This window comes from Spermophilus citellus (assembly GCF_964194105.1).
Source record: "Spermophilus citellus genome assembly, chromosome: 9".
In the NCBI taxonomy this organism is placed as follows: Eukaryota; Metazoa; Chordata; class Mammalia; order Rodentia; family Sciuridae; genus Spermophilus; species Spermophilus citellus.
The window spans coordinates 83,297,345-83,441,523 of record NC_138191.1 but is presented as its reverse complement, the minus strand read 5'-3'; the positions used below and the strand labels follow the sequence as shown (position 1 = coordinate 83,441,523).

Here is a 144,179-nt window from a genome sequence, read left to right as displayed (position 1 = left end):
GGAAGCTGTGCTGAAATTTAGCTGTGTGTGTGAAGTCAGTTCATCCAGGTGGAAATGAGTGGGCAAAATGAAGACAAGAAAGCAGGGAGCACATGGATTTTATATTTTTTTTTTTGTTTGTTTGTTTTTGTTTTGGGAATTGAATCAGGGACTCTTCACCAATAAGCCATATCCCTAGACTTTTTTATTTCTTCTTTTGTGACAGGGTTTCACTAAGTTGCTAAGACTGGCCTTGAACTAGCAATCCTCCTGCCTCCGCCTCCCTGGTTGCAGATATTATAAGGGTGCACCACTCCTCCTGACTGCAGTGTAATTTTGATTTTATTAATATAGGCACTGCCCAGGTGATCAGTGGGAGATATATTTGAAAATGTAGCTTGGGGAAAGATTATAAGGGTCTTGAAATCCAGGAAAGGGCACATCCTCCTTCCTTTTTCTTTCTCCTCCTCCTCCTTTTTTCCCTTTACTTCTTTTTAGTATAACAACAGCAAAGATAAAAGCCTGCAGGAACCTGCCCTGTTACTAAACTGTGCTCACAGATTGAAAAGTTAACCCAATTTCAGCGTTCCACTCGTGGATGAGGAGCCTGTTGCCCTGCAGTGGAGTCTGGCCAGCCTGTGTCTCCCATGATAGAGATCTTTTTTTTTTTTTTTTTTTTTATTTATTTTTTTTTAATTTTTTTTTTAAATTTTTTTTTATTGATTATTTATCGCATTACATAGTTCATGATATATCATCTTTCATACATTAGACTCAAATTGTGCTTTGAACTCCCAGAGATCTTCCAGGGCTGCAAACACTTAGGGTGAATCACAATGCCTTGTGGCTCTGTGTTGTTGGAGATGCTTCAGTTCTATTAGCCAGTTATTCCTTCTCTGCTCCCTGATAGAGACAAAATTATCAATGGGACCTGAAGGAAATATAGGGTATGAACCAACAAGACCTCAGCGGTGAGACACAGTGCCTGAAGGCCAGCAAGGCCTGAAGAGGAGATTTGTCTTCCTTGAACTACTTACTGTCTTCAAAATTTTTAGGTCGTAAAATTTTGGGTAGGTAGGTTTTCTCCAAGGAGTGGCAAGTTTATTGTTTTATTACTAGTTATAAACCACAGATAATTTCCCCTTTGTCTTCTCAATGTTGCTTATAAATTGTCACATCAACTATTACATTATTATTATAACTCATAGTGTAAGCACATAATTCTGTGAGACAAGTCTGATTAGGGCATTGCTGAATTTTTATTGATGCTTTATAATTATACATAATAGTGGGATTCATTGTAACATATTTGTACACGCACACACTATAACAATAGAATTTGATCTGTTTCCTTCTCCAGGATCTTGCCTTTCCCTCTCTTCTCCCTCCTCCTGGCCCCTTACTGATCTCCCTTCTGTTTTAGGAAATTATCCCATCTTTTTATTTTTATTTTTCATTTTTCCTTTCTAGCTTCCACCTATGAGAGGAAATACAATCCTTGACTTTCTGAGTTTGGCTTATTTTACTTAACATAAAGCACTTAAGTACCATCCATTTTCCTGAAAATGACAATTTTATTATTTTTCTATACAAGAGTCTTGCCACCTGTTTTTTATTAGTGTATTCATAAGTATTTGGTATTATTGCTACTATAAAATGTATAATTTCTAATTTTTATTACTAGTATTGATTTTGTATCTTGACCTTGTATACAGCAATCTTACTGAAGTCACTTATTATTTCAGTTAATTTAATTGTTAATTATTACCAACTTTTCTCTGTGTACAAACATAACATTTGGAAGCCATAATAGTTTTATCTCTTATTTTCCATTTCTAATCCCTTTGGTTTAATTTCTATATTGGTGAACTTGCCAGGATTTCCAGTAAAATGCTCTGAAGAACTGAACATGGCCAATTTACTCCTAGATTAGAAAGCTTTCAACACTTCACCATTTAATACGATGTTTTTTTTTTTAAGGTGGACCTTATAAAATTAAGGACATTCTATCTATTACCAGTTATTTAAAAATATTTTTCTTGAATAGATGTCAAGTTTAAAGATTTTTTTTATTCATTTGGATGTTTGAGATTATTATCTTCTGTAGTGTTGACATAGCAAATTACCTTCACCTTGTTTTTCTAATGTTAAACTAGTCTTGCACTTCTTGAAAATGTCCAGCTTGGTTTTTACTAGTTGCAACTTGAACATTCTGGAACCTGCCCCTTTGCAGCCTCAGCTGTAGGTTCTCAACCCCATCAGATGCAATACCCCTGTTTTAAAATGTATATTCATAATGCTCCCTTCTAGATCCTGAAAACAATTCTTCGGTAACCTAAATTTTTAGAAAATAATTCAGTATCCTGTTATGTAGAAAATAAGTAAATGGAAAATATTTTTTGATAAAATATTACATTTTTCCATTTGGAAATGCTCAGGCATGGCTTCTCCAGAGACATGATGAAGTTGGCAGATGCTTCTCCTACTATAATGAGTACATTTGTATGTAAGAGATGCAAGACAATACTCAAAGGATATTTATTGTGGACACTTCTTATTTACATTTAGAGTTTTGAGATAAATGTGAAATGAGCATATTTGTGTGCATGCATAAATAGAATCAATGTACATTTGACAGCTGCAAATGCAAATTGACAAGGTGTGCTGTGTCATAGACTCAAAGACCAGAAGTGGCATCAGCACTGATAATTGAATATCTCCAAGTAGAGAACAGTCCTTGGGAAAGTTATGAAACAAAGTGCAAGCCTCCTTCAATTTACACAAGAGGTATGTTCCTGAAAAATTCAGTATATATTAAAACCATGTATAGTATCTTTTATGAAAAATGGAATTTGGTACTAAGCTCAGGTGTACTAATTTTTACCTACAAAAATTTTTAACTGGATGTTTGAACCTTGGGACTCTCTCCCTCATTATAGAACATTAGCAGGTTCGTTCCTTGTCTACCAAATCCCAATAGCACCCCAACCAGTTGTTGCAACAGTCAATTCCCCGACATCCCCCAAAATTTCCAACACCTCCCATGAGCACTGCTGTCCTTGCTTAGAACCTGGGCCTATTTTATCTTAAGACAGGGCTGCCTCCCTCACCCCTCACTTTCTCTTCCAAATTCTGTGAAAGCGCAGTGCAGGCTCTGGGGGTATACTGCAAAGATTCCAAATGGGTGTCATTGAATCATCTCTATATTTATTTTTATTGTTATTTTTATTGTTGTTTTTTACATGTGTTACCATCTTCTAAAAAAGATCTTTTGGTGAGCTACAAATGGACACACTCATAGACAGGAGAGCAGATCTGATGGGGGAAGAAGTAAAGAGGAACAGGCAGACAGAATGGAGTTAGGGCTAGTCCTGTTACTTAACCTTCTGGGCTTGTGCACTTGCTAAAGGGGAGTATCAGTTGAAAGAAGAATGCTTGATCAGTCGATGAGATAAAAACAATTACTGTTGAGGCAAGAACATGGGCTCTGGGGCCAGTCTGCTTAGGTTCAACTTGGCTTCACTCTCACAGGCCTTAAGACCTTGAGTGAATCACTGTGTACTTCAGTCTCTTGCCTATAAACAAGGTAATAACAATACCAATAACAATACCTATAATATTTAGTACATAGATCTATTGGGAGGATTAGATAAGTTAGTGTATGTGAAATGCTTAGAACAGTACACAGTAGGTACTGATAAGCATTATGGAAGCATTTGTCAAACACAGTAAAAAATATTTAGCAGGAAAAACAGCTTTCCCTAGCAGTGTCTCTAACTGAGTGATGTGGGATTAAGTTGCTCAGGTTGGAAGTTCAGAGTAAACTTTGATATTGAAATCTGGCTATGCTATAGTGCAGGAGACTGCAGGCAGAGTGGAAATCTAGTGACCAAGCTCATGTGGATGAGTTCGTTGAGTCCCCTGGTTCCTGACTGCTGCATTGTCTTATAGATCCTAGTGGGAGCCAGCCTCCGGTGGGGTGATGAGAAACTGCCTATCATCTCCCAGAGAGTCCACAGGTTCCAAAATCCCTCCTTTCCCCAATTGTCCCATTATACCTCAAACTCCCATTTTTCTTCTAAGTACAGAGAACAAAGAATAAAATAAATCCATTGCAAGTGTCTCATAAACTCAAATCCTTGAAGAATATGCAACCTCAAAGTGAATTTCCTTTAAATAAGCCTCTAACTTTGGGTCAGGGGATGGAGGGGCCAGAATAAAGGTCTTGGCAAGAAATTAAAATTAAATTGTCTGAGCTGGCAAAGCTCTGCCATTTTCTAGTTGTGAGACTGTATTCAAAGTCTCCAAATCTCATTGTCCTCATTTGTAAAGTGGCGATGATAATGATCACTACCTCATGAATTGCTGGAAAGATGAAAAAAATAATAGAAAGTGCCCAGCACAATGCCTGGGTCAAAGCAGGGGTCAGTAAATGTTAATTGCTGATGCTATTATTATTATTGCAGGCATCAGCAATCTATCATAAGAGAAATATTTTTCCTCACTCCCCAAAGAAATGAGGCCACATGTTTATGCACCCCAGAAATGTTTTATTTTGGTGAGTTCTTCTTCCACAAACTCCGTGATGTAGTGGAAGGGACGGTGACACTGGAAAGATGGAATATGAAGTCTCCGTTGCTCAAGACTTGCACAGAAGCTGTGCAAGGAGATTGGGGATGTGGAGATAGACCCAATCCTGCCACTTGCTCTAGTGTGTTGTCTTCCCTCTCTGACCCTTCAAAAAGTGTTTGTTTAGTGCCGAGAATGGGTTCCATGAGAGGGCTTTCATGATTAAAGTGCTGGTTACTAAATGAAAAACTTTAAAATATTGTAGAAGTCTAGAAAAGCCACGAATTGGGGGTGAATATCCCCATGGTGAAAGTCCAGAAAGACTGGAAGCAAAGAGCTTTACAAACACATGCTTATAAACTCTCTCTCTCTCTCTCTTTTACAAGGAAAATAGTAAAACACTATAAGCTCAGTTATAGTGAGAAATACTGGACTCTGGGGGTGTAGTTCAGTAGAAGAGGGCTCATTTACTGTACAAAAAGCTCTGGGTTTGAACCCCAGCCAAAGGAAGGAAGGAGGAAAGAAAGAAAGAGAGGAAAAGACTGGGAAATTTTAAAACATTTTTATATCCTTAAAAATCCAGTAACTTAGTATCTCCGTGTGACTGTCATTGGACAGACATGAACTCTTACATTTTAATCGTCAAAGGGACCTTGACATATGTGTGTAAGTGGCAATGCATGCCTTTTCACAGATGCTGGGAGCACAGAGGTGTGGATGACCCAGCTCCTGCTCTCTGGGAAGCCAGGACAGGCTGGGAGTGTCTGCCACTGGCCAGCCCTGTGCCTTGGGTACTCCACTCAGCACCCATCCCTGGGTTGGGAGGAGCGATTTTCCCTCCCCTTGATGCTTGCCAGGCTATTGCACTGGCCTTCCTTGGGGGACTTGGAAGTTGGTTCCCACCCATCCCTTACCTCCCTTTCACTTCTTCTTGAGGGAGGGTGTGGTTTTTCCTGGTGAGGGGGAGGATGCTGTCTTTTCCCAGGCTGGCTGTGCACAGGATGTAGACATGTTTTTGCACTGGTTTTGCTTTCCTGAGGGAAGACGAGTTGGATCCTAGCCCAGGGTCTGGAGGTCAATGTCTTTCTTCCTGCTCTCCAGAACTCATTGATTAGAGGCAGGCTGCCAACCCCTGCACATCTGTTCTGCAGGCCCAGTACTCCCCAGGTGTGGGTCCAGGCTTTGTCTGAATTGTGCCATTTTGAGGTCATTTGGTTGCATGTCCAGTTTAAGGGCTCCAACTCAACCACCAATAAACCTGCTGTATTCATCTCTATCTGACTGTAAATATGACTATTTTTCAGTTGGTTCAGCACCAGAAAAGTTCTATTACCCAGAAGAACTGGAAGGGACCTTAAAGGTAAGATTGCTTAAGCCCCTATTGTGCAGCTGAACGGTATGGCCTCTGCCGGCCCAGCTTCTCAGGCCCTCCCTAGGTCCTGGCAGCACAAGGACCTGAGAATCCCACACCTGCTGGATCACCTGCTGCTTCCAGCACTCTCCACACTCTGCACAGTTGGACTGGCTTTGCATAGCTGGAGGAGCTGGCCCTGCATCTGACCTTACTGTGTTTTAACTCTGTCCAAGTGGATGCCTTACTTTCCATTGTTCTGGGCTGATTGCTTTCATTTACTTACTTTACTACATTTTCCCTGCCCCTGGTGCTGCTCCAATTCCTTTGCTTTGCTGAGGCGCTGTTCCTAGTGTCTTGAGATATGTTCCTCTTTTGGATTTTACCCCAGGAGACTGAACCTGAATGCAGATCTGCTGCCTCCCGGCCCACAGCTCTTTCTGCCCACCTGGGACAGGATACTTGCTGTGAATTACATGCCTGGACTTCTCTTAATGTCAGACTCTATTAAATAGAACAATAGTGTTATCTTATTGTGTGATGCAGAGATGGTTGCTAGGGAAACCAGTGGGGATATGCTTGATTTGTAAATCCTATAATTGCCCTAAATTAGCAGCAACTCATGCTCTTGTTTCAATAGGATTTGGACTGAGCCAACTGGGAGCAGGTGAGGAAGGAGGAACGGTCACAGGTTGGTTCCCATTGCAATCTGTTCATGCTTTGTGTAAAGTGTTTTTTTTCTCACTGTTTTGCCAAAAAGCAAAAGGAATTAAAGAGTGAGCTAGAGGGAACACTGCAGTGCCCTTCTGATGCATCAGGACAGCTAGAAAGACAGAGCATACATAGCAGGCCCAATCTTCTTGTGAATTCAGGTGGTCATAGCCAGTGACTGGAGGCAGTAGTGTTAGAAACTGATAGAAACAGATAAACATCTTCTAGAACTTTTGGTTTTACAATGAATTCAGAATTCTAAAATTATATTTCATAAGGGGCTAAAAACTCCAAATGAAAAGAATCAAGATATTTGGGAAGTCCCATTCTCAGAGAAAAGCAGGGTGATCTAATTGCAGGAGTGTTATGTCAGATGTGGAGGGGCCCCAGCTCTGTCCTGTCTAGTCTTTTTTTCATCCACATCAATTTTCAGAGGGTCACTAACTCTCTGCTTGATCATTCCAATGATGAAAAATTCCCTCCTTCCCAAGGTAGCCCATTGGTTTTAAAGAAGTTCTGATTGTTAGGGTATCTGCCTTATATGGAGCTAGAAAATGGGGTGCTGGGCTTGGAGGGGCACATTTCCTCTTTGAGGTAATTGACTAGGAGAGTTCACAGAGGTTTTATTTATTTTTCAATGTCTGAGACCGACCCTCCTCTGTCATAGTGCCTGTCCCCCAAGCAAGCCTCCACTCAAGGGCCCTGGACTATCCGGACAGACAGTTGAGGAGTCCTAGCTTCAGGCAGAGGAGAGAAGCAGTTGGGGAAAAAAACCCTGAAATTCCTTGCTGTGGTGTTTGATTAAGAATAGAGAGAATGGCCTTTGTCTCTCAGAGCCCTGCAATGTTGGTCTTATTGTAATAAAGAACAAAATTAGCGTGCAGACCCTGTTGCCTAGGATAAATGTCATGTGAAACTCTTTTTTAGGCAACACGGTTTAGAGAATCATCACTGTCATTGTCCATGGGGGATGACTCAGTATTCCAGATGTATCCAGGTGCTCTAAGTCCCCAGGGGTCACCGTGCTCTTTTTTAGAAAAGCCAGTTTAATAAATACAGCCGAACATCACAGAGGCTCTTGGCAGACGCATCCCACTGGTGACTCATGTTGGTCTCCACAATCAATAAAACCTCCCAGGCCTTTTCTCCTTTGTCCATGGGTTATCGAATGCCCCTCAACCCAACTCTATAGGGCCTGCGGTGTCCAGGGCCTTTTTTAGCTCCCTGGTTACTTTTGCTGTCAAGTTCACAAGTTCCCCGCCAGCATTCTAAATGTCAGGATTGCAGGGATCACAGCCTGCTCTTTGGTACCTCTCCAGGCCCGTGAGTTCCATGGTCTGTTCATTACCTGTCAAAACTGACTTCATCTGCATGGTCCAGTTCTCTTCAGCTCTCATTTATCCAGACTAGCATGTTTAATGAAGCTAAACATCTAATCTACCCTTTATCAATGTCTATTCTCTCTTTTCCAGTTTCTCGGCAGAAAAGTTGGAGGAAAGGCAGCAGCCAAGGGGTTCTGCTCTTTCTCTGGTCTGGTGAAGCCTTACAATTAGCCCATCACAGGGGTAGCAGGCTCAAGATTTTGGAAAAAGGCTTCTAAACCAAGCGTTTATATCTTTCATTGCACTTTTTACACCGTTCAGTAATTCTGAGTTTTGCGTTATTAATTATTTTAAGACAGAGTTCCATGGCCACACGATTTGATAAATTCTGATTCAGTTCACTCTTGTGGAAAGCCAAGTTTTATATGCCACAAGGCCATAACCAAGTTTGCTTCACTGCATAAAAAGAATGCTGGAAAAAAAATAAATAAATGGTCCTTAGCAGCAACTTTGCAGTTTCCAAACTAGAAAATGATGGAAGAAATCGCTGTTAGGGGGTCCTTGGCTCTCCACAAAGTCTAAATCATGAAGAAGGGATCCAGATTTTCTCTCTGAACTCTGCTCAGTTAGGAAACTAACTGCCTTATAAAACTAGAAAATATAAGGTCATTTCTCTCTCAGAATAATGACCTTAAACTTAACATTGGTCACTACAGTCAAAGTTTGTTTTGTTGTTTTTTGGGTACTGGGGATCTAACCCAGAGGTGCTTTACCACTGAGCTACATCCCCAGCCCTTTTTTATTATTTTTATTTGGAGGCAGGGTCTCACTAAGTTGCTGAGGCTAGCCTTGAACTTGCGATCCTTCTGTCTCAGCCTCCAGAGTTGCTGGGATTACAGGCGTGCCTCACTGTGCCCAGCCAGTTAAAATTTTCATATGGAAAACCAAATACATGGCTCTGAAATTCCAGAATTCTTTGGTGCAGATTTGTGTCTGGGAAGAATCATAGCTAAAAACATTAATAGTAACTCCCATAGTGATTTAAAATGTAGATACATCAACAGTACATGCACTCTTGAGTGGTTTATTAAAAGGCACTTAGAGCCATTCATAAGGAGGTAAATGGGAGTGCAAGCAGCCTGTTTTAATGGCCACAAGGGAGTCGGTGGTGAGTGCTGCTGGCACAATGCTGAGTCTGGGTGAGCAGGGGTGGCTGCAAGGGTAACTCAGGGAGTGGGCCTGGAAGACAAGGTCCTCTGCGTTCCTGAGTCTCTGTGTGGCTTCTGCAGCTGGACTATACCAAAAGGAAGTTTGAAGGATAAAGACAGCACTCCTGGAAAGAGGTAAAACAGCAGGCCCAGTGGTTTTAAGTCGGGGACACCCCAAGGCAAGACGTGGGAAAGTGCCCTGTGGCTGGATTTGGTCCAAGACGCACAGCAGTCAAAACTCCTTTCCACAATGCATCTGCTGGGGCCTCCACAGTGTCAGATTTCAGTGCTCTTTCTGCTCCTTGCTGGGCTGCCCTCTTCCCGACCCCAGAGACACTGGCCTTACATGGATCTGTTCAATCTTTCTGTACCTCAGTTTCCTCACTGTCATATGAAAACAACAATGCCTACCTAGCTGGCTAGCACAGGGGATGACTGAGGCAATAAACATTTCACTGTAACTCACTGCTCTAGGAAGGTTAAAAAAAAATTAAAAAGCATGTGCATTTCAAATCTCTCACATGCAAGGCACTTTCCTGTGTTTTACATACTTTATCTCATTTAATCATCACAGTAAACCTGTAGAGCAGGTGCTATTTTATTACTGATGTTTTGCACAGAGGAAAATCAGACAAGTACATAAGTGACCCAATCATGGCAGATCAGTGGACGTGGCAGAACAGGGACTTGGACCCAGTCTGCCTGACCGCACAGGTCCAGGCTTTGAAGTGAATACAGTACAGAAGAGGGACACACTTCATTCTGCTCTGAAGCTATAGTCACCCTCTAGACCCCGTTTCCTGGGAGATGAACAGAATCATGGGACCAAAACCATACTGACAGCATCCTTGCAGGCTGGGGTTCAAAGGGGACTTTGAAACTTTGGGAATCTTTAAAAACGGGTGCCATAATCCCTGTACACACATAACACTTGTGAACGTAAACGCCTTTCCATTCTTTTTGTCCCGGCGATGATGCTGTGCTGTGGGTGAGGCAGGTATCTCGTGGGGGAGGAGGGGCCTGTCCAACATCACACCACACATCAGGACAGAAAACTAGCACTCTGAATGCCTGGCCCTGAAAGGAGCATGCTCCCAGCTTATTGGAAAAAGTCTTGCTCAAGGACCTGGCTTCGAATCCTGCATTCTCCACTTCATGTCATCAGTCCAGGTTTGATTACCTCACTGCACCTCTTAGATTCCCAATGTCTCCATCTTTTAAAAGAGATCATGTATAAGCAGAGATATTAGTGCTTATATCTCAGAATTGTGCTGAGGACCAAATGAGGTCATTAGTAATATTAGTAACACCCACCACTGTCTCCCTCCTCCACCACCACACTCTCCTCTGAGGCACTCTGCCCACTACCCCCCGACACCCAGTCCTTTGGTCTTCACAAGAGCCCCTCTTTCTTCTCTACTGTGGTTGATTGCATTGGACTCAATTGGGCAAACAATGCTGAATGGACTTACTTCCTCTTTTGTGAATTTTAAATTTTAACTAATTTGAAATTTTTAGAGCTTTATAGTTTTAATTAATTTAAATTTAAATAGCCACATGGAGCTAACTGCTACCATATTATATAATTTGAGAATATATATATATATATTTTTTTTTTTTCTCTAGAGAAGTCAAACAGTTGGAGGCAAGAGAATGGGGAGATTTTATTATAGTGGGAAAACTTAGCACACAAAAGAGACTATGGATAAACTCAGATAAAGGCCAAATAAATATGAAGGAAAGCAATGATAACTCTCGGCTGTATTCAAACACTGGTTGGGAGGTAGCATTGATTGTAAAGGCCAGATCTTTTCTGTTCTGCACATCTACACTGAAAAAAAAAAATCTACATTCAAGTGGGAACTGTTAAAGAGCACTTCTGGAACAATACAAAGCAAAATAGTAGGACATGCCTCTTGCTATAAAAATACAACTGATAAAACATACTTTTTATCTTATTCCTGGGCTTGCAAGAAGTTATGTGCTGTTTTTCCACTACCACCCTCATCCGCTACCAAAGAACTAAGCAATCACCAAAAAGTGCTTGTTAAATATAGGTAAGAGGCAGTTGCTATGGTTTAGATGTGGTTTGTTCACCAAGGGTTCAGGTGTGCAGGCTTCTCCTTCTGGGTGGCAGAGCTGAGGTGGTGGGATCTTTGAGAGCTGGAACTTACTGGGAGGTCACTAGGGGTGCTGCCCTCAGAAGGGATCCAGTAGGGGATCTCAGTTCTCATGGAGTAAGTTGGTTTTTTTTTTCTTTATAATGTACCCTGCCTCCGGTGATTTATAAAAGAAATTGCACAAATACAACAGTGTCTCTCCTCTACAAAATGCTGATATTAAACTGTTGTCAAGAACTAAGTAAGAAGATGGAGAAATGAGGCCTGTGATACAAGCACGGGGCTAAAGTTATTCTTGGTGGGTAGCATCCTCTGGCTTTAATACAAAAAAGCAAGTGCATTTGCCCTCTGGAGAAGATTAAGATCATCAATATCAGAACTCTCAATAAAATGCAAACACACAAGAAAGTAAACCATTATGAGCAGAGATTGTAAAAATAAAATATATCAGATATGGAATCTAAGAACTCTAAATATTGAAGTAATCTTACTTAAAAATAATTTTGTGTGAAATTGAATATTAAGTCACAGGAAATAAAGCATCAAAAGTGAATGATAGGCTCAGAAAAAACCTTCAATGTAGCTTTTATATATGAAAAATGTTACTATTAAAATAAAACATAAGGGCTAGGGCTGGGGCTCAGCAGTAGCACACTTGTCTGGCATGTGTGAGGCACTGGGTTCAATTCTCAGCACCAAATATAAATAAGTAAAAGAAGAATCTGGCATTGTTTAAAAAATAAAATAAACCCAGTGGATGGGCTAAAAAGCAGAAAAAAAAAGTTATTAAAGTGAAGAGTTGAAGTTAAACAGAATGTAGTCCAAGGAGAAAAAAAGATGATAAAAAGATTAATAAATAATGATTACAGGTTCCAGGTAAAGATAGTAAATTAAACACATAAACCTAATTTTTCAAAATCATTAAGGATTTTATTTTAAAATGACATAAACCACAGGGATAAGCAGACTACAAGAAGAGACCATAACAACAAACATCTGGAAAAGAGAAAGCAGATGAACTCTTGATTACAGACTTAGAAAGACCAACCTTAATTGGATGAAGGAAATTGAGCCATTTCCTGTGGTAAAACAACACCAAGAAAGTAGAAGGATGACTATTAAAAAAAAAAAAAACATAAATGAGAGCAATAGGAATGAGAGACAGTTGAAGAGGAAGTATCAAAATATAGGTAAAAGACAGTTGCTATGGTTTAGATATTTAGACTTTCTTGTGTGTTTGGTTGCATTTTATTGAGAGTTCTGATATTGTTGATCTTAATATTCTTCAGAGAGCAAATAGTCTTCTTTGATAAGACTTAAAAATGGATTAATCTCTGGCATATGAACAACAGGGCATGTCTACAGATCGGTAATGATTTTATATTTAAAATTAAACTTTAAAAAGATTTTAAACATAAAAATACTTGCATGCTACCTACTTTATGCATTAGGAGAGATATTTAAATTCCTACAAAATATTACATATAAAAATAACTAGACAAGACATAGAAAAGCTGAATAGCTTTATAATTGTTAAATAACTTCAAACAGTAATTCAAAATTAGATGTATATGCTTAATTTACTATTTTAGTTCAATTTTCTGCAAGGCAAATAAAAGGTTTGGATGATTTTACTGGTATATAATTATCTCATTAAATAGAAGGGACAATATCCAAGATGACCCAAGGCATTGTGAAGACAAGGATGAAGTAATTTGCTTTTCTAGATCAAACAACTTACTGAAAAGCCAAAGTAATTAAAACAGTGTGTTATTGAAATCAGGATAATAAAGTCAGTCAATAGAACAAACTCGGAAGCCCAGAAAAAAGTCTATATATTAATTATAATATATATATTAATTATAATATATACATTAATTATAATATATTATTGTTGGAGAAATTGACATCATAGATTATAGGTCACAGTGGACCATCAATGAATAGTGCTGCTGTCCCTGGTTATCCACATATAAAAAATAAAGAAAATTCCTTATTCCCTTAAATATAAAAATTCATTTCCAATGGATTCAAATATTTAAAAAAATATTTAAAAAATTTTTTAGTTGGGCTGGGGATGTGGCTCAAGCAGTAGCGCGCTCGCCTGGCATGCATGCGGCCCGGGTTCAATCCTCAGCACCACATACAAACAAAGATGTTGTGTCTGCCGAAAACTAAAAAATAAATATTAAAAAAAATTTTAGTTGTTGATGGACATAATACCTTTAATTAATTAATTGATTGATTAATTTATTTATTTTTATGGGGTGCCAAGGGTCGGATCCAGTGCCTGACACATGTGAGACAAACACTGTACCTCTGAGCCACACACAACCCCAACCCCAACGAATTCAAATCTTAAATGTGGAAGGCAAAACTTTAAAACTTTTAGAAGAAATTTAGAATAAAAAAATATTTTAAATAAAAAAAACTGAAAAAGAAAACATGAATTAACTCTGTTAATATTATCAAAAGATACCACTGAGAAAATGAAAATATATGCACCAAATTGGTGGAAGATATTTCTGACATAACTGACAAGGTATTACTATCCAGAGTAGATATATCTTTTATTTAGCAAATTAATTAGGGTAATCCAATGAAAACTGGGAGAAGGATGAAAATGCACATTTTGCAGAAGAGGAAACATAAATGACAAGTAAACATATGGAAATATGTTGAATCTCATTAGGAATCAAGGAAAATAAACCATGGCAGTGAGATACTACTTTAGCAACATTATATTGAGAAAATTAAGATAATAGCAAATGCTTATGGAGAATGTGGATCAATAGGAATTTTTATACATTATGCTAAGCAATGAAATTTTTATAATCACTTTGCAAAATGATTTGGTGCTACATAGTAAAACTGAAAAATTTGTAATCCCTCTGACCTCCCAATCCCTCTGACCTCCCAATTCCACTCTTCAACATATATTTAGAGAAACTCTTGTGCACGTGCAGTGGGAGAAACCTACAAGAAAGAGAAAATGAACCACAGCTGCCTGCATCAATCTGAACACATTTCATAAAATAATGTTGAATTTTCAGGTGTAGACCGCATAATGTCTGACCTTTTGCTAACCTTCAAAAGGAACAAGGTGAAACAAGATCGTGTTTAAGCATTCATGAATATGTGATAACACATAAACACAAGGCAAAGAACCAAGTTCTGCAAAGTGACGATGTGGTATAGGGGAGAAAAACACTGATGGAAAGCTACTGGTAGTGTTTTAGTTCTTCAGCTGCTTTTTTTTTTTTTTGTTATTTCACTCAACATTCAATCACATAGATATGTATTACGTGTATTTTATATTATCAAATATTTTGTGTTTGTTTTACATGTATCAATTGTACATATTAACGGGGTGCAGTGTGCTATCTGCACACATGCATACAGTGTGCGCTGATCAAATCCCACCTCCCTCTGCTGTTTTCCACCCTCACATCATCACTATTCTACCTTCAGATTGACTAATAGAGCTTTTCTGAGCATCTGGGGAATATGAATGAACTTAGATCACTCAGCTCTAGAATGTTCTGTGGTCTCAGTTCAGAAACATATGGATGATTAAGGCTGGGGGACACAGGCCAGTCTGTGGAGAGCCAGAGAAAGGGCACAGCAGGCATGTTGGGTGTTGATTCTTGGATTTCCCTCCCTAGGGGGTGCAGCCCTGGGCCAAGCACTGGGTTTGTTTTCTCTTCCACAGAGGGGCTCGGTTATTGTCTTTGGTGGGGGGTGATTCAACCCTCCCGTGAAGGCATTTGAGAAAGCATAAAGGAAGAAATTGGGGTTGTTACAAGGACCAGGGGACCCAGCTAATTAGTGGCAGCGGCCAAGGGCACTAAATGTTCTTCAATGTGGGAGACAGTTGTGCCCCAAATGCCCCTGGTGGGAAGCATTGCCTCTTGCAGCCCGAGGGACCTCTGCACTTCTCTGTGTCACCTGCACCTGGGTGATGGCGATGGTCCCTGCTGGGCTGTCCAAGCCTCAGAAGCTTTCCGAAGCAGGCGGGTCTTCACCTAGTTCCTTGGTACGCGTGGCTGGTAGCCTTAACATAGGAACTTCAGGGCCACAGAAGCTGTGTTCTCTCATATGGCCTTCTTGAGAGCTAAGGATCCTTGCAGGAAGAAGATTCCGCAAATTCAGTTGAAGCGGACAATTAGGGACAATTTGCACCCATGCTCTGGTAAAACATCGGGGGTAAAACACCAGCTTGATCCAGTTCTAGCTACATTCTCGGTGCAATTGCGCCTGCAGAGATTTGTCATCCTGTGTAAAGCTGAGCAGTGCCCTCCTTGGGACGCTCAGGGGATTACAGGACTGGCTGTTCTGAGGAAATGCCTTGGCCACCAGGCGGACACAAACTCTGACTGTGGCTTGAGCCCAGGGGGCCAGTGTCAGTACTGTGTGCCTGTGTGAACACTGGGCAGGAGTCCCTTGGGGAAAGGCAGCCCAGTGGTGGGGGACACTGCTTAACCAAAGGGGTGAGATCATATTTTCAATCCCTACTCACTCTCTTGACTGGATGCGCTTATACAGTCCACAAGCTATACAACCACACCTAGCAACCAAACCCTCTCACTCTTTACCAATTTGGTAATCTACATTTGGCTGCACTCAAGACCCCCAGAGCCTGTCTCCTCAAGGGTTCCTGGACCAACAGTATAATGTGTGGGTCTCATGTGCTTTCTGGCCTCTAGTTCTAAGGGATGCATCCAAGTGTGTGTAGGGGCCCCCAAGGCCTGATATTCAGGCTTCCTTACCCTGGTCCCAATTTGCTTTTCTGCCCACCACATTCCAGACTGTCTTGTAGGCAGGCTACTATAGTTATACTTCCCAAACAGTGCTTGTGAAATTTCATCTCTATACTCCCTCACGTCTTCCTTTATTCTCACTTTTGATCCATCTCCTTCAACATTTGACTCATTTCCTCTCCTCTCTCCTCCAGGAAGCCCTCTGAGATTTTGCCCCAGTTATAGAAATCAGTGAAAAGTACGACTGTGCCTCCCATGGGTCCACTGGCCAGACAATTCATATATCGGGAAGCTTTGGTCCCTAGGATTATAAACTCCTTGAAGGTAGAAGCCTAGTTTGTGGAGACCTGGCCCCTATTTCCCTCCTCCTTCAGACCTCTCCTGCTCAGCAGCGGCCATGGTAACAGTAGCTCCTTTCGCTGTTGTCCTGTGGGAACAAAGCAAACTATGGAAGAATAAGAAATTTAAAAAACAAAGAGAACAAAGAATTTGGCTTCCTTCAAGATTGGCAGTGAGAGCAGCAGGACAAGTTGGTATCCAAATCTGTGGAACTGGTTTAGTTAGTTGGCGGTGAACTTGGCCTGGAATGTTCTGGCCCAGACTTAAAGAAAGTGCTTCACTCTGGATACAGTGGTCAGCCTGTGACCTACTGGAGTCCCACAGCAGGGAGTCCACTAGCTCCTTGTCACATCCTGGGTCCACTCAGGCTCTAAGAACATAGAAGAACCCGTGTTCTCGCAAGTGGAAGCAGTTATGTTGGTTGGGTCAGATTTGTGAAGTTAAGAAAGAGGGGGGCTGGAGTGTGCCTCGGTGGTAGCACAATTGCTTAGCATGTACAAAACCCTGCGTTTCATTCCTAGCACTGGGCAGGGGGAGGGAGGGAGGGAGGGAGAGAGAGACAGATAGATATTTTTTTTAAATGTAAAAATAGGTAATTTATTTTATCATTGTAGAATATAACTTCCTTTTCTTCATTTATATATTTTTAAACATTTTTAAATTAATTTTTTAATTTATATATGACAGCAGAATGCATTACAATTATTATTACACACATAGAGCACAATTTTTCATACCTCTGGTTGTATACAAAGTATATTCACACCAATTTGTGACTTCATACTTGTACTTTGGATAATAGTGTCCATCATCATTTCTTTTTTTTATTTATTTTTTATTGGTTGTTCACAACATTACAAAGCTCTTGACATATCATATTTCATACATTAGATTGAAGTGGGTTATGAACCCCCAATTTTACCCCAAATGCAGATTGCAGAATCACGTCGGTTACACATCCACAATTTTACATAATGCCCTATTAGTAATTGTTGTATTCTGCTACCTTTCCTATCCCCTACTATCCCCCCTCCCCTCCCCTCCCATCTTCTCTCTCTACCCCATCTACTGTAATTCATTTCTCTCCTTGTTTATTTTCCCATTCCCCTCACAACCTCTTATGTGTAATTTTGTATAGCAATGAGGGTCTCCCTTCATTTCCATGCAATTTCCCTTTTCTCTCCCTTTCCCTCCCATCTCATGTCTCTGTTTAATGTTACTCTTTTCTTCCTACTCTTCCTCCCTGCTCTGTTCACAGTTGCTCTCATTATATCAAAGAAGACATTTGGTATTTGTTTTTTAGGGATTGGCTAGCTTCACTAAGCATAATCTGCTCTAGTGCCATCCATTTCCCTGCAAATTCTATGATTTTGTCATTTTTTATTGCTGCATAGTACTCCATTGTGTATAGATGCCACATTTTTTTTATCCATTCATCTATTGAAGGGCATCTGGGTTGGTTCCACAGTCTAGCTATTGTGAATTGTGCTGCTATGAACATTGATGTGGCAGTATCCCTGTAGCATGCTCTTTTAAGGTCTTCAGGGAATAGTCCGAGAAGGGCATTAGCAGGGTCAAATGGTGGTTCCATTCCCAGCTTTCCCAGGAATCTTCAAACTGCTTTCCAAATTGGCCGCACCAATTTGCAGTCCCACCAGCAATGTACAAGTGTACCCTTTTCTCCACATCCTCGCCAGCACTTGTTGTTGTTTGACTTCATAGTGGCTGCCAATCTTACTGGAGTGAGATGGTATCTTAGGGTGGTTTTGATTTGCATTTCTCTGACTGCTAGAGATGGTGAGCATTTTTTCATGTACTTGTTGATTGATTGTATATCCTCCTCTGAGAAGTGTCTGTTCAGGTCCTTGGCCCATTTGTTGATTGGGTTATTTGTTATCTTATTGTCTAATCTTTTGAGTTCTTTGTATACTCTGGATATTAGGGCTCTATCTGAAGTGTGAGGAGTAAAAATTTGTTCCCAGGATGTAGGCTCCCTATTTACCTCTCTTATTGTTTCTCTTGCTGAGAAAAATCTTTTAAGTTTAAGTAAGTCCCATTTCTTGATTCTTGTTATTAACTCTTGTGCTATGGGTGTCCTATTAAGGAATTTGGAGCCCGACCCCACAATACATAGATCGGAGCCAACTTTTTCTTCTATCAGACGCAGAGTCTCTGATTTGATATCAAGCTCCTTGATCCATTTTGAGTTAACTTTTGTGCATGGCGAGAGAAAGGGATTCAGTTTCATTTTGTTGCATATGGATTTCCAGTTTTCCCAACACCATTTGTTGAAGATGCTATCCTTCCTCCATTGCATGCTTTTAGCCCCTTTATCAAATATAAGATAGTTGTAACTTTGTGGATTAGTCTCTGTGTCCTCTATTCTATACCATTGGTCCACCCGCCTGTTTTGGTACCAGTACCATGCTGTTTTTGTCACTATTGCTCTGTAATATAGTTTGAAATCTGGTATCGCTATACCGCCTGATTCACACTTCCTGCTTAGAATTGCTTTTGATATTCTGGGTCTTTTATTTTTCCATATGAATTTCATGATTGCTTTATCTATTTCTATAAGAAATGCCGTTGGGATTTTGATTGGCATTGCATTAAACCTATAGAGAACTTTTGGTAATATCGCCATTTTGATGATGTTAGTTCTACCTATCCATGAACAGGGTATATTTTTCCATCTTCTAAGATCTTCTTCTACTTCTCTTTTAGGGTTCTGTAGTTTTCATTGTATAAATCGTTCACCTCTTTTGTTAGGTTGATTCCCAAGTATTTTATTTTTTTTTGAGGATATTGTGAATGGAGTGTTTTTCCTCATTTCCGTTTCAGAAGTTTTGTCGCTGATATACAGAAATGCCTTTGATTTATGTGTGTTGATTTTATATCCTGCCACTTTGCTGAATTCATTTATTAGTTCTAGTAGTTTCTTTGTAGACCCTTTTGGGTCTTCTAGGTATAGAATCATGTCATCTGCATATAGTGATAATTTAAGTTCTTCTTTTCCTATTTTTATGCCTTTAATTTCTTTTGTCTGTCTAATTGCTCTGGCCAGTGTTTTGAGAACTATATTGAATAGAAGTGGTGATAGAGGGCATCCCTGTCTTGTTCCAGATTTTAGAGGGAATGCCTTCAACTTTTGTCCATTCAGAATGATGCTAGCCTGAGGCTTAGCATAGATAGCTTTTACAATGTCAAGGTAAGTTCCTGTTATCCCTAGTTTTTCTAATGTTTTGAACATAAAGGGATGCTGTACTTTGTTGAATGCTTTCTCTGCATCTATCGAGATGATCATATGGTTCTTATCTTTAAGTCTATTGATGTGGTGAATAACATTTATTGATTTCCGTATGTTGAACAATCCTTGCATCCCAGGGATGAATCCTACTTGATCATGGTGCACAATTTTTTTGATGTGTTTTTGTATTCGATTCGCCAGAATTTTATTGAGGATTTTTGCATCTAGGTTCATTAGAGATATTGGTCTGTAGTTTTCTTTCTTTGAGGTGTCTTTGTCTGGTTTCGGAATCAGGGTGATGTTGGCCTCATAGAATGAATTTGGAAGAGCTCCCTCTTTTTCTATTTCCTGAAATAACTTGAAAAGTATTGGTATTAATTCTTCTTTAAAGGTTTTGTAAAACTCTGCTGTATACCCATCGGGTCCTGGGCTTTTCTTGGTTGGTAGTCTTTAGATGGCTTCTTCAATTTCATCCATTGATATTGGTCTGTTCAAATTGTGTGTATCCTCCTGACTCAGTCTGGGCAAATCATATGACTTAAGAAATTTATCGATGTCTTCACTATCTTCTATTTTATTGGAATATAGGTTTTCAAAATAATTTCTAATTGTCTTCTGTATTTCTGTAGCATCTGTTGTGATATTGCCTTTTTCATCCTGTATGTTAGTAATTTGAGTTCTCTCTCTTCTTCTCTTCGTTAGCATGGCTAAAGGTCTGTCGATCTTATTTATTTTTTCGAAGAACCAACTTTTAGTTTTGTTAATTTTTTCAATAGTTTCTTTTGTTTCAATTTCATTGATTTCCACTCTGATTTTAATTATTTCTTGCCTTCTGCTACATTTGCTGTTGTTTTGCTCTTCCTTTTCTAGGGCTTTGAGATGAAGTGTGAGCTCATTTATTTGTTGGTTTTTTCTTTTTTTGAGGAATGACCACCAGGCAATGAATTTTCCTCTTAAAATTGCTTTCATTGTGTCCCATAGATTCCGATATGTTGTGTCTGTATTTTCATTTATCTCTAAGAATTTTTTGATTTCCTCTTTTATGTCTTCTGTAACCCATTGATCATTCAGTAACATATTGTTCATTTTCCATGTGATGTAGGATTTTTCCTTCCTTCTTTTGTCATTGATTTCCAGTTTCATTCCATTATGATGAGATAAAATGCATGGTATTATCTCCACCCCTTTATATTTACTGAGGGTTGCCCTATGGCATAATAAATGGTCTATTTTTGAGAAGGATCCATGTGCTGCTGAGAAAAAAGTATATCCATTTGATGATGGTTGATATATTCTATATATGTCAGTTAAGTCTAGGTTATTGATTGTGATATTGAGTTCTATAGTTTCTTTATTCAACTTTTGTTTGGAGGATCTGTCCAATGGTGAGAGAGGTGTGTTGAAGTCACCCATAATTATTGTGTTGTGGTCTATTTGATTCTTGAACTTGAGGAGAATTTGTTTTATGAATGTCGCAGCACCATTATTTGGTGCATAAATATTGATAATTGTTATGTCTTGTTGGTGAATGGTTCCTTTTAACAGTATATAATGACCTTCTTTATCCCTTTTGATTAACTTAGTCTTGAAGTCGATTTTATTCGATATGAGGATGGCCACCCCTGCTTGCTTACGAGGAGCGTGTGCGTGGTATATTTTTTCCCATCCTTTCACCTTCAGCCTGTGTATGTCTTTTCCAATCAGATGTGTCTCCTGGAGGCAGCATATTGTTGGATTTGTTTTTTTAATCCATGATACCAGCCTATGTCGCTTTATTGGAGAGTTTAAGCCATTAACATTCAGAGTTACTATTGATATATGGTTTGTACTTCCATCCATGTTTGATTGTTTATCCTTTTTTTAAAAAATTTAGTTTGTTTCTCCATGATTATCTTTCCCCTCGCCCTCTGTCTTTACTGAGGCACTTCCCACTGATGGTTTTGGTTATTGTTTTTCATTTCTTCCTCGTGTAGTGTTTTGCTCAAAATGCTTTGCAATGCTGGTTTTCTGGCTGCAAATTCTTTCAACTTTTGTTTATCATGAAAGATTTTTATTTCGTTGTCATACCTGAAGCTTAATTTTGCTGGATACAGAATTCTTGGTTGGCATTCATTGTCTTTCAGTGTTTGAAATACATTGTTCCATGACCTTCTTGCTTTCAGTGTCTGTGATGAAAAATCCCTTGTTAACCTTATTGGTTTACCCCTGAATGTAATCTGTCTCCTTTCTCTTGTAGCTTTTAATGTTTTCTCTTTGTTCTGTATATTGGATATCCTCATAACAATGTGTCTTGGCATTGGTCTACTGTGATTTTGTGTGCTCGGTGTCCTGTATGCATCTTCAATTTGTATATCTGTTTCCTTTTTTATTTCTGGAAAGTTTTCTGTAATTATTTCATTCAGCAGGTTTCTCATTCCCTTGGTTTGAATCTCTGTACCTTCTTCTATCCCGATGACTCGTAAGTTTGGTTTTTTTATGTTATCCCATAACTCCTGGATGTTTTTCTCGTGATTTTTTTACCAGCCTTTCTGAGTTGGCTAGACTCTTTTCAAGATGGTATATTTTGTCTTCATTATCTGACGTTCTGGCTTCTACTTGCTCCACTCTGTTAGTGATACTCTCAATTGAGTTTTTAATTTGGTTTATCGTTTCCTTCATTTCTAGAATTATTGTTTGATTATTTTTTATAATCTCTATCTCCTGATAAAGATGCTTAACTTCTTCTTTTATCTGTTTATGTAATTCATTCTCAATGTGTTCTTTCGCTGCTTGAATTTGCTGTCTCGTATCCTCTTTAAGGTTCCATTCCATCTGTCTAAGGTGTTCCTTGAGTTCTTTATATGACCATTTTTCTGATGACTCTAGGTCCTCCTGAATATTTAGGCTGTCCTGCATTGTTTGTACTCCTTTTCTTCCTTGCTTTTTGAAGCTGCTCATGTTACTTCTTGTTCTGTTTGACTGATGAGTTACTGTTTACTCCTATAAATTTATTAGATGCTTGGGAGGAAAGGTATTAGAAGGGAAGGGAAGAAGTCACTCAAGAGAACGAGAGTAAGCATGTAGAATTCAAGGAAGGGGGGATAAGAAAAATGAAAAGACAAAAGAAGAAAAAAATAGGAAATAAAAAAAGAAAAAAAATTAAAAAAAAATAATAATAAAATTAAAATTAAACTTAGAAGAAAAAAAATTAAAAAATTGTAAAAAAAATTTAAAAAACAATAAGAAAGAAAAATGAAAATGAAAGAAAAACCCAAATCAAAAAAAAAAAAATAGAAAAGAAAAAAAAAGGAAAAAAGTCCATCATCATTTCTAACCCCATACTCCCTACCTTCCCCCCACCCCTCTGCCCTATCTAGAGTTCCTCTATTCCTCCCATGCTCCCCCTCCCTACCTCACTATGAGTTAGCCTCCTTATATCAGAGAAAACATTCGGCATTTGGTTTTTTGGGATTGGCTAACTTCGCTTTTGATGGTTTGTTACATCTTCCTAAAGTTTGCAGAAGCCCTGGACTACTTGAAAACTCAAATCCACCACAACCCAGCATGACGAATATTTCAGAAAGTACCTAGATTAGGGCATCTTTGCTGAATTTTCCTAGTAACATTCTCTTTTCCCAGGAAACTGCCAAGACTCCTGTGTTCCAGGCATGGTTCTAGGTTTGCGACAAACAGCTGGGAATATAGCAGATTGATATCCTGCCCTTGTGAGCTTTCAGTCTAGCTCCTCACCCAGCACAGCCCCTACACTTTGGTGGGTGTTAGCCCATGACAGTGATGTCACAGGAGCTCCCAGGGTAGAGAAAACAGCAGACATTCTTTCTGCAATATCTCCTCCAATATCACTGTTCCAAAGTGACATTGTGGCCCGCAGCACAGCGTCACTTGGAACATGTTAGAATGCCTATCCCTGGCTCCTCTCAAGACCTTCAGAATGAGGCCTGCCCTTCAGAAACTTTACTTCCAAGATCCCCAGGTGAACCATACACAGGGGAAGGTTTGAAACCCTGCTCCATAAACCCAAGTTCCATGGGCTGTTCTGCAAGGGAAATGGAGCAGGATGATCCTAGGCACTGCAGAAATCACACACCTGAGCTCCCCAGCAGGTTCAGAAAACTGGCATGTTGAAGAGTGTGACATCCTAGGAAAAGAAGCTCAGCACTGAAAACCCCATGTGCCTCAAACTTAGTTGGTGACAAACAATGACCAAGGATCAGTCAGTGGAGCCAGCATCCTGTGGGAGTCACCGTCAGAAAACCTGGAAAGGACCTTCTGGTGCTCACAGATTTGATTTGATTAGTTTCAATGGTTCTACATAAAGTGGGCCCTGGTATGATAACTAGTAGTTTCACTGAAGCACAGATTTGAATCATGCCTGCTGATGGGCTGGGATTCTGGACAAAGGCCCCAGGCTGGGGGTGAGGGTGGGGGTTGGAAGGATGGAGAGGACCTAGAACTTGCTCCTTCCTTCTGCTGGGTTAGTCTCTGCTTATGACTGTGTCTGGGGCAATGTTCACTGGTCAACAAAACCACCCAATACTAATGGAAACTGGCCCTCACATATGAAATGCCATCATGGTGAAAACTGCTGGTTGGCTTGTGATGTGAGGATAGACCCAGGAGACTCTGAGTCCCAAGTGGAATGACACTGGGAGAAATCCAGGAGACAACATCAGTCTTTCTTATTTGTCACGTAGGGAATTCAAGAAGGTCTGGGCCCTATGTGCTCCACAGGTGTCAAAGACTGGTGAGGATGGTAGTGAAGACCATGATAGCTAGCATTTTGGGGGAGTTCATTGTGTGTCGAGGACTATCCAAACTTACATGTCCTTTACAACAGCTCTGACCTAAGTAGAGTAAGCCTCACTTTCACAGGTGAGGAAACAGGTATGGAGTTCATTTTTCACTTCCATCCCTGGTAGGCTGAGTGTGATTTGAGATCTAGGTGACAGGCATCTGGTAAAGACCAGACCACTCAAATGATAGAGTAGTCCCTGGGTCCCCTTCACCCTCCAGCCCTAAAGTGGACAGGAGTTAAATATGTGCCTCAGCAAACCTCTGTTCATCCTGCTGTGGGCTCATTCCTTCTGAGACCGTGCATTGCATGTCACTGAAGCTTCTTTGGGAAATGTCTATCCTGTCCTCAATTTGGGGGCGCCATGTCAGGATGAGGTGGCCGTAAGTGAAAAGAGGTGGGCCTGGGGCTTGTGGGGCCAGGGTCAGGGTCTGATTTGCTCTTGGGCAGTTGTGCAATTGACTGCAGGTCGGACTGGACATGCTCCTGCAAGGCCTGGACTCTGCCAGAGCTGGGGTCCACAGCAGCCGTGTGGCCTTAGTTCCTTCTCACAAATGTTGGAATGATGAAACCTCTCTTCCCGTCCCCCGGAGTTACAGGCTCTGCCTGCTATGGGTGTGACAGGCTGGCACCTCAGGTCCACGCTGGCTGACTGCTGCTCAGGACTCTTCTCTGGGGCTCCCTTAGGTTGTGGCTGCTCCAGGCTGGCAAATCTAGATTATGTGAGAGCTGTCCTAACCACCCCTCTCCAGGGACATGCAGAAGACCTCCCTCCCACTCTCACCAACACACTCTCCAGAACCCAAGAAGGAGGCTGGAATCCTTGCTGTGTGGTCAAATGAGACTTAGGGGTAAAATGTCCCTACTTCTTGGGAAGACCCTGCTCTGCTGTTCTTAGCCAAGTTGTCTTTGGGGCATGGAGGTGACTCATTTCACGTTCCCCTCACTTTATGACATAGCATAGGTGGTGGTGATGAAGTCAGGCATGGATAGCCCACAGTGCCAGTTGTGTGACCCAGAGCAAATGACTTAACTTGTCTGATTTCAGCTTGCCTGTCTGTGAGTGGCGTGAATAACTACCTATGTCGTGGGCTTGCTGGGAGGTGCTGGCACACAATCGAGTATTTCATAAGGAGTAGCTGTCACTACGGCCGTCACTTGGACATTGGTTACAAGAGGGAATTCTGGGCTGTATCATAACTGAACACTTTGAAAATTTGCCATTTAAAAATTTCAACAAATTTCTTAAATTGTTTCCTAAAAAATCAAATTTAAAATGCTTTCTCATAAATGATTTTGTATGAGGTTGGGAACATATGACTTTTTTTTTTTTCCCCGATTAACAAATAGGAATTAAGGGCTTTTAAAAAAAATTCCGAAGCCTCCCTCCTGCCTCCTGTGTTCCACTCCTCCCCGCTCTCCTGGCTGTGGCCCCTGGCACTAGTGTGACCCTCTCTGCAGGCAGGCAGGCTCTTCACCTCCCTTGGCAGCCAGTTCTCCCCAGAGCTGACTTGAAGTCCTCTTGCTGTAATGTGTCCCTTTGCCCCAGAGCTCTCACCCAAACAGGGATGTAGCTTTGGTTTCAAAACTAACTTCCAGGTTGCCCCCTGCCCCCAAAGCTGAGCAAGAGAAGCAAGGACACAGGGGACCTCAAGACAGGGACTTGGAGCAGCAGCCAAGAGTCTGAGCCCCTTCTTGGCTTCCTCAACCCCTCCAGCCCAGGGGGTGGGACAAAGAGGACATGGATACTGATCAGTAGGCCCCTGTGCACACACTTCCCATGTATCAAATCCTCTGACCGCCCTAGAGCAGTGTTGTCCATCTAATAATGACGCTGCATATACAATATTTTGGGGGCAGGAAGAGAGATGTATCTTCCAGAACCCACTGGTGAAGGCCGTGCATGCAGTAGTTAAGAATGGGCGTTGAAAGTATGGTAAGCCAGCCTCAGATACTTCCCAGCTGGGTGGCCTTAGGGACATTGTTCAGTCTCTCTGTGCCTTCATCTGTGATATGGGGGAAACAAATGGACCTACCTCCCAGGATTGACTTGAGGAATGAATGTGTTGATGCATCTCAAGTTGATTAAAATAATCTGGCATATACACAGCAAAGACTCTGTTGGAAATTACAATTGTTTCCATTAAGTTCCACAAAGGGCCTGGATATCTGTTTGGGTGACTAGTCTGCTAGAGATAGAGCGGCGTTCGGCACTTCTTTATAGGAATTCCATAAGTGTTGTTGGGCAGCTGAAAGTGATCATTTCAACCCGATAAAACCAGCTTTTGCGATGAAGCCATTACACGTTTTGGCCAGCAGAGGACAGCAAATAGCTACAGCTGACACTAATTCTGAGGTAGGGTGATTTTTAAATGTTAATTTTGAAGTTCAATCAGACTGTTCCTCATGAATCAGCTGGTGGGGTGAAAGACTTCGGTAGGACTGGCCCCCAACCCTCCCGCTCACCTTTCTGTAGGTTAGAGTGAACTGCAGAGATTTCATCTCCCTACAAACCTTGGTTCAATTTTCTCTCAGAGATCCAATTTATTTTCAATTTCCTCTCTTCCCTTCCTTCCTCCTTCCTTCTTTCTTCCCCTCTCCTTCTTTCTCTAAATGCCTGTGTCTCCTATCCCATTTCCCACATACGCTCACTCTTCTGGATCAAGTCACTATACTGACTGCACCCCCAGATTTTAACTGCACCAAGCCACAAAATCTGAAGTGGTTAGCCAGGTACAGTGTTCTTTCCAACTGACTAGAGCTGATAAATGTGGTAGAATCAAAAGAAAATCTGATTTGATACAATTGGACCCAGTCATTATAACTTGGCCAAGGTCACAAAGCATCTGTCCCAGAGGTTGAACACTAGCCACTCCTATGGCTCTGTCCAGGACACCAGGTCATCTCATTGTACTTTATCTTTTGCCCACAGGGGAGGCTCATGTGGTTTTGGTTTGGTTGTTAAATGTCCCCCTCATGTATTGGTCCTCAAGGCAGTAATATTCAGGGGTGGGGCTTTGGGGAAGTAATTAGATCATAAGGGCTCTAACTTCAACAATGATTAATTCATTGATGGATTCATAATTTGAATGGAATATTGGGAGGTGGTGGAAACTATAGGAGGCAGGACCTAGTTGAAGGGAGTGGGTCCTTTGCTTCTCAGATGCCACACAAGGTGAACAGCTCTGCTCCACCTTGCCCATCCCACCATGATGTTCTCCTTGCCACAGACCCGTAGAATGAAGCCAGCTGACCACGGACTGGAACTCTGACACCAGAAGCCAAGATAAATCTTCCTCCTTTTAAGTTGTTTTTCTCAGGTATTTTGTCACAGCAAAGAACAACTGACTGATTCACGTGGTTCTCATTTATCATCCAGTCGATGTAGTCATCATCTTCTGGCCACAGATGCCTTTCCCCTGGTCCCTGGCACAGAGGAGCAGATAAGACTACTTTGTGAAGCAGCTCCCTGGGAGGTCCAGGGACAGTGGACAGGTAGCCATTGCTTCCTTCTTGTTCCTCAGCTCACTCAGTCCCCTGTCCATAGCTCTTGGGTTTCCTTCTCGTGCAATGCGTGTCCACCTGCCCCAATGGCACATCCTCTTGGCACTGATGAGCCACACTGGTAGCACTGTCAAGAGCGAGTTTCCAGGGATCCCCTGGATGGCAAAACCCAGAGTTCTCTGCTTCTTGTCAGAAGGCGTGACCACCACTCGTGGCTGGAGTGACCTTCAGTGTCAGTGTCATAGCTGCTCTGGGGTCCCTGACTGCCCTGACATCCCCAATCTGCTTAAGATCTCATCTTCCCCAATTATTATTGAAAAATCATGCCGGGGTAACTACTTGTTAAAAGTATTTGATATTCCTAATAAAAACAAAGTGAGTTAAAATAAAAACAAATAAAAAAAGGAAAGGTGTTAAACTAGAAAAATATTGGCCTATTATGTTAGATTATAGAAATTATAAAAGAAAACATTTATGAGCCATTTACATTAAAATTAAAAGTTTCATACCGCAGGAAGCATCAAAAACAACATTAAAAGCAAGAGACAAATTGGAAAAGGTTTGGTTATGCATATAACTAAAGAGTTTACACATACAACCAAAGGATGGAGATCCTAAATTTAAAAAAAAAATCAGAAGAAATCAGGTAATGAATCAGAATTGGCAACTTGAAAATATAAACTCACAGGAATATGGAGCACATTCATCTCATTGGTAATGAAGTAAATGCAAAGTTCAACATTTTTTTGGTCTCTTGAAGATGCAAATTTCTAAACTGCAGTGTCAGGCTTGCAGGTGGTGATGTTAAACATGTCCCCACAGACCTGACACTGTCACTGTAGTTGTGTATTACCTATTATGTCCTCTCCTCTCCCCTGACACTAGGAACCAAGATAAATCTTCCTCCTTTTGCTTTTCTCAGGTATTTTGTCATGGCAAAGAACAACTAACTAACTCAGGTGGTCCTCATTTATAATCCAGGTCAATATACTCCATGATGATAGGGACACCTGTTTTCTGATCTTCACGTACTTAGGATAGCAGCTGCTCCATAGTAGGATGCTTATAACACATCTGTAATCTATTGGATAATTGATCTTTAGCTCCAGTAACTCTACTCTTAGCAACTGATCTCATGGCAACAATCAAAAGATATATATATAAAAAAAAGACTGATATCCAATGATATTTTTATTTCAACAAATGTTATGATCATCAACATTTGCAAACCACTTAAATGACCTTCAATAAGGGATTAGTAATAAACAAACTATGACACATCCTTATTAGAGATGACAAATACAAAGCCTTTAAAACCATGTTGTAGAAGACATGGTAGTATATACCATGAAGAGGGCAGGTTCCATGACACTTTCTAGAAATTAATTTTCTGTGAATATTATAATCTTATATATACTGTATATGCATATATGCCTGAAAAAATATGCGAGAAGACAGTCTGACATTTTAAGACTATTTATCCATAGTTGGTGTGATGATGAAGACCTTACAATTTTTGCTTTATTCTCATGTATTATAAAAAGTTTTATAATAAGATAGTCTTACATGGAAAAGCAGATAAAAACAATGCAGCTGAGGCCATCGGTGCCCACCCATGTTACGCAGGCTGGCTACAGTTCCAAGCAGCTAACAGCTCAGAGGTGGCGTTCACCAATGAAGGGTAGGGATAGGTGGCTACCTTCCCTGGCTTCCTCTGTCCCAATGTCCCAATTCTGTAATGGGTTTCTGGAGCTCCTCAGGCCCCCCAGGAGCATAGGTGGTGGATATCCTTTGGTGATGTCCTTTCTTTGCTATACTTTCTTGGCCTCTGGTCTCCATTCCTATGTTTCCTGGGATTGCTTTCTGAACCACCTTAGTTGCACACAAATCCTTGCCCCAGAGAGTGCATTTAGGAGGATCCCAGGCTATTAAAACTCCTTCCCCTCCTCAGGAATGAACCCCTGTGTCAAACCTTCCACAAATAAAGGAAGGGCTTCATCATGGCATTCCTGGTCAGGAGAGTCCTATCCTAGCTCTGGTCTTCTGTGCATTGCTGTGGAAACAAGAACAGTGCAGTGGAAAGAGCTTATCTTGGCTGCTTCTGTCTGTGGCTCACTTTCAGTCTCTTGGCACCCCTAAGTTGAAGAGCAGCCCTGCTTAACTGGAAGAGTGGACAACCCCAAACTTGACTCATTGGACGGAAGGAATTTCCTGGAATCACTTTGCCCCACAAGGTGAGATCTGCAGAGTTGCACAATCAGCCAGTGCATGTGATAAGCTACACTACCACCCCCCAGATGTGATGCCAGCATGGGACTCAACAGCAGAGCTGGATCAGGTATTGGAACAGGATATCATGAAGCATAGCCTTCTCTATGATTCTTAGAATCAGGTGAGGACTTTAAAGACCACCTAGTTCTAGAGGGGTGGGGGATAAGCAGCTTCCCCGAGGGCACCAGAGCAACTGAGGTAGAGGCAAGACTGCATCGGACCTGTAATTATGAAGCAATGACAAATTCCTCAAATTCCAAAGTCTTGACTTTTGTCCTAAGGATTTGCTCAAGGATAATTGTCATTCTCCCCTTGGCCAGAAGAGGGCAGACACTTGCCATCATGAAAGTGAAGAGTGACCAGATAGATTGCTAGGCTGGAATAACATCTCCCAATAAGGTCACTTGGCTCTAATGAGAATTGCAACTCAAAACAAAATTCTTGACTTTTGTGCTGTAAACATGCTACTTAAGATAATGAGGTTTGGAGACTGAAGTGTTCCTTTTAGTTGCAACGTTGCCTCTTCAATACATACAACTTTGGGCCAGTCACTTCCCCTCTCTGAGCCTTACGTCCTTTGAAGTGTGATTTCCATTCTAACTGGGAGGAGGTGACACTAGGGGAAATGTGTAAGTTATAAAGTTACACATTGCAACACATACATACGCCCACTGCTGTAAGACTCCATTTTTTGTGTGTGCAGTGTGTGTGTTTGTGAGGGAGAGAGCTGGACTCAGGAGAGGTCCAGGCAAGGGAGGTTTTTCTGGTCTTAATGTGTATGTTTATAAATTCTCCAGCAATGCAAATTAGTTCATCTTTTACTTGGAAAGGATTTTACTATTTACACTATAAACCATCCTTATTTTAAAAGCTAAAGATAGAATTTTCCTATTGAACTTATGTGTGAGGGAAATAAAATCTAAAAGTAAATTCTACAATCAAGTTGAAATACAGAGAAAAGTATTGATACTATTAATTTTTAAATCCCTAAATGTGTGTTAGTGGCTACATGGTCATGAGAAACACAAAAGTGGGATGTGGATATTTTTTTAAGAATCCTGTGTCATTTTCTTAGGATACTGGATTCCACTACAGGAAGTAGTATTTTCATATTAATCCATTGCTAGCTGGAAAAACAGTGCATTCTGCATATCATACTTTGGAATAATGAGAAGCAAGAATGCAGTTCGCAGGTGAAGGATTGAGATGTTGAGCTTGTGGAAGAGGAGACCTGAGTGAAACGTGGACATTAGGAAGGGAGTTCAGTCAGGACTGAGGGGTAAAGTCACAAAGTAAAGGTCTGAACTCAGTACTGAAGGACATTCTTAATCTTAGGAGCTCACTGCACTGTCACAGGAGACAGGCAGATCCCCACCCAAGATGGCTCAACTCGTGCTTGGAAGTCTCCTCTGATGGGCTGCTGACGGTAGTCTCAGAAACCAGCAAATCCCCATGCAATAATGTCTCAAAAGCCATGGCAAGAGCTTGTAGAAGCCAGATGGTTCCCACAGTATGAAGGACCTTGAGACAAGAGGACAAAGGCCACTACCATGCTAACACAGGTGAGGTGGTCCAACCTTCCTTCTGGCATTTGTCTGAAACTCTCAAGCACCTGCCTGGACCCCAGGGATATGACTTCCAAGGGCTCCACCAGCTCACAGGATGAATTGAATTCAGGCATGAGAATCGTTGACAGCTTTATTTCAGTTCTGAGAAATGATTAAAGCCACCTGGGGGTCATGCATGGAATCACTTATTTCATTATGATGAACATTTTCTTCCCCTAAGGGGAGAACATAAGAAGAAGACAGAGTGAAATCCCAATGAAATTAACCAGTGTAAAAACTGATTTTGTTTTCTTTCTAAAATAGCAATTGCATTTTATTGATTTGTTGATTTATTGATGAATTTTCTTATTTTTTTAAAAGCAAATAATTGTAAATTTTTATACTTTTTAATAATACCCTTTAAAGCTATAGGAAAATTTTAATGATAATGTATATATCTAACACTGGCATATATAGCTAATAATTTTTTCCCCTCTAACTTGATGGTCCTTAATAAAAGCTCTTTCTCACCTCTTAGGGCATTTCTACTTTCCTTGATGGCAACTGGATGTGCTCTGTCCTCAGAGCTGAGGACTTTTTTGATGGAACTTCAATACTTACTTCATGTTTGTGGGAGAAAACAGGACACCCAGAGGGCCAGGCTGAACTCCTGTTCTTTTGACCTTCATCTTCTCTTCCACTGTCCATCTGTCATTTCTCCTGTCTCAGGATATAAGTATCCCCTTATTCCCTCAGGGCTAACTCATCATCTTGGGTCTGAACCCCAAGTTTCTGACTACCCTTGCGGCTTGTTACCTCCTCATGGTCTCCTCTCCTTCACGGTTGGACCTTAGCTCTCTGGTTAGCAAACTCGGTCCTGTTTTCTCACAGACTAAAACCCTCAAGCCTTGCCTTTACTCTGGCTCCATCTTACTTCCTCCCTTTCCCGTGTAACCATCCATGGACTCTGTTCCACCTCTCCATCCAGCTTCTGCCCTTGTCCCTTCAGAAGATCATACACATCCCGAACCACCCAATCCAATAGGCTTAACTCAGTCTGTGGCTCAGGAGGTCCAATGCCGTTCTGTTTGTTTTGCTTTGTTTCTATGAATCTTTCCTTCTTCAGCGTCTTGGACACCCATTCTTCTGATGAATCTACCTCATTTTCTTTCTTTCCTATTGGGTGTGGCCATGCCTGGCTTGCTACTCCCATTGGTGCTTTTCTTTGATGCTCTGCTCCAAGTGCTCTCCTCACTCTTAGAGATAATGGGGGAGATGGCTTTTAAAACTCAGTTCAAATTCAAGCACCATCTTGCTTTTGGTACTAGATCTTTTCTGCTGTTTTCCCAGCTCAAAATGGAGTCTCCAGTCTTTGGAAACAGACTCCAATCTACCCTGTGAGCCCCAGCCATTTGATCTGACTCCCTGCACAAGCTGAATGGCACAGGGTCATCACTCTCTGTCTCATAGTTTTGAAATAAGAGACAAAGACTTGAACTAATTGGAAATGTTAGTATTCTAGAGGAAAGTCTATGAATTCCTGGTGTTGGGGTCCCATAAAGCTGTTCCCATTCCCACATATTTCTGAATAATTCAGCTCTTCTATGTATACTCCAGGAAAGTTCTAGTTAAGTTCACCTTTTTTACTAAGCTTGTTAGAGCTGGCCTCTAGTACTTGTGGACCCACTAACACTTCTCATCTAGGAATCTCTCATTTGGTCAGGGGCCCTACTATTCCTCACCCTGCGAGGGCTTGGAATTTGACTCTTGCTTTCTGTGAAGTCCAGGGTGCAGAACACCAACACAATGTCTCTTTTTTTTTTCTCCTCCTTGACTCTTGCCTGGTTTCAGTCTTTGTGAATTTTTTTTTTTTCTGGACCTATCCAGCCTTTCCATGCTCTGATGGTAATTCTAACCATGTCACTTCTCTGCCTAAAACCCGAGACAGTCTCGTAACTCTTACCATGGCATTAAAAACACTGCCTCTTCTGATTCACAGGTGCACAGGGCCCTTCTTCTGCTGTTGCACACCTATACGCCAGCCAGGCCCAGTGACCAACCTGAAGCAAACATTCTCTGTACTTCACTGTTTCAGTGATTTTTGAACTGCTGGTCCCTTTGCCTTTCCACCATGACACAATCTGGCTTCTTCTTAAAGACACGCTCAAATCCTTGTTCCATTCCAGAGGACAGAGAGACACTCCCTCCATCTCTCTCCTCTGGGAGAGATCACTCTAGCATTTGAATTCCGTCTTCCCTGCTAGATTGGGAGGAGGGGCTACATGTGATTGCTGACACCATGCTGGTGGTAAGTGGATGCTGAGTGCATTGGATCATGTACCATCGAATGCTCATCAGGTTAGAAAAAGGCCTGGAAGAATAGTCAAGGCCAAAGTATTTCCTGCTGTCACTGTTTCTCATGGGTTTAGCCAAAACCGGGGGAAAGAAAGGGTAGGGGGCACTGGTGAGTGTATTAAACAGAATGTACCCCAGACCTTCAGGCAGCAGTATCTGAGAAAGAAGACAGCATTGAAATTGCTTGTAGACTCCAGGAAGAACATACTTATGTGGATTTATAGTTGATAAAGTATTTCTGTATACATGAAATGATTTTTATTTTCACTGTAACCCTGTAATGTGGATATATTTTTATGGACATCAATTTGTAGGTGAAGAAACAGCTCGATCAGGTGCCTTGGGCAAAGTCACACAGTAGCAAATGATGGACCACCAACAGTTTGTTCTCTCTGCTATGCCATGTTGCCTCTCCAACAACAGCAATCAAATGTGATGACACAGGTTCTTGAGGCAGTAGGAATAAGGTGTATGTGGCATGGAGCAGTGTCTACTTCTGAAGGGATGACTGTTCCCCATCCTTATTGACAATCTTTAAGAATTCCTTGCTGATCCAGTAAGGTGTTTTGGTTTGAATGTGAGTTGTTCCCCAAAAGCTCATGTATGAGACAATGCAAGAAGGTTTAGCGGAGAAATGATTGGGTTATGAGAGCCTTAACCCAATCAGTGATTTAATCCACTGATGAGGATTAACTGAAGGCAGATAGGGTGTGGCTAGAGGAGGTAGGCATTGGGGGTGTGGCTTTGGAGTATATATATATATATTGTATCTAGCGAGCAGAGTCTCTCTCTCTGCTCTCTGATCATTATGTGAGCAGCTTCTGTTTGCCACACTCTTCTGCCAAGATGTTTAGCCTCAGCTTGAACCCTGAGGAATGGAGCATGCTCTCTACGGATTGAGGAAAACTTGAGTCCCTGAATAAACTTTTCTTCCTCTAAAATTGTGCTGGTCAGGTCTTTTAGTTACAGCAGCAAAAAAAAAATGGACTCAAACAGAAGGTGAGCTGCCTAGTATAGTAAATGTTAGTTACCTCATTTCCAGAATGGATGCTGTCCCCCAAATGCTTTGATTTGATGCAAAACATTTTAATTTTCTCTATTTCCCCCACCCACTCCTCACTCCTAGATTCAATATGGAATTGAATCTGCTTTCATATACATGGGTCTGAGTAGGCAGAGGGTGTGCACATACATATATACATATACATACTGGTTTATTTAAATGATTGGATCTACACTTTTGGAGGCTGTTTGAAGCATCTTATCAAAAGAAAACACATTTTTAAGCAAGAGGTTAAAAAAGCTTTTCAGACCCAAAGGCCATTTAATACCATAAATCCTACTTGGGTAGTTTAGCAAACATTTTTTTAAAACCCACATCCAATGAACTGGTTAGTATTGGATAACACAGATTTGGTTTCAAAGCTGAAATGCCTCTGGTGGAATAGACCTTCTCATGAAATTCAATGATTTTATATTAAGCCATAAAAAATAGGGACACATATCTATTGACAACTTAAATATTAACTCAGTAGACTAGGCTACTTGGTGATATAAATAGGGGGAAAAAAAGTGGTCATGGATGAGGAGTGAGGCTATGGCAGCAGCATACCTTAAACTGCAAAGAATGTTAAATTCTATCCCAGAATCTAAAGCAGGAAAAAAAGAGTCATATTCCACTCGATATAGACCCCATCCAGCCCAAACCATCCCCAAAGGAGCACACCCCCCCCAACACATGAGGTTTACTAACCACCTGCTACAGATGTTACTATGTCACTAATTAACAATGATCACAGAAAATGTGTCATAGCAAAGTTTTTGTTATCACACACAATGCATTAGTGGCTGCAGGAATTCTCCTCCAAAAGCTACCGCCAGAAGGCCATCCAAGAAATGTCCAAGTTGCTGGTCTAAGAAACCGCAGCCAAGAGGCATGAGGCAGCGTTCGTACACTGAGCTGTCTGGCAGGCTCCGCGCTCTAGTGAGAGGGCCTGTGTGTAGAGAGATGGTCCCAGTTGGGTGCTGTATTCTCTACTCCTGAGCCTCCTTGCGGGTGAGCTTGTAGATCTCGGTGGGCCCGTCCACGTGGGTGATGGTGGTGGTGAGCTGGAGTTCCTCTCCACTGTGGACGCCCAGATCACCTGAAACAGGGTTTGGGGTGTTAGAGGTGTTCAAGCAGGAAGGGGAAGCAAGCTGGGATTCATTTTCTGGAACTGCTTGGGCACTGGTCCCCTTTCACATTCTGAACTCGTAGGCTAATGCCCCACCTTTTCATTTGGAATTTGCAGTATTTTTTTAAATATCATTTTTGGCTCTCAGAGAAGTCATTAATGATACATGAGTTAGCTCACTGCTGGTATTATTCATAGTAATTATTAACATTTAATGAGAGCTTACTTTGTGCATGATGCTCTTCTAAATGCTTTATGTGTGATCCTTTTTTAAAAAATGTTTTCATTAGTGCACTAGAGTTATGTATAATAGTAGTGGGGTTCATTTTTACATAATCATACATGCATGGAATATAATTTGCTCCGTTTCAGTTCGCAGTATTTCCTGTTTCCCTCTCCTCCTCCTTCCCCCATTCCCTTTTCTCTACTGGCTTCCTTCTATTTATTTATCATTTTTTAAAATTGAAACCCATAGATAAATGTGGGATTCATTGTGGCATATTCATACACACACACACACACACACACACACACACACACAGCATAATTTGGTCAATTTCATTCTATAGTTCCTTCCTTTTCTTGTTTTTCCTCCCTCCCTTCAATCTCCTTTCTCTCCCTCTATTTTTGTGGGATCCACCCCTGCTCTTTCCCCCCTTATTTTTCTCTAACTTTCATATATGAAAGAAACATTCCATTGGCTTTCTGAGTCTGGCTTATTTTACTTAGCATGATGTTCTCCAGGTCCATCCCTTTACTGGCAAATGCCATAACTTCATGCCTTTTTATGGCTGAGTAAAACTCCATTGTGTATATATGGCACCAGGGATGGTTTCATAATTTGGCTATTGTGAATTGTGCTTCTATAAACATTAATGTGCCTATATCGTTACGTTATGCTGATTTTAGTTATTTTGGATAAATACTAAAGAGTGGAATAGCTGGGTCCTATGGTGGCTCCATTCTTAGTCTTTTGTGGGATCTCCATACCACTTTCCGAAGTGATTGTACTAATTTGCAGTCCCATCAACAATGTATACACCCCTACACATATCCTCGCCAGCATTTGTTATTATTTGTACTCTTGATGACTGCCATTCTAACTGGAATGAGATGAAATCTCAATGCATTTTTCTGATGGCTAGGGTTGTTGATCATTTTTTCATACGTCTGTTGGACACTTGGATTTCTACTTGTGAGAAATGTCTGCTTCGTTCTTTTGCTCATTTATTAATTGAGTTGTTTTTTGGGGGGTTGTGTTAATTTTTTTGAGTTCTTCATATATTCTGGCTATTAATCCCCTGACAAAGATTTCCCATTCTGTAGACTCTCTCTTCATGCTCTTAATCATTTCCTTTGCTGTGCAGATTTTTTTTATTTTTATTTAAAAAAAATTTTTTTGGTACCAGGTATTGAACTCAGAGGCACTTGACCACAAGCCACATCCCCAGCCCCCAGTTGGCCCTCAGCCCTCTGGTGAACACACTCAGTCCAGTCTTCTCTCTTCCTTACATGAGTCCTGTCATTCCCTAGAGCCTGCTGACCTTAGAGGGCAAGGGCCAAATACTGGCTGCTTTTGCCTTAGTCCTTTTACCTCCTTGGTTTTGGTCTCCAAGTTTTGGTTTTAAATGCTTAGAAGGTCAGTTTCACTAGGCTTGAAGTGGTAGTAATGGGTTTGAGTTTTTCATATTTACAATTTTACAATCACCCCTTCTATTTATTTAGGGTCAGTATTAGTATAGGGAGTCAGTATTATATACTATCTGTCCTGTAGGTGATGGCTTATTATCTCAAATTAACTCAGATTGTGCTGTTAGAATTAGTGTTTCTGCAAACCACTAACAGGGAAAAGTTATAAAGTTTTACAAGGAAAATACAAAATGAAAATGAAATTAACAAGAGCAAACACTTAAATGAACCAAGAAACATAATTTGTATAACACTAATGTATCTTTGATATCTATCTAGCATCTGCAAAATCCATAAATTTATCAACCACATATGAAAATCTTTGTTTTACCTTCTTTTAAAACTCTTTGACATCCTTTAAATACCTTTTATAATTTACCCAAATTTTTATTTAGTTTTTTATTACAACCCTTTTAATTTTGGGATCACAGGACTCTTTCTAAGGATCTTTCTTTTGAATATAACATTAAGTGAGCTTAATTCTAGTCTACTGTGGGGCTATCAGGGATGAACGGCAGGGCCTTGTCTCAGGTGAGGTTGACCTTTTGACAGATCTTAATTAAAGTGCTTTACTTTTGAATCTGACCTTTGCCCTATTATATCATTCTATTGAAGAGTATCAGAATGGGTTCAATCCCCAGCACCACCAAAAAAAAAAAAAAAAAAAAAAAAGAGTATAAGAAAACAAGGTTTTCTGAACTGCTTCCTGGGTCTATCTGAATTTCAGTTAGCATGATATAAATTACATCTGAAACATGAATCAAACAGAAAGACTAAAAGGTCTGAAACTTCCTTTTTTTGTGGAAAAAGTGGCAGAAGTGTTTCCATGTTCCACAATGTCAACCTTTAAACAAATCAGGTTCTCCTTAATAACTTTCCAAAAATACATTTAAAATGCCCATCCCAATGTAAAGAGCAACATACAGATTTTATATGTAACATATTGACAACTGATTACCTTTATCTAGTAATAAAACATTAAATATCATAAAGAGATCACCAACTAAATTTATTATTTTTATATAAGTCTGAAAAAGGTTATCACTACAAACAGCTTTAGTTTGGAAAATATCAGCTTGGTAAAGTGCTCTCCTAAGCTTTACATTTTAAAAACTTATATACTTGGAGAAAATGAATACATCTAATATAAAAAGAAGCCAGAAATAATAGCATCATAATTACACAGATGTCCTTTTATTAACTTATTTTTAACTTTTAAAGTAAAATTTAGAATCTCTGATAAGTTTAGGAAACAGTGTTAACGATTAGAAATAGACATCATCTGATGTACAAATGCATCTCATTTATATAACAATAAAAATGTATGTAGTTAAAGCAAACCAATGTCAGGTTTTTAAATGGCATTGTGGACATATTATATTTTAAAGTTCAGATACAAAGTATAAAGGAGAGCACTTATTGTTTACCTTGCCTATATTAAACCTACATAGTTTTCATTCTATAAACTTTTACATATATATTAAAGGTCTCAAATATACTGTAATAGCATAAAATAATTTTTGTTCATTTAATCAGACTTATAAAACAATCTTTAAAAGACTTCAAAATAGTCAGATATAAAAGAATAATTATCTCTTTCAAGACTTAGTTTCCCCAATTAATAGAACCTAATAGACACAAGAAATTATCTTGATAAATAAGAATAGATCAATGTCTTAAGAAAAATCTTGTTTTTAGAGAGAATTAGAATGTTTTATATCACTACATTGAATTTTGACCTTAGAAAACTCTTAAATATATTTATTTGTGTTAATTATAGTCAACTTAACTACACATATAAATTTCTTAAGGTCTATTTTCACAAACCTTCTGCAACTTAATTAGACATTCTACAACTTGTTTACATCCTTAGTTTTGTCTTCCCTTTCTTATCTTGGACTTTAGGACAAAAATATTATTTTAATACTTTTTCATCTAAAACATTCCTTTTCTCTTTTAACATCTAAAATATAGCCTCATATCTACAGTTTTACATCTTCTTTTCTTCAGATGCTGATTCTTAAGTTTATAACTTGAAACAATCCTTAACCATTTTTGGATTTAGGCAAATATTTCCTTTTTAATGAAATGAAATACTTTCTTTACTTTTAGGCTTTTTCCAATCTAAACACAGATTAAATCTTGTATTATTATTTTTTTAAATAAAATTACAGCTGTTAAAGCTTTAACTCTTAGTAACTTTGCTTTTAGTTTAGGCCTGAAAGAAAGGCAGTCTTTAACTCTTTTTCCATTTACCAACAATTTATAAAAACACAATCCCTAAAGACCCTAATATAAACATATTATCTTATAAAGCCAAGAGTACTTGAATTTATATCTAGTGGTTAATATCTTAGTATTTTTTAAAAAATTTTGTAGTTGTGTATGGACAACATACCTTTATTTTATTTGTTTTATTTTTATGCTGTGTTGAGGGTGGAACCCACTGCCTTATCCATGCGAGGCAAGCACACTGTCACTGAGCACAGACCCAGCCCTAATGTTTTAGTATTTTAACTTGCAGATTAATCTGATGTCTCTTCTAACAAACACATTTATAATGTTTATCCCACTTAAAATTAAACCTAATTTACCCATAAAAACCAAGGTATCACACAAGCATAGTTGACAATCTTGGTCATTTTCCTGTCAAAAGAAAAATCCTAAAAACCATGGACATTATACTCTGAACATTTTATAGACACCAACACTCTTGATTGCCAACGAACTATAAAAATGTGGGTTAGTAATTTTAAAGGTGTCTTTTAAAGGAGAAGATTTCTATTAAAGCAATGGTTACGATGAGAATTACTTACTTTCCCAAATATCCAGTATAGAGAATGTAAAAATAAACACATGAATCAGCATGATTTTGGTTAAAGCAGAGGTTCCAGAATGCTTCTAGCCTTTCTAGTTAACAGCAGATGTACAACACAGACCAGTTTAGGTGGAGAAATGAGAGACTATAGAGACACTTTAGAGAAGGAGTGAGGGAGGACAGGAAAAGAGTTTGTCCTCATGATTTGGATTCATAGCAGAAGCTTAAAGATTCATGAAGTTGGCCATTATAATACCTCAGGTCTGAATGTGGTGATTAATGGCGCAGCTTCCTTGACTGTGGCACCAAGGCTAGGTCCCTCCAACAAGCTGTCTCAGGTCAACCCTGTGTTTAAAGGACTGCTCAAGGCACTGGGAGACCAACCTCTCATAAGCACCTTCCCAGTGAGTGACTTAAGCTCCTTCTGACCCAGAAATGGGGTATATTTGTCTAAGGGAGTCTCCTATCTTTGGTGCTTTTATGACTAAGTATTCATCTTTTAAGGGAGAAAAGGGTGTTTGGCTAGGGAAAAGTGGGAAGTGTGTGTGTGGGGTAGAAATACACACATGAAACAGGGAGAAGAAAAATAGAAATACCATCAATTTAGGTCCTGTTGTGGCTTTAGTTTAAAGTGATACTCTTCCCCCATCTCTCTGGTCTCAAAGAGTCTGAAACTTAATCATTTCAGTCAAGCCCTAGTTGCGATAAGCAGCCCTGATAAGAAATCACCTTGATATCTGTAGCAGGAGAGAGAAAGAACAAGCATTTAAGCTTGGTATATGAATGGCGTGGACAGTACTACCTTAAGAGAAAGCTCAAGAAAAAGAAAGCCTATACATACATGGGATTTCCAGTTTCCTTCCCTGTGCAATCATTTCTCATCTGGACAGAAAAGAAAAACCTTTGGGAGGTAGGGTGTCCCCTGAAGTTCACAAGCCTGTCATATCATCTTCCTTTCTTATGAAGCTGAGTCCCTACAAAGCAGGACAGAAGATCTCTTGAGTGTCCTCAGAAAGATCTGGGACCTGTATACCCATCCGGTCCTGGGCTTTTCTTGGTTGGTAGTCTTTTGATGGCTTCTTCAATTTCATCCATTGATATTGGTCTGTTCAAATTGTGTGTATCCTCCTGACTCAGTATGGGCAAATCATATGACTTAAGAAATTTATCGATGTCTTCACTATCTTCTATTTTATTGGAATATAGGTTTTCAAAATAATTTCTAATTGTCTTCTGTATTTCTGTAGCATCTGTTGTGATATTGCCTTTTTCATCCCGTATGTTGGTAATTTGAGTACCTTGACATTGTAAAAGCTATGTATGCTAAGCCTCAGGCTAGCATCATTCTGAATGGACAAAAGTTGAAGGCATTCCCTCTAAAATCTGGAACAAGACAGGGATGCCCTCTCTCACCACTTCTATTTAATTTAGTCCTTGAAATACTAGCCAGAGCAATTAGACAGACAAAAGAAATTAAAGGCATAAAAATAGGAAAAGAAGAACTTAAATTATCACTATTTGCGGACGACATGATTCTATACCTAGAAGACCCAAAAGGATCTACAAAGAAACTACTAGAACTAATAAATGAATTCAGCAAAGTGGCAGGATATAAAATCAACACGCATAAATCAAAGGCATTTCTGTATATCAGCGACAAAACTTCTGAAACGGAAATGAGGAAAAACACTCCATTCACAATATCCTCAAAAAAAATAAAATACTTGGGAATCAACCTAACAAAAGAGGTGAACGATTTATACAATGAAAACTACAGAACCCTAAAGAGAGAAGTAGAAGAAGATCTTAGAAGATGGAAAAATATACCCTGTTCATGGATAGGCAGAACTAACATCATCAAAATGGCGATATTACCAAAAGTTCTCTATAGGTTTAATGCAATGCCAATCAAAATCCCAACGGCATTTCTTGTAGAAATAGATAAAGCAATCATGAAATTCATATGGAAAAATAAAAGACCCAGAATAGCAAAAGCAATTCTAAGCAGGAAATGTGAATCAGGCGGTATAGTGATACCAGATTTCAAACTATATTACAGAGCAATAGTGACAAAAACAGCATGGTACTGGTACCAAAACAGGTGGGTGGACCAGTGGTATAGAATAGAGGACACAGAGACTAATCCACAAAGTTACAACTATCTTATATTTGATAAAGGGGCTAAAAGCATGCAATGGAGGAAGGATAGCATCTTCAACAAATGGTGTTGGGAAAACTGGAAATCCATATGCAATAAAATGAAACTGAATCCCTTTCTCTCGCCATGCACAAAAGTTAACTCAAAATGGATCAAGGAGCTTGATATCAAATCAGAGACTGTGCGTCTGATAGAAGAAAAAGTTGGCTCCGATCTACATATTGTGGGGTCGGGCTCCAAATTCCTTAATAGGACACCCATAGCACAAGAGTTAATAACAAGAATCAACAAATGGGACTTACTTAAACTAAAAAGTTTTTTCTCAGCAAGAGAAACAATAAGAGAGGTAAATAGGGAGCCTACATCCTGGGAACAAATTTTTACTCCTCACACTTCAGATAGAGCCCTAATATCCAGAGTATACAAAGAACTCAAAAAATTAGACAATAAGATAACAAATAACCCAATCAACAAATGGGCCAAGGACCTGAACAGACACTTCTCAGAGGAGGATATAAAATCAATCAACAAGTACATGAAAAAATGCTCACCATCTCTAGCAGTCAGAGAAATGCAAATCAAAACCACCCTAAGTTACCATCTCACTCCAGTAAGATTGGCAGCCACTATGAAGTCAAACAACAACAAGTGCTGGCGAGGATGTGGAGAAAAGGGTACACTTGTACATTGCTGGTGGGACTGCAAATTGGTGCGGCCAATTTGGAAAGCAGTTTGGGGATTCCTGGGAAAGCTGGGAATGGAACCACCATTTGACCCTGCTATTGCCCTTCTCAGACTATTCCCTGAAGACCTTAAAAGAGCATGCTACAGGGATACTGCCACATCAATGTTCATAGCAGCACAATTCACAATAGCTAGACTGTGGGACCAACACAGATGCCCTTCAATAGATGAATGGATTAAAAAATGTGGCATTTATATACCATGGAATATTACGCAGCACTAAAAAATGACAAAATCATGGAATTTGCAGGGAAATGCATGGCACTAGAGCAGATTATGCTTAGTGAAGCTAGCCAATCCCTAAAAAACAAATACCAAATGTCTTCTTTGATATAATGAGAGCGACTATGAACAGAGTAGGGAGGAAGAGCAGGAAGAAAAGATTAACTTTAAACAGAGACATGAGATGGGAGGGAAAGAGAGAGAAAAGGGAAATTGCATGGAAATGAAGGGAGACCCTCATTGCTATACAAAATTACATATAAGAGGTTGTGAGGGGAATGGGAAAATAAACAAGGAGAGAAATGAATTACAGTAGATGGGGTAGAGAGAGAAGATGGGAGGGGAGGGGAGGGGGGATAGTAGGGGATAGGAAAGGTAGCAGAATACAACAATTACTAATAGGGCATTATGTAAGATTGTGGATGTGTAACCGACGTGATTCTGCAATCTTCATTTGGGGTAAAATTGGGGGTTCATAACCCACTTCAATCTAATGTATGAAATATGATATGTCAAGAGCTTTGTGTAATGTTGTGAACAACCAATAAAAAAAAAAAGATCTGGGACCTGGTGCTGGCAGGCCATAGAGATCCCATCTCTCCTCCCTCCCCTGGAGCATGGTCTCTAGTATAGTTTAGGTATCATGGCAGGAATGCACACAGGGAGAGCAGAAACCCATCTATGCAAGGTCAGGAAGTGGCAAAGAAGTACTGAAAGCTGCAGGTTAAGACTGAGAAATAAAGTTTAAATGGGGGATCTACACAAAAATGATGGGGAGTGCCTCTTTACCTCAGATGTGACTTAACAGTTCCCACTGACTGAAGCCTGAGTGAGGTCCCATGGCATTCTGCTAGTCAGGAGATGATAAAGATGAGAGGGTAAGAATAAGAGAAAAGAGGTCTTCTGATCCTCACTGAAAGACCCCAAATGGTGTAGAGGAAAAGTTCAGAAAAAGGCTGAATTGGGAAGGTAACTAGGAAAAAAGAAACAAACAAGAACCAGTTTCCTAACCAATGCACCAAGATGTTGCAGAGACATTCGTCTGGGGAGCCCGAGAGAGGCAGACACAAAGGTCCTCACCTAATTTTTATGTTCTTGCTTGAGAGGATTTCAGGCAAGACACAAGACTTAGTAAAAGAATAGCAAAGTTTATTAGAAGGGTGGAAAAAGAGAACACTCTCAAAGAGGAGAGTGGGTGGTCTCAGAGAAGGATGGTGTGCCCCTCCTGACCTCCAGTTTTATTGGAGGTCCCAGAAAAGTTTCCAGAGTCCTGCGCAAGTCCACCTCTTGACTTTTGACTGACAGAAGGATTACATCAACTTCGAAGTCCATGGTAAAAGTCCAAGGTAACTCCAGGTCATTTTGGCTCATGCGGACCAGTTCTAATTGGAACCTGTTCTGAAAGATTTCTAGGGAATTATCCTTATCTCCCTGAGGTCTGGAATCTGGTCTGTGTTAAGGTCACAGAAGTTCCCTTCTTCAGAGTCATGTCACAGGTTGGAGCCTTTTGGGTATTTCTCCTACAAATAACAGGTTTTTTGTTTTGTTTTGTTTTGCTGAGGAATATAACATATCCTATTGACTAAAGCCAGACAGGGTTTCAAGTAAATTGCTTTTTAACAGAAAGCATGTGGGGGCCAAAACAGTGGGTCCAATCCTTAGAATTGTTCCCTTAACCTCATGTTGCCACTGTTGATGTCCGTCTGTTCCTTATCAAGGACAGCTTTATAGATGAAGGAGCTGGAGGTAAGTAAGGTCATTGACTGCTCCAGGTGGGAGGGCAGGCCCCTGAGACAGCCAGCAACCAGGCCCAAGGCACATCTGATTCCAAGGCACACAGTGGGCTACAGCTGCACAACATGCCTCTGGGCTAGTGCATCTTTGCTGAGGCTAATTGACCAAGTAGCCTTGTCCACAGGCAGCAAGAGACTGGGCAAGTGACGGATCTAACAAGTTTAGAAACGTCAGGGGCTTTTTGAGTACCAAAACATACTCCAAATTTTCTTCTGTCCCTAGGGATGCCACAGCACCAGTCTTGAACTTATCCTTGGTGGATAGAGGGGCAGTAATGTGGCTATACCTGTTAGCAGGAAAAAACTTTCTACAAGTTAAGCCCTTAAAAGTCTGCCATCTGCCATCAGAACGTAAACTAGTGAAAAGAAGATGGTAAATATTCAGAATCAATAATACCTGGTACATCGATGTGTGGGGGTGCACATGTACATGAATACTTGTAGATAGAGAAATAAAAAGTAAAACGTGTCTGGGCTATGCACACATGTTATGTTTTGGGACTGAAATCTTCCCTAGTTTCTAGCATAAAATAAACAAACAAGCTGGGATTCTGTATCATAATTTAGAAAAAGTCTTGACCCTACACTTAGGACTAATATCCTGGGCATCTGTGGATCCCAAGGTCTCAGGACCTTAGGGGTCACCCTTATACCCTTCAGGGAAGCCACATGGTATTAGCTTTCCCTTGTAGACCCGTCTCTCAGTGTTGCACAGCAAAGTCTCTCCAATACTGTTAGGATTTGGCCAGAGAAGGTACTAAAGAGGCAGGAGCCCAGCTTCCAGCACATCCAATGGATCTGCCCTTGAGCCAGAGACAGGTGCAAAGTAAAGCTGGGGAGAGACTTGACCCTGTTTGCCGGGGACCAGATTTTCTCAGGTCACTAAGTTGCATTCTTGCCAGTGCAACTTCTAGTTCATGCCTCCACCAAGCAGGTGAAGTACAAGCTTCCCACTTCTAGATCAAAGAAATCCAGGTCTAGATTTGCATACCTGGGTGAGCCATCAGAACTTCAAAGCCAGTCTCAGGATCTGCATGTCTGTGTGAGTCATCAGAGTTTCAGACAGTCCTGACCACCCCAGAAGCATTGTTTACCTAAGGAAACCCTTTCCCGAGACTTCCTAGAAAGAGACATGGATGTGGAATTCTGCCTGGCTTTTAAAGAGAAGATGTTGATTCTTTAAACCCCAAAATGTGATTCTAAACTGCAGATCTTAGAAAATATGTATGATTCTGCAGATCACTTGAAGAAACAGTGAAAATTGCTATGATGTTTTTTATTGAACAGATAACTATATAATAGTCCTTATTACATGGCAGAAACAGATTTAAACAGTGCACAAACATTAGTGCATTAATCCTTGTCATTCTCATTCTGTTGGTGAAGAAACTGAGGCACAGAGAGGCTAAGTAACTTGCTCAAGGCCCCCGCTGATCAACAGTGATGTGAGATTCAAACTAGAGTGACTCGGCTCCAGGATCCACACTCTCAGCCTTCAGGTTCTGCCATCTCTTCCTAAATATTCAAGTTTCCAACAGCCAAGGAGACTGACAGTGAAGTACGGAGTCCTTGTGTGATATGTTACAGTTAGACATGTACAATAATTTGGATGAATGTTCAGTATATTAATTCTGTTTTTATATCTGATAAATTTTTAGCACACAAATCAGCACACTGACAGGAGAGCTGTTATTTATGAGTATTTGCCATATGCACTGTGAGGGGCTTAGCATGCCCTGAATTTCCTTGTAAGATGGGAAGCCACTGAGGCGTAAGTAATTTCTTTAATGTGCTGGATGAGGACCCAGATCAATGGGACTCTGTGTAGCAAAATCTATGATTCTCCTGTGTGTTTATTGTACCTTGAAGGGCAACCTTACCCCTCAGGGTATCGATGTGGGCGTATGGCAGTAACTTAGAGGAGTGGGGATCCCTCCAGTTGTCTCCAAATCCCATCAACTCCTATTTCTGCCAAGGTCTTGCTCCATCTGTTAGTCTCCCTCCCTCTCTCTTGGCTTCTGGTGCTCAGTGCACAGACATGCTCAAAGTCTCTTCCCATCTAAGACAAAAACGAAACCCTTCTGAAAATGTGATATGCTTCCTACTGGGGAGAAAAAAGAGAAAGTATGAGAGAAAAAGAAAATAATTCTTCCCTTTGCAGTAACTCTCTCTGGTTATGCCATCAATTCATAACATTACAATGGAGGCTGCTTTTTCATAACCTTTGGGTATGGACCCAACCTCTGGCTCCCATTTCATCTCAAAGGATTGCAGAATTAGATGCACATCTGTAGTGTCACATGCACAGGTGTGTAGTGTTGCTTGGTTCTAACTGCCTGGAATGCCTGCTGAGGACCAAGAAACCCACACACACTGGGGTACAGCTTAAAACTGGCAGCATTTTACGACACACATTTTTGTATCTGTGGCCACTTCGATAAAAAGAAGAAATGATGCTATACCCCCTCTCAGGTTGTTTCACAGATTCTGAGAGAGAACAAAAGTCTTCTAATGTCAATAATTCCTAATCCTAACCTCACAACCACGCAGGCAAACTAACAATCCTATTACCCAAGAGTGGAATTCCAGAGCACTCCCACAACATGAGTTTGACTATTTCTCAAGGTCATACACAGTCTTTGCTGGAGCCAGGATTCCCAGCCATCTGTGTCTATCTCCAGAGCATATGTTCTCTCCATAACTGTATTCTTTTTTGGTGGAATTTTCCCTAGACCCTCACCATCTTCTCTTCCATTCACCTCCAAAGTAAGCTTGAATGATAACTCTTTATAATGATGTCCCTGGTTCACAGCAAAATGAGAAAAACAAGAATGATGTGGTATTTGTAAAGCTTAATTATTTCTATGCAAAAGACTGCTCTTTCATGTTATGTTTCCCTACAGTTTAGGTATTAATATGATTAACATATTAAAAAATAAAATGCTGGGCAATATTACTTTTTACTTCAATTTTTTCTTTTTTAAAGAAAAGAAATACCCAGCACAGCATCTAGTATGTAGTAAGTGTTGCAGGAAGCCCAGCTCTACCCTGCTCTGCCTGACTGGGACTAGCCTAGCATATTAGTACTAGTATTACCTGCCAGGATTTAGAGACAAACTCTCCTCTGGAGAGCAGGCATGGCTCAGCTTTGAGGATCCTTCCTGGGAGACAGTCACTTTGATGAGACAAGGTTTAGAGACCCCGGGTCCAGTCATCTCTTAATTCCTTTTAAACACAAGAGATAGTTATACCAGGCTACAGGGAGCCATTTCCAACAACCTCCAAAACATCTCCAGACACCCAATACCAGGATAAGACTCCAAGGTGAAGGACAAAATTAAACTTAGAAGTTTTGAGTAAAATCTCAGTGTCATAGACTGAATTGTGCCCCCTATGCAAAGTCACGTATTGACATCCTAACCCCTAATACCTCAGAATGTTGCTGTATTTGGTAACAGGGTGTTTAAAGAGGTAGTTAAGTAAAAAATGAAATAATTGGTATGAGCTCTCATCAAAATGATTGGTATGCTTTGAAAGGAAGGGGACTGGAATACAGATACACTCCGAGGAAGACCACATGAGGACTCAGGAAGAAGGTGGCCATTTACAAGCCAAGGAGAGCTCTCAGAAGAAATCAATTTTGCTGACTCTGATCTTATCCTTTCAGCCTCCGGAATTATGAGAAAATAAATTTCTGTTGTTTAAGTCACTAAGCCTGTGGTATTTGTTATAGCAGCCCTACCAAACTAATACATTTGGGAAGCAGAAAGTTCTCCTCAAGAAGGTGACTGAAGTGCCCCCAACGGGACAGGGTGACAGTAATTTTAAGACACAGAGAAGATGATTTTAAATGACAGAAGTATGAAAGTTCAGGTCACTGGTAGGACAACAGCCCTGAGAGAGGCAAGAAGAAGAAAGTACCTGACTACAAATAGCAGAGTAGGAGGTTCAGGCTGGCAAAGGACTGTCGCTTGGTTCCCACCTTCACTGGGAAATGGGAAAAGGCTGTTGAGAGCCACTTTAGAGTCTGGGTCCAGCCTTGGAGATAAGAACAATTCCATCACTGTTTGCAGACATCAAGGGAAAGCCAGGCTGGCCCAGGATGGATCATCAAACATAAACCAGGGGGTGACTGAAGTAAATGACAGACACTGTCAGGCCCCACGGCTCAATCCAAGCATTTATGGAGGCAACAAAAGCTAAAGCCACTGCTCCTGTGAAACAAGCAGCAGCTTCCAGAAGTAATACTGGCAGCACGTGGTAGTTGGTGACCAAGACACGGGGCCTGGGGATACTGCTGTGGCTTCCAGGAGCTTGAGTGCATCAGACATTAGACATTTCACAGGCACAGAAACAGGAAGGCCCAAGTGGCGATTAGGGCATCTCTTGTTCCCTTCACGGTAGTCATTCAGTCAGGAATACAGTTTCCCATAATTCTTCCAAAACATTCTTGTCAAGAATTGTGTAGGCAAAAGAACACAAAAACCAAAGCTACAATCCAGAAATTTCTGACTTCATGACCTGCTCTTACTTTATTTTTTTTCCCCCACAGGGATTAGTGACCTACTGAGTTAAACAGTTTTTCATGAGTACAGGGCATTGCTGTTGTACCCCTTGGGGATGGTGCTTTGGCCCCAAGAAAGGGGTCAACATTAGCCCTCTGCAGTTCATTTCTGCCTGGGAAGATATCCAGAATGATTCATAAATGGTTATGGCAACAAGTAAAAAGAACAGCTTTAATGAAAGTCAGCAGCAGGGGGAAAAATGTAAATGCTCCTCGAAGGAAAGAGAACCAGAATATCATCGTTGCATTTTTTAAAACGGTGTGTGTGTGTGTGTGTGTGTGTGTGTGTGTGTGTGACATACAGATGCACATACATGAACACACAAGATCATTACACACATACAGGTGTCCCTTGGTATCCATGGAGGGTTAGTTCCGGAACCTCCTAAGGTTACCCAAATCTGTAAATACTGAAGTCCTTCATATAAAATGCCATAGTCTTTGCATAGAACTATGTAATCCCCCCTGAATACTTTATACCAGCTCTAGATTATTTATAATACCTCATACAATGTAAATGTCATGCTAAAGAGTTGTTATACTCTATTGTTTACAAAGAAATGACCAGAAAAAGAAGTCTGTACATGTTTAGTACAGATGCTTTTTTTTTTTAAAAGGGTATATCTAATCTGTGGTTGGCTAAATCTGAAAATGTGGGACTCCAGGACACAGAGGGCCAGGTAAATGTGTGTGTGTGTGTGTGTGTGTGTGTGTGTGAGAGAGAGAGAGAGAGAGAGAGTCTATGTTCAACAATTCATGTGAATGTGTTGCACTACTGCTGTTGCTCTGGGAAATCAGGCAACAGGAGGAGCCCCCCACACCTGCAGTAACTATCAGGAGTGAGCACACTGGCTTGCAGCTGTCCTGCCAGGTCCTGTATTTCAACATGCAGGTGAGGATACCTTATCCCCAGATCAGGATAATGTCTCCCTGATAGTAAGGGCCCGCCCTGTCCCTCTATCTCATCCAACATAGCACAGTGCTAAGTACTGTGATGCTTGGTAGTTCATTTGTGAAGGGTCACTCTCTGATCCAGGCAGTGAAAGAGAAACAGAAACTCATGAGGGGAAGTGCTCTCTGGAAAGTGACCCTCAATTGAAACTGCTGCCCATTTTGTTCTTCTCTGTGCATTCCATGACCAAAGGAAGAAGCAAACATCTATTCCTTTCCAACCCATCTCCTCATGTTTCTTGGCATCTCTCCACCCCCCCTAAACAAAAGAACACTCCTCTATAGTTCTTTCCTTTTTATATACCCTTTGGCATCAGAAACTGTTTGTCAAGTTCCTGGAAATGGGTTTTCTCCCTAGCAATTCATCTAGGACCCATCTCATGAAGAAAAGAAGCACCACATGCCTGGGATTCACTCTCCATAGAAGAGATCTGAATTCTTGGCTCTGAGCCTTAGAAGTAAGTGCAGTGGGGGGTAGGGGTCGGGGGAAGCCCAAGCTAATTAAAAGGGAGCATGGGAAGGTTGGGGGAGTGAAAAAACACCATCCAGACACCCAGGGGATTTTAAAATGCAGCATATCCTCTTGAGGGTTCATGTTTAGGTTTCTATGGAATATTCCCAAATACTTCCAAGGAGCTTCAGAATCTTGGCTAATGCTCCATCATTCTTCAGACACACTGTGTATCCTCGTGGCAGATGAAGAGGTAAAAAGGGAAGAAGAGCAGAGAAGGAAAGTGTTCAGAGAGCCTGACATGGAAGAGACCCTTCTGACTACATGAGGTCATGGTACCACATCAGAAAGCACAGGGTACAAGCTACAAGGGCTCAAGCTATGAAGCTACCACTGGAAAACTGCGAAAGCACATGGCTTTTGTGTTTGTGATCAGCATGGAGCACCAAAGCAGTCTAACCACCAAAATACTGGAAGAATGTTTCTTCCCCTGGGGCTCTGCTGGCATTTGAGGTAAGACAATTCTTTATTGCAAGAACCTATTTCTTTCATTGCGGGACATTTAGCATCTCTAGAATGTGGACACTAAGTGCCAGTGGCACATTCCAATCATAGTGACAATCCAAAGCAACCACAAATACTTCCAAACTCCCATCAGTGAAGGAATCCAGGGATATGGCCTCCTGTTGAGAACTAGTTTTTGAGCTTTCTTGGAAATAATAGCTCAAGCTGTCTTCAACAAAAAATCTTGATGAGGAAAAGATGGAGTTTTGATTCTCAGTTGTGAGCTTTAGAGCGTAGGTGGGCTGTTGTGAAGGGTGAGGGGTCTGATGGGATCCACCTAAAATCCCTGGCTTGGCAGGGCCATCAGCCTAACCAAGCTGGAGCCAGGCATTCTTGCCAGCATTTGGATACTCCTTACTTGTGACAGATATCATGCCCTGGGTTGTCACTCAGTGAAGAAAGTGCCCCCATGCCCCTTCTTGGCTATCATGAAAAAAGAGAGGCATTGAATGTGTACAGCTCAGAAGGACTTAAGAGAGACCACTTACTGTTGGGAGAAGTGGTGCACAGAGGGTTAAGAGGTTTGCCAGGGATCACACAATAAAAACAACCAGCAGAAGGGTTCATGTGCATAGAGAGCGGCAGCACACAGTCAGTACTCAACCCCTGCAACCCATGAGTGCTAGGACACCATCCAGAAAGTGCAGGCACTGCTTATGTGGAGTTTCCCTGGAAGACAAGAACTTCGTCTACTTCAGTCAAGGCCAGGCCATGTGGTTTGCCAAAGTCTGACAGGATGACTGTGAAATGAAATGAAGGTTCTTGTCTGCAAGCCCGGAATCTCTTCCTGCTGTCATGGTGAAGGTCCATGTTCCAGAGGCTACACACCCCCACTTCCCATGCACAAGGTAAAAGCACTGAGTGCTAGCACTGGAGTGGAAGCCGATGGCTGTCTAGCTTGCAAACCTTCTAGAAAGGCAGTTGGTCAAACTGAGAGCAGAACCGTGGGTAGAGAAGTGAAGCCTTTACTCTTACTCAGGATTTATAGCCAGAGATGGGACTAAAATGGTAACAAGTAGTCTTGACTCCAAATTGGTGAAGGTGTAGAAAGGAAGAGAAATCTCATGTCCAGGATGCTGTCACCTGGAAGTGGCCAGAAGGATACAAAGACAGATGGTAGCTGAGGCTGCTCCACTACCCTGGGCCCCCAGAACAGAGGCCCTCTTCTCTGTCATCCTTTTTGTTTCTATCTATATGTCATTATCCTCTTTTCCTGTCTCTCGTTCTCAAGATCATGGGCCCATGTGTGAAAAATAAAGGCTGATCTAGAACTCTTGCTTCTAAAATATCACTTCATTCAACATGTCTAAAGCATCTTTAAGAACCATCTCTACTGCCCTTTAGGAGTAAACACTGCAGCAGGGGAGCAAAAAAGACCAGACAAATTCATCTCACGTCCACCCAGTTAAAACTGGACCCATGCTCCACAGGCTTGTTCCTCAGGATGCTGGTACCAAGTGACATTCTGTCTAAAAAGACTTATATTACAAATTAATGTACTAAAGGCATTCAGATGACTTGCAGTGAAAACCTCATTAAAGCTGTTTAACCTAACTGCTGGTAGGTTTCTTAAACACACCAACATCCCATGTAACAACGTAACTCTATTCAGTGTAACTTGATGAATTCTAATTGGAGTGATCAGGAGGTTTCAAAGTGAAGGCAGCATTTTGGCTGGGCCCAAAAGATGGGTAGGGGTTTCATCAGGCCCAGATGAAGGCCTGATTCCTAAAAGTGAGGTCAACCCTCAGTACTGAGGGGCTGCTGCTACCTTGTATTCTACACCAAGATAGAGTTACACTCACTAGTGCATTTGAGAAAGTTCACCTTATGTTTGGGGAACAGCAAATACGTAGCTAAGGTAAACAGAAGAATGAAGATAAAAGAGAAGAAGGAATAAAGTTGGAGCTAAACAGCAAAGGATCTGTTAAATCAGTTATTACCAGGTCACCTATCCTAGGTTAACAGCACTGGCCTGGGCAGCAATAATCCCTATTCACTGCCATGGCCAGCTGAGAAATTCCTGACAAATGCTTCTCTTCTGGTTTTTAGTTTCTTCATCTCTAAAATGATCAGAGAGGCTAAATACTCTAAGGTTCCTTTAGTATCATCATATCCAGGTTCTGTGATTATAAGATAGGAAAAGATAACACACAGCAGCACTGAAAGACAGCAAAGTTCTGGAGACAGGAGAAGGGCCACTGGTTTGAACATTTGTCAAAAAACAGTCTTGAAGGGCTGGAGGTATAGCTCAGTGGTGGAGCACTTGCCTAGAATGTGCAAGGCCTTGGGTTAAATCCCTAGTATGACAACAAGGAAAAAAAAAAAGGAGCCAGGAAGAGAGAAAGAGAGAGAAACAAATCCCATAAACCTTGAAGAAAACTGAGTGGGAAAAATAAGCCCATTCCATCTTCCACTCTCAGGGCCCAGACTTTCTCTACCTTATATTTTAGGATCTTTTCATGTTGGAAGAAAAAATGTCAATATTATTTCCAACAGTTAATTTTGCTCAAAAAAATTGAGGAAAGCAAAATTTGATTTTTTTGTATTAAACTGGGACATATTTTAGAATAGAATGAAATATTCTCAATGCATTTTAGACATTAAGAAATGAGGACCTGAAGAACGATCTGACTTGTTCTGGCTTTTGTTTTATGTGTCTAGAGTTCCTTGGGGTGCTCACTGTATCTCAGGATTAGGGGGACACTTGGAGGAAGGTGATGAACCCAGAGCTTTAGCCATTTAAATCCTGTAGAGACAGAAGCTGGCTTATCCTGAATGAAGCTGTGCTAAGGAGGCCAGGACTCACCATTGGACTGGTCTTCCCCATAGTTCTTATGGGACGGCGCATACAGGAACATCAAAGCAAAGACATAGAGGTTCCACATTCCATAGATGCCTGTGAAAAAGGCACTGCTCACTTGGACTGTGACACCACCCCATTTCCAATGGCCTTCAGTCACCTGTGGAAAAGGAAAATGACATTCTCTTGGAACAAAGGAAAAGAAAACATCACACCAATCCAGAAACCAATCAACACAAAAACCAGGACTCTTTCACATATGGAAAAAGTCAAATGCCATGTAAATCCCCCTGTTTCAATGTGAATCATACCAGTGAAAACTGAGGGCTTACTATGCGTCAGGCACAATGTCAGTGGTTTTTTCCCCTTGGCGTCATGTTAGCATCACCTGGGGAGTGTCCCTTCCTGCCAACAGCCATCTATTGTAATCTCTTAGTTAAAGAGCCTGCGTCTGAGCCTAACCCCTATCCACAATCATAATTCCTTCTCTGTGGACTTCCGAGCTAGATGTAAACTCCCTGCAGGCACGTACCAACTCTGGTTTGCTTGCTGCCTATCCTCAGTGCCCAAAGTACCACAGGAGTGTAATGAACACAGGTCAATCCACATCCAGGCCATACCACTCACTATTTAATAAGACAAGAGAGAGACGAAAGCTCTGAGCTTTAGTTTCCTTAAGTGTAAAATAAAAACCTGAAAGGTCATGGGGGAGAATTAAGTAAAAATACTTCTAGAAACTGCCTGGCAGACAATAAGCAATGCCTTATTTATGTATAAAATGTCACTCTAGGTAAGTCACCCACAAAGGTAATTATGAGGCCTTCATATGCTTTGCAATTCTGCAAGAGATGTTTTGAAACTGCTTTTGTCTGTGTTAATGACTTGGTAATTGTTTTAAGGGTGGCCTGAAGACATATGGATTACACTAGGAACTGTCAACAGAGCCATTGAGCTGAGTGACTAATAATTTATACCAGCTCTTAAGATCACTGAAATGATTTTGACTGCTTCTCCTTGCTACAAGACTTGTAAATGGGAATAAAAGAAAGTACTGGATAAATGTTGCTGTGATAGTTCAAGGAGCTTGAGTTATAAAAACCTTCTCTAGAAGTCACTTGTAAACTGTAAGATGGTGAGCTGGATCTAAATGTTAATGACTTGAACAAACAGGTTGATCTCACCTCCTATTTATGATACAAATGAGCAGGTTTCCTGTAATGCTGTCTATGTTCCCTGTGACCCACTGGGGCTGTCGGCCTGGTGAAGTATTAAGCACAGGCTTTACCTTTTAAAGACCTGGAGTGTCAGGGAACCAGGAAACAGCTCTGGTTTGCTTTCTGGTTTACCCAACTATAGACTTTAGTTTTGCCTTCATGATACATAACATAAATGTTCATTTTTATGACCCATAAACAAACCAATACAATGAGGTCTTCTTTATTTTGGAAAATAATTCACTATATATAAAATATTCAGGAGTAGTTTTAGACAAAGAGGGATTTTATCACCATTTCTGATTTTAGGTCATATATCAGCATTCAAATTACTTAAGACCTCTTAGAAAGATCTCCGAATGTCACTCCTCTTACATTTAAGTCCAAAATATCCTAATTTACTAAAACCTATAGTACTTAGATCATCTTATGATGATTTTTAATGCTTATAATGAAAGAGAAAAGGAAGCTTTAAGATATTTCCTGGAAATACAGGGACACACTGTGCTAGCAGAGAGAACTCCCCTTCACAGGGTTAAGGAGAGGCCAGGCGGAAGGAGCTATAAGCAAGATGGGATATGGTTGTTTTCCTACTCTGTTAGAACAGTGAGCCCTTCTGCAAGAGGAAGGGCCTGTAAGAGAGCCTATATCCTGTGTTACGAGTTGGGAACACCCAGTACTGACAACTTTAATGGAATTAATTCCTGCTAGGATCAGCATGACTGACCCCATCTTTGGAAGCACCAACTTGCATGCCTCATACTCAGTGATGCTCAACCGATGTTTGCTAAATGAATAGGGGTAGAAGTACAGGGATGTGCTAGGACACCAGGGCAACCACATGGAAGCAGAAAGTGGAGGTAGAAACAGCCACTCAAGAATCTCCTGACCAAAAAGTAAAAAGAAAATATTACAGTCTACAGTAAATCACAATAATTGCATTTCAGTGTGAGAGGAGATGAAGAGGGGTAACAAGTGTGAATTAATTTAAGTATCACTCTCGGTCATACTCCTTTATTATCACTTAAAACAAGTGGTTAACACAGATAGAGCAAAGGTGATTCTTTAAATGCTTATGTATTAAATATATTAAATGTTCATGCCATCCCAGGCACTACATCAAGCATGTTAACACAGAAGTATCATTGAGTCTGAATGCAACTCTGTGAAATGGGTAGGAAATGTTTCTACTCAATACAGGGGTAAACTATGGTACAGAGAGGCGTAGGTAGTATCCTACTCAAGACTGCCGAGCTACAGATCATGGGTCTGACTCCAGAATAAGGTGGTCTTAACCATCATGTGATACAAGGATAAGAATACTCTTGTAAATGGGGTCAGTCTCTGAAGGCATCCACTACTGTGTAAGGCCAAGTTTCTTTTGGAAATTCACTTTGCTGTTCTTTGTGTATGTGTGTGTGTGTGTGTGTGTGTGTGTGTGTGCGTGCGCGCGTGCATGCGTGTGTGTGTGTGTGTGTGTATCCTCATGCACACATGCACACACACACACTCACATAGGTTTGTAGATTCAAATTTGTATAGTAGCACATATCACTATATTCTAGATCAGTAATGTATATGATAAACTGGATATATATACAAAATATCATTTTACCTTAGAACCACAGAATGGATGCTCATACTATGAGGGCACACAGGAGCTTACTTAGTCTGACTGAGGAGACAGCAGATTCATGTCCCCGTCTCATGTTTCCTCTAGGACATGTACATTGTTTAGGATGCAGTTGGAGATTCACCAATCTGCTGAGTTTGTAATCTGTAAATACATTATTTCTGGCCATGGAAAAAGGCTGAACTGAAAAAATGAACTGTCGAGATAGTGCACCTCCACTGCTTAGAGACTGGAATGTGTTTTCTTCCTCTTCTGTTATTCTCTGAGTTACTCATGCCTGAGACATATTGAGCTCTGAGCACGTTCCCATCGGTATGAACCACAATTAGCAGCCATACCAAGGGCAAGTTTTGTAGACCCAAATATTACTAATATTCCTCTCCCTTTTAGAGAGAAAAATCAGCTAGCCCAAATTATTATTATTATTTTTAATTACATCCCCTTCTGTATAAGTCTTATTTCTAAAAGTTCCTGTTTTTCCTGATTTTACATCTCAACAATTTACTTTTGTGTGAAACCACCCAATTATACCCCTGGAGCCAAGTGAAGGTCAAATCCTTCACACCCAGTAGTCTTGACAACCAACATTCCATTTAACAAGATTTCCAAATCCCAGACACGGGCTCTCTTACCGGAAACGTCTCCTCTATAAGTCACAGAATGAAGTGATCACACATACACACAAAAGAGATGGAGACAGGCTCTCTGGGAGTTTGCCGCATGTGGCTTGACCTGAATGTCAGGCACCTGGGGGTCCCCTCAGTGAAGGCCAGTGACCCTCTCTCCTGCATTGCACTTCTGTTCCCTACTGTCACCACCTCTGAATGGAACACCTCTTTTTTTTTTTTCCTAGAGGGAAGGGGCCAAAAGACCAGACTGCGATGTACCATCTCTTGGTTGCTATGACTGAGGCCATTAGAATGGCAGGCATTAAAAGACTGCACCTCAGTCCCCAGCTACAAAGCTTCAAGGTCACCGCATTCCACAGCTTCCCGTGGGTCTTTCATTCCCAGCCTCAGAGCTTCAATATCCTGGCGAGATCCCCTCGCATTATATTTCAGGGGGCTTAAATGCAAGCTCTCCCAGCAAGCCTGAGAGTATAATGGGGGTTTTAAAACATTCCTTTTACCTAGGGCTGGGATCCATTTCAAAAAGTTACCCAATAGGTTTTCTTTCAGGTGAGCTCATTGCTCTGACATTCCAAAATGACATTAGAAAATAAATCCTCTGATGACTATATTAATACAGTACCTGGGACACCGAGAGTTATGCTGGAAAACGTCTTAGATGTCTATAAATAAACCTTAAAAAAAAAAAACCCAGCAGGAGGAATGTGAGGAGCTAATGGAATTCAAAAGGCCTCATTGCTACCCCCTCAGAGTTGAAATCCACTCCGGGCCAACTATGGCAGTAGATATAAAAAGCCTGCCACAGGCTGGAGCCGGATACTGGGGCAATGGAATATTAATCTTTTTCTCCACAGAAAAGCCACAAAGTATGCTCCTTGGAAGATGGCCTCCGCTGCTTTAAAAAGTACACTAATTAAACATGTACAAGGTTAAAGTCTGGCAACATGCAAACAATTTAAGGATTAGTTCCCTCTTCACTTCAGGTAGAAGGAACTCTGCAGAGACAATGGTGAGATGTGGGTGTGGGGAGAAGGACTCCAGCTTTCTAAAGTGGCAGGAGCATGCATCAGGACTGAAGTGCCCTTCCTTTCTGCCTTCCTGGGAGCAGAGAGTAGAAAGTGCCCTTCATTCCTTAGACCACTGAACTGGCAATTCTTCTTCCCTTCTCTCAGCCTGGTGGTCCTGGCCGGTTGTCACAGCCCACACTGAGGGACTAGAGGAATCAGAAACCATTTGATCACATGAGGGAACTGGCCAAAGGAGGACTCAAGCCTCAGACACTCTGACTTGACTTTGGGTGTTTGAGCTGGTTGAATAAAAAACTCATTCAGACTTAGAAATAGTTTTACTACATTCAGAGTGGAGAGCAAAATTTCCAAATTTTTATACACAAACACTTGGATACAAACATAGCACATTGCTGCAGGTCAAAGCAGATGGGGTGAACGGAACATAGGAGGACATACAGGTTATTTTATTTTTGGTAGCAGAGATTGAACCCTGAGTCACATTACCAGTGCTTTTTATTTTTATTTTTTTATTTTAAGACAGGATCTCACTAAGTTGCTTAGGGCTTCACTAAGTTGCTGAGGCTGATTTTGAACTTGTGATCCTCCTGCCTCACCTCCCAAGCTGCTGGGATCATAGTGCATCACTGGTTCTTAGCTTATTGTTTTATTTTAAACCACATGTACTTTAGTCTTTAGCAGAGCCAGCAACACTAACATCTCCCAGCAGTCATAGCCAACAGGATGCTGAGGCTCCTAATGTGGGGTTTCCTTGGATGGAATTCAAGGGGCCCAAGAACTGTGATAAGAAAAAATTCCCAGCTGGATGGGGTGGTGCACACCTGTAATTCCAGTGGCTTGGGAGGCTGAGGCAGGAGGATCATGAGTTCAATACCAGCCTCAGCAACTGTGAGGTGCTAAGCAACTCAGTGAGACCCTGTGTCTAAATAAAATACAAAATAGGGCTGAGGATGTGGCCCAGTTGCCGCAGTCTGGCTGGGCACAAATCACGAGCCACTCAAGCAGGAACAAACTTTATTTCTGAACTCCACCAGCACACTCCCTGGGAACTCTCCCGAATGCCACCCACGCGGCTCCTCCAGGAACACACCACACACCAACCGGAACTCCTACCACTGGAACTTCACCAACCAACGCGAACTCTTCAGGAATCCCCAGGAGAGCTCAACCGGAACTCAACGGGAACTCTGCGAGAACTCAAAAGTCATCATCTTAATGGCTCCCTGGCGTCACCTCTCAACCACTACTTCTGGCAAAAATGCCATGTGTCATCCTGACTCGGCTGTGGCCCTCAACACCCAGTGGTTGAATGTCCCTGAGTTCGATCCCTGGTACCTGTCCCCCAAACCCCCAAAATTCTCTATTTTCATCAGTCTGTAAATGAAAGCATTTCCTTCAATTACAAATGTAGTCAACAAACCCATATGGTATTAGTACTATCTATGAATCATCAATAGAAATCATGATATTGTCACATTATTTAGACTTTTTGAAGATACAGATCTGTAATATGCATAATCATAGGATATAAATATTTTGGATTTCAAAGGGAATGTATATTTATTTGAAATTTCCTTTGAAATCCAATTTTCTCTTTAAACTCATTTAGAAGCATTCTGAGAGACTCGTAGCCTTCACCAGGTTGCTATGGGAGTCCATTTGGAGTTCCTGTACTAGAAGAAACTTGATAGCAGAATGGAGTCAGTCTCATTCCTGTCCCACCAAATTTCTTTCTGTTGCCCCAACATAGGAATGACATGGCACTAGCAAAAGAATCAGAAGGACCAAGTTGTGCTCCCTGACTTGCATGTACTTCGGCAAGTCAGCCTTCCTGCCATTCACTGGCAGGCAGCTATTCATGCTTACTTAGGATGTGCCAGGGGCTCTGATAATCACTTGGCAATGTTACTTCCTGTGATCCTTACAGCAACCTTCTGTGGGTGGTACTATTGTTTAATAAGATAAATTAAACCCCTGAACTGTTAAGGAACCCACCCACATTTCCACCCAGCTGGAAAATAGAATAAATGGGAAATGTCTCTAAAGCTCTTTGACTTCATATTCTGGAAAAAGTGGGATAATAGTTCGTACCCTAATTACGTCAAAGAGTTTTTCTGAAACTCAAATAAATATAATTTCAACTTAAACAGTACTTTCCACCTTCCAAGGCAAGTCACCACCAATATTCTAAAGTTACCATCATTATTGAAATTTTCAAGTATAGCAAAATTTTGTGTTTGGGAAATAACCAGTGAAAAGATAGGGTTCTAGCAAGGGGACTTTTGAATAACATTTCACGTAGAAGTGGCTCTATAATTACGGAATGGCTCACAGATTATATAAGGATCTATGTTAATGCTACATAAGGATGCAATCAAATTAATACTTGCTTGTTAGCGTTGTGCTGCGGGCTTGAAAAGTTTATTCTCCTAAATAAATGAAACATGGGCCCTTCAATCTGGTGCAGGCATTCAATTTACTTAGCATCTTTTAGCTCCTGCAAGGTCATACTAAAGGGATCATTCAGTTCATATGGCTAGGGGATGGATAACAAGTCCCAGACTAGAGTGGTCCAAATAAACAAGGCTTGATCAGCTGGTCAGAATGATAGACTCTGTTTCTTTCTTCAGCAGCTCTAGAACTTTCTATGCAGTATAGAGGACATTCTCCGGGAACATCTCAGGGTCCACTTACCTGACTAACAATGAAGAAGATAACAGTCATGGCAGCACAGGCCAAAGTGATGAGCATGAGGAACTTGAACCTAAAAATTAGCCCCTGTTAGAAAAAAGAGTAAGAGAGGTTTACTATCTCATCAATCCTTTTCTCAATATATAAATCCAAGAAAAGCTTTTTTATTAATATTGGGGATTGAATCCGGGGCACTCAACCATTGAGCCACATTCCCAGCCCTTTTTATATTTTGAGACAGGGTCTTGCTAAGTTGCTTAGGGCCTCACTAAGTTGCTGAGGCTGGCTTTGAACTCGTGATTCCCCCTGCCTCAGCTTCCTGAAGCACTGGGATTAAAGGCATGTACCACCACACCCAGCTAAGAAAATCTATTTTTAAAAACTCTGTAAAGCTGGTCACAGTGGTACACACTGGTAATCCTAGTGACTTGGGAAGCTGAGGCAGGAGGATTGTAAATTCAAGACCTTCCTATATAACTTAGGGAAGGCCTGTTACAAAATAAAAATTAAAAAGGGTCAGGGATATAGCTCAGTGGTATAGCACCCCCAAGTTCAATCCCTAGTGCTGCAAAAAAGAAAGAAAGAAAGAAAGAAAAAAGAACACTGTAAATCAAATCCCTAACAACAACAGTAAAATAATTTCACATATTAATATTTCTCGTGCCGAGGTGAATGTGGCTGAGAAATTTCTTGGGCCAAACACTTCCTATGTTCCTATCTTTCATGAGACAGTGACACCAGAGCCTGGGAAGTTATATTCACAGCACGTCATGAGGCTGCTAATTTCCCTGCTAAGCTGGTTATGCTTCTTTGCAAGGGTTCAAAGTTACCAAGTTCAAGTTTTCTGTGGCTGTAATAAAATTCTGCTCCAGTGAACAAAAAGAAATATGCATATTAATCAACATGAAGTGGATTTGGTTGAATTTCCTCACATGTCACTACAACTCTGGAGACAGGCAAAGCCTCAGACAGTACCCATGGTTTCCTGAGAGCAGGATTTGGGGGAACTTGTGTTTCAGGAAGAGAGATACCTATTAATCAGGGGCTCTTAGGTGCAGATCCACTACACAAGTAAGGCTAGGGATTCTGTGGTTTCTGTGCCTCCTTCACAGAGGCATTAGGCCTGTATTTCCGGCCACTTAGGTATGAACCCACAGTGTCCTTGAAAAATCAAGAATGCCTGCATTAGACATTTGAGGATGTTAAGCATTTCTCTCAAATGAGGAATATAATCTATAAACAGATTATTGAACTCTATCTGAGCATCTGCTGGATATTTTAGGGGAATGTGGATTCTGAGAGTCTGGGAAGCAGATTACTTGGGCTGAACCTATTTTAAGTTTAATTTTGGGCAAGGGAAAGTCTCACTCCAAGCCAAATCCCCATTTAATGACAGCTCACTTTCCCATCTAGTGTGCACCTACATTCCATCCAAAGTTGAAGAACCTGTCAAACAAGTGTACACCTTATTGAGGAAGGAACATATTCATACCATGAATACCTTCAAGATCTAGATAGCTGGTCAGGTGTCTCTCATAGTACATTTACCTCAGAGCAACATTTGTCTTGAGCTCCTACATGAGAATCTCAGTGTGTACTGCAGAGTGAAGCCTTTCACCCTTCAGGGCTGTGTATTTATGCATCAAACAGAGATGATATTGAGCAGAGAAAAGAGTACCAGGTCCTGAAGAAGCCAAGAGAGAGCTGCTCACCTCATAGTGTAGCCGCCGGACCTTGCTCATGGCTGGCAGACTGGACTGCTTCCCGCTGATGTTCCGGAACACCTGAAATACCATGAAGCACAGAAATAGGAAGTAGAGGCAGAGGCAGATCCCAGCCACAATGATGAAGGCCATCTGATGGTGTCCAGTAAAGGAAACAGCAGGTTCCTCACACTGAGGGGGCACAAGCACTGCCTCCTGGTCTATGGGTGATCCTCATTTTATTTCTGGGAATTTAGGGTATTTTAAGGGGGATAAAAATATTAAAATCTGGCATTCTAATGAGTGATACTGAGGTTTTCTGACACAACAGAGAGGGGAGTGTTCAGATGGCTTTCTAAGCCAAGTCAGAAGAGAAGGTGTGCCCTGTTTATTAAAAATGTAGAATCTAATCTAGACCTACTGAATCAGAACCTGCCTTGACAACCAGTTCTTCAGGAAATACTAATGCATCATGATTTGGAAAAACCCTAATAGAGTGGTATTAGTTACTACACACTAATCAGGTGAAAAGGCATATTAAAAGCACTGTACAAGGTCAAATGAAGATGCCCAGGTCCCACACTGGTTGTATGCTAGACTCCGACTTCCCAGCTAGGAAACCAAGTGTGAGCATGTTTGGAAGCCCCTGGGCTGTCCTTGGGCTTCTAAGAGTGAGACTGAGGTGTGCTACAACAGAGGGGAGGGAACAAGTAAGGGCAGGTACAGCAGCAATGGCTGCCAGGGCCCCGGGAGTAGGACTGAAGTCCTGAGGTCAAACCAGAGGAGTAGTACAGTTCACAATCTTCTGTCACCACAGAAAATCTTCTCAAATGGGATGAAACTGAAGGACAGGTGGTGAAGGTTGGGAATGGGGACAATATACTTTGAGACCCATTGGAGAGATTGAGACCTTCCATTAGAGCCAACCTGAGAACCACCAAGGCCTGGGGCTGCATGAGCTGGCTTGGAAGATGGGCGACCTGACTCCAGCTCCTCTCTACTGCACGCTCAAGCTGCCACTAATTTTCAATAATTTAACAAGCATGAACTCAGCATTCATATTTCACGAAATGGGTACACTTAATACAGATTCTCCTTTCCTATGACCGTAAGACCCTGGAATAAAGGGGTTGTGGTTATTTGCTACAAGACTCGAATTCTTATTTACTTTCCTAAACTTTCATCTTATCAAAATAAAAAGGTTACACTAGAGGACATTATAACTGTTCTGCACATCAAGCAGATAACATTTTTTGGTGACAAGGATGGTGATGGAAGGGTAGAGCTCAACTCTCCCATCCCTAAGGTAATGATACTACCAATTCAGTTTGTTCACAAAATCCTTGTGACACTAAAAGGCCCCAGGAGTAGAACTGAAGTCCTCAGGTCAAACCAGAGGTGTAGCACAGTTCACAATCTGTACAGTTGCCAGACAAAGCACATTAATGGGAATGTGGCAAAATATTACCCATCAATAAAGGGTACAATCCCAGCCTTTCTCCCCACTCCAGAGGAGAATCTTTTTTTTTCTTTCAGAGCACTAAACATATTATTATTCAGGAGATAAAATATTTAAATCCAGCATCCTTAAAGGGATAAGCTAAGACTGTCACTTCTGCTTCACGAAGATGACTCAGACAGTTTAAGTGAACCAACCAGAAGCCTCAGCACTCTTCTGGAACTAATCACCTTAGCCTTATCTCCACTCCGTCTCAGAAATGAAGAGCAGCAGCGTGGTGTGCCAGCACACCAAGGTCACTGTCAGAAGCCTTGCACACAAGCGACTTCAGAAACTAGCTCTCCCACAGGGGCCCAGAGATGAACCTCTGTGGCTCCAGGGAAAAGCGAGTCACGCTTCAGTCTGCAGTAAACAGTGAATAATAGATAATTTAGACAGGCTGCAGTAAGACCTGCTGCTCTGATCCCTTTGCCATGGGGACAGGCACAACCTTCTCCCTTGGCCTGCTCTTGCCAGGCTTGAAAGCAAGCGGTAATTCTTCTCATTATTTGCCTTAATTGTGCTGTTATCATTGGTCTGGGGATCAAAGCTCTGGCCAAGCACATATGAAGAGCATCAACTGAGCCTTGGAAAATGATCTTGGGGACCAGGCGGCTGTGGGAAGAAATAAAACCCTGAGCCCATCAAGGAAGGATACAGCCAGCTCTGTTCCAACATCTGTAGTCCAGATACTGTAGAAGGGATTCGTGAGTTGTACTCCTCTACAAAACAAAAACAAAAAACGAGGTGGAAAGGCAAGACAATTAATACAAAGGCAAGGTGGAACTCTTTTTAGTTTTGCAGCTGGAAGGGAAGGAGCTGAATTCAGACTTAGAAACCTCATAGAGAGCTTAAAGTGAAACAGTCTAGTGGAATATAATCAGCACAAACATTTTGTAACTCTAAACCTGTGACAGTCCCAGTGCTTTGTTTGGTGGGGGGATACTAGGGATTTGGTACCACCCAGGGGCACTTAAATACTGAGCCACATTCTTAGCCCTTTTAGACAGGGTCTTGCTGAGTTGCTTAGGCCCTTGCTAAGTTGCTGAAGCTGGCTTTGAACTCATGAGCCTCCTGCCTCAGTCTCCTGGGCTGCTGGAATTACAGGCTTGTGCCACCAAGTCTGGCTCTAGTCCCAGTCTTTCTCTGGGATGTGAATATGTACAATGCTTTCACCCCAGAGGCTCCTCACCACCCTTCTCCCTTTCAAACATTCCTCTTAAAGATGGAGGTGGTCACAGGGATGCACATTCAGCTGAGTCCCACAGGTACCCACTCACCTCTCACACATGTCAAATATGAAGAGGCAGAAAGAGCCAACGGCGATTGGTCCAACTTGCTTCCAATACCCTGCAATGTGATTCCGCTCATGCTGATCCTGAGGGAAAGCAAATTAAGAAAGGAGATAAAGACTGGAGGAGAGCAAAGCCATTCTACAGGTGAGCCAGTCTTTCAGGACAGTCTTGCTGACCACCTGTTGTGCATCCAGAGCCTTGCTAGGGTCCAGGCATTGGAGAATCAAAACCTGTGTTCTGCAGGGCCTTGCTTCTGTTGGGGAGGCTGGCACAGGAACAGACATTATGCAGCCCAGCCAGGAGGGCTCTGGTGGTAATAAGAAAGAACATGTGCTCTGGGAGCACAGAGAAAGGCCTCGGGCCCTGGCAAGGGGGAACTTCTGTGGTCCAACAAAAGAACTCTTGGAATTAAATTCCTCTGTGACTAAAAACCTGTGTTATGAAGGAGGAGCACTCCCTGGAGGACAAAAGAAAAACATAAAGGCATTGAATTGGTTGAGGGAAGAGATCTCTTATGGTTAGAAAACAAGACATATTTTTTTTCTCTGTCTTCATTAACACCAAGCATGAGTTCTCTTGACAGATACACCAAGACACTCAAAGAAAGAAAATGGGGGAGGGGGATGATGAATGAGAAAAATAGAGCAAGGCAAGACATATCTCAGTCTGCACGCTGGGACAAAGAGGGGGCATCTACCCCAGAGCAGCTCATTCTAGAGTGCACCCAGCACTGCCCCCTAGGGTGAGCTCTTGTGTGGAGTCTGGCCAGGACAATGATCTCCCTCTCTTCTCACACTGCTCTCCCAAAGGGCAACACGCTTCAGAGGGTTGATTTTTATGATCAAAACTTAATGGAACCTCAAAGTATCTCCTGTACAGGGACACCTGGGTACTGACTCCAGGAGGGGGTCCAACTGGCATATGTATGCCTTAGCCACAAGGTAAGGAAGGCACCATTCCTATTTTTATTCATGGTACCTCAATCCCTCTTGAAATATGATTTGACGTCTGTGCAAGGAGGTCAGTATTGCTGGGTAACAGGGGTCACTAGGTCACCTGGACCAACTGCCAGCTGGAGAAAGTCAGGCCCACATTCTTTAGTGGTTAATCTGTTCCTGGGGACAGGACAGGCACAGCTGAGACCAGAGGATGAGAAACAATACTAATCTTAGAATCTGCATGTTTTCTCCTAAGGTACTCCTATTATCCCACTTAAGTCTTATAGAAACCTAGGCAGTAGTAGACCTTGAAATCCCATTTTATAGAAGGGGAACCTGAGATTCCATGACTTGCCAAGGCCACTCGCCAGTCACAAGGTGAAGCAGGAATGTGACCCACAGCGTGGACTCCACAGCTCCTACCTGCAACCACTACCTTATTCTGTCACAGTGGACCAGAGGCTGGGAGGTGGCTGCCAGCTCAGGATCCCACAAAGCCACCATGGCACAGATGTCTGTCCCTTCCTGGGGCAGGGGGCAGGGGGCACTCTTACCATCATGTGCTCGCCACAGAAGATGATCCAGAAGGAGAGAAGCATGGCGTAGAAGATGCCCTGTCGGATGTCACCAAACAAGAGCATCCAGGTCCAGTCAAACCCAATGGAAAACCACTCCACTGGGATATTGATGAAGGTCATGGAAATCCCCAGGGCAAAGATGACTCTGATGGCAAGAGAGTGCCGGAAAAGCCAGGTTATTCATGGAGGAGGCCAATTTTTAAAAATCTGAAGCTAGTTTTGAGAAGATTTTATATAAAAGTAACTAAAATGCTGCTTATTGGGATGGAAGCCATAGGATGGGTTTCCCAACTCCTCATCCCCAGTCTCCACACTGGACGCAAATGTCCTAAATGGCACTCTGAGAGTCCAAAGGGCCACCCCAGCCTCTCTAGCTCACGGAACCTATCCCCGAACACCCACACTTTATTTTACTACCCACCAGGTTAAGAGTCTCCTATAACATTTTTTACCCCTTTGTGTTCTTGAACGGGCCTCATCGACTAACTCCTCTTACCTATTTGGGATATCATTTACCCTGATCATCAAGAACATGCAGGATTGTGATCTCCTCGGCAATGATGGATTATGTAGCATATCTGTTTCAATAATAAATGACCCCAGACACATAGGAGACATAAATTATTTGGGCTGCTTGGTTAGACTTAATTTTGCTGTTCCTCATCACTCTATTATCTTCCATTTCCCTATTAAAATGTCATCCTTATGTCACTGATTTATTCACACTTTATTCGTGCCCACGAAATATATACATAGTTATTATGGACTGGGCATGGTGTTAGGGCTGCTGATACATTGAATAAGAATCTTTTTCTTGTTTTTAAACTCATGGAGATGCATTCAGAGGTGGAGCCAGAAAAAGAGGCAACTGAAACTGAGTATGGTAAGCAACATGGTAGCAGTCAAAACTGCTGCCAGGACTTGTCTCTCAGGCAGAGACCGAAATTGGGTCAACAGTGATTTGAGATGAGGGAGGTGGAAAAGGTGAGGCCGGGGGCAGAAGCTGGGTGGAGAAACAGAGGCCTGGAGGAGCTGAAGTATCCGAGGATCTCCACATAGCCCATCTCAGTCAATAACTAGACACCGAGATCAGAGAAATAAAGAAGGATGAGCTCATGAAGCTACTTGCACACCTCATTAGAGATTTGGAAATTTATCTTGAAGAGGCCAGGAACTCAACCAAAAGTTTCAACAACAGAGTGACATGATTCATTAATTCAATACAATCTTATTAACCTCCTATGTTCCGGTCTTTACTCTGGGAACTGAGAATATAGTAGTGAGAAAAATTAGCAAGGATCCAGCTCTCATGATACTTGCATTCAGATGGGGTGAAGCAGGGAATATGGGAAGAAGAATGTAAATAAATGACAAATGTGCATTATGAAGAAAAATAAAACTAGATAACAGAACAGAAAGTGATGAAGGTGAGATTTTATATAAGGGAGACAAGAGAAAGCCTCTAAGATAAGAAACATCAGAGCAGGGCATGTGGAAAGAAGGAATTGAGCCACAAAAATACCTGGGGAAGGGTATTTCATTCAGATAAAGGGAACAGTAAGTGCAAAGGCCCTGGGGTGAGATCAAGCCAGGCATATTTGAGCACCATCAAGAGGACTAGAAAAAATAGGTGGTAAGATCAGAGGTGGTGAGAGACCAGAACTTTAAGGAATTTATAACCAGGGCAAAGGAGATGAAAAGCCAGCGGAGAGCTTTGAGAAGAGGAGTGATATGATCTGATTAACACCTAAAAGGGAGCCCTAAGGTTGCTGTGTGAATAGATTATAGGGAGGAAAAGGTTGGAAGCAAGGAGAACAGTCAAGAATGAGATTTCCAATATCCAGATGTGAAGTCATGGCAGGTTAGTCCAATTTCAATGGTGGTAGAAGACATGGTGAGGTTTCCCAGTGGGCTGATATGGAATGTGAAAAAAATAAAAGAGAATAGAGGGTGATTCCTCCCATTTTGCTTGAGGGACTGAAAGAATTGAGTTGCCATTTACTAAAATGGGAAGAGTCGTGTTTGAAATAGGAGGAAATCAAATGTTGTTCTTCCATACATGTTACATCTTCAATGCAAGTGAAGATGGCTAAATCGATACCTGGGATATTTGGGTCTACCTTCAAGAGAGTCTGAGGTTGAAGACATAAATGAAGAGTTGGAGGGTCGATGAATTTTAAGACCATGAGATTAGATGAGATCACCTGGGGAAGAAGCTAGTGAAGGGAAGAGTCCAAGAGTTTGGAAAGATGGGAGGAAATAGTAATGGAGACCAGGTGACAGCTGACAAAGCACAGCAGCTAAGAGAAGGGTGGAGGAGGCTGGGTGAAGGGAGTGATCCACCATGTCAAATGCTGGTGATCAGTCAAGGACAGTGAGGATTGAAAAATGACATTTGGATTTTTTTTTTTTTTGATTAAACTCAGGAGCACTTAATCACTGAGCCACAAACCAGGACCTTTTTTAAAAAACATATTTTATTTAGAGACAGGGTCCCACTGAGTTGCTTAGGGTCTCACTAAATTCCTGAGGCTGACTTTGAACTCAGGATCCCCCTGTCTCAGCCTCCCCGAGCTGCTGGGATGACAGTCATGCACCATGGCACGTGGCATGACCTTTGGATTTGTAATATGGGGATCACTAATGATCCAAAGAAAAGCAGTTTGCATGAAGTGGTGAGAACAAATCCAGACTGAAATGGGCTCATTCCAGAAAAGTAGAAGCAATATATGGACAAGAAAGTTGAGGATTCCTGATTTAGAGAGGAGCCAAAAAATGGTATGGTGGCTTCAGAGTAAAGTGGGGAAAGATAGAGTTTTGTCAAAGAATGGGAGATGGCAGAGCATGTTTTTATATTAATGGAAATGGAAGAGAGAAAGGAATACATCTGCAAGAGCATCACATTACTGTGGAGGACAGGGGTTTGGCGTAGGAGCCTAGCAGCTCCTCCATATGAAAGAGAGAGGTATCTGATTCTGGTCACAGGAATGAAGAGCAAAGACAGAAATGTGAGAAAGGTAGAGCCCTTAGGATTTAATACTTTGCATTTTCAATGTGAAAGAGCAAATGGAGCCCAGGATGACTAATGTTTAAATCACTCTCCCCACAGCGGCTGCCTGACCTGGGCCCCAGTGAGAACTGCAGCCTGGAAATCTCGGGAAGCCAGTGTTCCTTAAAAGTGTTCAGCTCTTACTTTTCCAGAAGCACTGGGGGTCTGGACATCATGGTGATCCTCCTCCAATACCACACCATGATGATGAAGATGCTGGGCGTCAGAAAGGTCTTCATGGCGAACCACACCTTGGTGAAGCCTCCATTTTGGTGGATTCCCTAGACAAGACCGATTTTAAAGGTGAATATATCTTAGTTCTCTCTCTCTCTCTCTCTCTCTCTCTCTCTCTCTCTCTCTCTCTCTCTCTCTCTTTTACCATCAAATACATTTTGGGGACAGATGAGTGGAAAGTTTTTCTGCTGAACTTTCAAGATCAAAAGTATTCATATTCACAGCATGTACTGCCCTCCTAACCCTCTGACCCCTCCTCAAGTATTGTAGAACTATATACTAAAAAGGATAAAAATGGGCCACGCTCTGCTGAGGGAATGATTAAGAATCATTTCATTGAAATGTTGGAGATATCCCACATGTCCAATAAGTTGAGATTGATAAAAATGCATTCAGATAAATCTCTGCAATGGAATGTTAAGCAGTATTGCAAAGTAGATTTATACTATATTCACAATATACTATTAAATGAAGAGGAAAAAAAGCAAGAAACAAGTCAGTTAAGTGTGATCTCACTCTTTTACAAGGGAATGATTTACATAAAATGTGCTCTATGTGTGTGAGTGGGGGAGTGTACATAGACGAGACAAACTTGAAGGAAATACATCAAAACCTCATAGTGATTATTTCTCCAGATGGTGGGATATTATAGGTGATTATTATGAACTTCTGTGTCCTGTACTCTGATTTCTACATTAGATATGTATCTCTTTTATAACAGTTTTAGGTTTTTTTTTTTTTTAAATGTTCTCCTTGCTCCAGGTGCTACTATTTCCATGATTAAACACATAAACTGGAAAAGAACCTAAAACACCACTTGGGCTCGCAACATGAGACATGTTAATTTTTTTTTCTTTTTTGCTTTTATCTTGGTGTCGTTCAATATGCAATCACGATCATATCATCGTGATTTTATAACCATTATAATGATCTTGAGTGATCTGAAGCCCACTTAAAACCCTAAGTGAGCAGAATAATTGCATTGTTTTCCATTTCTGTAATCTCTCACACAAATCAATTTACTTCATGATCTCTGCCATTACAGGTATGCTATTATTTCCATTTCTCAGATGAGACAACAGAGACAAGTGCAGTGTAGAGATGCCAAGAGTGAGATGGAGTTCCCTACACACACACACACACACACACACACACACACACACACACAAGAATTGGTGGTGTTCTTGGCCAGTGTTTTAGTGCCCCACCTGTTGGATCAATTACATTCACTCACCACCAACCGAATATCCTTTATCTCTCCAATCCCGACGTTGATTTTCTTCTTCTCATTCACAGGTAGCCGGATGTTTAGGAGGTAATACTTGTGAGCCACAGACCCGATTTCCATGAATGGCAAGACGTCACACTCATAGTACCGGCCCTCATGCTCTGGGGTCTGAGGAAGAGCACAGGGTTTGAGGCAGGTCATTAGTTCCAAAGGACTGTGTCTGAATTCTCATACATGGGCCTGGCATCACCAATTTTAAAAAGCACATTAGCAGGGAACACTGGAGTCAAGGTTTCTACCCAGCTACCCCCACCTCAAAAATAAATACATTTATGGTAGAACCAAACACTTCAGGTAAAAAGCAGCGAACTCTCTCTTCACACCTTTCTCAGCTCTTCAATCCTTGGTAGAGTCTCGCATCAGATCACTCTGAGGGTCTACCAAAGGCTAAGAGAGCTTTTCATTTGTGCCACATCACGGGAGACCTCTGAGGCTCTGTGGGACAGTCCACTCTTTAAACATTCTGGAAGAAGCCCTTGATGAAGTCCATTACACTCTTTATGATGGCTGATTATTTTTATGGTGAAGTACAAGAAGCTGAAAATATCTTTTTTTTTTTTTTATTGATCTGACAGGAAAAGAAGTAACCCAAAGAGCTTGTGGGATTTGGGGAAGACAGAAAGTCTAGAAAGGTAATAATGAGATTAGTTTGCTGTGATGGCCACTCAGAATTTCCTCCCTCCCAAGCTTCCTGACAGACTAAGAGGCAAGATGGTGGAAGGGAGCTGAAATTTTAAAAAGAAAATAAGTCTGGTTTCTGGAAAAGACTTCTTGGATTTTCTGGGCAGCAATTTAAGAGAGGACTGCATGGCACACGGTGTTGGGATTTCAGGAACAGGGCACAGCTTGCTTTTGAAAACTAAATTCTGCGCTACCTCTCCAGGCTCCTGGCTACGTGTGCCTGGAGAGAAGGGGGAGTAGGGGTCAAACGTGGGTGTGTAAAGGCAGGAGCTTCCGCAGGCAGGGACTGTCCCCTGGGTAAGGCAGAAGAAAGTCTGCCATCAACACTGGATTTATGTGCCAGCTTCCGTGTTTGCTTAGCACTTCCTGATCAAGGAAGTGCTACAGGGGAGACCTACTTTGTCATTCCTAAACCTGAGTTAATTCACAGGACCTCCAAAATCTGTCATAAAATTTCAGAGCAAAAGATCCACTTGAAAGTCAGAAGGAAGAAGATAGTAAGGAGTCTATAATCAGGCATGTGAAGGGCTCTGCCCTTCTGTGATCTTGATGGGTTCCTCACCAGACAGTCAGAACTTAGAGCACAAGAAACAGGCAGGGACACAGGCCACTCGTGGCCCATGTGGAGGGACAGCAGGCAAATCCCTGTTTTAAATGCTTCTTCTTCCCTTCTCCACCCAATGCAGACATCACTAATCATTCATGATAATCAAACTTCTAAGGTGTGGGAGACTCTTATTAGACACTATCAATTGATTTAAGTTGACAGATGAGATTAAGGAAAAAAATACAATAACTAAGTTTTGTGGAAAGAATTTTGCTTCTATTTCAAACTTTGGATGTAGGTTGGATAATTCTCTCTACATAGATGGTATTTCCCTCCCCACTAAGGCTTTCTCGAATACTTACAAATCAGGCAAGAATCAGGGCTCTGTTGGAACTACTAAAAATACATTATGGGCTCTAATTCAGCCTTAGATTAAGCTGCATTAAGGAAGCTGATTACCCTCTGTGGTAACAGCAAGAGGACAGTTTTCTGATGTGTCTCCAGTCAGGGTCTTATTTTATTTATAGAAATTAAGAATTTGAGGAGGAAGGTAACAAAACATATTTAGTATAATACCATTTGATGTGTGTCTTGCCCATAGTCTCCATTGGGCTGAGGACCCAGGGCTTTCAAGCCCAGTCACGCCATGTTGCCGCCTCTGGTTCTGATGGGGAAGACACTTGAGTGTGGCAGAAATAAAAAAAAAAAATGCCTGCCTTGGTGAGACCCAAATGCAGGTACTGTGCTCTGATGGGGACAGTGCTAAGCTGTAGGCCAGGGGGCTCCAATTCTAGTCCCGACCTTATCCCTGGCTGGGTACCCTGGGACACCCCACCTCATTTGGCTTCACTTTTCTCCAGGTAAAGCAAGAGATTCAAATAAGATGATCTCTGGGGTCACTGATTCCCTGCTGAGGGTCTCTGGGTATCAGTAATTCCCTGTTAACACAGAGAGTGCAACATTACCACCCATGAGACAAATTTACTCAAGTTCAGTCAGACCATAACATCTGGGCTTCTGGGAGCTAGTCTGCCTACCTATATTGGAGACAGATTCACTGTGTCCTGTTAGGGCTTTTCTTTCCACACTGAAGTTCTGTTTCTGCCAGTATTTAGGGCACTTAAGAAAAAAAAAGATTCCTCTTTCTCCCTCTCCCTCTCCTTCCTCTACCTCTTCAGTTCTCCCCTAGCTCCAGCATGAGACTGGCTAATTAGGACAAATTACAGCAGGTGGAAACTTGACTCTTTTTTTTTTTTTTAAAACTTCACAATCCACAAGGGACTGAAAAGCTTTCAAGCAATTTCTCATTTAATCTTCAGACTCAAGACTAAATTTCACTGCAATCAAAAAGCATGGATTTGATGATTCATTTCCTTCACACCTTTCAAGGTTTAATATCTTTCTCGAAAGGGATCAACACAGCCTAAAGATAATTAAGCAACTGTCATTAAGAAGCGGTAGCAGGGAAACACCCCTCCCCCCTCCCAGTGTGTAAGGAAAGTGAGAAATGACATTTCCCTTTTCTGAGGATGAAATTCCATATCCAAAGCCCTCTGGCTTATATTCAACCTGTCTCTCCTCGGAAAGATGCAATCAACTTGCAAGGACAGTGAGAAAGGTTTTAATTAATTTCCTCCATTGCACACAAAGATCCAAAAATTTTAGCTATTCCTCTTGCTAGCTTCCTCTAGGTTCTCTCTCATCATCTTTTACCTATCAATTGCCCCCAGGGCATTTTCAGAACAATTCCAGATGGCTGGTTTTTTTTGTGTGTGTGGGATCTCCATATTTGGTGTTTAGCAGAGTCCTTGGTCCTATTACCTGAGATTTTGATTCAGGAGATGCTATACTCTGACTGATCCTTCTAACACTCAAGCTGAAATTTAATTGTTGTAGGATGTTTGGGAGGTAATTAGGTCTACAGGGCTCTATCCTCATGCATGGGTCAATTGTGAGAGTGGGTTAGGTATTAGATTTGTCCTCTCGTTTTGGGCCCATTTTACCCCCTCTCTGTATCTCACATATGTTTAGCTGTCTTCTACCATATTTTGGTGCAGCACAAAAGACTTTGCCAGACATCTGTGCCATGCCCATGGACTTCCCAGCCTCCAGAACTGTGAGTCAAATAAACTCCTCTTATTCATAATTTACCCAGTCTGTGTTATGCTCTGCTATTAGCAGAAAATGCCCTCAAACAGTAGTTTTGATGTGTGGCCTGGGAATCTACATTTCTGACAGGCTTGCACTTGATATGGATACTGTTGGTACTCAATTGGCACTGTGTGTAATTCTAGTCTATTAAGCTTGGAGGAGGACGACTTTGTAAAAAGCAAAGTTAGGAAAGGCCACTGTTAGGAAAGGAGAAGGATTAAAAGATTAAAAGTGGAGGAGGTATTTATAAAGCTATCCAAGTCTTTCAGGAGCAGCTGATTTGAAGATTTCAAGTGAGAAAAGACATAACCAAGAATGTGCTTCAGTGCTGAGTTTGGCCTCTGCTGTGCTTCATGCACAAAGAAAAGGTCAACATTGTTCACCTGAGGAGACATCAGAGTTCATTGGGCTGTTGATGCCCTTGAGGAATAAGAGTAAGGGTAACTCTTTGTGGAGACTTTCAAAAGTGAGAGGGTGGGGGAGAAGGAGACCTCAGGGCAGCACTTGACATTTGAAAAGGTCCCCAGCTAATTCTACTTTGGTCCTTAAACCATTGAGTCCCACTGTCCTTTGGTGCTTACTGACTCAATACCTGATAAGGAATCTAAGATCTTTGTCCACAAGAAAAGGTCTCCCTACTCTCCATGTAGGACAATAATTTCTTTCCATGAGTGGTTGGATTTTTCTGGAAGTACTAGAGAAGGGGGATTCGTAAAGAAGGGTCAGATGACCAGGAGTTCTTAATGAAACTGAATTTACCCCCTTGGGTCCTTTGTCTGTGGTGTCCTATGGGACTGTTGATCTTCATACCTGCACATTAGCTGTGGTGGCACACAGGTGTATAAAAAAACTATGTGGCAGACACCAGTACTGTTGCAATATGAACAGAATATCACCCCCTGAAATAATTGAGCCACATTCTTCAAACCCTTTCAGCTATGTTCCAAAGAACCAGTTGTTTTATGGAAGTATTTCTGGGAAACAACTAAAGCCTTTCAAACAGACATTCCTTCTGTTCTTTTCTCCTTTGTAAGGACATGAAATATCTACATTGCCCTTCTCTCTAAAAGAAAAAAAGACTAACAGTTAACCTTTGTGGCTCAAGCTTGCTAAAAAAAATGATGGACACATCTGTGTCGTGTAAGCAAATATTTCCCTATACTTGGAGACTGAAGAGAAAGAAACTCCATCAACTTAGACATCAAGGTGTCTTACCTTGGGGGAGGTGAAGGTACATTTGAGTTTCCGCGGCACTCTCTCATGGGCCATTTCAGTCCATTCAGCAAACATGTCATCGCGGTATGCCAGGGACACATCCATGGAAACTTCTGCATTTTCTCCTACAAGTGAAAGGATGCACAATTCAGAAATGGCTTTTGGAAGAATAGTTTGAAAACACTTAAAAAAAAATTCTTACAGGCTCTGCCATGAAAACTGACAAGACCAAAGAGCTATGTTAGGTTCCTATCAAATTCCAAAACTGAAGACCTAAAAGTCATAGGATTAAATTCTAAGTAGGATTTTGTGTCCCCTCCCATAACCACTCTTCCAAAGTCAAGAGCTGCCACTTAAATGCTTCTAGAGAAAGGGGCCTCAGGCCTTCTGAGACAGTTCCAATAGTGAGATTATGACTCACAGTCAGAATTCATCCTTCTGTAACTTGTACTACTAGGGCTAAGTCTGCTCCTAGGAGCCATATGGAAGGTGAGGTTCTTCCTTCTTCCATAAAGAGTGCCTTAGGTATTTGAAACCCACACCTCATCTGCCTGTGTTTTCTCTCCTCTCTGAAAAACATGACCAAGATTTTCAATCACCCTGCTTTGGTTTGCGTGTGGGTTGAGTACGTCCCCCAAAGAACACCTGGTGTGACAGTGCTGAGGCGGTGGGGCCTTAAAGAGGTGGGGCCTAGAGGAAGGTTGTTAGGTCAGGGGGGCTTCACCCTCAAGAATGGATTAATGTTGGTCTTACAGAGTGGTTTAAGTCTTGCAGAAGTTTTAGTTCCCTTGAGAACGAGTTGTTATAAAAAGGAGGGCCTGGGCCCTCCCCAGCCTCTTGATTCCTGACTCATCAAGGGATCTCCTCTTGCACGTACTCTCCCACCCCATGGTGACATGCTGACAGCCCCATCTCGTCATGTAGGCAGAGTCTCTCACCAGAGGCTGAACAGGTGGGGCCAATCAACCTTGAACTTCCAAAACTGTGAGTCAAATAAACCTCTTGCTTTATTTGTTATAGCAACAGAAAAGGGACGGAGACCCACTCTGAGCCATGTCTTATGTCCTTTCAGTGCTCTCCTCTGGACACACATTGGTCTGAAAGGTCCTTATTAAAACTATACCCAAGAGGCTCTCAAATACAGGATCTGCTATTTATCTAACATTCAAAACCCCTTCTTTGTATTGTGGACAAAGTTAATGTAGAAGACAAAGGGTCTTTTCAAATTTAAGGACTTATACATGGACAGAAATATACTAATGAGCACATAATTTAAAACCAATGCTCAAATACTTCCATATCAGTAAGGGCGGTGAATGGGTTTAACTCACTACTCTTCATTAAGGAGAGTAGGTTAGTAAGAATTTCATCTATCCATTTTGTCTATTTTTTACTATGTTGAGCAAGTTCAAAAACAGAGAGGACTTTAATAAGAGAAAAACCGAACAAAAACAAAGCACGAACCACATTTCTAAAATGAGTAAGCCAGCTTCTACTGGGGTTAAGAGACTGGGATCAATTCTTGGCTCTGACTATTCAGCCTTTAAGTCAGTCTCCACATCTGGACTCCTGGACTCCATATCTGTAAAGTAATAGTAATACCCACCTCTAGGGTTGAATAAGAACTAAAGGAGATCAAGTTGGTGGAAGTGCTGAATGCTGCATGGTAAGCAGTAGGTGCTTAATAAATGTTTGCTGAACTTGAACACATACAAGTCACAAGGGCAGCAGATAAAAATAACTGCTATCTGGAAAATTAGGGTTTTCCTATGAACTGGTCTACTGTGGCTGGAAGCTGAATCATTTCAATGATTTTATAGATGAGAAATAGATGAAGTAGGGTTTCCTGACAGCCAAAGCCTAAACTGCCACAGAGGGAATATTCTCAAAAAGTGTGCCAACATGTGTGAAGGAGCCCCAAGTCATTCAGAATTTGCAAGTGCCTGGGCCGCAGAAGGCAAGTGACAACAGGGTGGCTGAGGGAAGGTCCCCATACAGAACAGCTGAGCCCTTGGTTCACCTTCATCTTCTCATCTCTGCACAGACCAAGAAGAGACTGGGCTTCGGGAAGCCAGGCAATGCAGAGACCTGGGCAAGAGTAAGAGTCTATATAAGAAACAGTGACTCCCAATTGGCAAAAAGCAGTGCTCGGAGTTTGGATATGCCCTTGGCTAGGGGTCAGACTGGTTTCAACTGTTCCCTGCTTAGCAGCCTCAGTGATCAACAGGAAGAATTGGTTGGAGCTCCCCTCAGAGAGTCAAATACTAGGAAGGTACAAGCTCTTCACTTCTAACACCAGGATTAGGAACTGGGAACTTTGGAGATGTTGAAGGGGCACTGGGAGAACCACTGGACTGGAGTACAGATCTAAAAGGCTGCAGACGTTATCTGCTCCCATGGGTATCAGCAGCAGTCCTGATAGAGTGCTCGGTGGGTCAGTGGGGTTTCATAAGAACAGTATGGGTTGTAGACACATTCAGGATGGGTCCTTAATCTGGGGCCCACCCTTTAAAGGGTTCTGCCTCTGTGTGGTTTTCTTCATCTGCGCCTTTCCTCGCAGGATGCAGGGCTGGGAGGCTGGGGTGTCTGTACACAAGCAACAGGCCCCTCTCTGTGGGGCAGAGCCAGGGGGAAGAAAAGGGCCCAGGGTCCCACACTTCTAGTCAGTCACATTTTGCCATAGAATTCCAAGGACTCCAAGAATCCCAAATGCAAACTTGGCCTTCTAGTTCATCATGAAGGTAAATTGGAGAATGGAACATGTTAGCCTGATTTATCACTTTTAAATATTTAGACATATGGTGGACAGCCTTCTCTGACACTCGCAAGAGTGGGCCCCACAAATGTCGCTGGGGTCTGCTTAGGTCTCAGGGAGAGAGAAAAGAAGAAGGCCACATAGGCTTACTTCCTGGCCTGGCCCCAGCTCCAACCATTAGTCTAATCTGTTGAGGATTCTCAAAGGAAAAACAAAAAATTTTAAACACTATTTTAATGTACAATTACTTTATATTAAGCCCCAGTGGCTTCTGGGATTTCATTTAAATTACTTCATTCAATTTTCCTAATAACTCTATGACGTATGTCCTTTTAATGAATAAGTAAGGTGAGGTTCTCAGATATTAAGTAACTTGCATAGAGTCACACTGCTGCTGGCAATACGGACAGACCAATTCAGAACTGCCTCAAAAGACAACCCATCCATCATTTCAGGCCCCCCCCCTTTTTTCTTAAATTTGCAACAAGAGTATCCACAATGGTTGACTTGTTTGACTACAGAAACTGCTTTACTGTCTATATGTACTCTATAACATCAGGTGGTATGCATTGAATATATACAATAAATTTATTATTAAAGAGACAGTCATCATTTTTGTATCACTAACTTATGATAAAAGCCCCCCAAATCAGTCATGAAATAATAATATTTAGAGTCTTTAATAAAGAACAGTAGCTTCCAATGTCAGGTGCTAACACGTCTGAACTCCCTCCTTCAGTCTCACCTCCACCCTCTGAGGAGGAGGTTATATAAATTGCCCAAGTACACATGGCTAGTAAATGGAAGAGGCTGGACTTCCACTTCCATCTGGATCACTCCAGAGCCCTACTGCCCTCCAGTACCTTTGCTAGTAGAAAACAGTAACATTCAAAAGAAACAAAAGAGCTGAATGAGCATTCCTAGAAGAGCCACTCAACTCCAACCCAACACAGGTCAGAAATAGGCAACATTCATGAGAGGCAGCAAAGAAAGTTCAAAATCGAGTCTAGAATCCTCCAGTGGTGCTAACCTTTCCATAAAGGGCCAGAAAATGATGACATGATCCAAAGAGCTCCGAGCTGGAGGACAGGAAGGACGGAACTCCTGAAGTGTTCTGCCCCAAACGGGCCCGAGGTTGTAGGCAAACTTCTGAGTGGGAGGGTACCCTGACAGAGGAGGCAGCTGCCAACAGTTAGCTTCTGTCAACAACTGTCAGATACCAGGCAGTCTTACCAGATCTTCTCATTTTTTAAAAGAGAGGCCAGAAATTCAGATTTTTATGAAACATCTTCCAATTTTTTTATTGTCAATAATTCACTAAAAATAAAATGAAACAAATCTCTGCATAGGTGATCTCAGGGTCACTCTGAGGAGGAGACATCAAGATCTCTTCAGGCTCCCCCACCCCACATCACCATTTTTTTTCCCCATTTACCTCTCAGGTAAAGATCCCTCTAAAGCTTCCTACGACTGTCCAGTGAATTTCTGGCATGTTCTGCCTGATCCTCACTCACCATCTACGCACTCCCTGTGTCATCTGGAGTACAGGCATTATTAGTTTCTGTGTGAGGAATGGAAGCCAGAACTCAGAAAGCCCCCACCCGGGAACACCCCCCTCCAGTTTTCCAAGAATCCTATGGTCTCAGAGCCTTCTGACATCTTTCATGGTGCACAGTAAAAATAGAAATAGAGTAAGAACACCCTGTTCCAGTGACCCTCCTGTCTCCCTCACTGGCCTGTGTGGTATCATCCCTGGATGGACACTCAGGTTTCTTCCCCATTAGAACAGGAGACTAGGACTTACTGTCTAGGATTGTGTGATCATTAAATTAATTATTGCATGAAAATTGCTTTGACTAGTAATGAAAACATCAAAAGTTAGGGTTTTGTTTGTTTGTTTTTCTGGTACTGGGAATTGAACTCTGGTGTGCTCTACCACTAAACTACATCTCCAGCTCTTTTTATTTTTATTGTGAGACCGGGTCCAAGGCTGGCCTGGAACTTGACTCAGCCTCCCAAGAGGCTGGGATTATAGGCAAGAGCCACCATGCCCAACTGTTGTTGTCATTTTATCAGAAAATGAGATTTTTATGCCTATCTTTCACTCAAAATAGTTGCCAAATTTCAGCAACAGAAGTTCCCTCTATGAATTCAAACCTGGATCAAAAAAAAACAAAAAACTCAGAAACAGGAAAACAATGGGCAGAGAAACCCAGCAAAGCTTTGTAGTCGGCTGCCTGAATCATTTTCTCTTCTGCTTCTGATGGACTTGGAAATAAGTTCATCTTTAATGACTACACTGAGTGTAATAAAACACCAGTTTCATGAGTTCTGGGATACTGCGTGGGCAATACTTCCCCCTCACACCCTCTAGAGATAATGAAGGCCATGGATCCAATTTGAATTCCCGGGGAGAATCACAGAAAGGCCAGGGCTACATCTGGCACCTAGAGAACCTTCCCTATAAAATAAGGACACCGGTTATACCAGTTCCACGGGATAAAGGTGCAAGGTATCGCATAAGGCACTTATGGATTTGCAAATCCATGATTTTCCACATACCAGACTTGCAGTTTTGGTATCTAAGTCCTAGGTCGTATGGGCTGGGTAAGCTTCACCTATCTCAAATGGCTTTGGAGACATATTTTATTTGGTGGAAAATTTGTTCAGAATACTAGGAAGGGAAGTGTGGAAGGGCACTGTGGTTCACTACACTTACTATTTCTATCCTGTTATGGGGGCGGCACACTGACCTGAAGAAACCTGCACTCCAGGATTCTGTAGGAGCAGACGCAGCCCGCAGTGTCATTGCAGGCAGAAAGATCCACGTTTTTCCATCCTGGGAATCATCAACTACCCAGTGTCCTTAGGGGGTCGCTACTAATTACACTGCCTTGCCCTGCCTGAGCAAATGGAAAGTCAGAGAGAAGAGCAAGGCCTTCATATAAGAAAAAAGTGGTAGGAAAACAAATAGCTAGGAAAGAGACTAGGCAGCCCTGAGAAACCTAGGGCAGCTGCTTAATGTAAACACATGGTCCATGGAGTGGGAGGGAAGGTGACTGGTGGCCTCAATGCAAGTCCCCAGAGTGCTCCTTACTTATGCTCCATGCACCTCTCCATGTCTGTAGTAGGTATTAAGCAGCCAGGACAGCACAAAGAGCTAAAAGTTTTGAGGCAAACAGAGTTAGTTTTGAATTCTATGTTTATATCTGAACTATGTTGGATACATCTTAGTTTCCAACTTTGCAAGAAATAGAAATAGAAATAGAGGAACCTACCCTTTAAGGCTGTTGACCACCTGGCACGTAGCAAGTTCTTAAAAATACAAGTGCCCTTTCTGGCCAGTCCCAGGATGGGTATATTGTTGAGCAATTAAGTGAAAATAAAGTGGGGAAAGAGGAGGATAAATTATATTAGAATAGAGATAAAGGATTTTTTTATGGTTGTAAGAAGCTCTTAGATTACCATCGAAATCTTGACTTTTCTGGTCCCTTGCCCTGGGAAAAAAATTAAAGAGGTTTCAAAAAGGCTCATGTGCATTCCCACATTACATAGGGGAGCTGCCAGTCACAGAGTTTGTTTGGCTAACCTCAGAAGGAGGCCTCACAGACCAGCCTCCTCCTGTTCTCCAGGAGACATATAATCTGGGGTTATTTATGCAGCATTCCTTCCCCAATCAAAAACTCTCTGACCTGGCTTGTATTTTCTTGACGCTTTCAATTAAGGAAATAACAAAACCAACCCTGTCCTGTATCCAAGGTTAGGTCTGGCCAAAATGGCCTCAGCTAATTATAAATTTGGCCCTGGCTGTGTTCTTAAGATGCCCTACAGGCCTGGGTGTGAGCAGTTAAACCAATGAATGAGTGCAATTATTTCACAAACCAGCCTAATAGTTTAGTTCATACTACCTCTCTCATCTTTCTCCATCATGACAAGCATTTGCATTGTGGAGAAATACTTTCCATGTATACAAAGACGTGTTTCTAAGCATCATCCATTTCTCTTGCTATGTTCTATTGCATTATCTCCTAGTTGAAATCAGCTATCTGTCAATGAAACATAACTAGGGACAAAGGAAAACATTGTTCATAATAGGTCCTTTGCAAAATGATAGCACTTCTCAGCTAGAAAACATCAACTCATTCACATTGTAACCAAGACTACTACTGTGTCAAGGCTGCAAAACTGGAAAGGGTAACTGGAACATCACTTGTTCTATAACCAAATGAATATGGAAAAGCTACACCTGTTTGTGTTTATGAGGTTGTCAGTTAGATCTTTTCTCTGCTACTCCACACACCTACCCAGAGGGACACCCATCTCCTCCTGGGATTCAAATCTCCCTCTCCAGTCCAGATTTCCCCTCCTGAGTTTTAAATCCATATGTTCACTTCCCACTGATATCTCCTTTCCCATTGTTCATAAAGCCATACCTCCCATTTGGATCAATTCTCCCTGCTAGGTGGCTTTCTGATTGATCTCCTTTCTCTTCATCAACATTCCCATTGTTCAGGCTACCATCATGTCCAGTCTTGAGGACCAAAACGCTTTCCCATTCCTAATTTTCACAATGACATGAGAAAGCTGATTTCCAAAATACCTTGATCGAAAGTGAAAACTGCTTAAATGACATAATAGGCTAAGGTATGGCAGCTGTTGAGCACCTTGGTTTCATCAAATCCTATGAGATTTTTCTCTCCTTTCACTCAGGCTGTCCACCTCAAATACAGCTTCCATCCCCTCCAGCCTTGGAAGATGGCAAGAGCTCACCTCTGGAGACAGCCAGCCAGCCTGGGGTTGCAGTCACCTTGGTGCCTTGCAACACTGGGCAAGTCACTGAACTTCTCTATCTAAAAATGGAGGTAATGGTAAAGCCCATCACTGAAACCTGGGAGAAATAATCACAGTCACATATGCCAAGCACTCTGCAGAGGCCTGCCATACAATAAGCACTCAGTAAATGCCGGCTGCTATTCCAAGTTTACACCTGAGGTTACTACAATTGTTGCATTCAGGGTCTTTACTAGCACATCAGAGTTTTAAAAAGTGTCCCCCTTTTGGGGGCTGAGACTGTAGTTCAGTAGTAGAGTACCTGTCTAGCACCTAGGAGGCACTGGGTTCAATCCTCAGCACCACATAAAAATAAATAAAGATATTATGTCCATCTACAACCAAAAAATATTTTTTAAAAAGGTGTTCCCCTTCGAAAGAGTGAATAGGACTTCTTTGGGCTGCAGATAGTGCAAGGTATCCCCACAAGTCTAACTCCTGCTCATCTTCTAGAATTCTATGCAGATTCATTCTCTGCCTTTTCTCACTCATCAAAACTCAAAGCAGCTCCCCTCCTCTTGCTTCAACAGTGCTGTTTGCCCAGAATTCTACCACTTATCCTTCTTCAGTGTACGTACCTATTTATGTGCATCTCTGTCCTACATACCTCCCACAGATTGGAGGATGTTGATCTCCAGGGACTGCCTCAGTCTTGTTCATAGTTATATCTCCCATATCTTCATAAGAGATACTCATTAAGTATTTACCAAATTAATAACAAACATTCTTTCTTTTTTTTTAAGAATAGTGGGCAGTTTGAGAAACTGAGGCTTTTTTAATATTTATTTTTGGTGTAGATGGACACAACACAATGCATTTATTTTTATGTGGTGCTGAGGATCGAACCCAGGTCCTGCTCTGGCTAGGCGAGCACTCTACCACTGAGCCACAATCCCAGCCCCTGAACAACATTCTTTTTCCTTTAAATATTCTTATAACCCTAAATTTCCTGTCACTCTATCATCTCTGTACCAACCAGGGAGTTTGCTCTATTGTAGTGACATTATACTTTCTTCTCTACATCTACCCTTACATAATATCTCCTCTCTCTCTCTCTCTCTCTCTCTCTCTCTCTCTCTCTCTCTCACACACACACACACACACACACACAGAGAGCTCAGTGAAAGAATTTTGCTCAAATTTAGCCCATGAATCCCAATGGTCCCAAAAAAAGAACAATGTACTGGGATACATGGATGGAAGTGATTCTGAGGGAGGTGATGTCTCCTTTTCCCTTTTCGCTTCTGAACATGGGGATGTACTAGAGTTCTCCTTGAGAGGACCCAGGGGTTAAAAGAAGAGGTGGGATGCAATTCCAGGGGCTAGAAACCAATGAATTATCTGACCTAGTGCTGCTTTAGGGTTTGAGGCTTAAACAAGAAAAGGATAGACCTTTAATGTCTGCATTATGTCCCCCAGTCCATAGGGATCAGACACTAGAAGGGACTTCTGGTAAGAGATTCCACCAAATAAGCTGAAACCTCAAACACTGGATGGACTAAAGAACTCAATTCATTCTTTCTCTACCAAACATTTTTAAGCACCTCCTGGTTTTCACACACAGTAGTGGGGATAAAAAGACACATAAGGAAAGTATCATTGTCCTCAAATTGTTCACAGTAAAATGGGAAAGGCAGGCATATTCATAAGGAAGTAGGCAGTTAATACTGCATTTGAAGTATATAGAAAGTATACAGTTGGCACTAAGAGATCAAGAGTGCTGGGTAGGGGCTCCAGGAATGCAGCGTAGAAGACATGACCTTCTGGATCACCTCATCCAGAAAGGGTGATGTTTACCTGTGAGTCAAAGGATTAGAGTTCACTAGGCAGCAAGCTATGAGAAGAAATTATGGATGGGAGAAGCTGCATGTGTAAAAAGTCAGGTAAGCACAAACAAATAGCAGGGAGCAGTCAATTCAATATGGTGAGGAATTTGAGAGAAAGACTGGAGAGAATGTGAAGGATGGAGAGCAGGAACAGCCTGAGCACAAAAGAATGAAGTGTGTATGGCCTGCTGTGGCATTCAGTTTAAAATGTTTAAGCAAGATTTTGTCACCTATGTGAAAAGCAGACTGGGGGGCATGTGGGGGCAGTAGAGGGTAGAGAGCCATGGGGAGGCCTCCTGTACTCCAGTTCTCTGTGTGTTTAACATGATTTAATGTCATAGAAAATACCTCCTGAAAGATATTTTCTAAGAAATTTGTTTTCCAAGGAATTTGAACTCAACAGTGAGCCTATCTTTTCTTCTAACAAAGCAACAGAAATCAGAACCATCGAGAAACTGGCAAGTGTTAAAACACTGGAAAGCGAATGTGGCCACAGCTCTTTCTTATTTGACCATAATCAACACAAATGTGGAGAGAAAACAAATCTGACAGCCAAGGGAAGAAAACACACAGTGGGTGTCTTTGCTTTCTCCCCAGGACACCTTCAGTACACAGAGCATTTGGAATAGCTGATTTGATGGTTGTGAAAATCTACCTGCCCCCCCTCCCTCCCTCTCTGCTCTCTTCTCTCTCTCTCTCTCTCTCTCTCTCTCTGAATGCAATTAGAGAAGAGAGCTCCGTTCACACTGAATCTAAAAATAGAGGATGGCAGAGTTCACCGATTGACAGCTGCCTTCTCATACAGCAACCAGGAAAGGAAAGGGATGGCTAATTTAACTTAACAACTTCCAAAACAAACAGTGCAGAAGGAGCACAGGATAAAGAGAAAACACAAAGGTCAGCTCTTCAAAGGGCTGGAGGAGGAATGGAGGGTCACTCTGTGGCAGTTTATTAGTCCTCCCCAAATTCTGATGAGACTGGTTAAGTACTCTGCCCAGATTTGCCCAGAGTCCTTTAGGCAAGAACTCAGGTGGGTGGAGCTGCTACAAGAATCCAGGCAAGACCAGGCAGAAGGGCCAGGACTTTCCCTAACTTTTCCATACATCACCTGGACACCCAGAGCTAAGAGTCATACTGTCTTTCTAGATAAGATAAATGTAAACTGTTTTATTTTTTTTCTCCTCCTCCACCATATCTAAATTACATTCTACCTAGCCTGCGGCATTAAAAAAGAAAGAAAGAAAACAGTGATCCAGAAAATCAACATGGATCCTGCAGGGGGAGAGACCAGGTGTCTAAAAAGAGTGAACCAGTTCTTTCTTTCTTCCCCTCAGTTCTAAAATGTTTTCAGTTTTCCTCTTCAGTCTGTCTTATCCAGGGAGGGGATTATGGTTAGGCTTCAAAAGAAACAAGGGAGTGTTGTGGACAGGAAGCAGATTCTCTCCGCAGCTCTCCCACAGATCTGTTGCTGGCTCTCAGGGCCACAGCCAGCCAGCTAAATGTCAGTTCAGTGCACCGCAGCAGTCCCTCACTACACTACCTCCATCGCCCGGTGACTAAGCTGTTTCAACAGCTGTGTTATTGCTGGAGTGAGGCCAGTATTATTCACACAGAGCATTTGTCTCATATGGCTTATGGGGAGAATTACTGCACTCAGAATTTGGGGTTCTGTGGGCAAATAAGGTCCTTCCTTAATTAATCATCTGGGGCATTTCCTAAAGTTCTGGTGGCAATGGGATACCATTCTGCTGCTACCCAGGCTTCTAGAAGATGGACAGATTCATAACATTACAAAGAGGACAAGAGAGGCATATGAATGTGAGGGAAAGGAGCATTATGGACAAGCATGACCCTTGGTTGAGCCATGAAAGATCTCTATTGCCCCTTCCTTGATAAAAGCTACCCACATCAACAGGAATGGTAAGAAGGACTTCCTTTCCATTCTTCCATTCCCTGTCTTTCCCTTGAAATCCTTTCTCTGCACTTGCAGCTAATGTTAGCAACTCTTTGCCTCTGCTGACCTCTCCAGGCATCTCTCCACAGTCTTGCCCCTTAGCACCATCTAGGGCAGCACCCTGCCATGCACACCTTCCTTAGCCTGGGACTTCCCTCTCATGCCATTTATGTCCATATCACTCATGAATGTTCATGTCAATTGCTCAGCAAGTGGGTCCCGGTGGCTTGTCATCTCTGCTACTCCACATTCCTAGCCTCTGACTCCACATTGAGTGCGGGAGGTAGATGCTCCATTACTCACAGTTGAATAAATCAACCCACACTCCCTTATGTTGAGGGGTGACAGGAGACAGGAAAAGGTGTTTCCTGTGGGCGGAGGGAATTTCTATTTCTAGTCCAACTAAATCTGCTTTCAAGAGCACTATTAGGGACGCTGAAAGGTCAGAAAATAATCCAAAGAATTAATCAATGGGATGGCACTGAATTAAAAAGCTTCTGCATGGCAAAGGAAATAAGAGCATGAAGAGAGAACCTACAGAATGGGAGAAAATCTTTGCCAGCAACTTTTCTGACAGAGGATTAATATCCAGAATATATAAAGAACTCAAAAACAAAAAACCAAAAAGAAACCCAGTCAAGAAATGGGCAAATGGGCTAAACAGATACTTCCAAAAGAAGAGATACAAGTGGCTTGCAAATATATGAAAAAAAAAATTTAACATCTCTAGCAATCAAGGAAAGGCAAACAACACTGAGATTTCATCTTACTCCAGGTAGAATGGCAATAATAAAAATAATAAGTGCTGGAGAGGATGTGGTGTGGGGGATGATACTTCTACACTGTTGGTGAGATTACAAATTAGTATAACCACTATGGAAATCAATATGGAAGTTCCTCAGCAGACCAGAAATGGAACCATTGTGTGATCCAGCTATTAGCATTTGTCCTAAGGAATTAAAGTCATCATGCTATACAGTACACGGATACCCATGTTTATAGCAGCACAATTCATAACAGCCAAGCTATGTAACTAGCCTAGGTGTCCATCAACTGATGAATGGTTGTAGCATACGTACACAATGGAGTTTTGTTCAGCCATAAGAAAGAATGAAATTATATCACTTGGTAGGAAAATAGGTAGAACTTGGAAGCATTGTGAAGTGAAATAAGCCAACATCAGAAAATCAAGGGTCATATGCAGAAGCTAGAGAGTGAAAAAAGAGGGGATCTCCTGAAAATAGAAGGGTAGCTGTGGAAGAAGGGGACAAAGGGGAGGGAGGAAGGGAGATACTAGATGATGGAACTGACCGAATTATATTGTTATATTATGTGCTGGTGTGAGGATGTAACAAAAAATTCCACTATTATGTATAATTATGATGCACCAATAAAAATTATAAAGCATTCAAAAAGAAAAAAAAGGAGCCCAATTACTGCTGTCCCTTCTAAGTTCTCACCAGGCACCAGCAGATACCACTTTTTGATATTGAATTGACCTGAGAAATGTGTGTTCTTATAAAGGCAGCATGGAATTCATTTAATTTATTTATTTACTATTTTGGAATTTTAAAAATAAATGAAACAATGATTCTTAGAAACTTGCCTTTTTGAGTGCAAGTTTCACCCGTACAGATGCTTGTCAGATAAAAACAATCATGGGCAATCTCACAACAAGGAAACAAGACCGGTGGTCAGACTGCTAAAGTCTGAAAGAGACTAGTGGATTTGGTGGATTCACAGCTCTAGCTTATGTCAGTGAGCCACGTGTTAGGAGAACTGCTGCTCCCTCTAGGAAGGCAGTTATTCATTGTACAAGGTAAGTCACTTTACACACTGTGTTCTTTCACTGAATGTTGAAGTTGGATCCTGTGCTGATGAAAGTTCCTTCTTATTCTAATATCTTAAGAAAGTAGAAATCAAAACCACAGCAGCTGTCTAATTGCCTTCTCTACCTTTAAGGCACTGGGGCAAAAACAAAGAACTGTAAACCATTCCTGCCCTCAGGACACCTACAATGGCCTTGGAGTGATAAGGGACAAGAATTTGAAGTTAACAGTCAACAAATGCAAAAGTCCCACAGCACCAGGTACCTATCAGTACTTGAGGGAAAAAAAAAATACTTTGTCATGACTATAAAAAGAGAAAAGTAGATTTCAACAGCCCCTCTCCCCTCAACCCCCAGAATATATTTCTTCTGTTGGCAAGGAAAGAAGAGAGGAGATAGAAAGTGCATGCAGGAAGAGCCACCTACTAGAAGGGATCCCGTCTGTCTCATGGAAAAGCTTTGTTTCTGACAAGTCTCGCAGAGGAAAAAGTAGGCTAGAACAAGCTTTTTATTTCCAACCCACCTTTTCTTCCTTCCCATGAATGAGGAGGGGATACAAATGAGAGCAGGCAGCCAGGGAGAAAAATAATATGGCTGGTGGATCCTGACCTCTTGGATTCCTGCCAACAGAGAAGCCCGAGAGGCAACATTTAATTGTGGAAAAACCAGCCTGGCTCTCCTCTTATCTTTTTTCCTCTGTGACTTAAACCCACAATTACTGGCAACCCCTGGATTCCGAGTCACTCAGCTGGTGGTGGCGCAGTGGCTGTGTCTGTAGCTAAAAAGCAACAGGGAGTGGGATTTTACCTGCCCGGAAGCCAGCCCAGGGAGAACATGGCCCTAACCCAGGTTTACCACTGCTCCCATTAAAAAGTTCACAGATGTCCTCCCATCAGAACACCTCCAAGTGAGAAGTCCAGATAAGAAAAGAGAAATGTGATTTCCAGCTGCTGTATAATTCAAAGGACAAGCGATGAGTCTCCAATCCTGAATTCTACCTTTTCATTTCAACACTAGATATGTGATTCTCAATTCCTCTTCTTAAGGATTAAACTTCCAATTTCTTAGTCTGGCCATTAAAGCAACTCACTGATGGGGCCCCTCTGTCTCTCGGGAGCTTGGATTTTCTCTCCACTCATCTGTAGCCTAACGAATGGGTTCACTTTGCAGACAGTGTGTTATTTTGCAGCATTTCATGGTGGAAAAACATGGGTCCTAGTCCTCACTTTCTCACCTGAAAATCAGGTGACCTTGGACAAGTCACTTTCCATTTCAGTCTGCAGAGCTTTAAAATTTGTTCTCCAATAATGACCTCATAGAGAACAGGAGAGTTAACCTTGAACATCAATCGTTGAGCATGCATAAAAGATACATTACAGAGGTTTCTTCCCTCAATCTGAATGCCTTTGCTTGAGTTTTTATCTCCATCCAGAAATGTTCCCATGTCCTCACTCATGTCTTATTCTTTCCTTCTAGGTTGTCTCCAAAACATCTCTTCTCCTACATGAATTATTACTCTATTTCAAAACAGCTTACATGTTAATATGTTTACAGTCAAATATAACTAAATCATGCCCCATGGGCACATTTTCCTAAGGATGCTGGGAATTTCTCTAGTATTTTAGGATGTTCTTCAATTGCTTAATTGATCACAACACATAATTTGGAACTCATGGGGCATACCTAAACTATGAATGTGGAACTTCTACCTTTGGATTTAAAACTGAGTTCTATGGATAAGCTACAGGGCTTAGGGTGAAATTATCTCACCTAAACTAAATGTATGAATAAGGCCTATGCACATTTTTCTCCCATGTTTAAAGTCCTTGACCTGAAATTAATAACCACTGTCTTGAAGTAAAGAAGGACTGCGACCAGCATCTACCTGGGCCTTGTTCTGAATACTCATCCCTGCCACATGTTTCTGGGCTTTGTATGCTCTCTCTAGAGCTCATATTTATCTTTTATATTCAAGTCCAAGAATAATAACTACTCTTTTTGACTGAACATATACTATGTGCCAAGCACTCACAAGGTAACAGCTTTACATGTATTATTTCCAGTTTGATTCTTATAACCACTCTCTATAGGTAGCACTACTATTATCTCTATTCTGTAGATGAGGAAATGGGAGTTCACTGTAGTTTTAAAAACTTGCTTGCCAAAGGTCACATTATCTGTCAGTAGTAGGTCAAGGATTCAGCTCCAACCCTCTGGTTTGAAGTACTTAATCTCATGCTGTCATTGTTGCTCCAAGTTCCTTCAGTTCCCAGAACAAAATAAGGCTGCCTTTGGATTGTTTGTTTGCCTTTGTATAATATCACAAATTCCTACATCACCTTTAAAACTCCATCCTTCGAGACTCAACTCAAAAATTACCTTTCTAGTGAGTTCATCATTTCTACTCTGTTTTCATAGAATACTTTGGGCACTGAAGGCATTAGACATGCTGGTACAATTTTTTTCTTTCTTTCTCTCTGAACTAGACTGTGGGCTCCTAGCTAATTATTCTGAAAATATCTTGAGCATTGACTGTGCCTTGGACAATGCTAAGTATGGGGACATAAAGATAAACAACATGCTGTTCCTGCACTCAAAAAATTCAGTCTTGCAGGACAGAGAGAACAAAGAAGGGCAATGGCATGTTTTGAAGCTATATTATAAGGGATAAGCGTTTATCTTTCTTTCTTAAATCCTAAGCAAAATGCTAGCCTATAGAAGTCCAATAAGTAACAACTGAATGAATGAATGAGGTTGGCAAAGGGGCTGAAGATGCAGGGACTTTTAAATTAAAGACCTACCATTCCATTATGAAAACTCTTTGAGATTATTTATATACTGACTCACCTAAAAAATGCTTCCTGTGTTGATGTCTATGATACATTTTTTAATGTCAGACTAAAAATACACTTCCAGTACACCAACCCTGTCTGCCTACCCAAGGACTAGAAATGAACACAAGGTAATACACCACAGAATAAAAATACAAAAATGTCACTCATTCCAACTCCAACTCTAAGGCTCATCCAATAAAGAAGCATCGAATCTCGCTGAGCAGTGTCTTCTCAACAGGTTGACATTTGAAAGTGTCTAAAGTCACTTATTTACAAAACCAAAGGAATACTTAGAACATTTTATAAAGCCAAAGAATCTTGAACAAGTCCTGGACTCTGAGCATCAGAGAGTTAAAAACAGATGGGAACTTAGGGGTCACCTAGACTAATTTCCCACTAAAACCAGGAAACCAGTTCCATAGCACTATCCCTAGACCCATGCAGGATCAAGTCTTAACATCACACACACTTATAACCCTTTTACTGCTCAGTTAGGAGTCTTTAGATAATCCTTTAACCTCCCCTATCTTCAGCTTTTTCATGTGGCCACAGAAAATTATTAACAAGATAAGAAGAAATAAAAACAAATTCTTCATCTGAGATTGGTTGGTTGTAAGCAACAGGATTTCACCTATTCTAGCTTAAGCAGAAATTAGCTAGAAGAATCCTGGAGTATCTCAGGAAAAGCAAGGGCAGAATGTGCTGATGAGCTTGCGGGCATGCACACACAGAAAGCTGTCGGAGTAAAGTCATCTTCTGTGGTCCATCATAATTATGCCACATAGTCCTTCATCCTCACTTCCTTCTTTGCATCTGATTTCTCTCTGCCAGGCAACTTTCTCTGCCATTCTGTGCATATGGAAAACTATGGCTGCCCTGGTGGGCCTCAGGACTGACCAGTTTAAGTGCTGATGGAAGTGGAGCATGAATTATTGAATCGCAATTTCTTACAAGAGAGAATGTGATTGATTCCCCTGGGGCAAGGGCCCATCCCTAGTCTGATTGATCAGCTGTGGCTGGAGACTGATCACACAGCTAGCTTGCCAGTTCAGTATGGGTGATAGAACAATCAGGGAAAAGTTGAGCAATTTCTTCAAGAAAAGGGCATGAGCTAGAGCCAAAGCCAACAACTGGCAACAGAGACAACCACTAACATCTCTGGCACAGAAGTATTTTGTAAGGAAAGCACCACCCATGCAAGCTATCATTGTGGTCATCTAACGATCCTCATTAGTCACCTTCTGCTTGACCATCATTAGTGGCCGGGTTCTCACAACTTGTGGAGACCATCATTTCATTGCTAAACACCTCCAACTATTAGAACTCTTGTCTACGTGACAGCAACTTTAAGATACTACATTTAAACAGTTGCAATCTTCCCCCAAATCTTACCTTTCATGAAGGCATAATCTCACTTGTTAGGTCAGGCCTGGGCTTTTCTTTGAAGTCCTAATATGAATAACGGTCAAAGCCAGAAAGAGATTTGTTGGACAACTGTTTGAAAAAACAACCTAGAGCAGAACAATTTAAAAAATCCCAGAATGTCTACTTTAAAGAATTACTACTACCTCTTTTACTAACACTGTTACTCCTAACTACAGAAAAAGAGGAACTAGAATCATCTAGCATTAATGCAGAAATTTGTAGGTAGATATTGGGAAAATGGGTTTTTTCCAATGTAGTCCTTACCACTTTCGCTAGTAGAATTCTGCCTTGCCTAACAAAGGATTTTCCTACCCTTACCTAACTTCCTTTTGCTTTGAAAAGCATAACCCAGAAAATAATTTTAATTCCTTTTTTTTCTTAACCAAAATAAAGGTGTGATTTCCTCATAAAAGAAACTCACAATAGCTATGTTATATGATTGGCTGGCATTTAAATATAGAAAAGAAGACCTGAAGTTAGAAGTTGAGGTAGAAACACAAATGCATCTTCTATATAGTAGGGGGTACCATTATACAATCTGCTGCTGATGGCTGCTCTGCTGTTCACATTATGAATGGCAATGATGTCACTAGGTTTCTATTTTGGTAACCAGGGTATACTTGTTATGGATGCAAAGAGAATCTCCTCTTTTATGTTCTAAACTCAGAGCAGGAAATGAGACAGGTGGGTGATCTGCAGCTGTGGCACTATAAACAGGACCAACCTACCATCTAGTCTAGATTCTAGACTGCACCACATTCCCTGAAGTACAGATTGGGAGGTTTTTAAAAACTGAAAAAATGCCATTTTAGAAAGACCAGTACAACTTCTATCCAAGAATATGAGACTGCTTTTTGGTAGAAGACTAGCTGACCTGTACTGCCTGGAGCCAGCCCCCATCTGCACTCTTAATGTACAACCAGGAGATCCTGCTCTGGTTCCAGCCAACTGTGCCACGGTGGGCAAGTATCACTCTCTGAGTTAAAAGGTTTCTTTATCTGGTAAATTAAAGGACTGGTCCTTTAACTTGGGCCAATCATTCATTTGAAAATCTGACAAAAGCCATAAACACTCTTACTCCAACAATGAGTATTAAAAAATAGGACCAAAATTTTACATAGAACATCAGGGGGCTCATATAGCTCTGAACTCCACCTAGAATTGAACTGCCTGAAGATTATGAGCTCAAGAGCCCTATAACATTTCTGCCAGTGCTCAGAGACACCTGCAATAAGACAGGTGATGTTTGCTAATTATTTCTAGACTGCTCAACATTATAAATGAGTGTTAAGATGAGACCTACCTTATGTAATCTACTTCCTAACGTAAAATTGATCAACAAGCCAATGGCTGACTGGAAAGAGTGGAAGGGACTGGATATACCAAACTATAAACATTACAGACCAGATGTCCCTTATCCAAAATGCTTGGGAGCAGAAGTGTTTTGAGATATATATAATTTTAAATGTTTTGTATGTTCATAAGGAGATATGAGGATGGGACCAAGTATAAACATAAAATTCATTTATGTTTCACATACACCTTATACAAGAGCCTAAGATCATTTCAGTCAATACTTTTAGTTACCTGTGTTTTAATTGGGATAAAAAAGGTCTGGTGCAAAACTCTCCACTTACAGTGTCATGTTGGCACTCAGAACTAAGTTTTGGATTTTGCATCATTTCTGATTTAAAATTTTTAGATCAGGGAAACTCAGGCTGTAATAAAAAAATCCTGGAAAGATTTTGGAGGAGCTCTACTCTGCTTCTGGATTTAATTTCTTCATTCTTAAATTAGATAATATAAAATCATTGAGCCAGACAGAGGTTCATAGTGATGCTAATAGACAGGGAGCTCTGTAGTGACTTTGTCTAAGTAATGTGCTTACAATAATCACGCCCAGTGAAAACAAAGCCAAAGGTTCCCAAGAGCCTGCCAATACCAACATGTTCACAATGGTCAATTCCAAAGGAAGAACTGTACACATGTGCTAGAAGATTCCCTCAAGGGAAAGAAAATCCATGAGTGAGAGAGAACAAACATGTCCCTAATCTTCTATATCCAAGGTTAAACATCAGTCTTTCCCATGATGTTAATTTCTTTCCATCTCAAGTCAATAAGACTGACACATACCAAGAAATCCTAGGTGCTAACCTTGGCTTGCAGGATGGGGGATTCACAATTTTATAGGAATCAAGAGATTGGTCATGAAGCCCATCTTGAACCCTGGTAACCACCTTCCCTTTTACCTAATCCTGAAAAATATCCTATTCCATTTAAGTCTCTGAGATCCTTCTGGTATATTTTGAGCTTTTTCAGCTTATCTTTTTGGGGAGGATAGGACAGGAGAGCAGAAGAAGCTGATGGTTTTTTTATTTCTGCCTGTTGACTCTGACTGTGGTAACATGAAGAAATTTAAATGTAAGTTTTAAAATCTTGTGATACTGGCCTATGATGAAAATGATCCAATTAGAAATATATCTTATAAACAGAAACTGTAAGAGGCTCATGAATCAATCCCTCTTTGAGGAGGAGTGGAAGTAAAGGCTGGGTGAGTGAACTCAGGATTGCTTTTCTGTAGTTACTAAAACATGGAAATCCAGTTGAGTGACACTCCAGATGACCTGCTCCATCATAGTAGTACAGTTCCCCAGGTGTATGTCATTCCATATCCATAAAGTTCTCCCAGAAGCATCAATAAACACAGAATTAAGAAGCTTGGCTAAAGGCCAAAAATTACTTCCCGAAGGGATTCCTTGGCTTCCCTTCTTCTACAAACTCACCCCATCTTAGATAATGTGAGTTTATTTTTAATAATCAATAGATTATTTCTTTTTTCTTTTATGATGGTCTTCCCTTGATATCTATCTAACACTCCATGACCAATGCACAATCACGGGATGCTTGGTCATCTAACTTGAAAACGTTTTGGTTAATTTTAATGTCATTCTAATTATTTTTTCACTAGAAATGCTTTCGGTTTGGAGAAAGAAAAATCACTTGCCACTTACAAAAATAATTCTACTGCTTCATTTAGTCATTCACAGTTACAAGAGACTGATACTGGATTGTAGTATCCAGCCCAGGGCTCAAGGCAAAACAGAATGCTTTCATTATATAAGAACAGAAGATGCCCGGCTTTGCCACCCATCATCACTTACCAGTATTTCTTTAGCCCGAGGGATTTTTAAACCCTTCAAAATTCCAAATTTTCTGTTCCAAACAGGTCCCTCTGTCTTGAAGCTTTCTCCCTATGACTCCATTCTTCTATTTCTACCTATGTGGAAACAGCATCAGATCCCACTGGTTGAAGGGCTGAGTCCCACAAAAACCACTCCACTTCAGATACCAGGAGCAAGCACAGATTGTGGCCAATGTGAGATATGTGACCTTTGGCCAACGATCCAGATTCCCAAGACCCTCTCCTTGGGTTGGACTAACTTGCTAGAGAATGGGACCCAAACAAACACTTTACTTACCACTTACCAGTTTATCATAAAGGATATTACAGAGGCCAGGATTTTTAAATCTTGTTTCCACAGGACCTAAACAGGGTTTCATACAACTACAGGAACCTCTTCCAAGGGTGAGGCCCATTGTTGGCTACTGGAGATCAAGTCAAACCTCAGCCCCTCTCCTCCCCTGGGAGCCTGGAGGATAGGGCTGAAAGTCCCAACCCTCTATTATACTTTTTTTTTCAAATGCATATTACTGTTTTGCATAATATGTACTCTCAAATATAATACACACATCACTTATATAAATTATCCTATATTGCTATTGCTATCTTCCCAAAGATACCAGCCTGAGTAAATTCTGGAATTGATGAAACAATGACCAGTTTTTATTGTGTGAGTGAATGTTTTTTAGATATCTAAGCTTTTGTTCAAATCTCAGGTCCTAGCTAAAGCCAGAATCACCTTCAAATTGAATGATTAAAAATAATAAACATTTAGCCCCAAATAATCATAAGATATTTAAAATACATAGTCCTTAGATTATTTTATCTGTTCGATGACCCTTCAAAGGCAGGTAAAAACTCTTGACCAGCATGTATGGGAAGTCCCAGCTTTAATTCACAGCCCGAATATGATATCTCCTCTCATTGTTTGAAATCTAAATTCATTTCATAGACTGACGGGAAAAGTTTGTTTTTCTAATTAAAGAGGTCCATTCCTGACTTCTTGCATGTGAGGTAATATCATTACAACTGAATCTTTGATGAACAGGAAGCCATTCACATATAAAATGATCTTGTTTCTCACACTCCCCGAGACTCTTTTCTCATGTCTCATTTCTTGCTGTCAGTAATCCAAGTAATGGTAAAATATAAAAGTGAACAGGCAATCTCATGCATTCTTAGCACAGAATCAGAGGAAAACTCAGACTTGTCTTAAGTATTATTATAATTAAAATATCTATATTCATGCATTTATATCTATCAATGAAAAAAGACAATATCATTTTTCTGTCATATAACAAAATAACAAAATACCCACAGCTTGGTACTTTAGAAAAAAAAAAAAAGAGGGTTATTTACCTCACAGTTTAGAAGAATGAGTGCATGACTGGGCAACCCCATCTCTTTAGCCCCTGGTGAGGAAACCATTGGCTACATCCCAACATGGTGGAAAAACCGAAAAGGAAATAGGTATGTACAGAAGAGATACATGGTAAGACAGGAAATCAGAGGGAATCAGGAGCCAGGCTCACTCTCTTTATAATTTGTTTCCATGGGGTCTAACGTTAATGTAATCATTTCATAAGAATTACATTAATCTCCTCCAAGGGTGATGTCCCCAATGATATCACTCCCTACTAGGCCCCACCTCTTAAAGGTTCTACTACCCCTCAACACCCTACACAAGGAACCAAGCTTCCAACACATGAATATTCAAACTATACCTAATCTATAGCAAAGATAGTATGTATTTTGGAGCCTGAAGACATATTTGAGGGAGTAAAAAAAAAATAAGACATTCATATTTCATTTACATATAGAAATATTTTAGTGAAAGCCTCACCACCATGGGAAATTTGTTATTTAGGTTTAACATTTGCTGAGAAGTCATTCATCTATAAAATTATTAATGTAGAATTATTTCCTAGTTTCTTGATTGGGATAAATGCTCAATACTTGGATTTAAAATCATTTTATTGATACATTTAAGCTGATAATTGTGAATACTGAGCTTTCAATACATTTCAAGTGAGTTGGGAGAATCCTGAAATACCTAATGCATTTATAGTGAACTGGTAAAAAATGAAATAGAAAAAGTACTTGAGTTATTTCATACTATCAATGAAGTATCTTTAAAAATACAATTCTAGTTATAAAAAAATTTCACTAAACATACTTAAGAACTTTTTTCCAAACTTTGGTGGTATAATTAAATTTTAGAAATGTATCATCAACTTCTAAAATTTCACATGAACTCACCTGAGACTCTAGATTATTTTACTAACTGATGCCAAATTCTAAACCTGAATTATAGGCCAGTCATTTTTTAAAAATGCAAAAGGCAGAATGACAAAATCCTCCAATATTTTCCTCACAATCTGAAAGCAGAACATGCTGCAAAATGCCTTCCCAAGAGTTAAACTTGGCTCTCAACAGTAGCCTGTCAGAGCAACAGGCGGCTGGAAAGTAGAACACATGACCTCAGGGTCAATTCTGAAATCTTAACCACAATTTTATCAGTATAAGCAATATATGAAACAACTGGGCCCAGAATCAATGTGTCAGTGTTAATGATTACTGAAATGTTATTTAAATAACAAAAACCTTATTTCAGATTAGGAAGGGGCAAGCACCTCAATCTTTATGTTCCTATTTTGGCAGAATGACACAATACAAGAAATGTTTTCATCACAAAGCTGTGAGTTATGTGAATGTAAACAATATACAAGCCTCCCACTGGGAGGTCACCATTTAACAAGGAGTACTAGAAAATAAGTCAGCAGTGAGCACTGAGGTTGACAGAGTGGACATCACAAGCCAGTGATGAGGGGTGTTGGAAGAAGATGAAGGGTACCTAGGAGGGAATGGAGGAGGGGAATATAGAAAATACTTGGAGAGGCTCCAGGGGCACGTGAGAGTTAGGATGTCTTAAAGGATGAGTGGGTTTTCAATTGGAAGCCCTTCATTTATGGGAAGGAGGTTGTTGACAAATGAAGTAGGGCTGGGGTGTGACTCAGTGGGGAGTGCTTGCTGAGTACCTGGAAGCCCTGGACCAGGGTTTGATCCCTTGCACTGCAGGAAAAAAAAAAAAAGAAAAGAAAAGAAAAGAAAAGAAAAAGGAAGAGAGCGCTAAGGTCACTATAATCAAAGCTGTGCATGGGGGACACTCTCTGAACATGGTCGAGGACACAGTTGGTATGTCCAGGTCAGCAGTGAGAGAGAAGGCCAGAATAGAAGGGCGCTGGATGCCGAGTCTTATTTGTTATTAAGGTTGTCTTGTACAGAGTAATGATAAAATTAAAATTATGTTTCTTTTATAAGGCTAATCTCACTAAGCAAAATATAGAAATTAAAATTGGTAAAGGGGATGAACTTCAGGAATGATCATTATAATAGTTACTTTTATTTTATTCTTTAATTTATAAATAATATGCACTAAGAACTTTACATAAATTAATTTATTCCTTAAGGTGACTTGGTTAATTAGAAATTATTATCCATATTTTATAGATGACAAAATTGGCTCAGAGAGGTTCCATAACTTGCAGGGACTTAGACATTTTGCTGAGGGACTCCTGAGACCATTCTCTTAAAACGTAGATTCTACTACTCTACTTTGTTATCGAGATATAAATCAGGGAACATAAAACACCTTGTTTTTACATAATAATAGTAAAAAAATAATAAAATTAAAAATATAATAAAACCTTGTTTCCTTTGAAAAGTACACACTCAGATAGACAGCTTCTCAAAAGGTTCTCCATGAGCCCATCTGGATTTCATGCCTTGTTAATCAGTCTCCTAGAGTGTGGGACGGCCTAACCAGTTCTTCTCTAACCAACAGAAGTGATGAATGGCCTCTCCTGAAACATGCTCCTCGTATTCTCCTGGGTAGGAGTCCCTGAGGGAGGGCAGCTGCCATGCTGCCAGGCAGTCCCAGGGAGAGGCCAACACGGGGAGGAATAGGGGCCTACCAACAACCAATGGTGAGTGCAAAAGCAGATCCCCCCACCCAATAGAACCTGCAAGCCTTCTGATGAGACCACAGATGAGGACAACAGCTTGACCACAGCCTCAAGTGGAAGGCTGGGCCAGAGACTCTCAATTGAAGCTGTGTGTATCTTTCTGATCCCCGTTAAGTGTAGAGATAATAAATATTTACTGATTTTGAGCTCCTAAATTTTGGCTAATTTGTTACCCAGCACAAATAGAGCCAGTAGATAGCAATTATTTTAATTATTACAGAATAAACATTTTCTTTTATACTTGGAGCTAGGCATCTAAGAGATTATACCTGAAATAAACCACAAGCAACCATCCCACGTAACAGAATACTGTGTAATCGACCTTTTTCATCAGGCAATCTATCTGTCTTGTCCTCCTAGAACTCCTGTTACAACCCTTGTTCTTCTTTTACTGAAGATATTTTGGGGACTAGGAATACTAAATCCCAAACCTTGAGGTTTGCAAAATCATTAACAGACTCATCCTATGACACACTGCTTCCTTCCCAAAGCTAACACACTGCAGTGCATAATCCTTTTATTAAAGTACCCACATATTCTTTCTCATTCATAGCTTTATTGTCTTTTTTTCCAGACACCCTCTCCCCTATTCCCTTATAAAAGTCATGTCTTATACAATCTTATATTCTTGGTACCTAGCACTTACCATATGGTTGGGACTTTGAGCAAGTCAACAGATAAGAAACGGGAACATGGGAAACAATGGTTGAATGCTCTGGGTTCTTGTGTTAATCTGGGACTTCCTATTGGCCATTTCCTCCTATCTAGAATGCTCTTTTTTTTTTTAATTTTTTTTTATTGATTATTTATCGCATTACATAGTTCATGATATATCATCTTTCATACATTAGACTCAAATTGTGCTTTGAACTCCCATTTTCACCCCAAATACAGATTGCAGAATCACATCTGTTACATATTCACATTTTTACATAATGCCATATTAGTGACTGTTGTATTCTGCTACCTTTCCTATCCCTTACTATCCCCCCTCCCCTCCCCTCCCCTCCCATCTTCCCTCTCTACCTCCCCTGCTGTTGTTCAATTCTCTCCCCTTTTTTTTTCCCTCCCCCTTGCCCCTCATAACCTCTTATAATTTTATGTATCCTTGAAGGTCTCCTACCATTTCCATATGCTTTCCCTTCTCTCTCCGTTTCTCTCCCCCCATTCGTCTTTGTTTACTGTAGTCTTTTCCTCCTGCTCTTTCTTCCTGTTCTGTTCTTAGTTGTTCTCTTTATATCAAAGCAGACATTTGGCATTTGTTTTTTAGGGCTTGGCTAGCTTCGCTTAGCATAATCTGCTCTAATGCTAAGGCAAACAGCGGCCACCATCTTAGAGAGCTATAGAATGCTCTTTTACTCACTTCCAAACTCAAGGCCAACTGTTTACAGGCTTCTCAACACTCTCACCTGGAGTATGTCTGCTCACCAGAATGCACCACTGCCCCCACAGACACACAGCCTGCCCTTTCCTTGCACAAAGCCTTTTCTTTATGTTGCTACAGCCTCCCAGGATATACGTTGGTCACAGCACCCAGCACACATACTGTCATAATTGGATGTTTGTCATTTCCACTTTACCATAGTCCCTTGAAGAACAGATCCCCATTTGTGCCTGCATGTCCAGCCATCAGGGCAGTGCCTGGCCATGGTCGACCCTCAAGAACAGTTTGAAAAGGCAAATGAGAGATTGAAGGAATGGGAAAAAGAAAACTCTGCATTCTAGAAAAGTATCTCAGCATAATGTACTCATTTCAGATAAGATGTCAATCAGGTACATAAATTGCTCTAATTCCTAAACAGTGTAAACTGTATGTAACTGCATATCAAGATTACTGTTGATATAGAGAATCGTAATTTGTAAAAGTGCTTCAGTTTATGGATAGGCCCAGGCAGAGCAATTTTCTTTTTCTTTATTTGATTGATTGATTGATTGATTGATTGTATCAGGGATTGAATTTAGGGGCACTCGACCACTGAACCACATCCCCAGCCCTATTTTGTATATTTAGAGACAGGATCTCACTGAGTTGCTTAGCATCTCACTTTTGCTGAGGCTGGTTTTGAACTTGCTATCCTTCTGCCTCAGCCTTCTAAGCGGCTGGGATTATAGGCATGTGCCACTGCACCCGGCCAGAGCAATTTTCAACACACCTTTTCTCTTTGCCTTGCATTCCTAACCCTGTTTCAGTAAAAAAAAAAAAAAAAAAAAAAAAATGTTTTCTTCCTTTTCAACGTAAGATTCCCTACACCATCCCCAGATGCCAAACATGTCTCAGTCTTCAATAAATCAGTCAACTATCTCTTCCCCACAAAATGTTTATGTATCCCATGTCCTCAGAGTCTTGAAATGCAAGAGAACTAAAAAGACAAGCTGTTTTAGTGGGAAATGAAGCTCATGGATTGGCTTCCCCACTTTGATAGTGATCTTTTTCTAAGGCCATGGCTTTACTCAAAGCCCTGTGGGAAAATTCCACTTAAAAACAAAGGACCTTTCCAAAGCCCTCCAGTCACTCTGTGTGGGTGAGTTCTTTCCTGGCACCAGAGAGGTGAGGAAGCTGCAAGTTAGAACAGCTTTCTGAGTTAGGACCCTAGATCTTTCATTTTGTGATCTTTTGATATTGGGCAACCTCCCCAGTGCCTAAATGAGATAATAATAGGACCTATCTCAAGGACTCAATGGGGAAATTCAGTGCATTAATATAGGTAAAGTGCTCAGAAAGGGCCTCAAAGCAATTAGCAGACAATGATTACCAGATGCTGCTATCATCATCATCATCATCATCATCATCATCATCATGTTACCATTATGAGGGGAATTCCCAAAGGGCTGGAGGAAAGTGCACTTACTGATCTGGTTGTTCAGCTTGAAGGCGATGTCCAGTTGTAGGATAAACAGCATGAATTGGAACCAAGGACTCATCTCCATGGAGGGGAGGGGAATGTGGACAGAAAACACAATATCATTGGCTTCAATTTCCCTTGGAATTGCTTCTTCGATGTCTCGGATCTTATCACACTGATTGGGTCCCCAGGGCATTAGCCATTTTGTCTTGTGATGGTTCTTACGGACGTCCACACATTTCACTGACATGTAAGACACCGCTGTGGTGGGCCCTGGAGCTGAAAAGACAATGGTTTTCTGTTTTAGAAGACAAATATATTGAAGAGACCATTTCTAGTTAATGTTCTTTCCACTGCTGTCTTCTCTCTGGGTTTTGTACAGACTTCTACAACCTGAGATCAGTAATTCCTAGAAATCTCCCAAATCCAGGTGAGGTTCCTTCATCTACCTCCAGAAGGGCATAAAAGCATCCCCAACAGCCCCCACTATGTTTTCAATCACTGGTATTTAAAGCCTACATTTGTAAGCAATCTAATACAGTCACCTCCTCACTCCAAACCGATGTCACCAATATCCAAGGTAGCATATGATAAATAACGCCAGGTGTGTTACCAATCTGGTGTCAATTCCATGCTGTACCATTTCTAGCTATGCCACCACTATTCACATAGGAATTACTAACCTGTCTGTATAAATTTGTCCTGTTTAATTTTAAAGGGAAAAACACACAAAGAGCATAAAATTGATATTAGCTATTATAATTTTTTTAAGAGTTTTTGTAGTTGTAGATGGACAGAATGCTTTTATTTTATTTGTATATGGTGTGGCAAGCACTCGGCCCCAGCCCTATTGTAAACATTTTTTCATATAATTAAAACATTTTAATTACTGGTTGTAAAATAGTGAACCACTATTTTACACTAACTATTCCTTTATCCATTTGTAAAAGCTATCTATAAATAAGAATAATTATAATTTCTTGTTAATAATTTCTTCTAACTTTTCTATCTGCTATCTAAATTTGTTCATGGAATACTTCAATACATAAAAGTTCCACATTTTACAAAGAATCTCTCTTTCCCTTTATAATTTTGTTCATGTTTTTGTATTCAGAGATTAACTTATAAATGCAATAAACAGCCAACTGTATTGACTTCTAGTTGCTTTTTACAATTTAGATATTTTTAAATATTTAAGCAGTTGAATTATATGGAATTTGCTTTGACATAAGGCATGGTGTGAGGTCTGTTTTTTTTCCATATATTAGACTACCAATTTGTGGGCTAGCTCAATATCATTTTGAATCTTATAGGATTGATGGTTATGATTAGAATCAATATTTGCTAGAGTAACTAGTCTCGCCAACTCATTTCAAATTTATATATTTTTGTATTCAATTTATAAATTGATGTGGGCAGAATCAGTATCCTCTCCCATTCTTTTCTTTTTTTTTTAATTTTTAGTGGTCAGTGAATCTTTATTTTTATTTATTTATAGGAGGTGCTGAGAATCTAACCCTCACACATGCTAAGCAAGCACTCTACCACTGCACTATGACCCCAACCCTCAACCAACATTTGGTCTTCCCATCCAAACAATACTTGCTTCTCCATTATCTGGAATCCGGTTTTGGATTTCCTTGAAAATATTTCATAGTTTTCTTCATATGAGTCCTGATAGTACAGCATAATTTAAAAATATATCCATAAATTTTCCCTGAAATGTGATAGTGGAAGAAAAACATAAAAAAACATGGCTTATGTGTGTGGTTTAAATGTACTTAATTCTGTGCCTCTGATATTTGGCACACTTATGTTTGCAGATCTTTTCTCAGCAGAAATTATCTCTTATTTAATAGAATAAGAGACAGTAACTAGGACTACATAAAACAAAAGGACAATCTTATTAAGAGGCAAAAGTGCGTCTTATCAATATTCTGCTCTACTTCTAATGCTCAAATCCATATATTTCTATTCCAAAATATCTATCTAAAGTTAAATTCTGAGTAGTAAAATGTTATATGTGCAGAAAGTTGGGCTAAAGATAATTAAAACTTAATAGAAAAACTCATCACTACCAAAATACAGCTGAAAATCCATTAATACAGCAGGTTGACCATGCAACAGGGAGTCCACACTAACTCATGCTAGGGAAGTTTTTCTTCAAAACTCAAAACTGTACCACAAGGTTGTTTTTACATCTAATCACCTAAAATCCATCATCTTCTCATCAGTCAAAACATGAGTCAATCAAACTTTGGTTATCCTGACTCAGCTAAAGAACCCCTGACATTAGAAAGACCAAATGGCACATTTTACTGGACCCTTTTTAATGTGGTTGGAAAAATAAACAGTGAGACAAAAGTCATGAATTCATGAATTCTATTTTTGGTGAACATACTCAAACTGACTATGTCTTGCAGAAAATAGTTACTACATTTTAATTTCTATTCTACCAAAATGAACATTTTTTCATTTCTTTCTCCCCACACTTTGAAAAACAAGTCTCTCACTCCTCAGACTAAAATGAAAAATAACTACCCGGGTTCCTCAGCTAAGCTCCAAAACCACATTCCAAACTGAACAACAGAGAAGCTGAACACTTGACCCGCACAGAGGCTGCATTTTTAATGGCCTCAGTGAACGCTGCCTGTGTGGCAGCCTGCATTATTTTCATTCTTTCACTAGTCTGGTGTTTTTGCCATAAAGAAAAAAATCCTAGGAACACTAATATTTTCATAGAGATCATGGCAATGAACTTGGAGAAGCCTCAAGTGCATCATAAGCCAGACTGAGAGAATGACAAATATTTTTCTTCACTTGAATAAATTAGTCCTCCAGTCCAGTTTTTTTTCCTAGTTAAAAAAAAGTCTTTACTTTTTGCATGACTTAAAAATCTGAAGATAATTCAACATTTTCAATTTTTCTAGGAGTGCTCAAAATAAAAAAATGCACGTATTGTTTGAGCAAGTAAACAGGCATCACAATTCAAACATGGACAATTAGTGTTCCTCCAATAACATCTTTTCAATTCAACTTCCTTCTGCAACTAAAAGTGAATTCCCAGGTATTTCTTTATGTAGAAAGCATTTCAAGTAAACAAAACTCAAAGCTTATGTTTCATAGCTGGTGGCCTACCAATAGAAGATGTTTTCATTAGTTTATAGCTAAAACTGTGAACACACCAACCATAAAACTGTGTCCAATATCAAAAGAAGTTTGATCTGGCCTTAAAATTTTTTAAAGTGATTTTATTGTAAGAAAAAGGAAAGAAATGCAGGAAGTTGAAATTACTGCAACCTTTGAACAAGCCTCAATCAACTGAGAGCTATTTGTGATGAAGGCCTTACTTAGTCACTAGTGTGGTTCTAGGGATTAATAGAGTTTGTGTACTTAAGAAGGGGCTGGATGGATTCAGGTCAACAAACTGAGTCATGTTTGCTCAGGTGAAAGCTAAAAATAACTACCCCTTGGTATTCCTAGGATAGTAATACAGGATTGCCCAGCTGCCTCAGCACACATTATAAATGTCCCCTCTCCCATCTAGAGCATACAATTTAACTGAAAATAAGAGAACCAAAAGTTAACTTCTACATTAATATAATTTTGTAGACAGAGCAATTTGGCCAAAAATGAGTGTATCTGGTCACCATGAATTAGTTGACTTATGGTAGGCTAAGACAGCACTGAGGGTATGCACGGAAGTTAGAAAATCACAAGCTACTCTGAAAACGCTGGCCCTCCCTGAGCTCAGTTCTCATTACCATGTAAAACAGGCCATTTTTGTCTTTCTTTCTCTGTATTTCAACTCAATATTTTTTGGCCTCCACTTTTCCATTACAGTACTCAAAACTATAAAATGTGATACTATGCAACATTTAACTTAAAAGTGATATGAAATCAGTAAGACTTCTGAGAAATTCAGAGATGTATGAAGATGTGCACAAACCCAACTTGACACCTCTTTGACGATTCAACTGACTCTCAATTAGTACAAATGTTGCTACTTTCACTATGTCTTGAGTACCTACCTACTAAGTGTTAGATGCTGATAGGTATTGGAGTGAACTTATTGGACACCAGTGGTGTGGTACATAAAAATAATGAAGATGAGCAATTAATAAACAATTACAGAAAAAATAGAAATGTGGAAAACGCTGTATTTAATATGATACTACCTGAGAAAGGGCAACAAGGGGTATTTGGGAACAAAGGGGAAATGAATACACTAGAATGAGACAAAAATTCCAGTCATCATTACAGTGTAACTCTGAATAAAAATGTAAGTGAACAATGACTAAACCTATACTTCTTTTGGAAGAATATTCATTGACTCCAGGCAGTTTCCTGTTATCTCAAATGGCTATCCAGTCTACAAATTACTATATAGCCAACCACTACCATTTTTCATGCTCAAAGGTGAGTCAACCTCAAATCATTAGCTCCTACTCTCTCCAGAACCTGCAATTTAAAAAGTTGGACAGAGACAAGACTCGGTTGCCTCCTAGAAAACTTAAAATAAAACTAAAACAACTCGCTAACATGACACATGGTCTCCATTGAAGCCAACACAGACTATTTATTTCTTTGCTTTATCATAAGTAACAAAGATGCTTTAGCAGTTACCTAGCAGTATTACCATTGTGCAGGCTCTGTGCTAACTAAAGATAGAGACAAATGACAGTCCCAGACGCCAAGCTGTTCACTGTCTAGTGTGGGAGGCTGAGAAGTCGGCAGAGAATTACATCCTGATTGAAAATTGCTCTGGCAGGGTTTACATAGGATCCTTTGGTTGTAAAAGGAGTTCGGGGTGGCTTGCATGACCTAAACTTGAAAGAGGGCAAGGGTCAGCTGAGGGAGGAAGGGGACCGCCTAGTAGGGAAGGCTCTGAGGAAGGGCACGTGCCTGGGCACAGGAACCATGTTTTCTGCAGATGCCTGCATTTTGAGTATTGAATGTCAAAAAGAGGTCATTTAGCAGTCAAAAGAAGGACCACCTCTCCTTCCCTTGTCTGGTTTTTGCTCCTTGCTTTTTCCAAACAGTGGCACAGCTCTACCAGAATGCCCTGGTTTCTACTACCAATAGTCTGCCTTCTGCTTTCTAGAGCACCATAAAGAGGGAATGGCATGTGACCCACATTTAACAAAGGATTCTTATTTGGGGGGATGTCTCCTTTTAAGGTACCTTTCCCAAAACTATAGCTACCCACAGGCCAGGGGGAGATCTGCTGGGAGAAGGGGGAGCGAAGGGTGGTCTGGGTGGGAGTGGAAAATGTCCACCTCCTATTCCCCAACCGGCCCCTAGAGAGCCTTTGAAGTCTCAATCATCAGGTAATAACAGCCTTCCCCTAAATTAGAGGAAGAATGTCTGCCTGCTACAAAGATGATATGTAAAGATTAATCTTCTCTGGGATACAAGGGTAAGGAATGTGGAGAACAGACTAGTTTGGAAGGGTAATTCATGTTTACGAGCATTAATAAACACAACCCTGCAATTAAAAAAAAAAGTAATGACTCTAGGTAAAATGGTTGAGGATTTAAGAAATCTTTTAAAGAATTATTTTTACGTTAGCATTTAGCTGACAAAGATGGCAGCAAAAACATATAATTGCTAGAAGATACTTTCTTCTAATGAGACACAGAAAGGCTGATTTAACTTTTGAACCTAGTCTCAGTTAAAAATCTATCACTATCTCTGTACCCGAAAAATGTGAATGATTTATTTATCTGTTTTTATAATTCATTTTATTTATTCTCAACCTTGTTTGACAGAAAATTGGGGGCTTCTAGAAGTAAATGTTACCCTTAATGAAAGAAATAATAATTGGGGATGATTTAAAAGAATAGAATTAATGGGGAATTATTTGGACTATTTCTGCATCTTTGAAAGTAGAAAACAAAAGTATCATCCAGATAATGTAAGCCTCCAAAACTTCCACCTGAACTATGAAACCAAGTGGCTCCATGTCTATAGCCAGTCCCTGGCTATAAAGAGAATTTCTAAGAATTTAATAAAAAAAGTATATGCCCAGATTGGATCTAAGCTTTGCTTATCTAAATATTTATGCTTCCTTAATGCAATGGGTACTTAGGTTTTTGGACAATTCCAGAGTTTGCTTAGGAAGTTTCAATGTGCAGCAAGGTAGGAGAGGTAAACCTGGAGACAGGGAGTATATGTGACAGAATTGAAAGAGACTAAATGAGCTTTTGTTATTTATGCAACTACAATTTTTATTCAAATGTCCCCCCCAGGCAGTCATTGAACATAAGTGAATCTTCAGCTTAATTTAGAAATTATTTTTTAAATGTTCCATTGAGTTCCCTCAGACATTCCTCATGCCTTTCTTAAACTCAAAAGCCTTAATCCTGGTTAAAAAAAAAAGGAAGCATGTGGAATAGACTGCCACTTAAATAGTGGCCAGATCACATTTTCTGGTTGAGTTGTGAGGTCTCAGACGAGTAATGATTCCTTGAATCATTTCTGGATGTCGTTCATCCAGGAGCAATTTCTAAAATGATTCCCTAGTGTCCTCCATAGCATGTATCTAAATTATAGAACGTCTCATTAAAATGATGGCTTCAAAATTACAGCTAAAGAAACAGCAAATAATTATGTTAACCAGACTTGGTAATTAGGAATGAACTGACTCAGTCTGTTAATTCCTTGATTGAAACTGCTCTGAAGTATTAATGGTCAGACATTCTGCCTTTGTCACATACTTTTGAGGATGAAATTCTCCTACAGTTTAACCTTATTGATTAAACATTATACTAGATTACTGAAGGAAATATTATTTCACAATTCAGTCTCAGTTACTGAAAACTCTTTAAGTGTGTCTACAGGGACTAAACCTGGAGAAGCAATTTCTGGAATTATAGTAGTTCTGTCCTCACATGTGAAAACAGGGTACACTAAGTGAAATGCAATTCATTCTTGCCAGCAATTTTTCAGCAAGTCATTAATTATGTTCACATCTGTTCTAGGAAAGCTAATGTTTCTCAATACGGCAGTACATTCCTCTACGCTAAACTACTATCACCAAAACACACACACACTCCCCCTGTAGAGAGCTGAATGCAAAGTAATGTATACTGTACACACAAAAGTGAAGCACATACTTAAAAATAGTTCCCTATGACATAAATTTGTGAATAAGTGACATAGACATTTTGAAAACAAATTTTTCAGAAACTGTAGCAAAACTTGTGTAATCCATCCCGACTTAAAAAAAATTGAAAAAACTATTACATCTAGATCTTAGGCAGAAGAGGATTTTAAATTGTTGGCCTGCAACCTCAATGGTTGTGAAACCAAAGATGTAGCAACTTTGAAGAATAGAAGAATTCCTTTATATTTGTCAGAATCTCCACAGCAAACAAGCAGCACCACTTGGCTTATATTATTTGCCTGGCTTGGATCCCATGGAATTGAGAAGCATTGGAACCAAGGGGGAAAAGAAGTGAGAGTGCTTGAGGACACTGAGCCAAAGTCTTACATAGTATTTGAAATGCTGTGGTAAAGATGAAATAATTTTAGGCTCAAGATTGGTGCCATTTTTTTTTCTTTTTGAAAAAATAATAAAATGCCCATAAAGGATCCTGCCAGAGGTTTACCATATAAAATCTGCCAAACATTAGATGTGCTAATGGGAGTAGCAATTCAGTGGCCTGAATTCAGATGAAAAAACTGACCCTCACCTTTGGTGTCCAGCAATAAAGAGAGGCTAGATCAAGAAGCCTCATAGAAGTACATCATATTACTAATTTTAAACTCTATCCCTGAAAAATGCTTGAAATTACTGTTTCTCCACTCTAGAAATACTCAGAACAGCAAAAATTAAATACACATGAAGTGAACACAAGAGGCTTCCACAGAAAAACCAAATGGCTCATCCAATAACTGTTGCTCATTGCCCATTTTACTGTATTTTTGACTAAATTTTTGACTTTGTGCCAGTACTTCAAAATCAGCAACCTTTCAGCCAAAAAGCCGTGTGGAATGTAGCCAGGCCACCTATGGAAAGTGAATGATAGCATCTCATAATTTACTACCCAGGACTATGATCTCATCAGCCCAGCATGGCGGGCACAACAGCCTGTGTGTAGGAATTTCCTGGAGCCCCCCGTGGAGACCCACAAAGCTGCTCTGGAAGAGCTATGGGCACAGGGGTGATAAAAGGTAGACAACTAGCTCTACTTCTTGAAGGAGTTTACCACCGGCAAATTTTCTGGGTTGAAATATTCATATTAGGAAATCCTCAAATTAAATCTTCTAGGAGAAGCAACTGCGTTTTTTCTAAGTATAAATTTCCAAAAATTTGTTATTTATAATTTATTATCAGACGTCTATTATTTATAAATTATGCACCTCCTAATTTTGTCAACATTATCAATGTTAATAATAATGATGAATACTAACGTTAAATGCACACTTTCACACATATTGATCATCTAATTCTCCTAGTAAACAAGCCATTGTGACCGTCCATATTGTACATTCAGAGGGTTAATGGGTTCTGTCCCATCAGTAAATAGCAGAGCTAAGACTAGAGCCCAGGTGTGACTTCATATTCAGGGTTCTTCCCAATACATTGTCTCTCAAATACCCATTTTCTTATTAGCTCTCACTATTAACTCTTTCAAATTACCTGAGAGGTAATGTGGAGAGCAGAGGGATGGATGAAGATGTGGCCATTGGAGCTTCCTGGAGCACTAACTGGCACAAAGGAACCAGCAGAATATGACACAGGGTCAGGGGCAGAGTGCTTTAAAATGGGCCATCAAGGGATGGTGGAATAACAGACTCCTGAAATTGTACTGAACTCATCTGAACCTAATGGACTTGCTCCCATGTTTCACTGGAGGCAAGAGTCTGTTACAGAGCTGCACACAGTTTACAGATTTATTTTTCTCCATTTTCTGACCAGTTTCAGATAGACAGATAAAGGCAATCAAAGGCTGGATGTGGTGGGGCATAGCTATAATCCCAGTTACTGGGGAGGCTGAAACAGGAAGACAGCAAGCTCTAGGCCAGCCTGTGCAACTTAGTGAGATCCTGTGTCAAAAAATAAAAGGACTCGGGGCTGGGGATGTGGCTCAAGCGGTAGCGCGCTCGCCTGGCATGCATGCGGCCCTGGGTTCCATCCTCAGCACCACATACCAACAAAGATGTTGTGTCCGCCTGAAACTAAAAAAAAAAATAAATAAATATTAAAAATTCTCTCTCTCTCTCTCTCTCTCTCTCTCTCTCTCTCTCTCTCTCTCTCTCTCTCTCTCTCTCAAAATAAAATAAAAATAAAAGGACTGGCATATAAACCCCAGTACTTGGGGCAAGTATGGGGGTGGGGGGTATAGTAATGAAAGGAACAAAATCACAGAGTACTCAGAAAGGTAAAAAAAAAAAAAAAAATGGTGTAAGCCCAAGGGCAAGTTAGGTCTCTTCATGACTTTATCTGAAATTTCACAAATGCCAAGAATAATTGAATTGCCTTCCTTGATTCCTCAAAGAAAAGACAGGCCCTTATAAATGTCCTAGAACTGAAGGTAGAGGTAAAATTTAGATGTGATCTTCAGTTTTAACATCCACATTCGTATCCACATTCTTAGGAGTTGTTTAAAAAAATTGAAATAACAAAATTAAATGAAGCCACTATGCAAGTGTTAAGTATTTTAACATTTTTATCAGTTCTAGGTTCTAGTTCAAGTGCCATCTCTTTCATTCACTTTGTAAAATGCCTATAAATGTGCCAGCCCTGTGACCTTTTTTGGTTTTTCTTCAGTAATAAATGATTCTTGCTTCCCCTGGCACCAATATCACCTGGTATGTTTTTAGTATAGTCCTCTATTTGCAAAAACAGCTTCTGAATCCTACAAAACTACAAGCTCCTAAAGGAGGGACCTTCTTTCTCCCTGTGGAAATAGCACAGAGGCTTAAACATGTAAGTCCTCCAACTCCAAACTGAACTATTTATATTATAGGGTCTTTATGTATAAAAACATATCAACATTAACATGTGCTTGATTTACCTAACAAACTTTTATCAATCACCTATTTAGGCATCATTGCAATAATGCCTTAATGAATTAAATCCATGCCTGCCTATACCAATGTACAGTTAAGACTGACAACTGATCTGGATGTGGTGATGTGTGTCTGTTGTCCCAGTTACTCAGGAGGCTGAGGCAGGAGGGTGGACCACAAATTCTAGGCCAGCCTAGGCAATTTAGTGAGACCCTGTCTCAAAATAAAAAAGACTGGAGATGCAGATCAGAGGTAGAGCACCCCGGGGTACAATTCCCAGTACCATAAAAAGGAAGGAAGGAAGGAAAGAAGAAAAGGAGGGAGGGAGAAGGGAGGAAGAGACTGCTACTCAGGGATGGTTTGGGGAGAAGCCATGTTTGCCTTTCATGCCAACATCCCAATAATACACATGTGTACCAGTGGAGGCCCACGTCCTACAAATAATTATGGTGGTCCTTGCAGAACTGTGTTGATCAACATAAAAAATAAATTCTGAGGTCTGAAGATGGAAATAAATTTTTCCTAAACTATCACCCTAGTCCACAGGAAGAAAAAAAAACATACACATCAAAAGAAATGAGACCTCCGGCAAACAAAAAGGGGTAATTTTTGAAAAGCTGCTCCCAAAGGGTTTGTGGTCAACATTCATATTACTAGAATATGTTTAGATAACAACTTTCTAGCAGTTCCCAGAAAATGAGGTTCTCAAAGTCAGGTCTAACACCTGTTTACCTTATTCTAATACTGCCCTGAGGGTTATAAGGCCCCACATGGATGGAAAACAAGTATGTGTGTGTGTGTGTGTGTGTGTGTGTGTGTGTGTGTGTGAACAAGAAAAAAATGTTCACATCTCAACCTTAAATGTAATTCACTAATGGTTGTATATTTAAGGATTTTATGACAAAATCCTTATTCTTTTTTTTTTTTTGGGGGGGGGAGGTGGTACTGGGGCAAAACCAGAGGCTTTTAACCACTGAGCCACATCCCCAGCCCACTTTTATATTTTATTTACAGACAGAGTCTCACTGAATTGCTTGGGGCCTAAGTTGCTGAGGCTGGCTTTGAACTTGCAGTCCTCCTGCCTCAGCCTCCAGAGTTTCTGAGATTACAGGTGTGGGTCACTGGCCCCCGCCAAAATCCTTATTCTTAATAACACACATATAGAACACACTGGACATTTCTTTGACATTCTACAAACAAGCCCTACCAGAGGAAAAAATCAAATGCCCCTCTCTAACAGCATCAATATCCTACTAACCAGGCTCAGATAGCAATTTGGGCAAAGGAACATTCTGCTGCATTTACTCACCCAGCAGCTCCAAATGAGTTTTTCTGTCTGCATCAATAAATTACAGAGGAAAGTTCTCAATTGGTGAAGAAAAGCAATCTAAGAGTCTGGTGTTGAAGGAATGTGGAATGTAAGGAAGGTATCAGAAGTCTTGAGATGACAGAGAGTTTCAGAAGAGTGACAATCACATTCTACCTTGTGCCCAGAGGGAAAAGTTATTTAGGAGGAACAATTTGCAAGCCCAGTGGATTCAGGTGGGATGGGAGGAATGGACTTCTTGTATGGGTAGAAGATGAGTGGTAACATCATTCACTGAGAGAGGAATTAAAGAAAAGCAATATGTTATGTCCCATAAAGAATTTGTAGAAGCTGGAGGTGTATAAAATTTGTATAAAAAAAGGAGCTTAAGATGTGTGAGTGGTACAGATACAAAATCAAATACATAAGTGACTCAGATGTGAAGAGGAGTTGGGTTTATACTAGGTAGTTCTAAAATGGCAAGTTCTAAGGAAGGAAATCTGCAATCGAAAATTCAAACTGGTCCAAAGTTAACCAGACCAGTTGAAGAGAAGGCAAGCTGCCCCTGCCTCCAACAGCACGGAACACTTGGTGGGTGCAAAAAGGTGCAGAGGGCGTTGGAGCTCTGGATGGTGACGGAAAGGTAACCCTTAGGTGCTTTGCCATCACTGACATTCTATGAGTACTCTTTATTTATTTAGAGCTTTGATTCTGGGCCAGGTATTGGGCTGCTCTCCTGAACTTCAGCAAATTTGAGGATAAGAATCTTGGCAGGATCAATTAACCCAGAAATCAGGGTCACTGAGTTCATTGCCTCTTAACCAGACAAATTATTCAGCCAATCTTGGGCCTTAGTTTCCTCAACTATCAAAGGCAATATTTTAATTGTCAGACACATCTAGCAACTTTATGATTCTAAAGGGAATTTATGTACTACATATTATGATGAAAGTTAATCTTTCAAGTTATTAAAAAAGACTCTTAAATTGGGTCAATTTATACACCAAATCTCTGGCTGCCAAGCCATCACCATCTAGGTCCCTCCTCCCCTCACTATCCTTGCATATTCACATCTGTCAGAGGAGCAATTCTTAATGGTCCTGTCCTACCCTTGTCTGTTACTTTTGGGGTCTAAATGGGTTCTGAGTTTTCTATCAGCAATTGGTGAGATTGAACAGGTCTTCCAGAAAGCAAGGGCAAACTATAGCCCGCTGTACATGGAAAATATCATATTGATGTGTTTGATACAGTGAAATATGTCCCTATAATATTTACCACGAATGTGGCTCTAAAATAATCATAGTGAAAACAAAGGAAAAAAATAACAAGAAACTCCATTACGGCTTCTAACCAATGGCCCTTACACTCACAGGCCAATACAACGCAAAGATACTCCAATACAATGAAATAATTTGGATCATGTCCAACCTGTGTTTTTTTTTGGGGGGGAGGATGGCAAAAATAAACCCAACAGAGCTAAGCCAATTCTTCAGAAGAAATAAAAATCATAGCATATACTGCCCTCAACCAAGAATTACTGACAAAATTTGCTAATGAAACACCAATTCATAAAATTCAATATGATTTTAATTTGAAGTACTGGGTTTCTAATGTGGTTCAAAATGTATCCAGATAACTCTTTACCAAAAAAAAAAAAGTCATTAGAGAAAACAACAAATACAGTACAGTAAGGGAATTACTTTCACTGGAAAGGTTCTTTATGTTATCAAAGACATCTATAAAAACAGAGAAAGAAAAATTAAAAGCAAAAGCTCTAGACTCACAAAGAACTTGGGTTCAAATTGCAGCTCTGTCACTAGCAACTTAGTTGGGCAACCTACTTGGCCATATAGAATGCAGTTTTCTCATATGTAAAATTATGCTAAGAATATCCACTTTATAAGTTCATGGTGAGGATAAAATAAGTTGGAGAGGAAGGGAGGGGGCATGAGGTTATAAATGAAGGCGAAATATGATGATCATTATTATCCAAAGTACATGTATGAAGACATGAATTGGTGTGAATATACTTTGTATACAACCAGACATATGAAAAATTGTGCTCTATGTGTAATAAGAATTGTAATGCATTCTGCTGTCATATATATAAAAAATAACTAAAACAAAAGGCCTATTATAATATCTTGCACATTTTAGAACCTTAATAAACTATTGATAATGGCAATGCTGTCAGCAGATGAAGAAGAATAATCTGATAGGAGATTAAGACATACTCCCCAACAAATTATACAGTTCTCCCAGGCCCCTTGAATAGCTAATGCACATTTTTCCCTGAGAAATTCCCAAGGTTGGCTATGCAGACTGTTGTTTGGGGGACACAGATTTGGGCCTTGGTTTCCTCCTCACTGAAGTAGAATTCCAACATCTCTTTTGAGTCATCTTCACAATTTTAAAGTAATTATGATGGAGCAAACATTATTAGCATTCTCAGTCCAAGATGACTGACTACATAATCCTGGGCCTGAGGTGAGGCAGACCATCATGGCAGAGGAAACCAGTTCCAGATATGGCCACCAGGACAGCTCTGCCCACCAGAGACAAAATATGTACCCCAAAGGCACATCCCCAGTGACCCATCTCTTCTGGTCATACCTCTGCCTACAGCTAACACCCAGTTAATCCATATTGTTGGATTAAGCCATCGATTAAGTCATAATTCTCATAACCTAATAATTTCTTCTCTGAATGTTCTTGCATTGTCTCACACTGGAGCTTTGGGTACATCACATATCCAAACAACAATAGCCTCATCTACAAATCACAAATGATAGTAACAGCTACCATTTGTTGGCGATTTCCTATGTGCCATGCCTTATGCTAGCCACTGAACTGATTTTTGTTCTTATACAGATGTAAGTGATAGATAATACTCTCTCCATTTATAGATGGGTAAAAAATGAAAATAACTTACCCAAGGTCATAGCCAATTTGTGACTAAACAGGGGATTGAACCTAATTCCATCCAAGTGCAGAGTCTCTCTTTGTCTTAAGCCACAGTATTTCTCCTAATGAGAAAAACTAATGCAGAGATACTTAAGAAATGCAAGAAATGTGTTTGCCATAAGTTACATGAGATAAAATGGAGAGTTAAGTGTATAGACTATTATAAAGCTTGGTGTTCTCATATAAATCCAACCAGCAGTATAGATGTCTTTGTTCTAAAGATACCAACAAGCTGATTTTTGAATTATGGATTAACCAGAAAATGGTGGTTTTCTCTAAGTAGAAACAACAAGCAGTCGCTGGTTGCCATGGTAGCAGAGGTAAACTTAACCTTGGCTGCAAATCCAATCTCCAGGAAGGGATGGTGAGTATGATTAGGAGTTTAACCTAAATGAGGGATATATTACTGGGAGGAGAGAATGACATATTTATCTTTAATTAGCTGAAAAGCCATCATCTAACAGAAGGAAAGCACATGTTCTAGATTATTCCACAAGGAAAAGTCAGGATTCATGAGTGGAACATATAATGAGGTAATGGAAGCCAGTTTTCCACAGAATAAGAAAGAATATTTGCCCATCAAAGTGTTTCATCATCTTGAAAAAAAAAATTAAGCAAGTGACCTAAAGAGCAGCACATCACTGGAACAGGAAGGCGCTCACAGGGAGGTAGTCTCTGTTAGGAGACCCCAGTGTGGTAAGATTGGACTACACAAATCCTCAGGCCCCTTCCAAAACAAACAAACAAAAATTCTGTTTCTTTAAACTATTAGTAAAATGTGGATTCCCTGTTGGAAAACAGATACCTGGAAGGGGGTGAAGAAGTCCCCCCTGGGCAGGAAGGGTCAGCAGCAGCTCATGACTGTAGGGAGAGGTGAACTTGTCTTGCCTGGGAAGAAAATGCCATGAGGAGCCAGGAGCGGTAATCCATCCAGGGGCTCGGGGAGGCTGCGGCAGGAGGATCACAAGTTCAAAGCCAGCCTAAGCAATTTAACAGGCGCTAAGCAACTCAGTGAGACCCTGTCTCTAAATAAAATTCAAAAAAAGGGCTGGGGATGTGGCTCAGTGGTTAAGTACCCTGAGTTCAATCCCTGGAACCAAAAGAAAAGAAAACATCTCACCACTAGATTCAATGAATGGATAGGACCATGCTAACCTCAAATTTCCTTCTTGGAAAACTGACCTGTGAATTTTCAGAGCCTATTCTGGAAAACTAACTTGTTGCAAAGTCAACCTCTAATAACCTCCCTTGCGTAAGAGAGGTTCTGAAAGAATAACTGGTCTTCCATAAAAAAAACATCAAAACACTATATGGATTCATCTTTCCATATTAAATGTGAATAATACTTAAGAGAATTGTTCCTATCTCTTCATCTCCAGGGCATTCAAAGCATTTACAGTCTCATTATTTTACATAACACCCATTAAGTGGGTACCAAAGGTTATTATCCTCCTTTGATTTCTAAGAACGCAACTACAGAAAGATTAAACAAATCGCCCAAGGTTGCTCAGTAAGTTCAGATGCTTGGATTTTCCAATGTGTGCTTGTTTTAGGAACTTAGTGAAAAGTGACTAAAATCAGGTAAACTCATCAAAACTCCCAAATAGAGCAAATCCCATGAAAACTTCATCATCTCAGTATAAATTGGCCACCATGTAGATCTTGGACAAGGGCAACCTACTAGGTCAGCACCATATTTGCAAGGAGCCTGATACCATAACTTAACTTGCTTTTGAATCACTTCTCAAGTGAAGCTGATTCTGCCTGGCTGCCCCTGGGAAAAATTTAACCCCTCGATTAGCTATTGCACAGTTGGTTTAACTCAGACGAGACAGTAGACCAAATAGTAGTGGTTTTAAAAATGCCTCCCCGTTCTGATTACAAAGGAGGCATGATTAACGAAGTTCCCTTTGTGTCCAAGCTCCATTCTGAGAGAAAGAGCTTTCCTCCCCCCTTTTATAATGGCTGAGTTTTTTCCTACTTGTCTCATCACCCACACAATCTGTTCACAGTACCAACAGACAATCCAGCCAGTCTGTGGAGAGTTCCTAAAACATTTATGTCCTGAAAGCAGACAGGACGAGCAGGACCTCATCTCAACAAAGGACGATGGGACATTTGGCAGAAGAGTTCACAAAGGGAAATAAAGACAGAGGCCCTAAACTGAATGGATTTGCCCACAATGAGTAACACAATGCCAGCCCTTACAGGGACTTGTCAACCTTCTGGTCAATTTACAGCCACCTCCAGTCTTTGGTTCGAAAACTTTATTGCTTTTAGAAGAGAGGATTTTCAAAGAAATATAATTAAAAAGGTTATGGAAGTCCAATCAGTGTTGTAAGGATCCTTCACTTTCTCTAGAACTTTAAATATAAAAACAGGAAATTAGGCAATGAGTCTAATTCCAATTCAGGGAGTTGAAATAATGTACCTATAACACTTAGCACACTGCCTGGTGCATACTATGTACTCAAATATTATTACCTAATGCTTTCATCATTTGCTGCTGGTTTTTTGTCTTTTTTTACATGCCCTGCTTGTCTACTCTCTGAAAATCATTCCACCTTATCTGTCTTTGATCCATTGTAAAAGATAGGTGCTTCATATACATTATTTTCTTTAAGCTTACAGCTCTATAGTTGGTTATAGACACTGAAAGCATGCTTAGTCTGATGGTTGACAAGTAGCAGATTCCCTGATGGAGATCTAAACTTAATAATTTCACATACAGTGCTTTCTTTCCATGATACCACAGACAAGCAGGTTATCATGTCCTGTGTCTGTTGTTGTTTGGTACTAGGAATTGAACTTGGAGGTATTCTTCCACTGAACTATATCCCTTTTTATTTTTTATTTTCAGACAGGGTCTCACTAAGTTGCTGAGGCTGGACACAAGCTTGCGATCTTCCTGCTTCAGCCTCCAGAGTTGCTGGGATTATAGATATGTGCTACCATGTCTGGCACTTGTGCCTCTTTATATTCGCTAGAACTTAGCAGAATGGTAAGATATACCATCTGAAATAAAATTTTAATCAGGTGTCCCTGGGTTTGATCCCTAACAGTGTATGCCGGGGATTGGGGGTAGTTATCCTTTAAATGCTCACCCATACTCTAAAAGTATGTGTTAAACTCATTATTCAAAAATATCTTTTTATCCAATTTAAAACATGCTTAAAACTTTAGTCTATTGCACCTATTTTATTTTATTAATCTTTTTTCGAATCAAACTTCAGTTGCCCTAAAGGCAATCTCCATGTGTGTACCCCTTCTGTAGCTCACAGCTAACCCAGTTCAGGAACTGTAGTAACACACGCTGGCTCATTGCTTGTTCTGCCTCACAGCCTTCTGGATGATGTCCTATAGAAACCTCAAAAGAATCATCATGACATCTAATTAAATTTCCAACCATCCCCAGAAATACTGCTTGGCTTGGTCAGTTATTAAAGCTTCTTTTCTGTCTTCTAGAACCTCAATTCAGCTGCTGGGACATCCTGTAGCCATCCATCTCACAGACATCCAGCCCAACAGGAGCATGTGGTGCAATGAGCTTTGCTTCAAAGTTGGCAGCCTAGCCAAGTTCCAGGAATTGTCGCTAATGATCTGCACTAGCCACTTGGTGTTCAACAGAGGTCCCTGAACAGATTCATGCATACAAACATAACATACCATTTCAAATACTGCTCTAATTAGAAGTGCTGTGCTTCACAGAGGTTGGTTCTATAACTGATTTTATTTTTGTTACAGAAGACCTATCCAGATACACTGTCTGCAATACAGGTATGGCTTCCACCAAATTATCTTCAGATAGAAGACATAGTAAATGCCTCAGTCTCTTTTGGTTGCAAGAGGCAGGAAACTGCTCCAAGATGCTTCAGCAAAAATCGATCCATCATCAATCAATCCATCAGTCAATAAGATAAAACTGAAAAATGTCCAGAGTCTGAGTCTTCTAGTGGTTAATTTGAGAAATCAAATTATGTCAACAGATCTTACTTCTCTCCAGTCATTGAATTCTACATTATATTTTATTAGCTTCATTTTCAGGTTTCACTGGAAGAACTCCAGCAGTTCCAGGTCATATTCTCAAGAGTTCATATTCAGTAAGAGAGAGAAGGTCCCTTCCTGGTAGCTTCCATACCTATCTCAGAATTCACTCTGATTAGATGAACTTGAGTCATGTGTCCGCTGTGGACAGCACTTGGCTTGGTCACATGCCTACCACTAAAACAGAGGTTAAAAAGTTTTGGAAGCCACTAGGACTGAGATAAGGAAAAGAAGTTTCCCAGAGAGATTATCCTGCTACTAAGACAGATAGGTTGAATAAATACTGGACAGATCCCCGTCCCTCCAAACTTGAAATCATCCTCACAAATAAACCCTCTCTCTTTTCTTAATATCCAAGATGTTGAACTATTAAAATGATCAACTTTGAAAACAGGATATTAAAGGAAAGAACCAACCAAACAGGTTACCAAATGAGAGAGGTTCCTCCTTACAATTAAAAGAAAGCACCGGTTAAAAATAAAATGTTGTCCTACATTGGCAAAAATTTTAAAAATTTAAGCAATGACCAGTACTGGCCAAGAGGTAGAAAGGTAGACACTCCCAGACTGGGAGAGAGGATTACTGGTGACTATCATTAATCATCAAAATCTTAAAAGATATATTTACAGAAATAAAATTGCAAAGGAAATAAGAATGTGAATAAAAACTACAAGGAAAGTTTTCCCAATTTTTTTATAATAGCCTCCAAACTGGAAATATTTTAAGAACCCCAAAAGAGGATATTAAGCAATTTAATCATGATATGTTTGCTATAGACATCATACCAACACCAAAAAATGGCCTTCCAATGCATGAGTATTGGCATCTTACTTAAGAAAGTCCAATGCTAAGGAATTACCATTGACGAGATGAGAGCATCACTAACTACCTAACCCTAGGAAATTAGCTTGCCCCTTGTCTCCCAGTGCTCTCTGGCTTCTCCTGTAAGATTTATTAAAAGTTCTAAAGATCTAGATTCTACCCAAGGAAAGAGCAAAACATTTGGATATCCTCATCGGGCTACAATTTATCAAACAAATATGTAAAGAAACATTCAACCATTGCTCATGGAAGCAGCTGAGTGTTACATGGAGAGAGGTGAAGGGAATGGATCACAGACAGCATTTGCTTGTTCTAGAAGATAGCTCAAAAATGTAATGCAATGTTTGGTTAATAGACATGATTTCTGTAACAACTTTATATTTTTGAAAAAAAAAAAAAACACGTCTCTTCTTCTTCTTCTTCTTCAGCCTTTCACTGTGTAGCGTTTAATCTTCAGAATCTCCAGTTCTTCCTCCCATAAACAAATCTACTGCCTTCCCAAACAAAACCTATTAACGCTTCATCTAGTTCCCATAACTTTAAAATGTGAATATCCCTGATGGACTGGCCTATCTTAGAGTGTTGTTGGTAAGATCAAATGAGATGATTTCTACCAAAGTACTTTGAAGAAGGATAAAAGCACTATACAAATGTGAGGTATCAGGAATATCAAATGCACTGCCTACATGTAACAGTCACCCGACAAAGCATCAGAGCGCTCGTGGCAAGCCTTTGGCTTCTCCATAACCTCCACGTTCTTTTCCTGCAGTCATTTCTCAAAACTGGATGCTCACTTGCAAAATCTCCCTGTACCAACAGAGCAGGTTCTCGCTAACTTTCAAATTGACTAATGAGTAATTATAAAAGCATGGTGTCTCTAGATGTTAAAATGTAGGTAATTAAATAATGGGGGGAAATGCCAAAAATAACCCCAGAAGAAGACAGATGTGCCCGGCATAGACTAGAACCCTAAAATGGAGAAAGACTGCCCTGTGGACAAATATAGAGTTAATGGTTTTCCCGTCTCATTCAAGCCATGACAATGAAAAATCCTAAAAGATGTAAACTTCTGAAAATGAGTACTGTTTTAGAGTTAGCACACAGTACTCCTACTTGCAATATATTATACCACTCCAAATAACTTCTAAAAGGCAATCACTGCTAAAAAATATAATAGTAATTAAAAAGTTCTTTCTTAGTAGGACTGTGTCTCTATGCTATCCATTTGTATAATATGTCTTCTATAGCTCCTCATTTTAAAGATTGTTAAAATTTTAAATAAAACATGGATGGGTCAATAATAAGTATGCCAAAGTTCTTCAATGCCCTTCTTTTTAAACCTCCACCCCAATTACATCCCTCCCTTGAGGATATTTACAATCCTCTATGACACATGCTCTGTACCTTCTTGGTTCAAGGAAAACACACCTACAGCATTTCAAATTAACTACTGACCCTTACTCTCACACTATAAACAAACCCTTTTCAAAATCTCAATTGCATTGTGTCCACATTGATTAAAGCTTGAAGCCTGGTGACCTCACGTGGTGTTAACTTCTCCCATGCACCAACAGCATTCTGCCTTTCTACTCAATTACCCCCTTTGGTGCCAGAGGATCGCTACCCAATGAACACACACAATGGACTTCTGCTTCATTACACTAACCAACAGCAGGATAGAAATAAGCAGAAGAGGAATAAACAAGCTAATTTATCATGAGGACAGAGCCAGCTTTCACCAGTCTCTCCATGGAAAACTTTAGTGGTTAACGGGAATATCAATAGTCTGGGGGTGATGTTTATGATATTACAGATTATAGACAAAAGCCACAACAGAACCTCGCTGATTAAAGAATTTTGCAGATTAGTAGGTGTGAACACACACAAACCCTGCCTTAAAACTAGAAGGTCCTACATAAAAACCTGCTCAATAATTATTTGGGGACACACAACCCTGGGCTTTGGATAATGTGGACTGACACCCTGGTAATTTGCCCCAAGTGTTCAACCTAACTGTGGGGCCTCTGTTATTCATCTTGGTCAGGAGGGACCCAGCCTCTTTGTGTGAAGGATCTGGTTGCCCCCCTTCATTAGGCATGGCAAGGGCACAGCGGTTGATTAAATTAACAACTTTAGAGGGCTTCAGTCCCAGTTCCCAGACATTAGCACCATCATCCAGAACAAATTAAAAGCCTCACAGCAATTAAGCAGATTTTGGAAATGAATTTCCCGTGGTTCAATGGCTCAATAGCAATCTTAAGTGGTAGAGAAGAGCCTAGAAGGCTAGAAGGAAAAGAAGAGGAACTGATGACTGATTTTCCAAAGTAAACACACAAACTGGTAGAAGCAGCACAAACAATAAACTTCTGAGCTTCTGTTAAGCAAGGCGTTTGCATTTCTTTTATATAAAATTGGAATATTCTGTCACCAAAGTTAAAGGGATAAGAATGTAGTGGAATTATTCTATTAAAATGGTGAATTTCAGAAGGATTTCTCCTCCTCTGTTTTGTTTGTTTTTAATTACTTCATTGTAGTCTTGCTCAAAAATATAAATAGATATTGAGAGGGAACCAAAAATATCTGTTTCCATTCACTAGATTTTAAAGTCAAACAAGCAATCTTCCCTAACTCAGGCAGTGGAACCATCCACATCGCTTGGACTGGTTTTAACCAGTATTTAGAACAATAATGGGCCCATAGTAAAATAAAATAAAATAATAAAGTGTCATCATTTTAAAGGAGGGATTGCATAGTATCTTTTTTGCAAGTCTCTGTTTTCTCTCCATCTCTACCACCCATGCCCCTCACTCTGTGCCACCTCCGTGTCCTATCCCATTACTTGCACCTCTAGCTGGAAGGTCTGACAAGGAAAGAAGTCTAGCTTTTGTGCGACTTTCTCCTTGGCTTCTGCTTCCTTCTCTTTCAAGCTGACACATGTGTTTCTTACTCTGCTCCTGCCTGGCACCTCTGCCTGGCTCCACTTGTAGTGTCTCCTTGCTTGCAGGCACACATTCAACACAGCATGCTTCAGTACCATTTGGGCACCTGGAGCAATGTGTGGATGAATTCATTCCACCCACCAGATATGCAAGCTGAACACAATGGAATGCAGAGGTGGTTATGTGCACATATTACATTTTCTTGATATCAAGAGCATTTATAAAAGCTGACATCATAAATACACATTATTGGTCTCTAAGAACAACCATAAATAAATCTACAAAATTCTTAGAAGGGAAACAGAAAAATGAGTTTTTCATTTTTTAAGAGTTCATAGTAAAATTACAGAGTCTTCTAAAAGAAGTTCCTTCAAAAGCCTTCATGCAGCCAAAGAAATATATTTGCTACTTAAAGATCATAAATCTCGAAATTTCCCTTATCCTTCAATATTTACATTTGAATAGTCAAAATTTGGAAATATGTGCACCAGTGGGTGTTCCCTTCCTCCCACTAAACTTCACCAACCAGCCACAGGCAATTCTCTGCTTTTATGGCCAAGTAAAGACCAAAATATATAGATCAGACATAGTAACAATTAGCACAACAGCAGGCAGAAGGAATGAATCCCTCTACTAGTGATCAGGAGGCTTGGTGTGAATCTTATTCCTTCGCTAGGTCTTCTCTGAGTCTTAGTTTTCACAACATATCAAAAGTTCCCTTTCCTACTCCAAAAATTCTGCGACAATAATAAGCATCACACCAAGAAGTGGGACTATCTTGAGTGGTCAAATGAAAATAAGAACCTCTCCTCACTTAAATAGTAAAAGAATCGCCTGGAATTTAGCATTGCAAATTTTAGGGTAGAGCAGTTGAAGCATTTTAACTACCTCTGTGATAAGTCCAAAATGCAAGGCATTTATCTATGCTTTTCTTCAACAAATATTATTGGGTATTTATATTGCACTGGTCGGGGATAACAACTCCAGATACTGGTGAGCACATCAGACCATCCTTGTTCTCATGTAGCTTACAGTTTTTTAAGAGGTTAGATTTTCATCATTATTTTTTGTTTCTCATACAGCACTAAATATCTAGCTAATCTTGCAACAGTTGATATTTTAATAATTTTTTTTTTTTGAGAGAGAGAGAGAGAGAGAGAGAGAGAGAGAGAGAGTTTTTTTAATATTTATTTCTTAGTTTTCGGCGGACACAACATCTTTGTTTGTATGTGGTGCTGAGGATTGAACCCGGGCCGCATGCATGCCAGGCGAGCGAGATACCGCTTGAGCCACATCCCCAGCCCAGTTGATATTTTATAAGCAAAAGATCATCAGTTTTTCCTCAAAGTTTGACTTTCAAAGGTCTTTGTCATGTATTTTATGTCTAGAAGGAAAAAAATTTCCCCAGTGGATAATGACTCCAATTTCATAATATTAAATAAAAGGACAACTGGGATTCACTTTGCAGCAAGCAGAGACAATAGATCTCTTCCACATAGTGAGTGATAATCATTTAAAAAATCTTGCTAGCATGGGTTTTCTATGCTATAAATAGCCATAAACACTGGCTCAGAATTTAAAAAGGTGAAAGTTTAAGATTCAAAATCAGCTCCTTGGAAACTACCACTAACTAAAGGAAAAAGTAAATTAATGACTCCAGTTTACCAAATATGTGAATAATGTGCTTCTTGCACTATTGGTTTGCATAGATTATGCCAATAGGAAGGTCATCAAGCAGGATGGCTGGGTTTCTATTTTGATCTAATCCATTAAGGGGCACAAATAATCTGTGATGGATCTAAAAGACACAGAATGACTCAAAACTATCTATTAATATAGATATTAAAAAATTACTTAGTGGCAACTTCTAATTTAGGGAAGTGGCTCTCTTACACAGGCTGCTCTAATTAAGCAGGCACATATGAAGCACCTGACTTGTTCTCTCATTTTAATCCACAAACTCCCTGTGAAACAGATTTTTTAGATGAAGAAACTAAGGTTCCTGCATATAAATGCTTTTTCTAGGTTACAAAGCAAGTCTGATAACAAATAGACAAATCAGATTACTACCATTGATAAAATGACATTCCTGAAATTAGAGATCTGATCACTCTGAATGGAAGGATTAGTAAGTTTTTCAACGAACCAAAACCATCATAGGGAAAACCTTCAGCCAACACTTTGCTGTGGAGTGACTATATCCTAGGAATTCTATAATTTGCCTAAGTCATCAATAGGTACTTATCAAAACTGCTGTAATCATCCTGCTTAGTGGGAAGAGTTCATAATGTCCCTGAACAGAGCTGATACAAGTACCCTGTCCTGTCCCAATCCAGAAACAAAACAAAACAAACAACAACAAAAAAACTGTCTCACATATATGCTAAACCTGGCTTTGTAAAAATCCCAATCATCCTGCTCATGGTCCTCCAAACCATATTTTCTTTCTTTCCCTTTTTTAACAAGTAGGTAGGGCAGGGGAAGAAGCTAATGACAGAAACTCCTTTGATAACTATAAAAAAAAAAAAAGAAAGAAAGAAACAAATTCTAATTAAAAGATAACCTTAGTGTCCTGTCAGTTTAAAAGGAATCTACAAATTGTCTATCCTGTTTTTGTGGATTTTTTTTTCCTCCTCTTTCATCAGTTACCACCCAGAAATACCATGTTCTCATACAGTGAAACTGTTTTGTTTAGGCGTGTTCAAAGAATGGAGCCGGGGATTTAACACTGGCAGGTTCATGCACCTGCAAATACTGTGAAACCAGGGGGGGTGGGGGGGAGCCCCTCTGTGAAATCAAGGGTGTCACAGGTGCCTGTCACAGCCAACACCCCCCAACACACACACCAAAATCTTTCTCAGTAGAGATGTGACAACAAGGCCCCCCCTGGTGTAGTCTGTTCAAAGTCTCAGCAAAAATCTTATCTACAACTTCCTTAGCCCAGACACGCAGGGGCTAATGCAGCAGGCTGGTTCACACAAGCCAGAACTAGCTCAAGATTACAGAGAAAAGAATGTGGGGACGTGTCCTTTCCACATTGGAGGATTCCACTCTGGGGTGAGTTACAGACTAAATGAGAGCAGATAAAACATATAAGAACCAGAGTAAAAAGAACCAGACCTCAAATGGCCTGAACTGCTTTGAGAGAGGGCTGGATTTAATAAACTATGGAACCCAACATTTTGGTTGTGATCACCTGAAGGCAAGCACGCTAAAGAGACTTGAAAGCCAAGATTTCATTTCAGCTAAATTAGACAGTGCAGAAGAACATAGTATTTTCTGACTGTTGAATTTCAACCAAAAGAAAGGGGGGCGGATTTACAGCATAGTGATTGCACCTCTCAAATCACACACATGTGCTTATCAGTTGCAATGGCTGAGGCCCTCAATGTTTTAAACCCTATTTTGGCAGATCTGAGTTTTCTGTTTGCAGTTACCTTCAGAGTGAAGAAAGGGCAGAGACAAAGGAAGAGGGATTTTGTGGCTTCTTTTATATATAAGTCAAACCCCCAAATGTAGAGTTATGTAACATTCCCTCAAATTCACAACTTCAGAATTATGCTTGCACAAACCTCCTCCAAAAGGACAAAAATCAGTCATAGATATTTAGTCAAGGAAGTTGCAGAATGATAAAGTCTTAAAACCAAACACATACATAAGGTCCATACTACACATCTGTTTTTCTTCCCCATATTACATGTCTGGGTTTTATTTTATTTCTTTTTCTTTTTTTTTTTTTTTTTTTTTTTTAGTTTTAAATTTACAACATTCCCCCAAGCAGGAGGAAGGGAATGTACCACACCCTCAGCAAGCAAGGAAGGACTTCAGGGTTTTTGTTTTGTTTTGTTTTGATTTGATTTTTTAATTCCTTAGAGTCCTTTAAAATCCACATAGAATTTAGTAACACTGTTATTAGCTAAGAATCATAAGTATACAAAGACAAAAGGGAAAAGAGGAAGTTATTGCTATTTTATTTTTCAGCACTGTAACAGAAAAGTCAATCAAGCTGTATGAAGCATAAGTTGGGAATTTTCTGCATATTAACTCCGTGAGAGCCTCAGACAGAAATCAGATGACCTCCAGGCAGAAACCCAGAAGGAGATGAACCTTTGGAGCACTGCTGGCATCAGGCCTGAGTCCAAACCATGGCTCAGCCTCTAATCCTGTGAACTCAGTTACTTCCCTTTCCTGGACTCTGAATCCTGCTAAAATGAGATGGAACAAGATGGTTTCAGAGGCCCTTTCATCTTTACAATTTAACACTGAGAAGCTCCACAGCTTCTATTCAGGCAAAACACCACCAAAGTGTACAGATTCAGAGGACCCACACAGCTGCACTCATGGAGAGTAACAAAACACACACCTTTATTAAAATCATATATAAAGCAAAAGCAATAGATAAACCCCAAGTAAAAGCAGGAGGGATTCTTTTGGGAGTTAAGTGTGCATGCTTTTGGAGAACAATTTGGTCTTAATGTAATTTATTAGTTCCCTGCAATGATATTAATATCCACCATTTTTTTTGGAAGACCCATAATGAGATGTTTGGATAAAACATCAGCATTTATATTAGAAAGCAGGATGCCCTCCATGAATTTCAAAACCAAACCTATTAATGCTTTGGGTCATTCTCATTCCTTCTACCTCCATAGATTCACCAATGTGGAGTGTTTGATAAAGTGGTGGTGGTGACTTAAGGAAGGAAAAGAATAGATAACAAACAATGTCATGATCTTAAAGCAAAGAAGGAAAGAGAAAGAAAAGGAAGAGAAATGGGGTTTAGCAGATGGTGTTACTCAAAAGTGATTTGGAGATCACGGCGCTGGCAGGCCTTGTTCAAGGAGATATCCCAACATGTGCCAAGTCCTTTGGGGTAGATTCTGGGAATATGTAATTTTCTGCAATCCTCCATGAGATGGAAGGCTCCTCCTTCTATGTCACTGTTGAGAAAGGGAGTCAAGGAAGTTTGGTGCCTTATTTGACATCATCAAGCCCACACTTTGCCTGCAGAGTCCCAGTCACATGACATTGTCTGGAGACCAGGAATTCTCCCTTTGGGAGGGATCCGCCAGGATGCAGGCAACAGTTAACTGCCTCCAATCAGCTTTCATGAACTTGGTGCTATCTAGGGCTTGGAGAAAACTGAGTCAACTATTTTCAGACCAATTACCTTTTTTCTAAAGAAAAATTGTAATGCCTAGCCAAAACAAAGATGGTGGCCATGGCCTTTTCTTTCAATTACTTCTGCTTTTTTGGAAATGTGTATCTGTAAAGCCCCTGAGCTAACCCAGAGAATTAATCAGAAGTTTTAAGAAGATCCCATAATTCGTGTGAGCCAGGGATAAAAGAACACCATTTGACAAGGAATACTAAAAGAATGGAGTAAGTAGAGAAAGGGGGAGAAGAAATGTGCTTCAAGACCCAGGATATAAATAGGCATAGTGGATGGAAATGCTAGCTCAGTTTGGGTGGGAGTGAGTGCCATCAGAAGTAGGTTTTAGACATTCTAGCCCAAGATGTGCCCTGAAAAGGTGTCCCTATGTTTGCCAAGGCCTTACTTTTCCTTTCTTGAGCCCTTCTTCTGTCCACATCCGAGTTGCCCTCTGTTTTCTTCAATGGTTCCATCTAGACCTACTGTGTCTGCTAAAGCCAAAGGCCGTTCTATGGGTTTATGGTTTCAACAATTTTCTATTATAAAGGCCAGCCACCCTTAGCTGTGTGTAATACTTTCTTTTAGGGGGAGTTGGCTTGTGATGTTCTCAGGTTCAGCCCTCCCCAGCGAGGCCTGCAAGCCCCAGTCAACACTGACAATGGCTGGCATGGGGGTTATTAAGTATTAGGAGCTGGGATTGTTTGCTCAGAAAGTAACTAGGTCAATGATCAGTGATCATGCAGTGATGGGAGTGCTTGGCTGGAAGAGGGTGGGAGCAGAAGAAGGGTAGCCTGAGCTTTCATCTTCTATTTAATCTGTGTAGAATCATTTCATCACACTCACCCCTTTGTTTCCCATAGAAACTGAAGGGATAATGGGAGCAGAGCAGCATTAGGCTTAAGAGCATGGCTTAGAATTCAATCAAGGATCGGGGCTTGGGTCAGCCCTCTTACTATCTCTGTCACCTCAGAAATTTCCTTAAATGAACCTGAGATTCATCTGAAAACTGGAGAAAGTCATTGTAACTGCTTCTCTGGGTTGTTATAAGGATTAAGCAAATCAACACGGGTGAAAAGCTTTTTCACGTGTAAGTCCTTAAAGTGTCAATGGTAGTGAGCCAAATATCTTGCTCCTGGTCAGACATCAACCTGGCCACTGCTTCTTCTCCCCCAACAAGTTTCAATTACAGGTGGAATGTGGTCTTTGGATGTTAGTAAACAGTGTTAGTAAATGGCTAAGAAAACTCAGTGCTTTTGAATTCTAAACATATGCGTTCCTCTTTTCTATAATTTAACAATTTTTTTTTTACATTAGTCCTTTTATAAAAAGGAAAAGTCAGAAAACATTGCCCAACCTTCAGGTTTGAGAATTTCAGTACCCCAAGATCCTCCTTTCCTCTCCAATCCACCTCTGAGCACTTTTGAGAACTGTCCACATCTGGCACATGTGTCCATTTAGTTCACCATCACACAACCTCAGAGAAGAAATGAGACCTATGTGAAGTAGATGTGACCCATTTCATTAAACGATGTTCCCTGTCTTCCATGCTCTCTTATAGTATCTAGTAATTGAGAGTTGCAAATCTTTCAATGAAGAAAATCTCTCAGCATTTTCTTCCCCACAGAACAAGATGTATCTATTCATGGTGACAGTATGGCTGCTCCTGACAGCCTCTGGTCTGGGATGCCTTCGTTATTGTGCATGGGTGTGAACATAAACAAAAATTTGTCCTTTGGGAAAGAGAATTTTCAATTTTCAGCAAGAAGCTCCCCTCTCAACTGCTCCACCATCACGGCCAATCCAGACTCTCTGAAACCCTCTCTAGCCTCAGTTGATTCCTTCTCTTGTTTTCCTTTGAAAAAGTCCGGACTTATTATGTAACTACATAAACATGTTAAAACCACTAGCTAGGGAAAATAAAATCAAGTCATCTTCCTTAAAGTAGCAAATCTCAAAATACTTTATGGTTAATGAACTTGGCTGCTCAGACAATTGGATGATTCACACAATTATGGAGACAGGTTAGAACCTGTAATAAATCAGTTAGACTGGCATCTGCCAACTCCTCAGAAGGTGTCCTCCATTAGCCTTGGTGAGACACTGCTTTGGTCTGTATAGCTGGACTCCATTTACCATCACAAATGAACCCTAACTAAGCTAGGCAATCTTTTACTAAATCTTTCTATACTCATATAGTAAAATGGGTATAAAAATACCAATTTGGCTAGGGTTGTGGCTCAGTGGTAGAGTGCTCGCCTAGCATGCATGAGGTACTGGGTTCAATCCTCAGCACCAACATAAATGTAAAATAAAGATATTGTGTCCACCTAAAAAAAACTTAAAAAAATATTTTAAAAATACCAATTTGACATGACTATTTGTGGATTATAATATACAAATTTTGGCATACAGTCCACATTCAACACATGTTAAACTATATATACACACACACACACATATATATAATTTTATTCATATATTTATTTAAAGAAAATATTAACATAATGATTTGATGGTATAGTATAATTAGCAGGGCTTCCAATTTCATGTTTTCAAATTCTCAGTTAATTAGTGAAAATTATCTTAATGCTAGAAAACTTCAGCAAAAGACATCTTTTGCTGGTAAACTTAGATTAAAAGGGGCTCTTCCCTACCTTTGGCTCTTCTAACTTAACCAATTTCTAAGGCCCTTCTTTTCTAACCCCAGTCAACATGCAGCTCTATCCTGAGCACACAGTAGGCCCTAATAAATACTTTGCATATTAGGTAAGTGGTACATATGAGCTTTAAGCAACGGACCTTCATATAATCTCAACAAATCCTAAATCACTGTAGAATCACCCTGAGGAAGATAAGGTAAAACTCTTTCCTCAGTCTGTATGATTTTTTTTTTTAATTCAAAGGTCATACTATTGTAAAATGTCAACTAGGTAGGGAAGGCTTTAAGTCCACACCTGTATTCCAGGCAGAGGACTTGAAAACTTCACAGGGCTACACATAATATTATGATCTCAAGGAACTGTTTCCCATTTTTGTAAGGAAAAGGAAAGTTCTAGAAGAAGTCTAGACAGGTAGTACTGAAAGAACACAGAGATGAAAGAGCTTTGAGACTGTTCACACAAGCATTATTTTACTGCAGCAGTCAAGCAGATGCTTTAGCTTTTTAAAAGTCAAATAATGTTATTTTGATGACTATAAAAATTACCATTTTCAAAAAGAATGAATTTGTGAGCTTTCATAGCACTTTAACAAACTACATTAAATACTTAGTTACCAAAGAGAAAAAATGGCATGGTTTAGTCAGATGAGAAATTTTATAAAATAAAAAACAGAATCAAATACAGAAACATGTGGACAAATATGAACCAAAAACCAATTAATTAGAGCTTTTCAAGATTCTCACCAGATACCTAAATACTACAGAATTACAACAGCATTGATGTACCGTGAATTTTTTAAAAAATGCAACAAGCTTAAAATCAAATATACTGAGGAGCAAACACATGCATTCTGAGTTAACTGCAATTTCATAATTCTGCAACTTCCAGATAAAGACCATCAATAGTTTTCACTTAACTATTTCAATATGTGCCATATAACTGAAAGGAGTAGATAAACCCATGTACCATTTGAGAAAAGTGATTTTACATGTGTGTGTATGCATGTATGCATGTGTTATATACATTATTTTCTCAGTTTTACAAAACAAACAAAAAGCCAGTCACATAAGTGAAGTTTTTAAAAGAAACAGTGACCCTTCATAAAGAAATAATAGTTGGCAATTTTTTGATATTTATTTGGAGATTTAAGTGTGGAATCCTTCCATTCGTGGGTATGCTTGAAACAATGCAATAATTTTCTATTCATTCAGTTCCAATCTTCACACTCTGAACAGTCTTAGAACAGGTGGAACAGTGACCTGCTTTTTCAACCATCATATCCCCCAGACATGACTAATTTGAAACTGAGCAAATTGCTCATAATAGGTCAGGGATTCAAGTTCATGAGTTTTTAGTGGCTGCACTTTTGTTGAAGGGCACATGGTCTCCTTCCCCTCTTCCTTCCAACCCCTGAAGCTGCCTCTCCATGAACTAAATTCACCAAACATGAAAGCAAAGGAACATTATTTTTAAATTTTTCTGCAAGCTTATTTTTCAGGAGGATCAAGATCAAGCTATTTCTTTTAAAATATCTTATTTTCCTTTAGGGGTTCTTAAAGTTTAAAATGAATTCTACATACCTGAAGAAACTAGTCACTTAAGGAGACTTCTGAATAAATAAGAAAATATTCAGATACCTACTTTTACAGTGGCTCAAAGTTTTCACAAAAACATGATATATATCACTGAATTTAGAAACACCCTAAGTTCTATCATATAAGATATTGATTTCAGAGCCTTTTTACAAAATCCCATTCAATGTGTAGCAGTACATAGGTACTGGCATAAAGAAGAAGAAGAAGAAGAAGAAGAAGAAGAAGAAGAAAAAACCTAACACACAAAGCAAGCAACAGACAAACAAACTTAGGAAGAAGGTCACTGGGGTAAGAGTATATTTAATCTGGCTAAACCAAAACTCAATTCCTCATGTTTGCTTTTATGGCTATTGTTTTTCTCCATCAATTCTAAAAGGCTGCACCAAACATCAGGCCAAATGTAACATAAAACTCTTGTGAATACTAAAAGAGTTATACAATTAGAACTTTAAAAAAAGAACTTAAACTCATTTATCTACCAATGAGGACACAAGTCTATTGATTAACAGACTTGCTTGGTCACTTTGGGGCTCATGGTTTGTCACTACTGTTGGGGAATGATGGTTGTTTACTTTTGTGTTGTGTAGAACTGTGGGGTAACTTTCCAATCCAATCAGGTGCTTTGATGTTTAGACCCTCCCTTCCTAAATTGCCACACATATTGTAGCCAGTTCAAAATGGACATTTTCTTTTCTCATTTGGTCTACTGCAGATATTTTAGAAAAAATACTCCACACCCAGGACACCTGACCCCGTTAGTAGCAGTGGCATTGAGCAGTGAAGTTCTCTTCTCTCTGAGAACAGGAGATGGTTTCTGAACTTCACCTTGACTTTCCAGTCCTCAAACTGTTGAAAAAACTACTGATTCCACCTATTCACTTTGCTGCATTTCTGTTCTGTGCTTGGTTTTGTCTACTTTCCAATTTAGGCAACTGGAGTGGGAAAACATATGGCTTACCTTTTGCTAATATTCATTTTCCAAGGGTCTTATACCATATTCAAGTTCCTAGATTGGTGTAAGAGCGAAAATAAATTACTACCCCAAAAGCAAGAGTAAAAGCTAAGACACCAATCAATGTGGGCTGGATCCAATCTGTTTGGACTGGGCATCAGAACTGGGACACAGACTTTGCAATTGAGAAAGGAGGAAAGCAGCAGTAAACTTCTACAATTTCCCGGAGAAATGTTATGCATAGATATTTTTCTTTTATAGGGCAAGTTAGAACTAAAGCAGTTTATTAATTGAGGTGAATCTACTTATGGTTAGAACCTGCCCCTGCCTTTTTTATATTGTACAGTATGGTCACTAACCAGGTTCTATGGGGGAAAATAACTCTTGGCATTACTTATTGCAGACAAACCCTGCTTTGAACAAATAACTGTTCTGACCCCATAGGAATTCTAATGCCCAACAAACACTCAAAGTGCCTTGGGATCTCCTCCACAGTAGTAAGATTCCAGAAATCAAACTAGTTTCAAAAGTGCCCAAGGAAACCTACTACATGGATAAAGAGCTCTCCAAGCCCAAGAGACCAGTTTTAGAAAAAGAAACACACACCAACAAACACCTGGAAACTATGTGTAATGGTTCGCTGCTTGTGCAAAAACCTCAAAGAGGATGAAGGTCAGACAGGGATAATAGGCCAATTTAATTCTGAAAGCACAAGGTGCAAGAAATTTTAATTATGGTCTGCCACTGAAATCACACAAGATCCAATGGCATCTAACTGCAACTGCTCATCAAGGGAGACAAGAGGTGTAATTGTAACCGCTGCATAATCACTGTGAGGGCACAGAGAAGGCTGTCTTCAGCTCCCAGCAGAGAAGGTATTAAGGGCCTCGAAAAATCCAATACAGGGAAACATGGAGATTGTAAGAAGCCAAACACAAAAGCCAAACCCGTGTGTGCAAGTGTGCGTGCGTGTGGTGTGACAGAGTGTTCCAGAAACAAAAAAAGAAGCTGTTTAGCCCACATTGAAGATAGGAGCTTGGAAAACTCGGAGCCTTTTCCGCTTTGTGGATACATGCAGACAGAAAGGCACGGCTCCTCCAAGAACTTCACTCCTACTGAAGCTTCTCCCACTCTCCTTTGTTTAAAATAATTAGCTCGGATGTAATAGTGATTAACAGGACCAGACTCCCAGTAATTTGCTCTCATCAAACCCGGGTCTGCAGACAAAACGCTACTCAGAAGGCTGAAGGTGTCCAAACCCCTGCAGCTCCCGCGGCGCGGCCGCCGGCGCCCTGGGGCAGTTCCTCCACAAGTCGCGCCGGCTCCAGGAAAAAAGGACGCGCAGACAAACCCCTTCTGTGGACAGTCTCTACTAGACAAAGTTTTTAACAAAGCCTCGAAGTAAAGGAACTGAACCTCGCAACCGCGCCCGCTGCAAAGTTGGCGCTGAAGTTTGTGCCAGGATGTCCCAATCTTGAGAGGAAAGGGACGCGAGTGTGCCAAGAGGCGGGAGGATGGATGGTGATGGAGAGACAGTGAGAGAAAGTGAGGTTTTTTCGAGTGGATCGTGAGTGAGACGATCTTCCGAACCCGGAAGCCAATTTGGCCCCAAGAGGTCCGAGAGGTGCACGCCACCGGAGGTCTCCAGGACTGACGCAGTCGCCAGGGGCATTTAGGAGCTGTCACCTGCGGGGAGCTCTGGCGGGAGCGGAGACGCCCTCCTAGGCGCCAAGGGAGAGGGCTCCAGGCTCCAAACTCAAGGATCTCGGGACTCTAAGAAGTGGGGGAGGGGAAATTCTCGAGAGGACAGGAGGCCAAAAGCAACTTTTCCGATATGCTTTTCTCCTCCGACCTCTCCAACTTCCAGCTTGGTCAGCCGAAGACTCTTACGACCCACTCTTACCCCATCGCACCTCCCAGCCCGCGGTTCAAACCAGTCCCCCGAGGACCGTGGAGTGGGGGGTGCAGCGAGGAAGCAGAGAGCACAAACATTGGGGCCCGACGTGCAAGCCTTCACCCCCTGAGACAACCAAATGCATTTACACATGCAACCACCGCAGCCTTGTAACAGAGCTCCGGGTTTGCGCTGGGCGCAGTTTCCCGACTCTTCTGTTGTTCCTAATAAAGTCGATTACGTTGTCCTCCCGGAGCTGATTGGAAGGAAACAGAGAGGAAAAGGGGGGAACGCGGGAAAAAGCAGGGGTGGGGGGAGCAATCAACTTTGTAAACCAGAGCTTCCTCGCGCGATCCGTCGCCATGCTTAAGATTCCCACCCCCGCACCCCCCTCCTGCCTTTCAAGTGGATACTGAAACTAGGCCAAAACTTTTTCCCCTCCTTTTCTCCAGCCACTAGACTGGATTGTGCCCCACAGAGCCCCATGGAGCTCTGCTTTCTTAAGCACAATAGCCGGACTAATTAGATCATAGAAGCAAGGCAGTGATACTGTAACAAGTAGCCCAAGAGGCAAAGAGGGAAGGGGCCCGAAAAGAGAGAAAGGGGGAAAAGTTTGCAGCTCTCGCACTTACCAATCAAGCCTCCCACCAGAAAGGCGATGATTTGGAACACAAGCAGAATCCCACCAACAATGCACAGCTTCTTGGTGCTCATGTTTTCTATAATTGCCCCAGCCATTTTTGCGCCCCCCCTTTTCTTTTCTCCTTGAAATAAATGTTTTAGGGTGTGCTTTTTTTGCTCCTTTCCCTCTCACACTCCCTCCTCCCTTGCCTCCTTTCTGGGCGCTGCAAAACTTCAGGGGTGCGGGAGCGCAGAGATGAGGGACCCGGACCGAAGGCGCCCGCACGGATTCCCCCAGCGCAGCCGGATCGGGCTCCCCCAATGCCCGGAGCTGTGATTGTGGCCGCTCCGCCGCCTGTGGACGCTTAAAGGAGCAGGGAAGCGGATCACATGACGCCGCCTCCCTCCCTTTCTTCCTCCCTCCCTCTCGCGCTTCCTCCCTCCCTCCCTACCTCCCTCTCTTCTACTACCCCTTGCCCGCCAGTTCGTGGATCCGAGTTCAGGCCTGCGCTGGCGTCCCTCTCCCCGGTCTGGCTCGCAGCCTGTCCCGCCAAGGGCTGGTAGCTTGGTGGGTATGTTGTTGTTGTAGTTACATGGGCGCCCCTTACTCAACCGCTCACACGTTTCCTTTTCTGGCTCCTGAAGTGCAAGATTTAAATCACCCACGGACGCTTCGCAGACCTTCAACTAACATGCGTTGACTTTAGGAAACGGTCCCCACCCCCACCCCCAACTGCTAGAACTCTCTTTAGGAAAAAGGAGAGAATTTTTTTTTTAAAGGAAATCAGTAGATGCTAAATCAGAACACAAGAGATGTGGAATAAAGTCTTAGCTCAGCTTCCTTCTGCCTGGTCCCAACCTCTGTTACTGGATATATACTCAGCTAAATTCCACCTTTGCTCCTGGTGGAACCTAGCGTTCCAACGACCTACCGACCACTGTTCCTTACTCCACCCCTTGGGCTTCCAGAGTCTTAAAGAACACATGTTCTATTCCATCACAGTTTTAAACTGATTCCAAAACCAACTCCTGTAAAAAACCTCTGTAATTTTCCACACCACCTCCATGTTGTATCTCCAAGAACTAAACCCCTACAATCCAATTTTGCGTTTACATTTTCACGTCGTATTAAAAGGACTCGTGTGTAAACATATGTCTCCACCACTGAGCAGTAAATTCCTGGGGGATACAGACTGAGGCTCATTCATCTTTGTACCACCCTTCCCCATGGTGCCTAACAAAATTCTAGCCCTGGTAGGTCCTCCATTAACTTGTGGATTGGATAATTGAAGGTGAAAGCAAGCCTAAAGCCTTTTGCATTTTAAAAGCCTAAACAATCTTAGTTGGTTTAGAAGGTACATATACTAAGCTGCAGTGTTTGTTGCCTCTTTGTGAAGATATATTTGTATTTATACATAACTTCAAGGGAAAGGGGTGGGGTGGTCTTAAGAGATTTCCTGCTCTATCAAGTCTAAATTCCTGGCCCTGGTTTTTCTTTGTTTTATCAACTGTCTATTTGGCCAATACAACTCACATTACCCAGCAGTCCCTTCGGTTTGGTAAACACCCCTTGACACAAAAATGAGTTTCCACCGCCAGGCTCCTTTCCTCTGTCCACACCCTCTTCCTGCCAGGAGGCTATTCCAAGTCTCTCTTCCTCTACTGTGTTCCTTAACTTTCATTGCCTTTATAGAAGATACCATGTATGTCACATTTAATAAACTTGTTCCTTTCTACCTTCAGCTACTAGACTGGGTACTCCTTAAGATAAGTACCATATTGTATATGTATAAAACCTCCACTCCTTGGACTCTAGCAGTTCTTCATAATTCTGAATCTTGGTTGCTATTTATTCAGACTTTGACTCAATACTTTATCTGAACAGTCACTCACTGAGCACTGAACATGTTCAGTGCTTGCTTTCCTTAGCATGCAAGGATACCAAAATTCCATGACTTGCCTTTGTCCTGAAGAAACCCCAGTTTGGTTGTTATTCACTGAAGAGTGATTAAATATCTGTGCTTTGGACAATTCCATGTGCTTTCTTTTTTTATTTTTAATATTTATTTTTTAGTTCTCAGCGGACACAACATCTTTGTTGGTATGTGGTGCTGAGGATCGAACCCGGGCCGCACGCATGCCAGGCGAGCGCGCTACCGCTTGAGCCACATCCCCAGCCCTCCATGTGCTTTCTAAAAGGTAAGAAGCAAGGGAAATTGTTGTTAACAGTAGAAGTTGGAAGTGTTTAGCAGCTCTCCAAACAGAGGTATACTATTGTGGGTGATTTGTCTTCCTTCTTTATCTTTCAAAAGTTTATATATATATATATATTTTTTTTTTTTTTTGATAGACTGTGTTCCAGGGTATCATAAAACAGAGAACCAAGTATGCCCTTCTCACCTCTGGGGCTGGTTAACTCCATATTCTGTGCTCTTATCTCAGCAAGCTGCTGATTTCCACACATTTGAATAACAATGGCGCCTTTGGGTTAGAACCTCTTTTTAATACCAATGGCTTCTTAAAAAAATAAAGTTGAAAGGCTAGGGAAGTAGCTTAGAGTGCATGCCAGACCCGAGGTTAGGTCCCCACCTCCCCTCCCCCCAAAAGTAAAGTTGATAAGATTCAGTATCAAGATATATTCTCCATTTTATACTACATTTCACTGTTTAACAAGAGATGATGCCACATATATTCCAAGCAAGAATTGGATCCACATGAAATGTCTTGGGTGGTTTAATTTATTTAAGATCAGTAACTCAACTCATTTTTCTATCAACTACTACAACACTTCCCACCCACTCTGCTCTCAAATATACGTCTGTAGAGTAGCTGGCCTAACTTCTTAGGTTCCAATTTCCTTATCCAGAAATAAAGAAATAGTGTTGGGAGTTGCTCTTTCCCCATAAAGGTGATCCCCTATTTTAAAGGGGCACTTATTATGTAACATTTTTATTAAACAAATATATTTCTAATTGCAAATCCATGCTTCTAACCTGTCTGGGATCACCAATATTGTCAAACTGTGTGAGGTCCTGACACCTGTCATATTATTCATCACATAGATGAACAATAACAATATCCAAAGCACTGGAAGGCTGTGTATTTTAATTAAATGTCCTTGAAAGATCTCAGAAGCAGCCTCTGAACCAAGTTCTCTCTGCCTTTCTCATGCCTTCCTGTCTTTAGTTCCTCATTCTCCCCCAAAACAAGACCATAGAAACAAATTCCCTTCCCCAAGGTGGGTCATAGAAACCAGAACCCTTACTCCCCAAAGCCAGGCATAAAAATATTACTTCAACTTTCTCTTTTTTGTGTGTGTGTAAATTACTGGCCATAAAAACATTAAGACCCTATTCCACCATGGTCCTGTCCCAAACCCCAGAGGAAAATGCTACTATTGAGAGATTGAGAGGAATCTGATCAGGGCTTGCTGGGCTTCCCCATTCTGTCTATATCTGGTAGCTCAGTCCCTTTCGTCTAATTACATTTCTATATGGCTGCCCCTGCTTCATGGCACCTATGTTCAAAATCAAAGAGCTTCCTTAGTATCTTTGGTCTTCGGTCTGAGGGATCTGTGTCACTAAAATTTTGATTAAATGAATGTGCTATGCTTTTCTCTCATTAACTTGTCTTTTGTTATGGAATGTTATCTGTGACCCTTTATGGTGGGTAAGGAAAGATATCACCCCATTCACCTCTAAAATCACCATGAATGTTTTTAAAAATTACAATTTCTGTTATGTTTTTGTAAATATTAAAAGTGACTATTGGACCTTTGCCGCAGTCTTGGCTGGGCACAGAATCACGAGCCAATCAAGCAGGAACAAAACTTTATTTTGAAAAAGCCGCTAACACTCTCAGCGCCAGCAAGTCAAAAACCGGTCCTCCCACGAGGGTGTCCGACCGGAACCGCGCGCCGACCGGAACCCCCCCGTCTCCTCCCACCTCCTCCGGAATTCCCTCCTACTATCCTTCCCCAACCAATGGGAACTCTCCAGCAGTCCAGTAAAGTCCCGTAACTTGAGTCCGGTAGCAGGCCAAGGTGAACAGCGGGAGTCCAGTTTGCATATGAATGTAAATTTTAACATAATCATCTCAGTGGCTAGCTGGCGTCACTTTACAACCAAAGGTGCCATACATCGTATATATGCTTGTGGCTCCTAGCATCTGCCCCCTTCTGTTTAATTAAGCAACAAGCAATGTGGCTAGGGACCGTGCCTGGTAGGTTGTCCAATTTAACATATGGTTCTTACCCGTCATGGGAGAACTGACCTTTAGGCGTCAGCTTCCTGTCTTAGGTTGAATCCACTGTAATCAGAGCAACCCGTCGC

The 144,179-nt window shown here is 40.7% G+C and overlaps 1 protein-coding gene across 1 annotated transcript; it reads right to left on the bottom strand.

Annotated features, from left to right (window-relative positions):
• Window positions 1-35,369: 35,369 nt before the first annotated feature.
• WLS (Wnt ligand secretion mediator) lies at window positions 35,370-140,207 on the bottom strand. Its single transcript, XM_081306155.1, has 12 exons — window positions 139,860-140,207; window positions 104,886-105,158; window positions 77,379-77,503; window positions 72,731-72,892; window positions 71,407-71,543; window positions 68,190-68,358; window positions 66,683-66,780; window positions 66,061-66,124; window positions 63,914-64,057; window positions 62,205-62,288; window positions 55,013-55,166; window positions 35,370-36,219 (listed from the first exon to the last, which is right to left on the bottom strand). Exons 1-12 carry the CDS (start codon window positions 139,963-139,965, stop codon window positions 36,110-36,112), a joined length of 1,626 nt encoding a protein of 541 aa, XP_081162281.1. The 5' UTR covers window positions 139,966-140,207; the 3' UTR covers window positions 35,370-36,109.
• Window positions 140,208-144,179: the final 3,972 nt, after the last annotated feature.

What these genes read in the sequence shown, in the direction of transcription:
- WLS (XM_081306155.1), bottom strand. Translation starts at nt 139,965, where the DNA reads ATGGCTGGGGCAATTATAGAAAACATGAGCACCAAGAAGCTGTGCATT. An exon ending in TCTGGTGGGAGGCTTGATTG is followed by an intron (nt 105,159 to 139,859) that starts GTAAGTGCGAGA and finishes TTGTCTTTTCAG; the next exon opens with CTCCAGGGCCCACCACAGCG. An exon ending in TAAAGGATATTCGGTTGGTG is followed by an intron (nt 71,544 to 72,730) that starts GTGAGTGAATGT and finishes GGTCTTGTCTAG; the next exon opens with GGAATCCACCAAAATGGAGG.